We start from the raw sequence: 116,083 nt of genomic DNA, 5'->3' as shown, positions 1-116,083 counted from the left end.
CGTAATGCGGCTGTGGATAGTCATTGAGGAATATGGGTATTAGTGTGGTAGTCAAAGATAGCTTGGGAGAGGTGTTCACAATCTCATAAACTCCCAAAATGTATATCATAGACTCTGTTGCTGAAGCTTTTGCAGCTCTGAGAGCTACTATTTTATGCAAGGAGTTGGGTCAGTAAATGATAAAATTAAAAGGTGATGCTCTCCTGATAGTTTAGGCATTGCACATAGATGGTATGAATTGAAGTACATATAATACATTCATTTATGATTCTCGAGGTGCATTGAGTTGTCAAAAACAATAGAGGGTTAGTCATGTAGACCTCAATAGTAATGAAGCAGCCTACCGACTTGGGAAAGAAGTTTTCTTTCTTAACGAGAAACATGTCATTCTAGAAAAAAATCCCCTTGTGTATCTTGGATATTGTGTATTTTGATCACTGTACTTAATTGTTTTATATATATAAAATGCTTGAATGTTAAAAATAATAGTAATAACATAAGATATTCAAAATTATTTTCACTTTTATGTCACATCAGAATATTTTTTCAAAAAAAAAAAAAAATTAAAAATTACATTTTTATCTTATAATTAACACACAAATTACAATCGAGACGTCCGAACTAACCATTGAATGAATATTTGTTAAAAAAAAAAAATCAATAATTAGTTGATACTGTTATATTAACATTGTGAATTAAAATTATAGTGGATAATATTACTCAAAGCATTAACAAACCGAGGGGCCATTAAACTACCACTCATCTACCGCTTAGACGTATAACACTTATCTCCTACTACCATTTCCTTGCAAATCATACCCTTAGTTAGCATTTGATTATAAAATTGCCGACTTTTTTTTACTTTAAATTTTCTTTAAATTTTTAAAATGTTCTTTAAAATTATTGTTATTATTATTATTATTATTATTATATATTAAAAAAAAAAAAAAAAAAAAAAAGGCTAAGGGAACCACCCCATAACAGGCATAACTTATGGGGATGGTTCCACCACCACTTATTTATTTTTATTTGTTTTATTTATTTTAATAATTTTCAATATCATTTTAGTTAAAGTAAAAAAAAAAAAAAAAATTACATGTGGTGTATGTGGGAGATTTTTTGTTCATCTAAATGTAAAATATTAGAAGATGTGATTTGTAAGGAATTGGTGGTTAGAGGAGTCAAGTATAAAATTTTAAAGTCTAGTGGTGTAAATGTGAAAGGGTTGTAATTTGGAGGTGAAAATGTATTTTCCACCAAACTTCTAAATATCGGTGGCCTGAGGACTGAACGCAATCAAGAACCAATCGTTCCACAAGCGGGAGCTCCTCCTGATTTTTTTCTTTGGACCCAAAAACCACAAGAAAGATGGGGAGCACGTGCACGAGCACGGCTCTGGTCCCTCACTTGCAGCTCCATGGATGTTGTCACTCGAAGCGCCTATCTTCTCTACGGGTGAACAATTCCAGGAGAGCGACGTTGGGATTCGGTGCTTCGCAGAGGATACTTCGCCGCGGGGGGCTAAGCGGCGTCGTTTGCTTAGCTGTCGACGACGGCGTGAGAGAGAAGCAGCAGGAGTTGGTCTCCAGCGTTGGCTCCGCCGTCGAGGATAGGCCTGGTGAGACCCCAAAACCCATAATAGAAAGCCCCCACCCAAGGACGTATAGTTTTCATACCGGACAGATCTATGTTTAACTTTTATGAATTGAGATTTTCTTTTAGCTCTTTCAATCGTCGAAATTTCAAGGGATGATGCTGATGTTAACTTTGTGATGGAAATGTAGATGTGGGCGATAGCGCAAGAGAAGGGGGTTTAGTGGAGAATTTGGAGCAGGATAATGGGCGGAGTGCGATATATGATTTTCTTTATCCCAGCAAAGAGCTCCTCCCGGAGGATAAAGAAATGAGTATATTCGACCATCTCGAAGAGCTGCGCCAGAGGTTATTCGTGTCGGTTTTGGCAGTTGGGGCCGCTATTTTGGGATGCTTTGCGTTCTCCAAGGAGCTGATAATGATTCTTGAAGCTCCCGTTAAATCTCAGGGTGTGCGGTTCCTGCAGCTGGCTCCTGGCGAATTTTTCTTCACAACTTTGAAGGTTGGATTGAACGGAACACAATTCTTTATAAAATTGTTGTTAGAACAATGGTTGAATTGATTAAATTCATTATTTTCTGTTACCCGAAATCTTTGAGATAAGTGTTGGATTTATTATGGTGTCCCATGGTTCTGAGTTCCAATCTATATCAATGATTTTTGGGTATCATCAGTTTGGAGATGAGTGGTAATTTGGTTCGTTCGAATCCTGAATCAATGAATTTTTGGGTACCCATTACTCTAGCCACAGTGAGCTATATGTGGATGTGATATGAGAGAACACCATCAGCATATCTTATAGAATACAAGTCAATAACAAACTTTGAATTTAGGTATAGATTAAGCTGCTGTTGATAACCATAAAAATTGTCTTAATGGTGTGCTGCAGGTATCAGGATACTGTGGCCTTCTGGTAGGAAGCCCTATCATTCTCTATGAGATTATAGCCTTCGTTCTTCCAGGGTTGACGAGAGAAGAGAGACGGTTTCTGGGGCCGATAGTGTTGGGTTCCTCGGTGCTTTTCTATGCCGGTATCAGCTTCTCGTACTCGGTTCTGACTCCGGCAGCCCTAAATTTCTTTGTTAGTTATGCGGAAGGGGCTGTGGAATCATTGTGGTCCATTGATCAATACTTCGAGTTTGTACTTGTTCTGATGTTCAGCACCGGCTTGTCATTCCAGGTAAAGGTTTTTCTTGAATCCTCTGCCCATGAGGATGACTCTTACCTGCTCATTAGCAACCATCATATGTCCAAGATCTTTTGTATTAAACCAGGTGCTTAATGATTATACATCGCCATTTCAGATGTGTGCTATTCATTCTTTTAGTTGATTTGTGGAATGGGTACCATTCTTGACTCATGATGCATAGTGAAGTCCATATTCTGTTCCATTCTTTCTATAGCAATCATCGTTTGAGTGAAGTTTTGCAGTCAAATGGTAGACAAATGGATCAAAAAATTTCATCTTATTCTACAGGTTCCGGTAATACAACTTCTGTTGGGACAAGTTGGTCTAGTGTCCGGAGACCAAATGCTGTCAATTTGGAGATACGTAGTGGTTGGTGCAGTTGTAGCAGCTGCCATACTTACACCATCAACTGATCCGCTTACTCAGATGCTTCTGGCAGGACCTTTGGTGGGCCTTTACTTTGGTGGTGCCTGGGCGGTTAAGCTTATAGGGCGATGAACCACACTGATCCTGGGATATGTTCTCGACAGCACGCATCAGCGTATCATGAATCCTGTATATGCAAAAACGATGCGGTATTAGCATAAGAGGAACAGAGGATGAATCGACCCATGTCAAGCTTCTATTCGTTTTGTACTTAAAACAATGTAAAAGTTTTCCATTAGAAATTACAGTAATTATTTAACTTGTCGTTTTGTAGCTCACTGGATTGATTATTGCACCTGGTTAGCATCCAAAAATCTTATTATAGAAAGAATAACACGATATATTTTGAGTTTGTATCCAAAGAATCCCTCAAAAGGTCCTGAAAGGCAGTTTTTAGGTAATTACAAAATACACTCGCTCTATCAGTGAATCTCTCAGCATCCTAATTGCTCAAAGTGACGTCCTGCATTTTGGCTTCCAGATCAGCAGTACTAGGACAATCTAGTTCAAATTCGAACTGTCTGAGTGAACTCCTCAAACCATCGCAGGCCTGAAGAAAAGCTTGTGAAGTTCCTTTAATATTTCCCAGCTCTACTTGCATATCATCAATGATGCTGAAGATTTTCTCAGAAGCAGCCTTCATAGCTGGAACCTCTTGTGGGGGGTAAAGACAAGCTCCAAGCTCATCAACCTGTGTCCCAATTCCTTGACAGAGCTTCAACAATTTCTCCAAAGAATCCACAAAGTCACTGCAGTCGTTTGGATTTTCCAGTTTAATCAAACCTGTGATGTTGCGGATAAGTTCCTTTGTAACTATAAGCATCTCAGACACAACTCCAGTTGCCGATTTGGCAATTTTCATCTCTTCGGGTGTCAGGTCGTTGCCTAGATCATTCTCACATGAATTATCATCATCTTGGGGCTCGCTTTCTGCTTTGTTCGAAGCCTCACCATAAGTTTCATCTGTTTGTTCAGAGGAACCTGGCTTGAGCTCCTTCATCTCACGAAGAACATCCTTCATAGAAAATGCAACTTGTGTCATACCTCGCCCAATGGCTGTGATATTTGTGGAAGGAGTCTTTTTAAGAGCAGAACATGCTTCCCATACTGCACCGACTAACGGTGGGATTGAGAGTTTTTGGTCTTTATTGTGAGATCCTGCCAGTCCAGGCATAAAGCAGATAAGATGATTTGTTTTCAACAGAACAGTAAACACAGATTTACTATACTTGGATGGTCATGTATCGCTATGATGGCAAAAGCAGTATGCCATTATTACTAACATGATGCATAATAGGATTTGAATTAACTATGGAATTAACCAGCCTATCTGTGGAAAAACTTTGTTCACAGCATAAATGGTTTTAGTGTTTTACCTCTTGGAGAATGATTCTACAGTTAACACCAATTCCGCGTGCACCAAATGTGTAGTGTACTGAACACAACCCCCCCACCCCTCAAAAAAAAAAACGAAGTGTAGTTGTGAGTTTGCATAACTATTGTTTAGTCTCCTCGCTTTTACGTGGGAACAAATCCTATCTCAACCAATGCCAGCCTTTAAGAGCAAAGGCCTAGGAGAAATAAAGTAGGGTCAGCAAAAATTTAAAAGTACCATTTTGCAATTGCAGCTGAGTCCCCCATCACCAGCAACGGACCAAAAAAAGAAAAAAAACTCATATGATTTTCTTGACTCTAGAAATGATGCAACACCAGCAGCTAATACTTTATATGAAATTTACGAAAATACTACCTCTTCTAGAAGTTGTTTCTTTCTAATTACATTCACTACCACCACCTTTGCCAATGTAAAATAATTACCAGTACCCACCACCTCCACTGCTGACGCAGCCACCAACACTAGAAAGCAGATGTTAAGGAAAACCTTACACACACCGGTGCTGTGGCACCATCCTTACCTTTGTGACCAAGGTCATACAACTAGAGCAACACTTCAACCATTTCCCCAAAACCAATATTAGCACCTGTTCTCTACCACCACAATCACCAGCTAATTTTCCTCCTCAACTGCCATCATTACTACCAAAACTACCACACTTACAACACCACCACCACATCGGCACTTTTCCTTTCCTCCACTTTGTTTCCAACACTGTCAACGCCACGTCATGACATCCATCCCTAATATTTAGACCCTTTGTGTGTGTGTATTGTATCTGTGTTTATCCCTCTTATTTACATCAAATCTCGAATATATAAAATTATTTATTTATCACTAATTAGTTGGAAATGTGTAATCAGGTCCAATAGTTAGTAAATATTACGATATGGGAGCCCAATAGCTAATACAACCTTGTTGTATTTTCTAATAAAACCAAGTTTCAAAAAAGATTCATTACTTTGCAAATAGCCAGTAATTCAAGTTCTCTCAAACTGTAAGAAAGTCTAAAACTTAGTTCTTCCTGTAAGATATCCCTAAAACCCTAACAGTATCTTGTTTTTCCTTAATTTTCTCTTTTGAAATCCATTTAATTATCTGCTATAGGATTTACATTCTTCTATTGCTCGTATTTGGAAAAGAAAAAAAGACTTAAGTCTAAGATTACCCTAAACACTTATGCAGTTAGATGACTTAAAATGTATGTGTATGTGTATTTAGAGAGAGATTACCATAAGAAGAGACAGAATCACTGAACAACTTATAACTGCAATCAACAACTTGCTTCACGGATGCATGTATGCTGGAAGACAGCGTACGCCCTGCATCCACTGTACTTCCATGGGAAAGCAAGAGGAAACCCTGTAACATATTGAAATATGCTGCCATGTTCTCCTCGAGTGCTCTAACTTCTGGTCTTTCTCCAGCCCAAAGCATTCCAGCTGCACAAGGAATTGTCACATTTAAGCCTTAACACAGCATTTATTTACAATTGACTCAATGATCCTTTAAGAGTTATAAGAAGCATTTGTTGATAGCTTTCCTATATGATCTCCAGAGAACAAATAATTGATCATCTACCTTTTTCTTCTAATTTTCATCTTTTATAAACCCCAATTTTCCATTTAGCCTTTTTTACACTTCATTGTTACACAAAAATACATCCTCAAACAGTACCCCTCCTAATCAAAGTTGAACACATTACGTATAAGCAGCTAAAATGACTTAATATTCACAGAATAAGACAGTTGCAGGTACATTCCGAAACACATTGTGGAATTATTTCGTAAATACAAATAATTCAATTAGCATCTGAACAATGAACAAGAGAGTCAACAATAATAAAACTGAGTACTTGATAATGAAACCCTGAGTTTCTTTTTTGTTTCTTTTCTCTGGAAAACTTTATGTATCCCGTACTCTTGAAAACGCACAAGGATCTCGCTAAAATCAATAATAATAACAATTGAGGAAGGATTTCCAACATATAACTCAAAATTAACAAAACCCATGTCCCCAAAATCACATGGGAGTACAAAAAGCTCAAACACTGCCTGAGTTGATAGCAGAAAGTTGTGGAGAAAAATAGAGGGAATGGAGAAGAAAGAAGAATACCCATGGTAGCTTGTTTCGAGACTTCTTCACCCGTCTTAATGACCTCCTCCCAGCTCACTTTGTCAAGAGAAGAAGCTGGGCTTTGATCCAACACCTACATGTATAGTTCACGCGCACAAAAAAAAAAAAAAAAAACTCACATCATTACACACCCTACAAACCAAAAATCATAAACATATACAGACATATTACATATATATGTAAAGGGTGTGAACAATAGTAAACCTGGAAGGTTTCATGGATGGTGTTGAGGTGAGAATTCAGGGCTCTCTTCAGCTGCTCTTTCTCCGCCTTTCCCATCTCTTTCTGTGAAGCAATTGGCGCTTGTGCTGAGAACCAGGACAGACGGTGAGATATCTGAGCTTTGGTGGTAGGGGTTTGGGGTTTTGTGAGTGGGAAATCGATTCCGCCACATATACCAGTCAGGAAGGAAAGACAAACGACGTCGGATTACGATGACTAAGCGGCGCAGTACTACAAATGGACCAATCTTAAGGCTTTTTATGTCAATGCCGCCGTAACATACTCATTGAGCTAATTCATATAAAAGAAATGATCCCCACACTTATTTCTCACAACAGCCCCACAACAAGCTGACGTGGCTGATAATATTTTATTATTTTTTTTGTTTTCTTTTGTTTTCTTTTTGTAAAAAAATAATAAAATATTACCAACTACATCAGCTTGTTGTGGGGCTGTTGTGAGAAATGAGTGTAGGGATCATTTCTCCTCGTATAATTTTATTTTTATTATTTTTATAGTATTATTTAACTTTTTAATATGAACATCTTAAATATTTGAAAAGATAAAATTAATTCTTTTTTTTTTTTTAATGTAATAGATATTGCTTCAATTATTATAATTGTGAGTTTTGATATATATGTGTGTGTTTGTGTAAATGAATGTATTTATGTGTATGTATATATATATATGTGTGTGTATACTAAATTTATATACATACTATACAATATATATAGACTCGACATTTGATTGTTTAATATTCAAGATAATTTATTTCATTAACTTAAATGATAAAATATTATTAACTAATGATTAGCATGAATTTACAAAGAAAAAAAAAAATTATAATTGAACAACTCTTGAACAAACTCGAGTTCGTACTAGGCTTATTAGGGTTTATGGCCTAAAAGCTAATTTCTTTTATATGACATTTTAATTTATTAAATAAAGTTGTTTATTTACTAAATTATTTCAAGAACATTAATCATATTACTATTTACATGTATGAAAATGTAAATAGTGCCAATATGGCAAGGGCCGTTTTATTTGAGAGTAATGATAGGCAGGGGCCATCATGTCGGCCCCTGCCCGGCCCTTTCCTACGTGAAAAGGGCCTTCTCACTTTTAATATATATATATATATATATATATATATTTTAAAAAAAATCAAATTTTGAAATTTGAAACCAGCGTCTTCTTCTATGTAACCATTTTTTGTCCCCAAAACCATTTCCCCCCTCCCCCCCTCGCCCAAAATCTTTCCCTCCCTTCCTCTCTCTCCATCTCCTCTCCTCAACTCCCACCGTGAACCTGCCACCGTCGACGACTCACGAGCCCGCCAGTCCACTGTGCGTTCTCCATCTCCAACCAAAACCCAACCACCGTGGTTCTCCATCTCTGGTTCGGCTCCGACGACCCAACCACCATATCACCATGAGCAGCCCCAGCCGAACTACCACCACCGCCGACGAGCCCATCCCCTGTAAGGTTTTCTTAGTTTTTTTTTTTTTTTTAATCTTTCATTTTGATTTTCTCTCAAGATCCGGTTTTTTTTAGTTTTTTTATGGGTGAGATTTGGCTGAGAAAATGTAGGAATTGGAGGGACAAAGTTGGCTGAGATTTGGGCTCCCACAGTTACTGCGGCCATTTCCCTCCCCCATTTCCGGCACCGGTACCGATCTCCCCCATTTCTTGTTTTTTGAGTTGTTTTTGGATCTTGCTTTTTTAGTTGCTTGCTGTGATTTGTGGTTTCTTTGGAGCATGAGACATCGAACAAAAAGACCAAATTCATCCAACTCTGCTTCTTTTTTCTTTTTTTCCTGTTTGTTGGTGGGTTTCGGAACGGGGTTATGTAGCTTTTTTCTGGGTACTACGTTGCATGAGTCTGTGTTTGCTACAGAGGTGTGCAACATATACAGGCACTAAAATGGTCAAAGTCGTTTTCCTAGAAACCAGCCTACAACTTAATTGTAGGCAAAGCCATTTTCCTAGAATCAAGGTTGTCATTGTGGCCTTTTAAGCACAAACCCAAATCCAAACAACTTACATTTGAATCCTGCAAGGCAAATTGATTCTTGTCAGATTCCTGCATAAGACAAACTTACGTAATTTGTCTCGAGTTATCTTTGTACTGTAAACAAGTTTCATGGATTTACTGTAAAGGAGTTCTTGATACTGTGGAATAGAGATGGGTGATTGAAAAAAAGAAAGAAAACAAAGGAACTTTTAGGCAAGTTTGAAGAAGAAAACTAGTTGCTGCTATGTTATATAATATATATATATAAAATATATAATATATAGGAATGTCCTGGAAGACACTTGGAGCCTATGATAATTACAAACGTTTTGAGTCTTGAAATGACCTTGTTATAGTATCCAGGAAAAAAAATGCAGCAAAAATAATAGTAAGGTCCCTTTTTTCTTTTTATTTTATCTCTTAATTATTGAATTTTGAACTGCTTGCTAAAAAACTGTGAAGCGTGTTAGCTTCCAGTACTTTGTAAGATCTTTACATATGGTAGACGGATCATTAGATTTGGGGCTTAGTGACATTTGAAGCTTAAATGAAAGGTGTGACTCAAGAGACTACAAGTTACACTTTTTTGCTATTTTGGGTGCTAGACTGAGAAGTGTTTATGATGATCGGATAGAAACTTTGCTTTGGTTGTCTGTAAATAATATCATGTTGGGCATAGTTTTATGAAATTGGACTTTTTCTTGATCAAGCTAAGGTATCTAGCATGGTATGTTGCCATAGCCTGGATTTTTAGAAGAAATTGTTATTAACACATGCAAGAGTTCTTTAGCTTTCTTTGTTTTTTCCTTTGCGGGCCTAATAGGTATCTTTCTTTAGAAGTTAACTTATTAGGAACTTTAACAGTAGAAGCAAAAGAAAAAGTTTATAAATTGTTTGTATATACGTGTACATTGAGTGATGCTAGGCAAGCTTTTAAAAATGGGAGTTGTGAAAATTAGAGGATTCTTATTTCTTGATTGATCTGGTCTTTATGACATTGGTGGTTAAATTAAAGTTCTGGACCTTTTTTATTTCAACATGTAAAATTTGTAAGGATAGCCATTTTGCTGCTATAAGATGTGTAGATATGCACCAAGACACTGTTGGCGTATGCATTCATTTATTAAGCATGGATTCTTGGGACTCTGTTGTAACTGTGTTGATGTGGCAGGAGACACATTCATCTTGGAGCTCTTTAAATATTGAGGACTCAAAAGCTGCTTCTACATGACTGTGCCATGGTTTCAGGGCATTCAATAAATATTTGAATCTGGTTAATCAGGGTATAACGATTTGGTTTTGTATATTCTTTCTCCTTTTTGGGATAGCCCATGTGTATTGTTAATCCTCTTGGAGAAGCTGTTTGTAATTTTTTTAACATTTGTAGTGCTTTTAAACTTGGTTATTCTGGGTCGAATGGGTATCAATTTTGTGATGGAAATTGTTGGGTTGTTGATGAAATTTTGGATTTGTAATATAGAATCTTACATTTCTTGTCTATAGATTTTCCTCTTTTGGGTTTGCTTTCTCTTACTATTGTTCTTTTCTTTCAATTTGTTCACTTTCAAATAAATATTTATGATGTGAAATTATAAATGTAAAAGTGTGCCTAAACAAAACCTGTACAAAAGACTATTGCAAATTTCCAATTTATACAATCAGTTATTTCCGGTGAACTGATACTTAACATTGTTGATAAACACCATAGTTTGGTGATGCAAGAAACATTGTTTGTGTAGCAAACCATGATAGCTCTTTTCGATCTGTAGAATACTTATAAACTATCCATGTATTTGTGAGCAAATTTATGTGCAAAAAACTTCAAAGTAATTAATAACCTCTCATATCATGAAAGAAAATGATGATTTATATCCAACTTCACGTATCATTCAAAATAAATTTGTATGTACATTTAAACAAGCAGAACCAACCAAACTGAGAGGCCATTTTAGTTACAACATATGCAAAACATATGCCTTTTTTCAATCAATTCCTCAACTGTCTTCTTCTCTCTATTTCTTTCAAATGTTGCGCTAATCTCTTCTCGTATGTAGGTATCTTCTTATCAGCCCACTCAAAAAAATCCCAATAACTGACTTTCTGCATGATAAAAAAAAATAAAAAAAAATAAAAAAATAAAAAAGTCGGCAAAAATGTCATAAACTACTAATGACGAAATATAATACAAAGCTAATTTCAGAAAGTACAATAGCACCATTTACTCTCCCCACCAACATCAAAACCAAGTTCATTCACTCCACGTAAGTGTAACAGTTCAATTTTACCAGACTAAATTAATTCATGCCAAAATTTAATCAAAATTCTCCCAACCCAGATAGCTCAAATTCTACCAAAATCCATCAAACATAACAAAAAGAAAAAAAGAAAAAAAAACCCTCAAATTCTACCAACCCTTTTTTTCTTGAACTTGAAAATTATAAAAGTCCCTCCATAAACATCATGGACACATTCATTCACAAATTTGGCTTGACAATAATTCTTGGGCAAATATCATATATATTATATAACATAGCAGCAACTAGTTGTCTTCTCTGATGTTTGTGAATCAATGAAGCAAAAATTAGACATCTTCACAACTCTCTGTAATATATACTTTTGAAATTCCTAAATACATAGATGAACATGTTGCAAACAACATTCTAAAGAGGGATTACCTGTAGATGCCCCAAATCACAGAGTTACCCCTCTGATCCCTTTTAACTGTGATTCCCATTACCACATAATTAAACATAGGAAGGGCATCATCAAACAAAAAAAGTAGGTTTGCCAATAATTCTTAAGCAAAGAAAAGGAGCAATGTTAAAGCACCCAACTAAAACACCATAATAGATTCGGCCGAATAGCACCATATCAAAGAACTCATATTCAATATCAAAGTATTTTCTCTCTTTTTATCCTCTCTTTCCTTACCGTTTCTCATCAACTAACCAGAGCAAAAGTGTACACATTTTAAGCAATTCAAAACTTCTACATAAATCACGAAAACCTTTACTTTCAAGCCAAGTTCTTCAAAATTTTAGAATACATATTCAATAATGATAATCTAACAACTTGCAAGCTATGCTTTACTAGTATAATATTACATGCTAACTTTAAGCAAAAGCCAAAATCTGTTCTTCCAAAAAAAAAAAAAAAGAGAAGAATTTAAACACACCTTCTTTTGTCAAGGCAAAAAGATTACTGGGGTTGATTATTTTTAGGAAATTAAGCTTAATGAATAACTAAGTCAATTAGTGAATGATTGGTGGAGGTGAAGAAAGTCTTCAAATGCTGCAGCATTAACAAAGAATGGGGCAGGCATTAAAGGACAAGAAATAAGAATTTTAAGAGGAGGGCGTTTTTTTTTTTTTTTTTTTTTGTCTAATTTTACTTGATTAGAGACAAAGCAACGTACCAAAGCACTAACCACCACTTTAGAGAGAGAGAGTTTCTAAATATAAATAATACTAAAACGAGGTTTAATTAGGTAAGATTTCTCTATGATCCATCTCCAATAAGTGAAGATCAATATCATACAAACTTGCCTAAAAGCTCCTTTTTTTTTCTTTTTTCTTTTTTTCTTTTTTTCAATCACCCATCTCTATTCCACAGTACCAAGAACTCCTTTACAGTAAATCCATGAAACTTGTTTACAGTACCAAGATAACTCGAGACAAATTACGTAAGTTTGTCTTATGCAGGAATCTAACAAGAATCAATTTGCCTTGCAGGATTCAAATGTAAGTTGTTTGGATTTGGGTTTGTGTTTAAAAGGCCACAATGACAACCTTGATTCTAGGAAAATGGCTTTGCCTACAATTAAGTTGTAGGCTGGTTTCTAGGAAAACGGCTTTGACCATTTTAGTGCCTGTATATGTTGGACACCTCTATAGCTAACACAGACTCATGCAACGTAGTACCCATTAAAAAGCTACATAACCCCGTTCCGAAACCCACCAAAAAACAAGAAAAAAAAAAAAGAAAAGAAAAAAGAAGAGTTGGATGAATGTGGTATTTTTGTTCGATGTCTCAAGCTCCAAAGAAACCACAAATCATAGCAAGCAACTAAAAAAGCAAGATCTAAAAACAACTCAAAAAATAAGAAATGGGGGAGATCGGTACTGGTGCCGGAAATGGGGCAGGGAAATGGCCACAGTAACTGTGGGAGCCCAAATCTCAGCCAACTTTGTCCCTCAAATTCCTGCATTTTCTCAGCCAAATCTCACCCATAAAAAACTAAAAAAACCGGATCTGGAGAGAAAATCAAAAGGAAAGATTTAAAAAAAAAAAAAAACTAAGAAAACCTTACTGGGGATGGGCTCGTCGGCGGTGGTGGTAGTTCGGCTGGGGCTGCTCGTGGTGGTACGGTGGTTGGGTCGTCGGAGCCGAACCGGAGATGGAGAACCACGGTGGTTGGGTTTTGGTCGGAGATGGAGAACGCACAGTGGACTAGCGGGCTCGTGAGTCGTCGACGGTGGCAGGTTCACAGTGGGGGTTAAGGAGAGGAGATGGAGAGAGAGGAAGGGAGGGAAAGATTTTGGGCGCGGGGGGGGGGGGGGGGGGGAATGGTTTTGGGACAAAAAATGGTTACATAGAAGAAGACGCTGGTTTCAAATTTCAAAATTTGATTTTTTTTTTTTTTATTATTATTATTATTATTATATATATATATTAAAAGTGAGAAGGCCCTTTCCACGTAGGAAAGGGCGGCAAGATGGCCCCTGCCTATCATTACTCTTTATTTGAACATGCCATTGGTCATAATTATAGGGCCTCAAAAATACCACTTATCAGCATTTTAGACTGTCATTTGTCGCAATTCTAAACTATACTTTCGAGGGCTTATACTATTATAGTATATGATTGCTTAAAATTCGAGTTAATTTATCTAATAAACTCAAATGATAAAATCTTAATAATAATAATAATAATAATAATAATAACTAATTAACTAATGATTATTATAAATTGACCAAAAACAAATGTTAATTGAGCAGCTTGTGAACAAGTTCTAGTTGGATCGTTTAAAAAATAAATGAATCGAACTTAAACATATTATCTAGTTCAATGATAAACTCGAATTCAGCTTATGTTCAACGTGTATAGCTTTGCCAAACCTAATCAGTATGGTGTTTTAGTTACGTGACCAGCATTGTTCAAGAATTTTTTTAACTCAAATTCATGCTTAAGATGGTCAATGAAGTCAAATTTGTTGCCAATTTGTGAAGCAAATGCGTAATAGATGATACCTCATGTAATTGATTGCCAAACAACGTAATTAAGTCAGTCCTACGTGCACCAACACAAGTCTAAATGATAGAAGATCTATGTAGAACATTGAATGGCATATAGCGGAAAAGGAATATGACTCATCAAAAAATCTACTAGTTTCATTAGTTTAAGCAATATTTTTCAGCTCACAACAGTGGAATAAGATGATTTAGCTCATCAAAACTCAGTCAAGTTAATAATCTATTTTCTACTGAAGATCTTCCCTCATATATCCTCTCCCTTGCTTTACTTGCCTGCAACATCAAGAATTCAAGATGACCCAGTAAAGACCAACTATTTTTGCAAAATCTGAAAGAAATTAATAATTTAAGATGTCAAGACTGTCAAAGATAATATTTCAATGGAATGTTCTCTAAATACAATCCATTTCAATGGGAGCTCGATCTCCATATATCTTTGCTGAAGCTATGGGAAAAGGGAAAAAAAAATGGGAATTTTGGACTACACCAAGGTTACGTTTGGTACGCGGAATGATTATTCCATTAGAAAAAGGATTAAACACCTTTTTAGTCCCTGAATTTTGACAACTTTATTTTTTAGTCCCTGAGTTTCAATTCGCATCACAGATGATACATCAATTTTGGGAAATGACCAAATTAGTACCTTGGTTAACTTCTCCGTTCAGAAATTAACGGTCCGCCACGTGTCAACCTCAAAAGTTGACACGTGGCACTATATAAAAAAATTAAAAATTAAAAATATTTAAAAATTAAAAAAAAAATTGAAAAAACTAAATAAAAAAAAAGGGGGTGGCTTGGCCAGGGAGGTGGTCGGCCGGTCTGGGGTGGCCGAACCACCCCCATGTGGTGGTTCGGCCACCCCCGGGACAAAAAAAAAAAAAAAAAAAAAATCGGGAAAAATAAACCCTAAAAAAAAATTTCCTGTTTAGTTTTTTCAATTTTTTTTAAATTTTTTAATTAATTTTTAAAGATTTTTTATTTTTTTATTTTTTATATAGTGCCACGTGTCAACTTCTGAGGTTGACACGTGGCGGACCGTTAATTTTTGGGCGGAGAAGTTAACCGAGGCACTAATTTGGTCATTTCCCAAAATTGATGTATCATCTGTGATGCGAATTGAAACTCAGGAACTAAAAAATAAAGTTGTCAAAACTCAGGGACCTTAGAGGTATTTAACCCTTAGAAAAATGAATAACTTTTATTAGGAATGGAAGAAGGTGGAATAGAATAGCTTTGATGTTAGAATAGCCATTCTACGTACCAAACATAACTTAAGATCAAAGGCTTGAAGACATTAAAAGAGGAGGATAGACCTGTTTTCCCCAGTCTGTATAACTTGTTACGAGAGAGAGCAGAAGTGCTTGCACAGAAGAACCAATTAGTATTCCAATCCAAAGGCCCTTTCCTTTCAACTGTACCCAAAAACCCAATATGGCACCAGCTGGAAGTCCACAAAGATAGTATGCCCCGAGGTTAACATAAGCACCTAAGTCCTGCCACCCACATCCCCTAGCAACACCTGATTTATAGGAACAATAGATGGAGTTACCCAAGTGTTAAAATAACTAGAGAATAGAAGCTTTGAATTGAATTCTGTATTTTTGTTTGTTGTAACTGGAAATATAGTCAACCCAGACATAAAAATAAACCAGCCAGACACGTAAGGCAAATATCAATCAGAATCCTTGAAATGTAATTGAGTTTTGACAATAGGGAAGAAAACATGCATTAACCTGAAAGGACTCCATGTAAGCTGTCCAGCACAACCGACAGACATACCAGAGGAGCCAAGGTTGTGACATAGTCTACTACTTCCTTCTCATTGCTGAAAATGTAACCAAAAACATGGCGGCTGGCAAAAAAGGCTGAGCTTACTATGAGTGCTTCTGTGACTGTAATAAGCATCACAACAGTGACAGCTAAACGTGCCGCTTGTGGGTTCCCAGCTCCTAACTCATTTGAAACTCTAGTGCTACAATTCCCACCAAAAACAGAACATTTTTCATACAATTTAAGCAGAATTACATGCATATATTATCAGCTGTGTATCAATATTGTGTGTGCATTGGTGCAAACCTTGCTGCAGCGCCAAGTCCATCTGGTATCATGTAGAGCGTTGAGAGTGTTGCTAAACTGTTTAGAAAAGTCGAAGATTAGTTAAATCCCATTTGATGAATTGATCTCATTAGTCTCTGAAGTTTTTTTAGTGCAAATGGGAGATAAAACTAAATCTGAAAAACTTGTAGAAAAATTTAATATACCACACGGACAGTACTGAAGTTTCAAGCTCCGGATTTGGTAAAAACCCCGACAGCAAGGTAAGCAGCTCGAATGACCACCATTCAAGGCTATGAAAAACCAAACATGAGAAAACATACATAGAAGTTAAAAAGAAAAAAACAAGGTTGTTCTATGACTGAAAAAGAGTAGGAGAAAAATCACCAAATCATTACAGCAGAAGGGATAGCAAAACGGAAGAACTCTCCAATTCCTTGGAACACCTCGACAGAAATGGGGGCCCTGGTTTTTGCACAGGCACTAGTGTACTTCATGTATAATCCGAGTAAAATAACGTTCAACCAATATGACATACCAATAGCCAATGCTCCTCCAAGATGTTGTAGTCTAGACTTGAATACCAAAACCCAGCATAAAGGTATATGGAAACAAAGGGTGACACAAGAGCTTACTAGCATGGGGATGATTAAACTTTGCGTCTGGAAATATCGAACAAGAGCTTGAAGAGTTGCGTAGGCAAAGAGTGCAGGAATGAGGCACACTATAAATTTACCGGCTTCATGTGAAATTACAGGGTCTTGGCCCATGAAAGCGAGTAGCTTTCCCATGTAGATCCACAGAAGAGACAGAGGGAGACAAACCAATAATAGACAGAAAATAGCAGTGTAAGTTTGATTTCCTACTTTTTTATATTGCTGAGCTCCATAAGCTTGCCCACATATAGTTTCCAGTGCGGTTGACATTCCAAACTGTTTGCCATGTGAAAGTTACAAACATTGATCAGTTTGCTATCAATATGGACAGCGAATTCACTCCAAAGACTAAAGTTGGCTAGCTTAACAATCATGTATTAAATTCATCATTTTGGAATATGTTTTAATTTAACATGATATTAAAGTATACAAGTGTGAGTGTAAAAAAATTAAAAAGATTGAGTCACATATTAAAATGACATCATAACTGTGAAGTGTAAATATAACGTAGTTGAGCCCAAACTCATATGCTTAAGCTTTTGGATTGGATAGTGTCTCAACATGCTATATTATGGTCTAACAAAAAAACTCCAAAAAGTGTCATTCTTTCTAACAAGTGATATTAGAGTCAATAGAGGTGTGCAATATAGTGGAGCGACACATACACAAACAATATTTTTTTATTTTTTTTTTAACAACGAGGAACCCTTTTAAGGTTGGGTCACTTCGTGCGCACACCCACCTCTGTCGGATAAACCTCATATTCGTGCAAAACCTCCTCTCTACACGGATCAGATAATATTCCAACTTTGCCAATGGGTTGAACCCAAAGAATTGTTTGCACTCAAGAGAATTCAAATCTGATGAAAATGCCACCAAAAATCAAGACTCTTAGAGCACTAGCAGCAGTTGCCCAACCATTTTCTCTATATTTAGGGAACAAAACTACTTTTTACTTCTCTATAAAAAAAAGACTTCACAATAGATTCCCTAATCTTTCTCTATATCAATTAAATATTATTTTTTACTCTTATTTTATTCTTTTTTCTCTTTCCTACTTTAATTTTTTTATTCATTTCTTTTCTTCTCTCTCTTGCTCTCTCGTCTTCTCCGTCACACTCCACACAGAACCCATCTATTCCGTCGCAATCAGAACTCTTCAATTCAGAATCCAACCCCTGGAAATCCCAATCAGAGAAATTGAGAGGCATGCTTGTTTCTTGGGCACCTAGAAAAGAAACACAAATCCTTTGCCAAGAGACCAAGACTGGGCTCAAACAAACCCAATCACAAAATACCCGCAAAGCTTTTTATATCATAGGAAGAGAAACAAACAAAGACAATGTAAGGTACAGATCGAGAGAAGAACGGAAAGTTGACAAGAAGATTTGCAAACAGAGTGAAGTGGATTTGGAGAAAGGAAAAGGAGGAACTAATATGGGACTCATGAGAGAATTTGCAATCAATTTCTTGGTCCCAGATTGATCATCATCCTGGTCAAGGCCGGCTCACCCGTTGATCAAACCATCGCCGCCCTCTCCTCCCACATGGACCCCGGCGACGCCATTATCGACAGCGGCAACGAGTGGTACGAGAACACTAAGCGGTGAAGTGATTCATGCGTGAAGGAGAGAGCCAGAGAGGAGAGAGGAGAGAGAACGATTTTTTTTCTATTAAAAAAAGTAATTGGGAATCTGCAAAATTCTCTAAATATAGGGAATCTGCTACTAGTAGTGCTCTAAACTTGCACCAACCCCTCAGGGATACGCAATGACAAATCATAATCACTCATAACAGTATCTCTAAGGTTCCAGCCGGTTCCCCAAAAGGATATAAAAATAAAGAAATGCTAGACATCCCAACACTTTTTTCCAGAATTTGATTCCAAACTGATGTGTCACAATCCTATGAGATTGTGGCACACTTCCCAAAATGATAGATCTCATGGGATGGTGACACATCAGTTTGGAACTAAATTCTGGAAACAAGTGTTTGGATGCCTAGCATTCCTCATAAAAACATGGCAAAGAAAAAAACATGGAGATCAATGTGATAAAAATATATAAAAAGAAAAGGACGTACTTACAACAGGACTGAAGCCAGAGACGGCGGCGAGAGAGATGGCAATAGCAGTGCTGGAGAGAGCGAGCTCACCATGGTGACCGACCATCATAATGGAAATAATCTGCAGAAAGTACTGTGATAAATTGACAGCCACCATCGGCCCTGCCAAGTAACCCACCCTTTTCGCCTCTTGAGCAAACACACCCCGTGTTATGCTTAAACACCCCTCCGTCTTCACTTGTCTCTCTGTCACTAACAAGCTCTTCTCCATATTTTCTCTGTTGCTCACTCACTCACAGTCACACCCACAGCTTCAAAGTGGGGGAAACAATGAAGAGGAAGAGACGTACAAGGGCTTGTTTGGTAAGTAATTGGGTAGGAGGATATTTGTGTATTGTATAGTAAAAAGTAATTTATGTGATATAAAATTTGAGAATGTTTTATAGAAAAGTGAAAAAGTTTTGTTCATTTTTTAAAATTTGATCGGTGTATTTCTTCATTTTTATTATTACTAAAAATTTGAAAATTTTGAAATCCCCACGCCTAATTCGGGTACGACCCCTTCTGCAGGGAAGTTAGAGAATGAGACAGATTCTCCTTGGAAAATGACCTTTTCTTTTTCAATATATATAGGAGAATGATTCGGGCACAACTGCACTACTCTCTCTAAGACATTTCTTCTTGGAAAATGACCTTTTCTTTTTCAATATATATAGGAGAATGATTCGTGCACAATCACTTCTCTCTCTAAGACCTTTCGGAAAATGGCCTTTTCTTTTTCAATATATATAGGAGAATAATTCGTGCACAACTGCACTACTCTCTCTAAGACCTTTATCCTTGGAAAAATGACATTTTCTTTTTCAATATATATAGGAGAATGATTCGTGCACAATTGCACTACTCTCTCTAAGACCTTTCACCTTGGAAAATGACATTTTCTTTTTCAATATATATAGGAGAATGATTCGTGCACAACTGCACTACTCTCTCTAAGACCTTTCTCCTTGAAAAATGACATTTTCTTTTTCAATATATATAGGAGAATGATTCGTGCACAACTGCACTACTCTCTCTAAGACCTCTCACCTTGGAAAATGACCTTTTCTTTTTCAATATATATAGGAGAATGATTCGTGCACAACTGCACTATTCTCTCTAAGACCTTTCACCTTGAAAAATGACCTTTTCTTTTTCAATATATATTGGAGAATGATTCATGCACAACTGCACTACTCTCTCTAAGACCTTGCACAATAGTTGTGCAAGAGTCATTTTCCATATATATATATATATATATATATATAGATAGACAATTTATTTTTTATTTTTTATTTATATATATATATTGGCACTAAATGAAATATTAATGTGTTAGATCCAAGTGAAGTGACCTTTTTGTCGTGGCCACCATCCGACAAGATAATTATACAAAGAGAAAAGGTTCAAATCTTTAATCCTATGATGAGCTCATAGCTAGGAAGAAGAACTTAGAAATAACTAAATGAAATATTAATGTGTTAGATCCAACTGAAGTGACCTTTTTGTCGTGGCCACCATCCGACAAGATAATTATACAAAGAGAAAAGGTTCAAATCTTTAATCCTATGATGAGCTCGTAGCTAGGAAGAAGAACTTAGAAATAACTAAATGAAATATTAATGTGTTAGATCCAAGTGAAGTGACCTTTTTGTCGTGGCCACCATCCGACAAGATAATTATACAAAGAGAAAAGGTTCAAATCTTTAATCCTATGATGAGCTCATAGCTAGGAAGAAGAACTTAGAAATAACAACCTTGCGCTTGCCCAGTGCAGGTTTTATACTCCTGGGTTTCTCTGCTGGCTTGTTTTGAAGAGCACCACGTAATCGTAATGGCAGTTTAGATACATGCAGATCAGTTCCTTTACATGTTTTTGGAAAGCAACATTTTGGCCATATGGCTATGCAAGCAATGTTTCTCCTTGCAGCTCTAATAGTAAGAAACTTTAGCTGACCAAAGTTCTCTGCTCACTATCAATATTATCTATTGGAAGTCTCCCCTCAAATATCCTCTCCCTTGCCTTGCTAGCCTGCAATATCAAGAAAACCAACAGAAACAACCCCCTTAAAAGGTAGACCTTGACTAAAACTCATGCAAAATCTTAAAGCATTTAACGGTCTAAGAAGTTGTGGTTTTGAATGATTATTACAATGGGGTTCATAGTCAAATTCTCCCAGTGAAACTGTCTGTTAAACCATTTATTTGGAGAGATGTCCTGGTGAATAGCCAAGAATATAGAGGAAAATCTAATCCTACCAAGAGATGGAAGAAAAGAAACGAAAAAAAAGAAGCGAATTTAACAAGCATTTAGGAATACTGGATAAATGATTATCAAACAATCCCAGCTTTTCTTCTCTTTTCCTCCAAGCATCTTGGCAACCAAGCAGAGCAAATATTGGAAATCTTGGGCTAGACTAAGATCAAAAGCATCAATAGATAAGAGAGGACAGACCTGTTTTTCCCAGTTTGTGCAACTAGTTATAATAGAGAGCAGTATTGTCTGAACAACAGCACCGGTTTGTATTCCAATCCAAAGCCCCCTTCCTCTTAAATGTGTACAGAAACCCAGGACTGCAGCAAATGGAATTCCACAAAGATAGAACGCCCCAAGGTTGACATAGGCCCCTATATGCTGCCACCCACATCCTCTAGCAACACCTGAGCTAACGCACGCTAGATTGAACTGTGCAAACTCTTGTATTCTTAATAGACATCAATCATTGATAAAAATGAGAGATTTTCAACCTGAGAGTACCCCTTGTATGCTGTCCAGTATAATTGACAGAGAAATTAGAGGAGCCATGGTTGTGACATAGTCCACTACTTCCTTCTCATTGCTAAAAGTGTAACCAAATACACGACGGCTGGCAAGAAGGCTGGTGCTTACTATACTTGTCTCCGCAACTGCAAGAAACAACACAGCAAAGACAGCCACACGAGCAGCTTGAGGGTTCCCTGCTCCTAATTCATTTGAAACTCTAGTACTAAACCAAAAAGGAGAAGAAGAAAAAAATCTTAAGAGACGTGCAATTATAAGTACAATCGACACCACTAACATGCATATATAAATGTATTTGTCTCTATATATGTTTGATTGATCAAACCTTGCAGCCGCACCAAGTCCATATGGTATCGCATAGAGTGTTGAGATGGTTGTGAGACTGTCCAGAGAAGTTGACAATAAGTGGGGTTTGGAATCATCAGATTCTTTTGAGGAGTGTATATTCTTAGTGCATGAAGATCAGAAAGAATTTTTTAGAAGATGAAAAGTCTTTTTATCTGAAATACTTCAAGAAAACTTACCATACAGAAAGAACAGAAGTTTCAAGCTCTGGATTTGGTAATAGCCCAGACAGTAATATAAGAAGCTCAAAAGACCACCACTCAAGGCTGCAATCATCAAAATGAATAAACACATCAAAGAAGAACAATATAATAAAGCAGAACACACAAAGCCTTCCTTACAACTGGGTAAAATGTAGACAATTACCAAGTCATTACTGCAGAAGGGATAGCAAACCGAAAGAACTCCCCAATTCCTTGGAAAATCTCCATAGAAATTGGCACACGGGTTTTTGCGCAGGCAGAAGAGTACTTCATGTATGATCCGAGCAAAATCACATTTAACCAATATGAAATACTAATAGCTAATGCTGCTCCAGTGTTTCCCAGACCAGACTTGAATACTAAAACCCAACATAGAGGTATGTGAAAGCAAAGAATGGCACAAGAGCTTATCAGCATTGGCAGGGTCAGACTTTGTGTCTGGAAGTATCTAACAAGTGGTTGAAGGATGGCATATGCAAAGAGTGCAGGAATAAGCCAAATGGTGAATTTACCAGCTTCGCGTGAAATTAGAGGGTCTTGGCCTATCATAATTAGTAACTTTCCCATGTTAATCCATATCAAAGACAGAGGAACACAGACTAAGATCAGTGAAAATATAGCAGTGTACGCTTGAACTCCAAGTTTTCGATATTGTTGAGCTCCATAAGCTTGCCCACATAGAGTTTCCAGCGCACTTGCCATTCCTAACTGTTTGAGACATACAAATTACCAAAATTCAACTTCTTTAGAACATTTTTGACTCACAATCATGCGATCTATTTCTTTGTAGATGCATGACTTCGCCCATATCTTCTAAAGCTCTGAATTAATGCAACCCAGATGTGTCAGTAACAATTTATGGTCACATTGTTATTGTAAATTTCATCCTTATCCCAAGCAAATAATTTTTTTTTTTTTTTTTCCAGCACTAGTACTCATGAATGTATGCCAAATCACAATTCAAGTTATTCAACCAATACTATATGTAATGGTATCAGCATGTTGCTAGTTCCATCCCTCCCTTTATTGAATCAACATAATAAACAAAGGTGGCTGAAGTGGGGTGTGGATCGATATTGACAAACCCATTATCACATCAAGTTCATCATCACATAGATCCAGCAAAAATTGAAAAAGAAAAATGAAACTTACATAGACAGCAGATGTTAAGTGATTCATAAACGAATGATAGCACCACGTTGATTGGTTCCAGTACTCAAAGGTGCAATAGAGCTTATTGGGGTTAATCACTAAATGCCGTAGTGCATTTTTGGGTACAATGTTTATTGGTGTTAGAGCAAAGTGCATGATAAAGGAGGAAACATCCCAAGCTATATAGGAGAAATGTCATTGAAAAGCTCAAATCATTCAAAATTAGACCATCACCCATATACTATTCTCGCATATTACTTTCAAGGAGTTGATGATCAGAAGCATTTTCAATGACAAATTTACAAACTTTTATCTCTTCATCAAAAGAATATAAGAAAAAAGCAGTGTTTTTTGACAATGGCTCAGTTTCAATTTCAACGATGAGTTATTTTAAGAACTGCGTCCCAAAAAAAAAAAAAAAAAAAAAAAAAAAAAAAAATCTGTAGAATTTCAGCTAGTTATTGCTCGAGAAATGTGTAAAGAGCACCTTGTTAATTCCTGATGTAATCATTGTCACTGAGCGTTATAAAATCTGGTAAGCCTGTTGGTGCCTTCACTTCGTGTTTAAGGCGGTTAATTTTCATGTGTTTTATGTTTGTAAAAATAGGTTACAAACGTGTTAAAAAAATGAAACTGAGGTTTTATTATTATATATATATAAAAAATAATAATAATAATAATAATAATAAAAAGAAAAAAGAAATGAAAAGATTGACAAAAATTAAGAAATGCTAGAAAAAGAAAACGAAATAAATAAAGTGGAAAATATAAAGACTTACAAGAAGGCTGAACCCGGTGACCCCAGAAAGAGAGATGGCTATCGCAGTGCTGGAGAGAGCAAGCTCTCCGAGATGACCCACCATCATCACTGAAATGACCTGCAACAGGTACTGTGAGAGAACCACTGCTACCATAGGACCTGCCAAGACACCTAACCTCTTCAGTTCCACCGTAAGAACACCCCATGTTAGAGATGGAGTTTCTGGTATTTTTTCTTCACTTCCTTTTGGTAATAGAGTTTCTTCCACATCTTTCTTTGTGTCTGTCATTGAAGCAGCAGTCTCAGTCGCCTCACTCGCTGAAATTTGGAATTTCACGGAGAGAGAGAGAGAGGGAGGGAGAGACTTTTGGAGAGACTTCTGGCATTTTATGGTTATATATATATATATATATATATATATATATTATATATATATATGTTGAGAAATTACGTTTGTTAAGGTGTGATAGGTGTATTTTTTTCTTTTTATTTAAAAAATGGGTTATATTATCATTTAATCAAAATTTAATAATAATTTATCTCAAATTTAATGATAATTTTAAAATTAAAAATAAAAAAACAAAAAAAAAACGGTGAAATCGATCCAATGAGTAGTATCATTTTGAGTCTCTGACCTTCATAAAGAGATCTGTAAAATCAAGCCTAATGCAAAAGTAGGCCAGCTTAAAGGACAACAATTTGGCTAGAAGCCTAGAAGTAGCCATTAGGGCCACGTTTTAATCCATTTTAAATTTGACAGCTACGATGCTTGCCAAATTCCAATGGTGCCATAGGTTGGACAGGAAGGGTTTTAAATGAATAAAGTTATTGGTAAACTTAAAAGTCTTAAATCGGGGGTGTTTGGTAAGTAACAAGTAATTTTAAAAGTCTTTTACTTATTATTATTGTGTTCTAAAAAATAAGAAGGTTTTTTAAATTTAATAATGTTTAATTATAAATTCAATCATAATTTTAAAAGTCACTTCATTTTTTAATTGATACAATAGTAACACAATAAAAACTTCTAGCATTACTCGTAAGCAACACACCATTCATTTCCTTTATTTTCACCTTTCCAAAAAATTCTAACTTTTTTTTCACTTTTTATATCATATTAATAATTTTTTATTATTATACAAATAAAAAAAAATTCACTGTAATACAAATTATTTTTTTTCACTTTTCCATACAAATTATTTATACTTTATATCATATTATTCACTTTTTACTACTACTAAAAAAAAAAAAAATATTGAAACAATGTTTACCAAACATACCCTTTGAGTTTAACTTTATAATTTCGATTTAGATTCGGCTCTTAAATAAATGAATTAAGTTTCAATAAAAATTTAAGTTAATTTATTAAACGACACAACTTCATATAAATTTAGCTCGACTTTGTTTTTATTATTTGTTAGGATGTGAACATCTTAAATTTTTTAAAAAGATAAAATGAATTCTCTTCCTAATTTAATACATATAACTTGAATTATTGTTATTGTGAGTGGTAATCTAGATATATGTGTATTTTTGTGTAAATGATTGTATTTATGTATATGCATATATATGAATAGAGTCGTATAAATCAGGGGTGGCCGCAACCACCCCCCATAGTACACTGAGGGTGGCCACCCAGTGGCGTACTGGGGGTGGTCAACCTCGAGAAGCTTAAATGAACCGAAGCTTAAATGAACCGAAACTTACAAAGGTTAGTTGAATCGGCTTGATTCATATTTTTGAGCTTGATTGATTTTTTTTTTGTGCTAATTTCACTTATTCTTCTTTTCTAAATGTTTTTGCAATATTATAAATTAGTTTTTAGATTGGTCGTGCTGTATTTTATAGTACAACACTGTTGAGGTATCAGGTAGTGTTACAAAATAGTGTTATTAAGGCGACAATTTCGCGACTAATTATAGACATCGTACTTTTATTTATCTTGTGTTCCTCTAATAATGATGTGGCTTTTAAAATTACCATTAGATGTGTAATTGATTATTATTGAATATTGATCAAATAATAATTTTAAAAGCCACACTATAAATAAAATGATATAAATATGACCTCTAAAATTACTTTAGTTTTGCCTTATCAAAGATGTTGACATCCTATTTTGAGTCCCTTAAGAGTTGAGTTTCTTTAAATGAAATTTGAACTAAATTTATAGACTTTTTGATTTATTTATTGTTTATTAGATATTCGACTTTCTTTAAAATAAAATAATTGAAGTAATGGAAAGTCTTGACAACCGTATGTCAAAGCAAGAGTAATTCTATGGGTTTTTTTTTTTTTTTTTTTTTTGTCTCTCTAATAATAAAGTGAGTTTTAAAATTATCATTTGATCAAAATTTAATAATAAATAATTCTAAATTTAATAATAATTTTAAACGCCACATAATTATTAAATAAAGATAAAAAAAAAAAAGGTAAAAAAAAAAAGACTCTGTCATTACTTATGAGCAGTGATGGTTGGGGTCTCCATCTTCGTATTTTATTTCCTTATTTTAATGTATTTCTCATTAAAAAAAAAATGTTAGGCTGTTAACCTTCACCTGCTCCTTTGGTTGTTTGTGTGCAAACTCCAAAGGACGTGTAGTGATTGCAAACCAGACAAGAGCATTAATGTACAAAACTCCGAAGAGAACCGTACAGGCAGTAGGCCCCGACATATTATATAGAATGTTGCACATGGGCGGCTCGAGCCGGCGGTTGTTTAAGATAAATTTTAGTAGTTGTTTGCTTGTTAATCTTGTGTTCTTTAAAAAATAAAATGATTTTTAAAATAAATATTTGATTAAAATTTTATAATAACTAATTATAAATTTAATGATGATTTTAAAGTCATCTCCAAATTATCTCGTTTTACGAAGAACACAAGAAAAACTTATAGTATTATTCGTCACTTAAAGCCCCCAATTGAATTAGGCATCCAACTAATAATCATACAATATTTATATTAAAAAAAAATTAATGCTCTAATATGGCAAAAAGTTAAAAAAATGCTCTTTAATTAAGACTGTTACTTAATAATTGTACAATAAATGTTATTTCTAAAACAAATATTAAGTCTCTAATATGATAAAAATTTAATAAATAATTTATAATTAGGCCCTCAATCATGGTAAAAACAATTATAAATTGAAAGTCTCATTATTCATATTCAACAAAAAAAATAAAAAAATAAAAAAAATCATAAATTATTAGAAAGTCTAACTTATTTACTATTTTTAAAAGCCAAATTTTTACATTCATGAAATTAGTCCAACGTGCATAATTTTTTTTTTTCTAACGTTTATTTGAATTAAATGTTTATAAAAATATAAAAAGTCTTCAACGTGTATAAATTCTCATTGTTTGTGTTGTGCATAATAAATAGAATTACATAATCGGTGAGTATTCAATGTCGAACAATTTTTTTTTCACATTATGTTCTATTACAAATCAATTTTTATAACTTATTTTCATTTTTCTCTTTATTTTTCTTTAAATTTGATTACTTAATGTATTTGAATCAAGTCATAAGTCATTCTACATCTAATAAGTTATATATATATATATATACATTTTACAAATAGATGAAAGTGTTATAATTGACATATTAAATAAAAAAACATAATATAAATATTAAAATTAATTTAGTTTAATTAATATTTAAATATATGAAAATGACATCACTTAAACTTATCACCTTTGGTATCAAAATTTATCGAGCTGACCCTAATATGGCATGTATCCAATGGTATTATCCATGCTATTGGGATCTCTCCCAAAATTGGTGGGGCTCATTTTAGGTAAAATGTATAATTGTTTACATAATTTGTGAATCCGACAAAAAATTAACACAAAATTAATAAATTATAATATATTAAAATAAAATTCAGGTCAAACCACGCTGAATCGATTAGACACGATTAATAAACAAGTCAATTTCAGGACAACCCGCATAGAGAAATGATTCTCCTACATTTTTTATACACCTCTCTTACATGTATGATATATCCTACATCTTTCATGATGAAAAAAATAAATAAAAAAATGATGCCACATAGGATGAGGTATGAAAGAGGTGTATAAAAGATGTAAGAAAATCATTTCTTACTGGCTTAACCCATAAGTGATCGAGTTGAGTATTATGTGCAAGCTTGGTTTGTTTAATTTTGTTTCAAACATGAGCTAAGCTAAAACTTATCATCAAGCTCGATTAATCTATTTTTCAAACGAACTCGAACTAACTACTAAATAAACATTTTTTTTCTTCACAAATTTATACTAATCACTAATTAATTAATTATTGTTATTTTTTTTTTATCATTTGAGTTAATTAGATATAACTTAAATCTTAATTAATTCAATCTTAAATCTCTCTCTATATATATATTACACTATGTATAGAAATTTATTATGCATACACATAAACACACGTATATTTATATTAAAATTTATAATTACAATAGTTTATATTATATTTATTCATTAAAAAGTTTTTTTTTTTTTAATTATATTTAAAAAATATATTACATAGTATATTCGCGAATGCGCACTCGTGCAAACTCCAAAGTGCTTGGGTGGACTGTTCTTTTTTTTTTTTTTGACATGTCCACACAAGAGGAGGAAGGGATATTTGAATTAGAGACCTTTACTTCATGAGGCGTAATCCCCAACTAATTGAGCTACTCCTTAGCAACAGGTGAATTGTTCTCTAATTGCATATTATAGATAGAAGAGCATTGATGTACAAAAGTCCAAAGAAAAGCTTGCAACCCCTTTTAAAAATGAAAAATGTTTTTATTTGAATTTTGGTGTTAATTTCCGTACATTTTTTTCTATTTTGTTGAGAGATATCAAAATATAAAGAAATATTTTTATTTAAGAATGTGATTTATCTAATTCGCAATAAGTATTTTTGTAATATTAAAATGTTTGGAGAGCTTTTGAAGTATGCAAAAATAATAAATTAAGGTATGTTTAGGTAGCACTGATAAGCGTTGAATGTTACACATTCAAGCCCCTTAACTTATATATGTTAATTCCTTAGCATTGTTATTTGTTTGATTTTGTGTTGTTTTATTGTTTTCAGGTTTTAAATAAAGATGCAATTAATTCCATTAATTTTGGGCTTAAAGTACACTTTGAGAAAACCTAGAAGATATGTTTAAGCTTAACCAATCATATAGGATACCTATATGATGTGGTTAAGTTTAATCAAATCAAGTGAAGGATTAAATCGGAATTTCTCTACTAAGAGTCAAAAATCGGATTGGATTCAAATTTGGATTCTGCATATGTCTCAGTGTTTGAATCATAACTTTTGCGTCAGATATCGGATTGTAATAAAATTGGTGGCGTTAGAAAGCTAATAAAAAATTAAACAAATATGTTAGAAATAGGCTTTTCCAAATTCGGACGTTTACTATATCAAAATCGCCTCGCAATAAAGGACCGCAATTCTGGCCGAATTTGGAATCCTTTTCCTACTTGGATTGAAGTTTCAATCTCCTACTTGGACAAGAAGACTCAAGAGACGATTTTTCTGGAATTACAAGAGCTTCTAGGCCTCAAAAAAAAAAAAAGACACACTGCTACCGAGAGAAAATTCAGAGAAAAACTTCTTGAAGGCTTGAAGAGTTGAAGAGAAGTAATCATGGCAAGAGGCCATTGCAGCAACTTCATGAGCGGCTAAAAACCTTTGTAGGGTATTGATGTAGCCCTATCCAAGCACAATGGTTTGATTGTATTTTAATTTAGAGAATTTTAGTTTATGCATGTTGGTTGTATAATTATGAGAATTGCTACAATTTGATATTGTTCTTCATCTTTTAATGCAATTGTTCTTCAATTCATAATCAATATTGGTAGAATTCTTCTCTTGTCTTAGAAAGCTTTTTACCTTTATTGAACTCAAATCATTATTATTTTCTGTGATTATGAGAATGATGATTATACAACGGGTTTAATTGACATATGATCAACAGGATTAGATAGGCCATGCCTAGGGAAGACGAATCGTACTACACCCTGATTTAGTGTAATTTAGGTAGACGATTCGTGCCAACCGAAGATGGGTTATACTTTTTCATTGATTGTATGTATCCTATTAAAGACGTAGCTAATCCATGCCTAGGGAAGACGGGTCGTACCGCATCTTAGTGGTTAAGTGAACGGTCCGTGCCAACCGAAGATGGATTATACTTATGCTTTAATATGGTAATTTCTTGTTTATTTATAGCATGCATAGAATGAATTTTTCTAATTAAATATGATTAACCATTGATGTGCGGATAGCGGTGAAGTCAATACTCTACTCTTTTTCTCTCTCTTATATTTCAATTATCTTTTACGTTTATTTTATGCACTTTAGTTAATTACAAATTCAACAATCTTTTCATTAGTTATTTTTAATCTTCATAAACTTGATAGCAATACCCCTGTAGTCCTTGAGGTTCGACACCCTCTCTATAGCCTTATCCTACAAGGATTCGTCCTATTGCGAGTGGTTATTTATTATTGATATATTTTGGTAAACAAAAGACCACATCAATCACTTATTTATTTTTTAATTATATTTTATTATTTTTCAAAAATATGTTTGAATATATATATATATATATATATATATTAATTTAAATTAGAGTAATGTTTATTGCATAACTTTCGTATAATTTTTGTACTAACTCTAACAATTTATTTTTTTTAAGATTAACTATTGGATATTTAAGATGAGTAATGATATTTACACAACACATTTACATGGGGTGAAACCGGGATTTGATTCTTGTACAACACCAATACAACAATTGTACAACAACCCCTCACATGAGGGTAGGCCCCAGTATGTGGGACCCACCCTCATGTGAGAGATTGTTGTACAGTTGTTGTATTGGTGTTGTAAATCTAACATTTTTCGGTGAGACCCATATGAGTAGGAGCCGCCACATGGATCACACTCCATGTGAATGTGTTGTGTAAAATGTGTTGTGCTAGAATCACTTCTCATTTAGAGCGGGTCATGATTCATACACAACACACATTATATAATACTCACATGAGTGAGACCCACCATATAAGTCCCACCCCATGTGAGTGTGTTGTGTAATAAACATTTTTTATTTAGGGCATATACATAAAAAAAAAACAGATTCAATGGTTAATATAAAATATATATATATATATATATAAAAAAAAAAAAAAAAAAAAAAAAAAAAAAGTAAGTTGTTAGAGTTATATAAGAATTGTAAAATAGTTTTTTTCTTAAAAAAAAAAAAAAACAAATGTTTTTGGTATTCACAATTTAAAATATAATAAAAAATAGCATAGTATTAGACAAAAAAATCAGACTCGAACAAGCCCTTAATCTGTAATATCAAATTACGTCTTATTACTTAAGAGATTCATTTAGCGTGTATAGTATAAATTGTTGTTAGAATAAGGATTCTCCGTCCTTTTCCTCCTTCCATTGGCAAAAGAAAGCGAGGATGGAAGGAGGAGAAAGTTCAGGTCTTAAATCTCATCTGATTAGGACCCAGGAAAGAAGCCATGATCTGGAAGAAGAAGAAGAAGATTGTTGTAGTCGTGGAGCAAATTTTGTTGAAGAAGCAAAAATGCAACTACGGCTGTCGGGGCCTCTTATAGCGGTTAGTATGTTGCAGTACAGCTTACAGGTGATATCAGTCATGTTCAACGGTCATCTTGGACAGCTGCCTCTTTCCGGTGCTTCCATGGGGTCTTCCTTTGCTTCAGTCACTGGTTTCACTGTCCTCGTAAGTTGGTGGTTCTCTTCACCGTACCTTTCCCTTTACACCCTATACCTAGATTTTTGTGGTGAAACGTATATATAACCAAAAGGGCATGATTATGTAACGGTGAAACTTGACTTATTCGTTTGGCAATGAAATAGAATTCTGATTTTTTTTTTCTTTCCTTTTTTTTTTTTAAAAAAAATAAATCATATTTTATTTAATTTTTTCAAATTTTATCTCACAAAGTCAGGCTTCGAAATTCATACAATAAATTAGAATTGAATTCTGATTTCAAAAAATTCAATACCCAAAAAAGTATAATCAGTTTTGCAATTATAATTTTGAAGTTTAAAAACTTGCAGGTGTTGTTTGGTAAGTATTGTAGAGGTGAATTTTTTTTTGACTAATAGTAAAAAGTGATTGATGTGATATAAAGTAAAAAGAATTTAAATAAAAAAGTAAAAAAAATTTGTATTTTAGTGAATTTTTTTATTGGAATTATAATAATTTTTTTTTAAATGTTTTGAAATTTATTGTTTTTAAGAAAAGTAAAAATAAAGTAGAGAAATCGTTTTATTGCTTTTCATATTTTGGTGATTTGTTTGTGGTTGATTATATTTTTAATTTCTTATTGTATTGACATACACTTATTCGACCCTCCTTTTAGGTGTTGTTTGGAGTCTAATTTATATATTCAACTCTTAAATAATTTTGAACTAGAGAGGAGCCGATTCTTCTAATTTTTTTTTTTACCTTCTTTTAAAAGAACCGGCTCCTCTCTCGTTCATTTGAGCCGGAGAGATCCAAATTCATGGAGAAATTACCTAGCGTTAAGTTTGTGAAGATAAATTGACAGATTGATGGAGAATTTTTGTGGACGATTGTCATCTCAATTGCATTAGCATCAATTTCCTCTGTTTCAAAAATGTCTTATATAGCTAGGAATGGGAAGCGCATTGGAGACGCTATGCGGGCAAGCCTATGGAGCGAAACAGTACCACATGCTTGGCGTTCACACGCAGCGAGCAATGCTAACCCTCCTGGCCTTGAGCTTTCCTCTAGCACTGATTTGGTATTATACGAGCACCATTCTCATAGCTCTAGGCCAAGACCACGAAATATCAACTGAAGCTGGAGTTTTCAATTGTTGGATGATCCCAAGCCTTTTTGCCTATGGCCTCCTTCAATGCCTGAACAGATTTTTACAGACCCAAAACAATGTTGTTCCTATGCTGATAACCTCTGGATTCACAGCTTTGCTACACGTTTTTGTTTGCTGGGTTCTTGTGTTCAAAGTCGGACTTGGGATAAAAGGATCTGCCTTGGCAATTACCATTTCCAATTGGGTTAATGTGCTTTTGTTGGCAATTTATGTAGAAGTTTCTCCAGCTTGCATGAAAACTTGGACTGGTTTTTCAAAAGAAGCCCTGCATGATGTTCTCAGCTTTATAAAGCTAGCTGTTCCTTCAGCAATCATGATATGGTAAGTTCTGTTTGATTCTCCTGAGTAATATGTTTGAAGCATGCTTGAAGAAACAGTGCTCTTCTATGATATGCCAAGACATTTGAAGCATTTAGCTTAGTTTTTTGATAACTTTGATTGACAGCTTCGAATATTGGTCCTTCGAAATGGTTGTTCTCTTATCCGGTCTTCTCCCAAATCCAAAATTAGAGACATCTGTGTTATCGATAAGGTATATATACCTCGTCATATTCATAATGTTTTTGAAAATCTAGAAGTCAGAATAGGGAGGCATATATGGTATATCCTAGATTTACCTTAAAACTTTCGACATTTTTTTATGCAGCCTTAACACATGTTGGATGGTTTATATGATCTCTGTTGGACTTGGCGGTGCTATAAGGTTAGTGACTTGATATGCTTTGGTAAGAGTAGTTATTTAGTAGATTGTTATGCGACTGACATTGGATCAGCACTTGTAAAACAAAAAATCAAGAGTTGATTTTCACTGTCACGTGTTCCTACACTTTCTTTAAAACTAAAGGATTCTTCTTATAGTACAAGAGTGTCAAATGAATTGGGTGCTGGGTGCCCCAGTGGGGCGCGCTTGGCTCTTTCTGTCATGATCATAGTGGCCATCTCAGAGGGTGCAGCTGTGGGAATTACTACAATTCTGGTGCGCAATGTTTGGGGAAAGTTGTATAGCAACGAAGAAGAGGTGATCAGATACGTTGCTAAAATGATGCCACTGCTTGCACTATCAGACTTCTTGGATGGATTCCAATGTGTACTTTCAGGTCTTGAATTCTGTCACAAGTACTAAGTTCAATGTTCAATGGTTACTGATTACTTGATTGATTCAAGTGCTTTATTGTAATTTCCGTTTGGCTATATATCTAGGGGCTGCTAGAGGATGTGGGTGGCAAAATCTATGTGCATTTATAAATCTTGGCGCTTACTATGTTGTGGGAATACCTTCTGCTGTGCTCTTTGCTTTCATCTTCCATTTTGGAGGCACAGTGGGTCTCTCCTCTCTTCTCTCTTCTCTCTCTCTCTGTCTCTCTCTTTGCTATTCAAGCTGTCTCTCTCTTTGCTATTCAAGCTGTGAAATTGGTGTTAAGCAGGGGCTTTGGATGGGAATCATATGTGGACTTTCTGTTCAAGTTGTGGCACTTGTTATAGTAAACGTATGCACTGATTGGAATCAAGAGGTAAGAAGATTTCAATCAACTTAGGCCCTTAATCTATAGGAACCAAGTAAGAAATAACCCAAAAATTTGCCCAACAATGGCACTTTAATTAATGGTAAAAAAAATTGGCATCATCCCACAGCGTATTGGAATATTAACGGAAAATTTCACTTACCTCCTAATCTTTTATTATTTTTGTAATCGTACTCTCCATCTTTAAAAAGTTATAATGTCAGGTCATGTTTGAAAACTTTGCAATGTCATCCATCCGTTAAGATTTTCTGTTAAATCTTAATGGAGGATGCCAATACCAAAAATACTCCTGTTCTTTTTTTTTGAAAAAAAAAAAAAAAACAGAAATTGACATTTGCTTTGGTTGACCTGCAGCCAAGCTGGGGTCAAGCTTTGTTTTTTAATTTTTAATTAGGGTAATTTTGTCATTTTATAAATTTTACAAGAGTATAAAGAACATTTCATTTATATATTAACTGTTTGATTTAACTTATACTGCAATATCGTATTTGAATTATAAAGGCTCCTTAAAGAGAAGGCTTTCCTCTACAGAGTTCATCTGTCCTGGTTTTTTAGGCATAAATGATCATTATTTAATTTATTTTCCCTACAAATATTGGATTTTATATATTAAAAGTATGATTTTTTAAATAACATCTTTCTTCCTTTCTTCAGGCGATGAAAGCTGTGCGTGGTGTTCAGAAAATCATAATTATTAATGTGGAACAGTAGATTTGGTTTCCACAACAAACCAAGAAAACAAATTGATGATACATATAATTCTCTTTTCAAGGAAAGAAAAATTATGCACTTCTGGTGGAAAATAAAAGCTTGATATATGATATATTGATATATCTCTCATTAATGTTGAAAAGTGGTACACTAGACATGGAAGGTTTCAGCCCTATTAACGTGGAAAGGGCGAGGGCGAGTGAAAATGGCTATTTTGAGGGAGCCGATTTTTCTAGGGCTAGTTTGATATATTTTGAAGCCTAAAGTGATAAGTTTAATCGATGCATTTTTCTTATATTTGAATTGTATTAATTTTAATTTTAATACTGTATTTTATTTAAAAAGTCAATTTTCTTACTTTATGGAATGCAAAACTACTGATTAAGTTTTTATGTTCAAGACTTTTCGTATTCTTCTCCATATAATTGATGTTGGAGCACATCGGAGACAAACACTTTTCATGTTTTACTGACAATTTAATTGAAATTGATGTTGTCACCCTGGGAAAAGTTATGCTTGTCGAACTTTTAAGAATGTGAAAATGGGGAAGTAAACAAATGGATATTCCAAAAATTTATATACCTTGAAAAAATTATAACGTTAGGGGGCTTAATTATTAAATTTTATGGAAATGCCACTATTTATAAACATGAATTGTACACCTTAGAAGAAATTAAACGACGACATGTTATTAAAAAAAATTTAAAAAGAAACACCAAACAAACAGGACTAGATTAATAACTATGGTTCAAGCGAATAGGTTAATAACGGATAATTTTAAGGTAATTCAACTCATACGAGGAACTTTAAACCTCCTAAAACAACTATAAGAGTAGAATAATTAACTTCTTTGATTATGTTTATTCTACAAACAATAGGCTTTATAGCCCTACAAGTCATCGATTGAACTAATAAAGTAAACTAATACTACTTAGAGATACATGCAATCTCTTGATTCTTTATTATCGTAATCCTAATGAAAATAGAAATTATCTCTATCTTTGCACTCCATTGGCTACGTAACACACTTCAAAATACAAAACACTCAAAATTATTTTTAAGTTTATGTCATATCAGAACATTTTTACAAATAGGGTTGAAATGATCAAAACACTTAAGAAACCTCTCCATCCCAGAACTATGGAGGGGACTTGAAAGGGGCTTAATCAGACTCCTCTAGGCTTAGGTTCTAGTCAAATATGTCTATGTTTTCTTTCATCATTTCTTTGTTAAAGCTCTTCACAAGCACACTACCCATGGTCGTATACCCATATCATGCAGATCTTCACATAACAATAAAAATCACCATCTTGCTTCAACTAATAGGATTAAACTTAATTTGATGCATTTTATTCATTAAAAAAAAATGGAAAACAAATAAAACTTTGAAACATTTGGATTATGTTAAGCATGCTTGAAGGAATGCAAGGCCTATGTTATTTCTACTTGAAGAATGTTAGTCAGATTACTCAATTCCAAATGAAATGGATATGAGTCGGTTTGTTATTTTAAAATGGGTAAAATGGTATAAAAAATAAAATGACCATTTTACCCCTCTAAAATAAGCTAACCGGCTTCTCTCCATTTCAAATAAAATTGAAAACATCCATTTCCGGGTCACCGGGTGGGTGCCTATTGACCAAGTGAACCTCTAGTGGACTGTAAAAAGACCAATAATCTTACATAGAATGGTCATAGTTGATCCCATATCAGCCTAAAGCCTGGCCCAAACTGGGATTGAGTGACTCCGGGTAGAAAAGTCAATGCCAGGTGGCCTTATTAGGATCATATTCACTCTTAAAAAAAATACAAAATTTTCATTTCTCATTTGACATTATATCCATAGAAAGGAATTAATATCTAGCAAATAAGTTATTTATATTGTGTTTTATATTAGAGCATTAGGCCATTAGCCACAGACTTTTTAAACCGCACTTTCTTTTTTAAATGTATGAAAAACTCTCAAAAATTAGAGAAATGATCCCTACACTTATTTTTCACAACAGTCCCACAACAAGCTGACGTGGCTGGTAATATTTTATTATTTTTTAAATAATAAAATATTACCAGCCACGTCAGCTTGTTGTGGGGCTGTTGTGAGAAATGAGTGTAGGAATCATTTCTCCAAAAACTATCTTAATATTTTTGTTCATTTCCATAAAATACGCTCCTAGTTAAATCTCACTCGAGGATATTAATATTTTTCTCTAAGAATTATTTGTCGCTATTTTTAAATTTATGAATTTAAAGACTTTTAGATAACAAATTAGACAAATCCCTTTAAAAAAATAAAAATAAAATTAGACAAATATGAGAATTTCATTTTATTTTCCCCAATATTTTTTTTCATTTTCCATGGACAAGGCTTTTGGGCTTTTATGACTTGGCCCCAATTCCCAAACACGTTTGACTCATCGTTCATGCTACCTACTTTTAGTGGAGTGAACATCAGAGGGTATAAAAGTCTTTTAGCAGTTAATTTTTTTTGAATGATCATTTATCAAGCACAGGACGCATTATTTTGGCAGGGGGATCACCAGCAAATTTTGGAAACTCAAGGCTCAAACGACATCGTTTCCTCTTCAGTCTCAGGTTTGAGAAGTACACGCCGGACCCGGCGCAGGTTCCCCCACATTGGCAACATCAAAACGGTAAAAGGAAATGACACAAGAAAAAAACATAAAGAAAAAAAAAGAAAAAAACGAATATTCCCATTTTAGCCACTATAGCTGTACATATAATCGAACAGCCAGAGTCCACAAACCCTAGCCTCTCTCTCTCTCTCTCTCTCTCTCTCTCGTTCTCTGAAGCTCTATCAGAATGTCTTCTCGGAGACTCTTATCCTCGCTGATCCGATCGTCCGCGCGGCGATCTTCTTCCAGATCGCCGATCTCAAGCCCTAGCCCTAGGCTCGCGTCCCCGTCGCCCATAAGCCGAGCTTCACCGTACGGCTACCTCCTGACGCGCGTGACCCAGTACGCGACTTCAGCCGCTGCGGCATCCCCGCCGGCCCCGTCGGCTTCGCCGAAGGAAGCTGGGAGGAGCGGGAAGATCACAGACGAGTTCACTGGAGCGGGTTCGATCGGACAGGTGTGCCAGGTGATCGGTGCCGTAGTGGACGTGAGGTTCGCGGAAGGGCTGCCGCCGATCCTGACGGCGCTGGAGGTGCTGGACAACTCGATCCGGCTAGTGCTGGAGGTGGCGCAGCACTTGGGGGAGAACATGGTCCGTACCATTGCTATGGACGGGACCGAAGGGTTGGTCAGAGGGCAGCGCGTTCTCAACACCGGTTCTCCTATCACCGTGAGTTTCGTTTCTTTGGCTTTCTTGAGCTGATGGTTTTATTTGACGAGATTTGGTGAGAAATGTTGGGGATTTTGGCTTATATTCTTGGAAATGAGCTTACCTTTGGTCGTTCTTGTGATCTGTAGCAACATATGCTGCTGTGTCTTGCTGATCTTGGTGTTGTTTTTCCTTTTGTGCTGAGAAAATGTGGGAAAGCAAAACTTATATTTTCGATCGTTTAAGACTTCCCAAATTATTAACCGTTCGGTCAACGATTCCGAAACGAACATTTTGTTCTGTTGGAACAGAAAACATAAAATGTTTTAACTTTTATTGGTTTTCTCATCTGTTTTATCAGCAACCAAAAGGAGGATTATTTTTCCAGTCTTTGTAATGGGAAATGGGTGTTGGAGTTATTCTTGTGATATGGATCAAGGGTTTTATATGGTGCATTAATTTTTAAGTGGTATTCGTGCAATAGTGATTCTGATTGCTGTTAACAGTTAACGTTTTTTGACTTACTCCATTTCAAACTTTGCTCATGTGTATTGCGTATTAATATTCTGCTATTATAATGAATGTTAGCCTATGGAATTCCACCAGTTCCCTGTCACTTTACGGAGCTTACGCAAGGATATTCACATTGGTTTTGGAATAATAGGATGTTGCTTTTTATAGGTGTTCTGATTTTGTTGGTAGTATCTGTTTTCTGATTTGTTTTCGTTCAAAATTTTGCAGTCTGTTCTTTGATTATCCACATTTTGTTTGTTTGTCTTTTTTATTAAGTTTCTTTTGGGTCACTTTGATAACTTTTTATTTCCATTGCCTGATTTGCTCATCATATGCCCTTTAGGTTCCTGTTGGTAGAGTTACTCTTGGCCGTATCATGAATGTTATTGGAGAACCTATTGACGAGAAGGGCGAACTCAGTAAGAAATTTATAAATATTCCATTGTCGATTAGTTTATCAGTTGTTGGTTGTTTGTTTCCATTGTGATGTAAATTTTCTGAAAATTTCGTTGGGAAAATACTTCAACAGAAACCGATCACTATTTACCCATCCATAGAGAAGCTCCATCATTTGTTGAGCAGGCAACTGAACAACAAATCCTTGTTACTGGAATTAAGGTATTGTCTCTCCCCACTTCTACTCTAGAACCTGGATTCTTGTGTATTTTTAGAGTTGGATTAAGTGTGATGTGATAACAGTGATGCAATAACAGTCACAAAATTTGCTTGTGTTATTTATTTGTTTATTTTTTTAATCTTAAGGTTGTTGATCTTCTTGCACCATACCAAAGAGGTGGTAAGATTGGGCTGTTTGGAGGTGCTGGTGTAGGAAAAACGGTGCTTATCATGGAACTTATCAACAATGTTGCCAAAGCTCATGGTTGGTTTTACTCAAATACACATGTCAGGCTGTGTTTGCTAATTGATTTTTTTTTTTTAAATTGACCTGTACCTGTACTCTTTGATAGGTGGTTTCTCTGTGTTTGCTGGTGTTGGAGAACGCACTCGAGAAGGCAATGACTTATACAGGGAAATGATTGAGAGTGGTGTCATTAAGCTTGGTGAAAAGCAGGTTAATAGAATGCAGTTCACATGTTTCTTAATTTTGTTTCCTGTCCCTCAAACATTATTCTTTGAATTTTATTTTTCATTCTATATTTGAACTCCATTATATCCATCTTCAGGCTGAGAGCAAATGTGCTCTTGTCTATGGTCAAATGAATGAGCCCCCTGGTGCTCGTGCTCGTGTTGGTCTTACTGGTCTGACTGTGGCTGAACATTTCCGTGATGCCGAGGGGCAGGACGTGCTTCTCTTCATTGACAACATTTTCCGCTTTACCCAAGTAAGCTTAATTGTCAAGGAACCTTTTTCCTCCCCTAAGAATTACCTTACATCATGCAATTCATCTTGCTAATGTTGCCATCCTCTTCGTTCTTTCTGGTGCATCCTGCAGGCTAACTCTGAGGTGTCTGCTTTGCTTGGGCGTATTCCATCTGCTGTTGGTTACCAGCCAACTTTGGCTACGGATCTTGGAGGCCTTCAAGAGCGTATTACAACCACCAAGAAAGGTTCCATTACCTCTGTCCAAGCTATCTATGTGCCTGCTGATGACTTGACAGATCCAGCTCCTGCTACAACCTTTGCTCACTTGGACGCCACAACTGTGCTGTCGCGATCGGTGTGTCCATGTTTCATGAATTACTAAAGGTTCTTATGGAATCCTTATTGCCTATGATATTGTCTTATTACTTCTTTGTCTTTCTAATGTGAACAGATCTCCGAGCTTGGTATCTATCCTGCTGTTGATCCTCTAGATTCTACATCTCGTATGCTCTCTCCTCACATTTTGGGTGAGGAACACTACAATACCGCTCGTGGGGTACAGAAGGTTCTTCAGAACTACAAGAATCTGCAAGATATCATTGCTATTTTGGGAATGGATGAGCTCAGTGAAGATGACAAGATGACTGTTGCCCGTGCACGTAAAATTCAGAAGTTCTTGAGCCAGCCTTTCCATGTTGCTGAAGTGTTCACTGGTGCACCTGGCAAATACGTGGATTTGAAAGAGAGCATTAACAGCTTCCAGGTACTTCCCTCACCCTCTTTCTTACTTCAAATGATGGAGAATAATCCTGGAACTGTATCCTTGATAACATATCTTATAGCTCCAATTATAGTTTGCATGGCTGATTATGAAGTTTGGGAAAGTTCATGTCTTTATGTCTAGACTATCCATCTAAAAAGGGTCTATTGTCTATATATATATATATATATTGATGATTATGCCAATTGAGTCTTTAGGATCTGAATGTATTAAAGGATTTTAGTTGTGGAGCGAAACAGTTTTTCATAATTTTTTTTGATCTATCAATCTTTTATTTATTTATTTTAATTAAACAAATAGCAACCCTACATGTGGGGGCATTCATATGGCACAATATATTTCCGCAATCAATTGGTAACACCATCCGTGATCTTCACTCATCGGAGTTTTTGTTGTTGTCTGGTTGACAGGGAGTGTTGGATGGAAAATATGATGACCTTTCAGAACATTCATTTTACATGGTTGGAGGGATTGAGGAGGTCATTGCCAAGGCTGAGAAGATTGCCAAGGAGTCTGCAGCCTAGTTGTATTCCCATCTCTACCCCGTCTCTCTTGTTTACCTTCTCTTGATAATTGCGAAAACCAATAATTTAGGTGGGTGTTGGCGGATGCCAGCAACAGGATTTTTCATTTTTTGAGATCGGATGTATCAGGATTTTCCATTTCTGTTTTAATCTGACTCCCGAGTGTGAAATAGAAATGGAGTGGATGGCCTGCCCCCCCTTTTTTAGCTTGTTTAATAAGGGGAAAAGAAAGCAGACATGTATATTTTTTACCTTGTGTTTTCGGAACATTGAAACGTGTTAATGTCAAATCCTTGTTTCGTCTGGAATTACCAGACGCAATGCTGACCGTGCCTTGATGACGCGCTTGCCTTTACGTATGCCTCCTGGACTTGCTTTGAAATTTTTCCTTTGTCCAAAATTTTTGCCTGAAGTTTGTAGAATGGCTTGCTAATCGTCAATGCGACAGAGAGGTAATCGATACACCTAATAAGCATCCTATTTGCAACGTTTTCCTAATGCTCCAATTTTTGCAATGCCGCCTCAATTTATCATTGAGGTTACAATTTCTTTAGCTACATAAAATTGCAAAAAAATATTTATTAGATAAATTAATGACTTTTTTTTTTCCAAGCCTTTTATTTTATAGAAAGTTTTGAATTGCGGAAGGGATATTGTAATTTTAATAGAGGATATTGTAAAATTAAAACGTTGGAAAGACATTATTAAAAAAAAAGTTACATATTAACGAGAAGGTAGAGATTTGGTGTCTTCGAGTAATTGGCATGGAAATATAAGCCAGGAGCTCGATCCTCCAGCCTCCAGGAAATCGGTATTCACTACAAATAGGTTAGTTTTTGAAGGACGATCTGTGAAATTCATGGCCAAAGTACAGTATTCGCTTACTGGTCCATTTTAACGTTTGGACTTGAGCAGAGAATTTGATGGAACTTAATCAACCTTCGCCCTTCAACAAAATCGTGTAGACAAGTTTCAAGCTCGTATAGGAGCAGGGATCTCCGATCCCTCGAGAGAAGGGCTGCGGCCTGCGGCCTGCGGGCAGGTTTTGGCTGCCTGAACAACTCCTCCATATGAGATGTCCGAATTGCATGCAGAGGATCCTCGCTCAACCGGAACAAATGTTACTGCAATTTGAGTGATTTCCAAGCATTCTACGGCTATGATCTTTTTAGCTACTTATCCTCCAGACTTCCAGGATCGACTAGAATCACGACACGTGGAACATCACCTCCCTCCCCCCTAATACGCACCCCCGGCGCATCGTATCACACGCCACCTCATCACCACCCGGCACACCTACCTTAGGGTCGGCTCTCCCTAGTCCCCGCCACGAAGACCAAACTTTATATACTCCCTCTACAACCGACCATCAAAAACCATGTCCGTTGCTCTCTCTCCAACGCGCCTCTCTCTGGCGCCCTCTCTTCCCCATGCGCACTTTAGCCCGCCCCTCCCTTCCATGTCTATCCTACGCCGCTTCAACCTCCGCCAACTAAAGCTCCACCACCACCACCGCCGCAGATCCGCTACAGCCGTCGCCGCCGCCGTACGGCAAGACACAATAGTCTGGACCCAAGCGCCGCTCTCCGAGATCAAGCCTGCCGCCGAGTCCCTCTTCCACGTGAGCATCGACGTCTCCGACGCCCCTGACCTCGCTGCGTCCCACACGTGCGCCGGGCAGTACCTCCAGCTCCGAGTCCCCGACTTCGCCAAGCCTTCCTTCCTGGCCATCGCGTCCCCGCCCTCGTTCGTGGCGGCGCGCGGCGCGTTTGAGTTCCTGGTGAAGAGCGTGGCCGGCTCCACCGCCGAGCTGCTCTGCGGCTTGAAGAAAGGCGATGTGGTTGAACTCAGTCAGGTTATGGGGCGAGGGTTCGATGTCGACCTCATCGAACCGCCAGAGGCTTATCCTACGGTTCTGATTTTCGCGACCGGATCGGGAATCAGGTCAGGTTTCTGAATTTTAATTTTTTTTTTCTTTATTTTCTGTTTGGTTGCTGGGAAAAAGTTAGAACTCGAAAGGACCGTTTTATAATTTTCTGTTATGTTAGCTTTGCTTACTGAAAGGAATGAGAATTTTCAACTCGAATGCGTAGAATGGATGTGATAGTTGAATGTAATTTCCGAAAACAATAGAAAACTCGCCCAGTATATAGCTACATAGCCCTCATTAGTTTACTTTGGGGGATAGATTGTGGTTTTGGCTTCTGGGTGTCGAAATTGGAAAAAATAAAAAATAAAAGGGAAAAATATTTGTATCTGTAGACTAAACTTTAGGAAGCTTTTGTGTTTTATGGCCTAACCACTGGGGTTAAAGTGTGTTTTCTCCAAATAAAAAGTGCAAGACTTAAAAGCTCGGTTTGTAATTATGCATTTCTGAGAGATCCATCTTTTCCTGACTGTATTCTATTAAGGTAAGTGTCTTGGCATTGAGTTCGTTTGATATGGGATGAATGTGGACCAAGTTCATTTCGTATTTGGAGGTTTAGTCAAACTATTGTTTCAATTTGATTGATGAGATTCTAAAACAGAGTTGAATTGGGAACTTTCTTTATGGTTTAAACGTTGCGGAAGATGTCTAAGTGAGAAATTGGGTACTTGGTTTGTACTTGAAGAAAGGAAAGCATTGATTAAGCTTTCCCCTTTATTTTTCTCATTGTAAATAGGGCCTTGATATTTGGTGCTTTTATGTGGGAAAACTTTTTAATTGTGCTTCCTTTTTTTTTTTCTTTTTTTTTTTAAGTATTTTTAATTGTACTTGGGTTGCACCTTTTTACAATTCTTAATAAATTGCGTTTATTTTTAAAGAAAAGAAATCTAATTGTACTATCCTGGCAGTAGTTCTGTATGTCCAAACCAGTAATCATCCCTTGTTATTAAAATGCATTTAGGTGCCTATTAAGGACCCTGGAATATCTTGTGGATCATGTTTTCTGTTAAAATTCAGGAATGGTCCTTCTATCTTATTTTCGTTGATTTAACTTTAGAATGTATAATAATTAAGGGTAGGATGGGTACCCTCTTGAGCTAGTAGTATTCGCTGTGTATGATAAGATACATGACCTGTTACCTTTTTGTACTCATCTTCCTTTATCCTAGGATACTGTGTAATTGGTAGAATAACTCCTAGGTGGACCTTGAGGCATTCCAGAGCACCTGTGGTTAAGTTGATGATATCAAAGTGTAGATTTGGAAACTTTCATAAACAAGCATGATATTTCAATTTTCGAGGTCCTATTCTTCTGGTGACATTTAGATGTTAGAACATATGCTTGTAGCAAATCTGAACTAGAATATTTGCCATATCAGATTGTTCAACTGCTTATTTTGTACCTTCTATTGCTTTTTCTTCAAGTGATATGGCAACTGGACCAATTGGTTTAGATACTACTATCGAATGGGTAGTTATGATAGTATACCTTTTTCCCTATGCTTTGCACCAGAACCGTTTAAGTTTTGAGAAAATGTAACTTCTGAAGACTGCTGTTGTCTTGTGGAAAGTATTATGAATTGTTTTTTACTTATATAAAAAAATCCATGGATTTAATTTCGTGAAAGATCATATTCAGTATCAAAAACCTGTTTAATTACTCTGAATAAGCTTTTTCAATGATTATTACTAATCGAATTTGAATTTGAATTTTCCATTTGAAGAGCAGAAGTCCTTTGTGTCACCTTTTCTTTAGCAACATAACCTCCTTTTTGCGAAGGATTCCAGTTTATACCTTATTGCCTAAGCCTTATTGTCCATAATGTAATACCTGGAAAGCAAACTAAATATAGCTTCTTGAATTATTTTGTTGATACCATCAATGATTTAACTCTTTTTTATTTTTGATAACCGGGGTATCCGGGACCATCAATGATTTAACTCCTAACATGAAGGTTCGGAGTTTGATCAAATGTTTGGTGTTCTCTTAAATGTATATTGTCCTTTTGATTGTAATTTTCTTGCATTTTGCCAAACTCAATCTATAGCTAATAATTTGACTAGATATCTCAAAAGTAATTCTTTGTTTCTAGTCTATAATGGTTAAGTGTTTGTATTCCATATGCTCATTAATGTTATAGTGCATGAAAGAATTATTCAGCTAGCAGCTCAATGTACTATTGTCCCTTGATCCCCTTGTATGCCAATGTTTGTGGATTTGTCCGTGTCCACTTCCTTGTCAATTACTAATTTCTCTCGACTTTCTCATATTCAATAGCAGCTTAATGTACTATTCTTCCTTGATCCCCTTGCATGCCAATGCCAATGTTTGTGGATTTGTCCGTGTCCACTTCCTTGTCATTTACTAATTTCTCTCGACTTTCTCATATTCAGTCCAATCCGGTCTCTCATTGAGTCAGGAATTGGTGCTTCTAAGAGATCTGATGTGAGGCTTTATTATGGGGCTAGAAACCTTAAGCGAATGGCTTATCAGGTTTGCTTAAATGTCATTACTATCACAGATATATTTTGTAGAACCAGCAAAGCTAGTCCGCCTATGGAAGTTGATTTTAAAACTTGTGCTTCTTCCTCTTATAGGAGAAATTTAAAGATTGGGAATCTTCTGGGGTTAAGATTGTGCCTGTATTATCCCAACCAGATGACAGTTGGAGGGGTGAAAGTGGCTATGTACAGGTATAGTGTGCACGTGAGCAATTGAGCTTTGGTCTTGTTTGTCCCCAAGAGTAATTTCCTGTACGATTGCTTTTGCAGGCTGCTTTCACTAGAGCGAAGCAAATTTACAGCCCTCAGTCTGCTGGTGCTGTGCTCTGTGGACAGAAACAAATGACTGAGGTTTGCCACTCTTCTAGTTCAAATGATTTAATTTGTTACTTCCTTCATCTCAAAATAGATAATAACCTATCCTTTTAGGGTTGCCTCAAAATACATGAAACCTTCAGAAAGTAGAAGTTCGTAATTTTTCGATTTGCTATATTATCTTCACCTTTTCTCAAAAGAAAAACAAGATTCTTATGGTTAATTGTATTGTAACAATGTAGGCTTTCACTTGTTAGGTTTGACCTACATATTTGTCGACGTCTGCTTTTCCAGTAGTTCCATAGTATAGAACTATTGGGCTCACTACTATCAGAATACATTTATGACCTCTTTCAGTTCTTATTAATCACTTAACGTTGATGAATGACTTACACCTTATGCTAAATATAGTGGGATAAAAAATTCATTTAATAAGAAAAGCGCAGAAAAAATTTATTGTTATAAATTTACAGCATAGTAGTACCATGATTTTTTTCTTCAGTTTACAAAGAATCTCTTACGGAATGTTTGAATTTGACAATGCGTCATCTACTTTCAGTGATAATTATTTTTACACTTTAGAGAAGTTTCTTTTATGCCCATGAGCAATAATAGTGAGATGTCCAAAACTGAAGTACTTTCCTCAAAACTTGATGAAGAATGCTAACGGAAGCACTGATAGAGCAAATATTTGCAATAACTTGATGTTTAAAGAACTAGTTCAGCTTCCTGCTGTGGGTCTGATCTAAAAGGCCTTCTTTTTCTGCTTAACAATTGATTAAGAAGTTATGATATGATATGAAAACTTTCTGTTTGAAGGAAATGTTCAAAGTGTTAATTAGGTAGATATACAGGAATATGAAGTAAAAGTTGAAATCCTAGGGATAACAGGGGTTACAATAAAAAAAAGGGGAAATTTCATTATAACTTCTGGAGTTTTTGTGCAATTTCAATTTACTCCTTGGGTTTTTCGCACATTTCATTTCACTTCTTCCATCCGAAACTTATTTTATGCCCACATAAACAATTTTGTTACATCGCATGCCACATGTTAAAAAATAATTTTTTGTTATATTTAAAAAGCCAAAAACTGATAAAAGCAAAAGGAAAAAAGGTGTGGTGGAGTGGGGTGGGTCACCCCTCTTCCGCTGCTCACGCGGCCACCCCCAACCGAGGATGGCTTGCATGGCCACCTCCCAACAGAGCTGGCTCCATGCGAATCTAGGTTGGGGTTAGAAAAGGAGCTAGCTTTGTTGTACTTGACCAAGCTTGGTTCTAGCCTTCTAGGTAGCTTATTTCAATAATTACATTGGGAAATCTTTCTGCTGTTTGGATCTGACACTATCTTGGATCCGTTCTTCTGCTTTATTTTCATTGCTTATGGCCCTTATTGTTATTCACTTCTTCTTGATCCATGTTTATCAGCAATAATGATATACTTGTTTTGTAGTGGTAATGGTGAATGAATGCATACAATGTGTTTATACAGCCGTCTTTTTCCCGAATTATCCGAGTTTATACACAACATTATTCGCAGTCCATCAAGCTAGTAATTTTGGCATTCCCACACAGGCATCATGTCATCATCATCATCATCATCATCAAACTTTAATGTTTAATAGTTACACTACTGATGTCTGCCTTTTGCAGGAAGTCACCTCAATTCTTGTAGCAGATGGGGTGTCAAGTGAGAAGATACTAAAGAACTTCTGACAAACCAGATGGAGTTCATATTGTTGTATTATTATTGAGCAACAGCTAGTGATTTATTCGGCCCCTCCGATGAACATTATCTCGGCTTGGCATCAAAAAATAAAACCAATCTTGGGATTTTTGAGCATGTGTGGGCTATGGAGATCCTGCTGTTCTTCCAATAGCAATCTATATTGGAGATACACGTCCCACGCCATGGACTTGAGCCCATTACCTGAAGAAAGGACAACTTGAGAATGAGATGGTGAACAATAGAGATACACGTGGACCATGCTGCATTGCCAATTGCAATTACTCTAGATTAAATCCCAAATTTCTCAATTACAAAGTTTTCTTCCAAACTGGTTAAAGGAATTTCATCAAACCCAATCTACTAAATTGACGTGTTCAAAATTCATGTGTTCTTACATGCATTATTAATTCTCACATGCCTTTTAAAATATCTTGGATTAATAAATTTGGTTGGAGATTTTTCTTTTTTTTAATCATTTCTTAATGGAAAATTACCAAATAATGGAATTTATCATAAACAATATGCCGATGAACAAATAAATATTAAAAAGAAAAAGAAAAAAGGACAAAAAGATTCATGCAATATGACTCTATTTATGCGGGAACAATAAAAATCGAAGAAAAAGAAGTATTCTGACAGACAATAAAGCAAAAGATTCTCATAAACAATAATTCAAGTGTCCAAAGTGATCTAAAGGGCTCTATAGAAGGGTCTACCCAAACCTAAAAGGCTAAAGGGACAAAAGAAATCAGAATTTGCTTCTTGAAATATTCTCTCAATATCCTCCGTGTTCTCAAGCACATCCAAAGCTTGTTTTTATAAGTGAATTTCACATACTGGGTTTCAATTCAAACAATTAGGCTGTGTTAATGTGTTTTGGGACGTGTTTTTTTTTTAGTTTGAAAGTGTTAAGATAACAACATAAAAGTACAAACAGTTTTTGTGTTTACGAATGTTGTCTTCAGATTGTTTGTTATTTTGAAAATAGAAAACAAAACTTTAAACAAACGAACGGAGCCCTTTGTTTATCTATTTCAAGTTAATTGCTTTCTATACTGAATAATGATTGTTGTACACCAAGTGTACAACAATCTTACAACACCCCTTCACAAGGGGTGGACCCCACAGTGTATGGGGCCCACCCCTTGTGAAGGGGTGTTGTAAGATTGTTGTACACTTGGTGTACAACAATCACTCCCCTTCTATACTATTCTGGCTCATTCATGATATCACAGCCTTCCCTAAAGTGTAAAAGCATTCGCAATGAACTCTAGGTTAGGAGGAGATGTGCGGTAGAGTGTGATTTGTGAATGGTTAGGGAGAAGGAAGATGAAGGCTATGAAGGGTTTGGGAGGAAGAAAGATGAAAGAGCAGCTCTTGAGAATTGAGAAGATGAATGACATGCGTGATTGTTGGCGTGCGTGATAGCTGACAGTAATGCAAAGTAAAAGCGAGTTGAACGGTGAGTATTGAAAATGTAAATCTAATTGATAAGGTGTTGTTGAGGTGGAGCGTGGGTCAAACTTGGAAATCATCCAAAATTCCACTTGAATCTTGCTGCTCATTACGCTAATACTACGTAGTCTTATCTTGTCTCCACCTTATCACCAACTACAACACAGCCAGTTATCTTCCACTCAATCCCTTCATTTTCATCTTCAATTCTAACTCTTAGACAGCCAGTCACAGCCTTATCTACGTCTTCCCAATAAATAGACCGATAGACTTGTAGACAATCAGTCACAGCCTTATATACGGCTAGTTCGGCTTAGTTTAGTCAATTAGGTAGCGGTTCAGTTCAATCAATTATTTGGCAAAAAAAAAAACTTTAACTAACCGAACCGACTTTGGTATAGATTTTTTATGCCAACTAACCGACCATCGAAACTAAGGTGGTAGGCAATCAATGACAATTTAATGGTGGTCAATAGGCAATAGTCAGATATTTTGCCCACCCCGACTTACTAGAACCTGGTTGATAAAAGAAGCCGACTACCAAGTGATTGGGCTGGTCAATGGTCGAGAGCACTAGTTTAACAATGCCAAATTCACACATCTAAAGAGTAGAAAGACGATGCCAAAAGGAATTCCGAACCCTCAAATAGAGCCCTTTTTGGAGTAGGACAAGGCAAGTCATTTTCGGCCCCATCGTACGATGCAAGATAAGCATAAACCCTAGCCCACTCATTGAAGGACAAGTAACGATCTCCCCCCATTTAGAATCAACGTACAAGACCAGAAGACGAACTAATGCTGATGGCACTTGGCACTATAGAAGCTAGAGATTGGGTGTCACCGAACTCAAAAGGACCAGTAACCAACCATATGAAGGACGGTGCCATACTGCCATTAGTCAAGTCACAGGAGATCGTGCCCAATCAACATGGAAGCTAAAACTAAAACATCAGGTATCCATATCACCTGTAGACCAAGCAAAACGAGAGGCAATTGTAGAAAAAACACAAAGATCAAACAGGAACAGATTTGTTAAAAATAGGTTAGGCATCTTGAATTACTAATCAAGTTCAAACGAGAGAAATTTCACCACAAATAACAGGCAGTTGCTGTCTGCTTTAAAATACCACAAAATCTGCCAAATCAAACACAAAGCAAAGCAATGATAACAGCGTGGTAAATTGATCAACCCCGATATCAGAAATCTCCCTATTTGTCACCATCATGAGCAGCATTATCAATCTCAATCTTGCCCAAATCCTCATTCTTTCCATTAGGCTCTGATTTGGGTGAATGATTTTTACCCTCATCTGAGTTATGGCAGATCCGATGTTTGTGGTGGTGGCCTTGGTGGTCACAAACCTTGTGCCTTGCTCTTCTACCCGCGTGTTCATGGTTGTCATCTGACAACTTTCCGATAGATTCACTCCTTCGGTGGCATCTGGGGCCACTTGAATCAGATGACTTTGAGTCCACACTATGTGATCGTCTATGACGTTTATGGTGCTTTGCATGGTTTCTTCTCCCAAAGGCACCGTTTACCTCATCACCTGAAGAATCTGAAGCACTACACTCAGGCTGGCGATGACGTTTGTGGTGCTTTGCATGACTTCTCCTACGACTTATGTCATCATCCTTCTCACTAGAAGAATCTGAAACATTAGATTCCAATCGCCTGTGGTGCTTGTGGCGCTTCGAATGCCCTCTCCTCTTGATTGCCTCCCATTCATCATCACTTGAACCATCAGCACTAGAATCTGATCTCAAATCATGATGCCTGTGCCGTTTGTGGTTTCGTTTCTTTCTCTTCCTATCTTCATCAGAGCCACTCCCACATTCATCAAAGCTATCATCATTTGAGCTAGAGAATTGTCTCTTTGGCTTTCGCTTGGATTTCTTATCCTTCCTCTTTTCATTGTCACCACCTGAGTCAGAGTGGGCATGCTTCCTGTGCCTCTTGTGGGTTCTTTTATTTGACTTTCTTCCCCCATCACTGCTGCCACTATCACTGTCACCATCAGAATCAGACATAGATCTTCTTTTATGCTTTGCAGCCTTCAGCTTCCTCTCTTTGGCATCTGCATCAGCCTTTGCCTTGACAGCAGCTTCTAGCTTCTTCTCCCATTTCAAAGGGGCTTCTTTCTTCTCCAAAGCTCTCTTCTTTTTCTCTTCGACCAATTGGATGAACCTCTTGGCATCCATTCAGAAATAAAAACCAGCTCAATACCTGCATGTTGGTATGATGATGACCAGAAGTACATCTCAAAGAAGAGAAAAAACAATGTTAGTTCCTCCATCATCAAATCATAGGTTTTATAAAATAACAAATGCGTGTAACAAATAACAAAGCACTTCAGTATTCTTCTTAATCAGTTATACAAATAACATATTCAACTAATATGTAAATCAATGGTTGAGATAAAAGTTATTATGTTCAGATCCCTCTACGCTTGGATGGCTGTTCACAATAGTACTCTTTTTTCTAATTTCCCTAGAGTTTCTCGATTTGTGCTCTTCTTCCTCTTAGTTGGGTGTCTCACTTGTATACTTTTTGTGTACTTAGGTTGTGCCCCTCTCCGCTGTCTAATAAGATTGAATTACTTATCAAAAATATGACTAACCGTAAAACTGATAATGAACAGTGCATAAAACAAATACTACAACATATAATATTCTTTTTTAACAGGTTGACAAATTATACTTCCAGGATGTATTTTACATGATACACCCAGATAACAATGAATAGGATGACATAGAATGATATAACTTTCACACAAAACGCTATCTATGACAAATGAACCAGAATCATGCCATCAGATACAGCTCAACGGTTTCAATTGACCATAAAAACTACTGTACAAGAATCACTCTCCAAACTGAAAACTCCACACAATATGCTGCTTTCCACACATCATATACTACATGAAGAAAATTAACATTAACTGCCGATGGGAACCTTGATAATTGCTAGGTCTGGGGGAGTCTACCTCTAGCCTTCTTGCATCCACCATCATGAGTATTTCCATCTCTTGCACTCACATACCGAGTATTTCATTTCTAAATTCTTGAAAAAAACCAAGCCCCATACAAAGAATGAATCACATAGAAAAGTCATCCAACAATTCTCGAGTGTAACTTCAAATTATTATATACTTTTAAAATACAGACCAAAATAAATTGAAAATAATATGCTACTCCGTGCCCAATGAGTTACCATATAAACTCAAAGCATAATATGCACCAGTTTCTGTCCAAAATGTTATGTGCATATAACCCAATGATAAGATCAAACAAAACAGAACAATCTTAATTAACAAAAAAGGACCAAAAGCAAACAAATTTGATTCGGCTTTCTTACCTTATGTGCAGAAGAGCACAACCCAAAACCACGATCTACTCGGAAGTCCAAAACTTAAAGCCTTATTCCAAACTACACCACAAATCTGCAAAAGGAAAAAAAAAAAATAAAGACAGTTAGGTCAGGCAACACGTCCACAATCATAATCTGAAGTACTGGAAAAACTCGAATCATTAAAACCCCAACAAAAACAGAAAAATCGCTACCCTGTTCGGATGCCAAGAAAACTAACAGGAAGAAAATAAAAAAGAACCCAACAAAGCTCAAACTGAGCAAATATTACTTTTTCCATAACCAAAGTCGAGATCTTCTGCTTCTTTCAGACCCCTATATATATATATATATATATATATATATTCAAGAAGATAACCACCAATTTAACAAAGTAAAACCTAGACCTTCAGATCAACAAATTCCGGAGACACTATTAACAACAATAATAATAACAATAACAACACACAATTACTGAGAAAGGCGTGCCGAGGATCAAAATCTCGTACCTGATTCGGAGAATAAAGCGAAGAAGGCGGAGATCGGAGAAAAGTAGTTGGCTTGCTTTTGGCTTCCGCTAGGGCTTGACTTTCCCCAATCCTCCGCTTCCTTCCGGAAATTTCTTCTGTCTCGTGATTGGGTGTATATAATCTATATATAGACGAACGAGCACGGGAAAACTCTTGTCTTTTTTTTTTTCGGTAAAAGGTCGGTGCACTCGAATTGGGCCTGGGCCTGGTAGCCGTCAGCCGACTTAGTTGACGATGTTAAATGAAGTAAAAATATAGAATAGTAATTCGTTTTTCATTCTAAAATAAAGAACAGAATTTTTTTTTTTAAAAATAAATAAATAAAGAATTAAAAGAGAAGAATGAGCTATGAGATACAAATCATACAATTCATCTCAATGATTAAAAATAACGAGTAATTCTAAAAGTTTTTTGTGTCATTTAAAAATAGTATCACTTTTAAAATGATTAAATTTAATAGTGATTTATTATAAATTAAATGATGATTTTAAAAGTCACATTATTTTTAAAAAGACATAATAGAGACATTAAAAAGACTTTTAACATTACTCTAAAATAAGGGTTTTATAAATAATCCTCTAATCGTAAATAATTTTCAATTTTTCTTTTAATGATTTTGATGAGTGGGTTTAGTTACGATATTTTTTTACCCATATGAAACTCGCCTGAGTTCTTTGTTGTTGAGGAGAACTTCCCTATACTCAAGAGTATTGCTGGGCTTCACACTGTTGATCCGGCCTTGTCACGTCTATCACTTTTTTCATTAAAAAAAAGAAAAGAAAAGAAAAGAAAGGGTGAGATATTTTTCGTCAAAAAAGTAATGTCATTCTTCACAATCAGATTATATATCGGCTGATTTAACGTTGTTTAAGTGACTTATATGTCAGCCACTAAGAAAAATAGAAGTATTAGCTGCTTAAAATACATAACATTAATCAGGTGACATGAGATGAGTGAAGAGTATGTTACTCCTTATCAGTGGCGAAGGACATTACCTCTTATTCTGTTTAAGCCCCAACTCTCTGACAAGGCAATCAAAACTTGCATTGAATTTTTTGCGAAAGTGGTCAATTTCTCAATACCAATAAAGAAGAAGACAAAGACGACAGTGGAGACGATGAAGCCATAACTAATCTCAATTGAGTAGGCAATTTATAAATAAGAAACCCATAGTAAGGAAACATTGTAGTAATGTCTTCCTGTTAGAGATATCAATTTGACTATGTATTACTTTTGAATTTAATCAATTTCAAAGCTGAGAGAGCCACAACGAGTGATTAGTAAAATGGGATCTATCATCAATTAAAGCTACATTTGAATGTTCGAGTCTTATTGTCCATAACTTTACTCTCCATGATATTTGTTAGAGTATGATATGAATTAAAGTTCATAGGCCATTCTACTTGCTCTGTTTTTCTATTAAGCCCCCACTTATAATTAATAAACTTTATTTCAACAATAATTTGTTTGAAGATGTTTGCTTGTACCCAAAAGAGAAAAACTTATAATGGTTAAACTTTTTTTTCTTTTGTTGGTTACAAGAACCCTACTACTATAACAGGACAAATTATGGCAGTGAAACAAATAATTACAAGATAACTTATAATCTGTTCTAATTTTGATCCATAATGTATTTTCAAGTTGCAAAAGGAATTATAACATAGGTCGATAAGAACAAGCTGAAGATGGAAACACAAATTTATAATACACAATAAGCATACCATGACATAGACAGGAGATGTGCATGAAGAGCCTTTTTCTATTGAGCTGAAAGAAGGAAAACAATCAAAACAAGAATCGATTACCCAGACAGTTTATAATCTAAGCAAATAATCGATTCCAATCTTTTGTCCTTCGATACAAATTACAGCAAGCAGATCAAGGGTATCCTAAAACAATATAACTTCTGAAAACTTCCCTCTATATTCCACAATATTAAGTTTTGGATGGAAAGAAAAAAAAATAACCGAAAAACATGATGCTGTCTCCTGAAAAGTCCAAGTTACTTGAGAACCACTGCTGCGTTTCTCAGAGCCAGATACCTTTGCACATACTCATTAGGAAGTGATCTTACGAGCTTAAAAACATCGGCATTCGCATATCGAAGATTGGTCCTGGGATCATAGTAAGGTGCCTGCATAATACACAAGAGTAATTACTTCCTGCACAGAACAAAAGAAGGTAATATACCAAAGTGAAAAATGAAATTCAGGCACTGATGGATTTCGACATCAATTCGTCGATTCAAATGGCAGTTGCTATTAATCTACTCCTACTGTCAATGCATCCGAATAAAGTCTATCGGCAACATGAATGCTATAACTGTTACTGCCTGTAGAATAATAAAAAACATATAAAGGACCGGAGGGGTAAGAGCTTAATTTGTAACTGATCCAAGTTAACTCAGCGACCTAAAATGCAGAGTACCAGCTTAGGGAAAATCAGAATGTGGAAGAACAATAATCCCTAGTCCTATGAATTCCAGCTTTAAAGAAAGACCTAAAACAAAATGAGTGGGGAGGGGCAAGAGGTTCTACTCTAATCATTGATTAAAATTAGAGAGACCTAATAGAATGGAACTGAGTTCGGTAGAAGAAAAAAAAATAACAGCCAGATCCAATCAACCATATAGATGAGTCTAGCCTAAAACAGTGGGGTCTAAATAAATAGTCACGTGGAAGATACCTATAAATCAACTCGTCTTATCAAGAGAGCCACATACCTCATTTCCTGTTATATCGCAGATTCTCTTGCATGGATGCATAGAAGGTGGTGACTCAATATTAACATCTGAAGAAAAGGTGGCAACAAGGGGTCAAAACTCATAAGTGACAACTAGGAGGAAACCTTCATGCAATGCGTGAACTAAGCTCTAAATTTTTTTCCCACCTTCATTTTTGTTAAATCTGCTAAAACAAATTAACGAATCCCATACTCTTTCCATCTCTTCTCTGGTAAGAAATTCATGCACCATTTAACCGATCACAGGCAATTTCAGTCAATCAGTTTAGCAGTTATAATCAACACTCAACACAATTTTTACTTCCACTTCACAACATTCTCAAAATTATTTATGGTAACTAATAAAATGATTTTGTTTCTGTATATAAAAGAAAGTCGATAAAAGGGGTTCTGAGTACTGACAAGTGGGTTCATCAGGAGGGTAATTCTGGTAATTCTCAGCCTGAAGGATCTGCTTGAGATGTTTCCAGTGCCTGCCTCTGGATTGGCCTTTTGGGTACTTCTCGTACATTTGAATTCGCTTGAAACTGAGGTGGGTTGGCAACACAAGCTCTGCGTTCACCACTTCCGGCTCCATCTTCTTCTTCTTCTGCATATAAACAAAACCGAACCACACAAATAAGTTTCCACATGAAAATAGAATAAGCAGTGTCTATTCTTTGAAAGAATGGGCAAAATTATTCTGTAACATTTGTTTGGGCAAAGTAGCGCACCTAAGAAATCCTAACCATTAGGAAAAGGGAAGAGAGGAAGGCGGGATATTCCCACTAGACACGAAGCATTTCATGGGAATTTTATGTAACAAAAATGGCCCTGAAAGGTTAGGGCTTTTCCTTGTCACTGATACCAAGGCAGAGAGAGAGAGAGAGAGAGAGAGAGAGGAAATGAGACTGCATAGATTAGAAGAGAAAAACAGGAACACAGATCTTGAGTAAAATGGAGGCCAATTGAGAATCAACGAGAACTTAGCCCGAGTCTCAGACGTCGATAAAATCTTTGCCAAATATAACCGGTACAGTACGCATATGTGAGAGACAGAGAGAGCTAAAGGGAAAAGCAATACAACCGAAGGATAAGAAAATTTCGAAAAGGCATGAAATTTCACTGAAGGGGTCTGCTGGGCCGTGGGCGGAACAAGTGGCGGCGGAACAAGTGGCGGCGTCTCTTGACCGGTGGTTGTGGTGGAGCCTCGTTGAAGGGTTTGAGGAATGAAATTGGGGTGGGTGTGTGGGTTTGGGGGGGTCTATTCTGACGAAGATGCTACCCCAAATTTTTTTTTTTTTTAAGTGGTTAACGTGGGAAGTTGGTGTGAAAAGCTGATGGCCATCCACCATCATGAGTATTCCATCTCTTGCACTCATGCTGAGTATTTCATTTCCAAATTCTTGAAAAAGACTAAGTCACATACAAAGATTGAATCACATAGAAAAGCCCAACAATTCTTGAGTGTAACGTCAAATTATTATATCATTTTAAAATATACATTAAAATGAACTGAAAATAATATGCTACTCCATGCCCCATGATTTACCATAAACTCAAAGCATAATATACACAAGTTTCTGTCCAAAATGTTCCATGCATATAACCCAATTACAAGATCAAACAAAACAGATACGACGTGTCACTATATCACATGTGGTAATTGTGGTTTTTAAGCTACGTTAAATGCCGGAAATGTTAAAAAATTACCAAATCAAATTTTTACCCAAACTGAAACAAAAACAAGATTAAACCCAAATCGATTGAAACCCATTTATCCCCAAATCAACTCTTTCCCACCATTAGCTCCTTGGGGCTATCCATTTGGCTGCGAGGTCTTGATTGCTTCATTCTGGAGGGTTTCATATTGTTATCGCATAGCAGAGAAAGAGCATCAGTAGAATGCAACACCTTATCAAACATCTCTGATAAGTCACTCTTCCGTATAAACCGTGGACTGCTTATTGCTCCTCCCTTCTATATCTGCATCTTCCCTCTCATGATTCTTTCTTCCCCTCGACCTATCTGTTGAACTCTCTCTCTCTCAGCCTTGTCTACCTCGTAATTACCCATAGGAAGGAACTTACTAGCTTCCTCTAATCCTCTCCTAAATTGCAACAGAAATTCACTGCTAGTAAAAAAGTTCCGAGTCAAAAGCTTCATCCCATCACCAAGCCGCTAAGGATCAGTTCTAGTGCTAGTGCTAGAACTATTTTTAGTACCAAAATTATTACCTGGAAAAACATTGTTAGGGCTCTCTGCGATGTGATTGACAGAGTGGTGATCCATCTTGATTGGGGGAAGGAGGGAATTTCTGATCGAAAACATCATAGAATGATTTCTCGGTGACTTGGAGACTTAAAGGGTCGAAAAACAGCAGGGCTTGTCCTCTGTGCTGTCTTCCATGAGTATTTGGCTTATGTACTTGAGAACCATTTTCGATAACTCACTATCGTTCGAGGACAAGTCTCCCCATGAACTAGTAGCCATAGAGGGCAAGCTCAAGCTATTACCAGCGGACAGAGTCATTGTGATCGATGGAGTGAAACTAGTGGGGCACAAATCAGGTTGAAGAGTTAACGTCCAGGGAGGGTACATAGAACTCGTGCTAGGGTTCAATCAATTTGGGATACAATCGATTTGGTCTTTTTTTTATTTTTTTTTATAAATAAATTTAGTCTCATTGAAAGTGTAAGGCGCCCCTAAGTACACTGAAAGTATACAAAAGAAAACGCCTAATTAGGAATAGAAAAACGAACAAGGAAATCAGCAAAGCTAATCGACAGTGGGGACAAAAAAGCCATTGCACAAAGATACAGCGTATAAAAAAACGAAGCTAAAATATCCTCCATGGAACTCTCAAAATCCTTGAGATATCTAAGATTTATTTCTTTCCAAACACACCAAAAAATGCAGATTGGCACCATCTTCCAAATCGCAACATTCCTCGGCCTTCCAGACTTCCACCAACATTCAAACAAGTCGATAACTCTTCTAGACATAACCCAAGACATACTAAAACGAAGAAAAATGTTATTCCACATAGCGGAAGCCACATCACAGTGAAGAAGAAGGTGGTCCACAGATTCTCCATCTCTCTTGCACAAGCAACATCTATCCACAATGATAATATGCCTCTTCCTGAGATTGTCCATAGTAAGGATCTTGCCTAGGGCTACTGACCACGCAAAAAAAGCCGCCCTCGAAAGAGCTTGAGTCCGCCACACACTCTTCAGGGAAGCATCTACCTTCAGAGCAATCCAAGGAGCTGAAGAAGGACTTGACCTTAAACAATCATTTCTTGGAAGAGACCCACTAGAGCCTATTTGCATGATCTCTACTCACCACGACTGAGTGCACCACCTGGAAGAAGGAAGCAAAGACACCCACTTCCTAATCATGCGCCTCTCTAACAAAGTTCACGTTCCACTGAGTAGAATCGTTCAAAACCTCCATATTATCCGAACCTAAGGCATTCGTCACCCGAGGAATACCAAAGAGACCAGGAAAAACTTCCTTCAAAACCGTATTCCCGCACCGCAAATTGTGCCAAAATTATGTCCTAACCCCATCCCCCACCTCAAATATAACAAAACCAGAGAAAGTCCCAAACCCTTCCTTGATGTTCTTCCACAACCCCACTCCAAAGGCACTTACAAGCTCAAAAGAGCATCACCCGTCCCACAAACTATGAAACTTGGAGTCCACCGCAACTCTCCACCAAGCATCTCTCTCAATTCCAAACCGCCATAACCATTTACCTAACAAAACGCAGTTGAACATCAACAAGTCCATAATACCCAGCCCCCTTCTTAAATTGGGGAACAAACATTTGACCAACTAACCAAGTGATATTTGAACTCTTCACCAATCTCACCCCATCTATTTGGTTTTAATCTTGTTTTTGTTTCAGTTTGGGTAAAAATTTAGTTCGGTAACTTTTAACATTTCCGGCATTTGACATGCTTAAAAACCACAAGTGCCACCTGTAATATAGTAACACGTCATAAGATATGCCGAGTTGGCTTAAATATGTGGCATTTGGGACATGTGTCGCGTTTTCAAGCATGTTGACGTGGATCTACATTAAAAAAGTGGACGAAACCTTGACGGAATGTGCAAGTTAGTATTTAGGTTTACAATAGGTATCACCTGTGATATTTTATGAAACCAAGGTAGCCATTTGATTTCAGCCCTAACCACATGTACTAAAAAAGTATTTAACCCAAAAATAAAAAAGAACACAACAAAGCTCAAACTGAGCAAAAATAGTAATTTCTCCAGAGCTGAAGTTGAGATCATCTATTTCTTTCAGTCCCCAATATAGATAAATAAATAAATATTTCTGTTTCGCTCTTTTCCTTTTTCCCTTTAACTTATTTTTTCAGCAACCAAACATCAAGTGGAACGAGAGACCTAATACACCTTTCTTTTTCACATTATGTTCCTCCAATCAACACACAAACCCTACAACAAATCAAGAGCGCCCCACAACCAAAATCCATACAAGCCAATATTGTTCAAGAAGATAACCACCAATTTAACAAAGTAAAACCTAGACGTTCACATGAACAAATTCCGGAGACACAATTATTATTATTATTATTATTTTTTAAAAAAAAGGGAAAAAATAAATAAATAAAACACACAAAATACTGAGAAAGGCATGCCGAGGATCGAAATCTCGTACCTGAATCAGAGAATAAGCGAAGAAGACGAAGATCGGAGAGAGGTGGTTGGCTTGCCTTTGGGCTTCAGCTAGGGCTCGACTTTCTCAAATCCTACGCCTCCTAGAAATTTCTTCCATCTCGTGATTGGGTGTATACAAACTACACAACACAAATTTGCAAAAAACACCATTCTTAATTATTAATTTTTAATAAATAAGAAACCAATCTCATTAAAAGCGTAAAGCGCCCCTTAATACACCGGGAGTATACAAAGGAAACACCTAATTAGAACGAGAAAAACGAGCAAGAAAGACATCAAAACTAAACGACAAAGGATGCACATAAGCCGTAGTCCAAATGTACAATGTAATGTAAGGTAAAACGAGGATAAAATCTCCTTCATTCTTAATTGTTAATTGTAGTGAAAGATTCTTAAAAATGTTTTGAGTGCGTACACTCAAACCTTTCTATCACTCTCTAGGTTAGCCAAATTAGGATCATTAAGAATTTGGGTAGGTAAGAGCACTCTCAATTGCTTATGCATTTTTATATGTAAAGTGGCTAACCAAAACCTACTTTATCTATTTTAGCTAATGGGTTTTAAAAGGCATCATACATCCAATTATCTATTATTCTCTATATTATCTAGATATGCTTCCTTTATTCTTTCTTTATTTCTTTATTAACGATCGTATTTTTCAACTGTCCTTTCTTTTCAAACGGTTGTTTTGTTAAAACTAGCATTTTTCTAAACAATAATTTTTTAACTGCCATTTATTCTCAAACGAATAGTAATGCAATGCTTGCGTACACAAATGCAAGAATATGAGAATAAAGACATCAAGTCCACCAAACACCACGAAAATCAGTTCATTGGAAAGTTCTCTGCAACATTCATTCAGAATATGAGAACAAAGACATGTATATAGTTTTTGGAGATGCACGCCTTCATGGACACATTCAACGTTGCATCCGGTTCATCCTCAGAACTGCACAAAGGGGGCAATGTCAGGAGTCCACTGCACAACCAAAAAGGCGCACAAGAACCACCCATATTGTCAACACTACCTGTTTGAATTTATCTGGAAAACTAAACCTACCTTAATCCCTCCCTAAGAATGAATATACACAATTTTGGATGAAACCAAAACACAAAGCTACTCTGGCAGCAGCAGTTTAACATCTTTCACTAACCAAACCCTGATATAAAACCAAATACATTAGCATTTATCGTATGCTTTGCACCATCACTAACAAGTGTACAAACAACCAACCAATTTTTGAAGGAGAGAACAATGACTACAGCAGCAGCCAAATGAAGGCAGAAGGCCCTCTTCGTCTCACAAAACCTCTGGGACATGATTGAAGATGGCTATGAAAAAACCACCACAGACGGGAAACTTTCATCTAGGACTCTGGGCATACCTAAAGGAATATAAGGAGAATGTAAAGATTGGGAATTTATGGCATCTGAACACAAAGCAACACATACTTTGTGTTCTCCACCTGAAACAGAGAACAACAATCCAGATTTGTGTATGAAAATCAAGAAAAAGAAACATATATTGGCAAATTAGAAAATAGACTTCCAACAAAATTGGACCATGTTCACATATTGGACCATGTTCACAAAATAACTATTTAGTCCACAAAATAGACTTTCAACAAAATACATCAAACACATGTAAAAACATTTAGTCAATCTCAAATGGTAATGACAGTACTTTTTTCAATGATTTCCATTTGACGTGAATGAAAATATTTAAGTACCTTCCCCTCAAACTTTACCTCAAAGTACTAGATTCCAGTGAAAAAAGAAGTGAGAAAATAGCTTAGAAAATAAAAAGAAAATCATAGTATGTTTACTGTGAAAACATATATAAATATAATACATCATCACCTGATCCATATAAAACATATAAAAAAAACACTCCAGCAGGTTAGAAAACCAAGCTGGAACCCAGTTGCTTTACAACAATAAAACAAATTAAATAAAATAAAATAAAAAAACACACACACACACAAAGCAAAACCAACGGCCCAACTAAACATTCTCAGCCAACCCCACAACAAAATAAATCCCTGCACCTACACACTTTGCAAAACAAAACAAAAACAAAACAAAAAACCCGAAAAATATACACATAGCAAACCAGCAACTCTTAGCAAAACAGAGCAAAGAAACCCACTGCCCATCTACGTGTGCAGCAACCCTTCAGCCATTCAAATCCATAACACTCAAAACCTTTCTACCCTTCTAATACAGTGTACATTCAGAAAGGTCTAACGTGGGAAGCTTTACACATTTTTCATCAAGCCTTCCACAATCTACCAAAAATTGACATCAATCAACAATGGGTATACCAAGCAGAGCTACTAAATTCATGGGTATCACTACAATTTCGAAATTTAAGCAAAAATACACATATTTCGGTTCTGTAGCAAGGGCAAGATAAAACAAAACAAAACAAAATCTAAGAGAGAGAGGGAGAGTAACGAGAAAGAGAGTATATGATGCGCATAAACAAAATCTGTAGAGGGAGATTAACAAAATCTGTAGCATGAACAATGACTCAAAAATTTGGTGCAAATCAAAAGACCCATGAAACACGAATCAAATTCCCCAAAAAAAAAAATAAGACGTTAATGCAAACCCTGAATTTCGTGGATGCAAGAGCCCAGAAAAATATGAATGAAAATGAAAAACTGATCTGTACGAAATTGCCTTTTGGTGGTGAAGAAGAAAAGCCCCAAAACAAATTGGACCCAAATCGATGACGCTTTCGTGAGTTAAACTGTTGAAACCCTTATTCTTATCAGCCAATCGCCCATCATCAAATCTCCCACAACTTCCACAATTCTTGAATCAAAACAGAGAAGAGAGAGACCAGAGAGAGAGAGTGAGAAAACAGGTCAGTAAACGAGAGAGAGAGAAAAAAAAAAAAAAAACGAGAGAGAGTGTGAAGGTTACCTTGAGCGCGACACAGAGAGAAAGGGAGACGCGGAGAGGCAGATGACAGAAAGAAGCGGGAGACGCCGAAGGAAAAAACGTCAACACTGTCATCCCCCTCTCTAATTTTTTTTTCACTTCTCCCGAAAAAAAAAAGGTTAAATCCAAAATATTATAATTTTTTCTTTTTTTCACATTTTATATCACATCAATTATCTTTTTATTAAAATAATTATACTATTAATCCTTGATATTAACCTAAATTACAAATCATTCTATATAATTGAAAAAGTTCATAAATAATCTTTGTAATAAATTATAATTACAAATCAATTCCTAAACACTTTTCCTTACACAAAATTAACAGATTCCGTTAGTCAGTCATCTCACACTCAATAGGAAGCCGACACGTGTTAATCACAATAAAAAATATAAATCTAATAAAAATATAAATAAATAAAATAAATACTAAAGGTGGCCAATGGGGGCGAAGGCCACCCCTACCCCCAGCTACAGGGGGTGGTCGCATCGCGCATCACCCTCGACCACGTCTGGGGGTGGCTAGGCCACCCCTAAAGGGGGATAGTCACCCTTTCAGTAATTTTTTTTTTTTAAAAAAAAAAAATAAATAAATTTTTGTTTTATTTATTTATATTTTTTTTTATTGTAATGAACACGTGTCGGCTTTTTATTGGGTGTGACGTGGCTGACTAACGAAATCTATTAACTTGGTGGATGGAAAACGTGTTCAGAAACTAATTTGTAATATTATAGTTTACCACAATAATTATCCATAAACTTTTTTGTACCGTAGGGAGTGATTTATAATTTAGGTCAACTTCATAAACCAGTGGTGTAATTATCCATTTTTATTACTATTCAAATAAATTTTTTCTTTTCACTTTTCTATAAAACAATTACAAACTTTGTTATACTTTATATCACATCAATAACTTCTTACTACTGTTCAATCAAAAATTTCACAACATAACTATTTACCAAACACATCCAAGGTTAAATAAGTTTTTTTCCGCTTGAGGTTTAAAAATTTTATTTTTTGTTCTCTGTGATTCATTTCGTATTGTAAATATTATCTCGTTTATAGTTAAAGACATAAATGAGTGTGTGAATGTGTGCGAAGAGTAGTAGCATTACCAAAAAAAAGAATAATGCTAAACTTACAACTCATTTATAATTCATTGAAGAAAATATATTTTAGCCCTATGAACTATTATCACATTTTCATTTATGTTTCTAACTTTAAAAAGTGATATTGGGGCTCCCACGAACTACCATTGCGTTTCAAATTAGACACTTTTGCATTATTCTTTCCAAAATACCATTGAAATTATTAAAAAAAAAAAAACAATTTGAAAAGAAAAAAATTGAAGGCAGCTCATATAAAAAGGGCCACTCGTTTTTTGTATTTTCAGTTTTTCCCTTTTCTTGTATAATTTTTTTAATAAATACAATTTTTCAAATGGTAAATTTTAATAAATTTAAGGATATTTTGGAAAGAAAAATGTATAATTTGACGCACTGTGATAATATAAGGGATCCCGATGTCAATTTTTAAAATTTGAAGGCCTAAACAAAAATGTAGAAATAATTTAGGGAGCTAAAGAATTTGTTGAACACATTATTAGTGGAACGCTGTACATTGGGCTGGGCCATCCACACCCATTGAGCTAAAAACCGCGTATTTAGTTGAATTGACTTGTTCCGGCCCAGCCGACCAATCAGTTTACTAAACCCATAAGAAAAACACAAGGAAGTGAGAGAGAACGAGGGAGCGAGCACACATGCCAGTCTCATATTGACTCACCGATCACATTAATTAGTCATTACCATTCTTCAACCCAAAATCCCAATTCCAATTCCAACCCAATTCGACCGCCATGGCCGGTTCGGCATCGTCGTCGTCGACCACCAACATAATGCTCGCGATCCTGGAGAAGAAGACCACCTCCGTCGACCTCTTCCGCCCGCTCCGCAACTTTATTGCTTTCAACTATTCGGAGCGCGAGGCCCAGAACCTGGACGACGACCTCCAAACCCTCAAGCAGCTCCGCTCCGACCTCGAGCGCCAATCCGACCCTACCCCCACCGCCAGACGCGACCTCCTCCAGAACTACTTCAAGACCCTCTGCCTCGTGGAGACCCGATTCCCAATCTCCCCGGACAAGGACCACATCAACACTGTCACTTTCACCTGGCATGACGCCTTCAAGCACAAGCAAAAGGCCTCCCAGCAGAACATTCACCTCGAGAAGGCCGCCGTGCTCTTCAATCTGGGCGCCGTGTACAGCCAGATCGGGCTCTCCTACGACCGGGCCACGGTCGAAGGGCGGAGACTGGCTTCGCATGCGTTTATTGGGGCGGCGGGGGCGTTCGCATTCTTGAGAGATAATGCGGCGACCAAGGCGTCGATCGGGAGCTCGACGACCGTGGACATCTCGGTGGAGTGCGCCGGGATGCTCGAGCGGCTCATGCTGGCGCAGGCGCAGGAGTGCGTCTTCGAGAACACCATCGCCAAAGGGAGCACCCCGGGGGTCTGCGCCAAGATCTCCAGGCAGGTCTGTTTGTGTACAAGTTTCTTTGGTAACCAATGAATGAGTTAGTGCTTTGATTTCATCACTGATATGAGAGATTCAGTTTAATCAAATAGATGAAATTGTAGCTTAGAAAAAAAAGATAAGAGGATGAAATTGTGAATTTTGCTGTTTTAAGAAGTGGGAAACTGGTAATAGTGCACAAGTGAATTATGTGCTGCTAACTTTGTGAAAATGGTCAATTATAGTTGGTTTTAACAAGATATTATTTGGGAATCTCAGGTATATTTTTGTAACCCACAATTGTTACGTGGGGTTTGCTCAGTGATTGATATAGTGTTTGTTCTAAGTTGCTTTGAGATATGGATGTAATTACAGGTTGGGGTGTACTATGAAGAAGCTTTGGCGGCCCTGAATGTTGCGCCTCTGAACCAGCATTTTGACAAGGCTTGGATATCCCATGTGCAACTAAAGGCGGCTCTGTTTTATGCAGAAGCTTGCTATAGGTACGGTTTAGAGCTGCATGAGAAAGAAGAGATCGCGGAGGAAATTGCACGGTTGAGGAGTGGGGTTAGTGCTTTAACCGAGGTAAAGAAATCCTCAAAGGGTGCTGCAGCACAACTTCTAGATGCAATTAGCAAGTTAGAGGCCAATCTCAATCGGAACCTAGAGAGGGCCATGAAGGAGAATGATAGAGTTTACCTCATGAGGGTTCCATCTCCGAGTTCCTTACCACCTCTTCCAGCATTCTCAATGGTTAAGCCGATGGCAATGAATGAGGTATTGGATGCGAGCAAGGAGAAGATGTTTGCAAGCCTTGTTCCAGACAGCAGTGCCAAGGCTCTTTCCAGGTACACGGAGATGGTGGATGACATTATCAGAACACAAGCTGAAAAATTGCAACAAGCCAGTGAGTTGACCCGAGTAAGGCTCAAGGAGATGGACCTACCGGAATCTATTCTCGCTCTAGAAGGGAATTTTACTCTCCCAACAGGTCTTAAAGAAGATGTGGAGGCGGTGCAGATAAGTGGGGGCCCAGCTGGATTGGAAGCAGAGTTACAGCAACTTATGGATCTGAGGAGGGTGAACCAGGAGATGCTGATCCAGATAGAGGAGCTCTTGCAGAAAGAGGCAAGAGAAGATGCTCAATTTAGAAGCCAATTTGGAACGCGATGGACAAGACCTCAGTCCACCACTCTAACAAAGAACTTACAGGATAGGTTGAATAGATTTGCAGCTAACTTGAAGCAAGCTGCAGACAGTGATGGCCGGATTGAACGTTCGGTGAGGGAACACTCAGCATTCATGTCAATCCTTGATCGCCGTCCGGTATGTTTGTTCAACTGTTTGCATTGTTTATGTTTCTTCGTTATCTTCTCTGTCTTATATCATAGGTCTCATGCAATGCATCCATCATGCAATATAGGAAATAGACTGTACGGAAAATGCTTGTAACCAGAGGTTTAAAGAAATTTCTTGTTTCAAGGATTTTTCCTTTTCCATAGTTCTTTGGTATGAAATTTGTGGTCCTTAGGGCTGTGTTTGTTTCAATGGAAAATTTCTTTTATTTAGCAGCTTTTTTTCCCCCCCTTAAAACAATTTATTGCTAAAGTACTTGGTCATTCAATCTTCAATTTGTGTAGGACTGATATGATTTTCTAGGAAGTTAGAAATGGAAAGAGCCAAAAAAAAAATTGCTTTCCAAAATAAATTTATATCCTCAGAAGTTTTCATCTTTCCAGGAAAAAATAGGTGCTCTGGAATAAAATTCTGGATGCCATTTTCCTACCGCACAGGACTTCATTTTTTAAGTTTCTGAGAAGTGGGTATCAAAGAAATGGGTAGAAAACAGGTTTCTGGAATTTATTTCTTTTTTCTTTTGTTAATGTTTTGTGAAACTAACACATGTAAAGTTTCTTGCACCTTTTCTCACACTAGTCATAAAGGCCTTTTGTATTGCCCGCTTCTCATTTTTTACTCGGTGGTCTTGATAAGATTTCACAAAATACTCGCTAGTTATTTGATTTAGATATTTTACTTTAATTTTCATCCTGTATTTTGATTGTTTGGATATGGCAGTTGGGTTCAGTTTTTTGCACTATGGATTGGCTGGTGTTGTTTTCCTTAACAGATTTTAATAAGTAATCTCCTCTCTATGGGTTCAATTTGTTTGTAAATCCCATTCGTGCATTTTCCTTTATCAGATTGAATCAGCCCTCCCGACTTTGGCAAGGCCAATAATGTCTCTAGATGCCAATGAAGATGCTATCGTGGGGGCTCTGAAGCAGAGCTTGGTAAAATCCTTTTCTTCTTTTATTTCTGAGCCAATTTTTTATTTCCTAAATGCTGTCTCAATCTATAATGCTTGTGATTAGGATTCTGTTTATAACCCTGCCCCCCCCCCCCCCCGGTAAGGAACGTGTATCTTTTCATGCTCTCATTTGCTTAGAGATTGGTTTGCAGCTTTAAAGAAGATTATAACAATCTAGTCATATCATACTGGTTGTTTCACATAACTTACATCATAGTTATCATGCTATTTATATTGAATAAATATGATTTAACATTATTTGAAATACGTATTATGAAATTATATCATGCTATTTATATTGAACATATTTGATCTTCAGAAATTGTTTGAACAAGAATCAAACTAAACTAATGGCTTCTTGTTTGGATGATGATGGATTAAGAAAGCTTATTACATTTATTTTGTGGTTGGACTGTACTTTTGGCACCATTATTCTGGGATTGGAATTTAAATTTCAAAGCTTAGAATTGTGGAATTGCCATAAACTCTTGAAGTATTTGTAGAAAGATTAAAAAAAGAAATGTGTCTGCATGCATGCATGTTTTTTTTTTTTTCTTTTTTTTTCTTTTCTTTAAATAAGTAATTCAATTTCATTAATAGTGCAGAGGGACACAACCCTAGTACACATGAAAGATACAGGAGAAACTCCTAATGTGGAGAAAAAGATGAACAAAAATCCAAACGCTCAGAAAAATTAGAAACATGCAAGCCATTGAACACAACTATCCATGTGTAAAGGGTTTGGAACGTCTTTTTCAGCTCTAACATTGCGGTCTCACGACCTTCAAAGCTCCTTGCACTCTCTAAATAATTCCATATAAGAAATCTTCAAGGGCAGTTCCCATACCATAAATCATGTCAAAACCGCACCTTAGATCCATCTCCCACCTCATAGCTGACAAATTTAGAGAAAAACTTCCCACTCCCTCCTTATACATTTCCACACTCCCACTCCGTAGGGTCCCACAACCTCCTAAGAACAACAACCTCCCCCCAAACTATCATATTTAGTACCCACCACCAATTTCCACAAATTTAGCATTCCACCACAACCACTTACCCAAAAGGGCTCGGTTAAATTGAATTAGATTTTTTACCCCCAATCCTCTTGATTTTATCGAAGTACAAATTTTGACACTTTGCTAAATGGAACTTAAACTCATTGCCAGTTCCACCCATAGAAAATCCCTCTAAAGTTTTAAATTAGAATGAGTACTTTTTATCAAAGTCAACCTGCCTCCCTTAGATAGATAAAGCTTCTTCTAGCCCGCCAAACGATGTTCCATTTTTTCAATAATGCCATTCCAAATGGTAGAAGCCTTGTAAGAGGCTCCCAAAGGAATATCCAAATACTTCATCGGCAAAGAAGCCATTATAGACCTAAGAATATTAGCCAAACCCTCTATATCACCCACATCGTCTACATGAACTATCTCTGACTTGGACAAATTTATCTTCAACCCTGACACCGCTTCAAAACATAAAAGAAACACCGCATGTGACGAAGTTGTTCACAATTAGCCTCACAAAAGGTTAAAGTATCATCTCCAAACAATAAATGTGACACCATCATATCCTTATTATTCCTCGATCTCACCAAAAATCCTGATGGGAGTCCATTGTCCACTGTAACAGACAACATCTTACTTAATACCTCAATAACAACCACAAACAATAAAGGAGACATTGGGTCCCCTGTCTTAATCCGCGCAAGTTCAGAAACTCTCCCCAAAGCCACATCTTTTCAACAAATACAACAAAATCTCTCAATTAACATGATCATAGGACTTCTCCAAATCCAATTTACACATCTCTCCCGGTTTCCTATATCTGTCATTCATTCGCCACCAGGACATAATCCAGGATTTGTCTACCTCTGATAAACGAATCCTGTGAACTTGAAACAATCTTTCCCAATACCGATTTCAACCTATTCACTAGGACCTTAAAAATAATTTTATACACACCACCACTCAAACTTCCCTCGTCTATGAAACTCCTTAAAAACTTCCATAATGTCCTCTTTTAATACCTCCCAACACTTCCATAATGTCCTCTTATCCCCATTGAAATTTCTCACCACCTCCAACACTTCACTCTCCTCAAAGTCTCTATCCAATTTCTTTCCTCCGCATCAATGGAAAGGAATGAAAGACCGTCCTTTGATCGCCAATTATATTGTTTAGAAATACAGTTGTTTGTATAAAGTTCACAATATGCCATTTGATTTTTGCAAAGTTAGAAGACATGGTCCCATTCACAACTAAAGACTCCAATGAGTATTTCTTCTATGCAAATTTGCCAATCGATGAAAGAATTTAGTATTTTTATCTCCCTCTCCCAACCAAAAGGCCCTTAACTTCTGTATCCAACTCACTTCTTCAAGGAGGATACTCCTTTCAAGCTCTCTAGAAATATCTTCCTTCCTCAACCCTTCATCTTCAGGTAAAGGTCTTTCCTCTGCAATCATATGCATCTCACAAATACAATCCACCATCTCCTTCTTCTGCTTCCTTAAATTACCACCTCCTCATTCCATTTCTTCAAATCCGATTTCAATGCTTTCAATTTTTGTGCCAAAACGTAACTTGGGGAATCCTGATGACTGTAGGACACTCACCAAGTTTTCACCTGCACCAGAAAACCCTCCGACTCCAGCCACATATTCTCAAACTTAAAGTACTTACTACCCCTGCTCACCACACCACAATCCAACATCAATAAAAAATGATCTGAAAAAAATTCTAGGAAGGCGTCTCTGAGATACATTCGAAAAATGTTCGTACAAGCTTAGAAGTTAAAGGATAACTAGTTGCAATCGTGCGCCTAAAATATTTGTGGGCCTCATGTGCTCAATGATCGGCATGGGTATATTGGCTTATTTGTCTGAAGAGATAGGAGTTTACAGAACTTGACTTATCTGCTTCCTCTGTCAACTGATCCTTAGAACCTAGACTCTGGGGGTTTACACCAAAAACTTACAAGGTATCTGGAGATGTGGTAACATGCAAAACAATCAAACTGTTATAAAAGTTGATAATGTACACAAAACGTTGAGAATTTTTTAAAAATTGTATAACATGTAGTACAGAGCATATTTTCTTACCCTTAAAGACTATGGCAAAGTCTCTGAGAAAAAAGATCTGTCCATTCTTAATGTATCTTGCTTTTGTATAAACCTTATCTCAAGCTGTTTTAAGGTTCGTATAGTTATGTGCTACTTTTGTGTTTGGCTACACTTTTTAACCTTGCATGTTCAATACAGAGGCAATTGGAAACTCTTGGTGCACAGCGGGCTGGTCTTGAAGACATGCTTAAAGAGATGAAAAGGAAGGTGTGCATTATTATAAATTATATTCTAGTGCACCCCAGTACATAGGAAGCGTGCAAGAGTTATGCCTTGTTTGGTTTGTTCATTGCATGCACGTGATTGTGTAGTGGGCATGTTGAATGCTTATTTATTTTTGTTTTTTGAGGCCACGTTGAATTCCCCCTCTTGAAATATTGTTTCTCCTGTATGCTTTTTGCCTCATGGAATACTTTATGTATAGTTTTGATGGCAACCCAAACTTTATCTGTTTCTCATGTGGCTGATGGGAATTAATTTGTTGTTGAGCTATTTGCCTTGAGCTAAACATGAGATTCGTTGTTTAATTTTCTCATGATACTTAACCATAAGACTTACTGCTGACATCGCTTTCGATTATCTCTAGGTCATTATTATAGTGAGTATTTTCAACAATATGAAAAAAGTGAGTTTTGAGCATTAGTTGTTTGCCGTATTGGTCTAATTAGCTTAATATATTCATAAAAAGTAACCACAGAACTAGGGTTCAAAACTGCTAGTCAGCTCATGAACTAAATTTACCAGCTAATATGGTTTGAATATGAGATCCACTGTGGTATTACAAAAATAACAGTTGAATTACATCATACAGAGGGTTTGGCTTGATATTTGATGTTGAATAAGGGATAGGAATGCACACGGGCACATTAATTGCATTGCAGAATCTCTTTTCTTCTTTTTCTTTTCTTTATTTTCTGGGTTTTTTCTTCTTTTTTTTTGTTTTATTTGGGGGGTTGGGGGGGGGGGGGGGGGGGGGGGGTGAACTGACTCCCACTTCGAGTTTGCAAGATATCCTGATTTTCCACTTATCTCCCTTCTTTTAATTTTCTCGAGGTAGTAGTCTGGTGCATACTTACCAGAAAAAGCATATCTGGTGCAAGCGTTATTGAGTCTTTGCATGTAAAAATCAATCAGTTGGTTGTTTGCTTTCTACATATCAGGCTGGCCATTGCGGTGGTCAGAAAATTGTATCATGATCAATGTTTGTGCATTTTATTGTTCCAGTAATTGTTAGTCTTGCTGTGACTAACATATTGAGTGCCTTGCAAGGGTCCGGGGTTTATCTTTCAGGGCTAGGTATACGAAGTGGCCTTACCCCCATCATAAAAAAGAAAGAAAGTAATTGTTAGTCTTGCTGTGATACATTATGATATACTTGGTTGTGCTTATTTTCTATATATGGCTTCAGGATGATATACTACCAAAGCTGATGACATCAACTGGCTCCTATGAGGATCTTTTCAGGAAAGAGATATCAAAGTATGATCACATTTGTGAAGAAATTGCCCAAAATATGGAGGCACAAGAACAGTTGTTGCTGCAAATCCAGGTCTAATTCTTTATTTAATTGCAGTATTTTCTCTTATTTTATTTGAATATCAGTTTTTTATTTTATTTTTTCAAATGTGATGTTTTACTGTGAGCAAGGCCTGTGATTTTACGGATTTGTGTTGACTGGATAATGTTTCACGTATAAATCTGATTGTTTATCGTTTTTTACAGGCTCAAAATGATGATTTTTCGGCCATCTTTAATCTTGAGGACTATAAAGGTTGGTTGGGGATTGTAATAATTTGTACTTTATCTGTTTGTCTTTTAGATTTCTTTAAGCATGCTTTCGATTTGCTATTGTTGATACATATTATCAAATGTGTGAAAAATCTTCATACATGCTATGCTTATGCTTTTAGAGCCTAACAGCTTTGAATGGCACAAAATTTTTCATTTACACAATGCTGCGCGGGCATGTCAGCTTCCGTTTGCTACTGCAATTGACATAGACAGTATACATTTGAGAGTTGGGTATTGAAAATCTAACCTAATGATGGATTCGAAGTAATAACCCCATCAACACATGGGATCCTAGTTGACGTGACCGTGATTTAGTGGTTCATATTCCCTGAAATTGTGAAATCCATGTTTGTTCTGTCCACCTGTTTCTGATAATAAACCTAATCGGATTCTATTTTTTTCACGTTTCTCTAAATGTCCCATTCTGGTAGTCAAATGACATCACATAATCAGATTCTATTATCATACTTTTCCCCTATTTTCTGTCTCTTTTTAAATGATAATAGTATTTTTGCTTTATTAAGTTCTTTACTTTCCTTTGAAACAAAGTACTATAATTCCTTACTTTGGTGATGCTTGCATGTTTTGATGATGCTTACAGGCTGCGTTTTTCAATTCAAATGGAGTATATTCTTTTCTTTTCAATATGTTTTGTTTTGATTTTTTCCCTCTATATATTTTCCAGCATCTCGTGAGAAATGTTATAAGCAGATTCAAGCTGCCATAGCCAAGTATAGAGAGATTAAGGAGAACATCAACGAGGGCTTGAAGTTCTATGTTACTCTTCAGGTAAGAAATTGCTCAGTTGTTGCTTTAGACTGGATGGTGTTAGTATTTATTTTAATAGAAGTTATTGTTCAAGTATACGCCTGCCCCTCTTTGTAGCTGTCTATGCACTTTAGTATCATTGCTGCGCATAGATCTCGCAACGTGTGCGTGCGTGTGATTTTCACATCATTGTATCTGTGAACTTCGCTAGAAATGACTAGATATTAGGTCTCATCACAAATGTTCTTCATATATGAGCCGGGTTTTTTCACCAGGACGCAATCACAAATGTGAAGCAGCAGTGCAGTGATTTTGTCATGACCAGAAACATTCAGTGTCGGGAAATGATGGAAGATGTGCAAAGACAAATGGCGGGCCTCAATTTCCAGGATGGTAAAAACACAGGTGGATACAACAGCAACTACCCTTCAGCAGGACATCAGACTCAGAGATCCAATCCACAACAGCAAGTAGATCCTCGTTCACAAACACCTTATTACCAGCCACGTGAGCAGCCACCAATGGCAGGTTACACTCACCCTCCTCCCCCGTATAGCTCCTCACAGCCACCGTCTCCTTACCATGTTCCAGCTACTTCTGCTTCTCCATATCCGCCTCATCAGGCCCAACAGCAGCCACCTGCGAGCCACGAGTATGGCCAACCTGCTTATCCAGGGTGGCGAGGCCCATACTACAATGCCCATGCACAACAACCTGGATCTGTTCCTCGGCCTCCTTACACCATTCCAGCTCCATATCCTCCTCACCAAAGTGGTTACTATAAGCAACAATAGTGTAGCTGTGTAACATCTATCCTCTTTGGCTGTAAAATTTGATTTCTTGTGATGTGTTATCCGTTGCTCTGTTCCATCGTGGGTTTACTGGATTGAATTTAGCTAAATCTCATTCATGATCGTATAGCTTGTTCATCTTGATAATCCCGCCGTGCTTCGTATATACAAGGATTTTTCTATGTATAGCGACTAAAGAATGTTGACATTTATGAAATGATACTAATAATTTGATGTTTGATAGACAATGGTCTATGTACTAGATAAGTGCAGAGCCATTTTTGCTGTCAAATATTGAGGTGGGAGATTTCCTGTTGAGCCTTATTTTGAGTGGAGTTTCTTTGCGGTGTTTGGATGGGCGAGTTTGGCCTCGAGAAAAGAGGGTTAAAGAGCGTTTCAACCAGCGATCTTTGTTTCATGATAGAAATAAATTGCTTATGAGAATAACATGCTTTAAGAACATACGAATATACTAGGTTTGAGGAATTTCTTATGACTTTAAGTCGGAGGAAAACTTTATTCAATTTCTTTCAATCAACGCCTTCAACTCCTTAGGGGAGGTGTAATAAATGGGCAAATTGAAAGAATCCACTTTTGCTTCACTGACTAATCCCTGCAGTATAAAGTAGCTATCAGGGCCTAATGTCAAAAAACCGAACTCAATGCCTCACGCAAACTATATATAATATTGTCATGAACTAATATTACACTACCCAATGTTCTATAATGGGTGCAAAATCGGGTACTTATTTTCTGATTCCAACATATAGAAGGTTCTCAACCAAGTTCGACCAAAACTTCTCCGCTAAACTTAAAAGAGTTTTGTGGCGATTTTGTATTATTGAGTCTTATGACACGGATATTACAACTTTTACTACAAGTCATTTACAAAAAAACAATGCTCTTATGTCACATTCATCCAGTGGACTGATATGGCAGTGCCCATCAGTCCTTAGATCAGCTGCTGTTAAAAAAAAAAAACACACACACAAATGCTGATAGACACTATCACATCAGCCTAATAAGATTGTGGTAGGATGAGAATGAAGTATTTAGCATTTCTACTTTACAAATTAGTAATAAAAAAATTTGACTTGTCAATTTAGTTAGTTGGCGGTTGACTTGTAAACTATAAACTCTTAGTTATTTCAACGAGTATTATTAGCAAGATAAATTGGGATTCCATTCCGTTGCTTTCTCCTTCATCATTTCTTAGGATGGTTCCATAAATGGTATAGTAAAATTATTATTTATTATTCCTTTGTTTATTAATTAATTAGTCAGTTGATTAATAAAATAGTTATCTTTCGTTGGTTAAGTGTGTTGCTTTAGTGGGAGTGTCCGTTAGTGTCGCAGGACACTGTTAATGAGACAGAGGAGCTATTCAGCTCTCATCTTTCCTATTTCACAGTAAACCTGGGTTTGGTCTGCCATGAATCGTTGCCTTCCTGATTGGAATTTTTAGGGGTTTTTTTTTTCTTTTTCTTTTTTTTTTCTTCTTTTTTTTTTTTTTCTTTTTTGACCTTTCCTGACGAGGCATCTGGGATTAATCTCCAGTTTAGAGTCAGCAGTATTCTTATTCCGCACGTTGAAAAATAATTTTACTGGGAATCCAAATCCCCAATAATCACCGAAACCATGTATGCATCTAACGGTTCACATTACAATACTCCAATAAACTAGGGAAGGAATTTACTCCAATAAACTACATGCAGGTGTTATTATAATTTTTATCAAAGATAAAAAAGTTTTATCATTATTTTACACTAAATTGCAAAAGAAACGACTGAATCACTTGACCTACAGCGCATCCTCTCTAACAGGTATTGTTAATTGTAGAACAACAAAAAGAAAAATGGTAACAAGCTGCTCTCGACTATGGTGGTTCACATCCTATCCAGTGGTTTTACCTTTTACACTAATCCGATGATGGATTCTTGAATTGACAACCTCCTCTAAGCTGTCGACAATCATCTTCAGATAGTTAACCAAATATTGGAATACTTCAACCGCAAACATCAGAACCAACGTTTAGTTTCAACTCCTCAGGCGATCGAGAAGCTGCTAGTCATTAGAAGATAGCATAAGTACTTGTATCTGATATAACAAGTCTACAGGATTAAATATATCTAAAAGCAAAATAATCTCTTCTGAATATGATAAAGAAAGTTCAGGGCACCAAGTGTATCCTTAATCATGTTGGGCAAAAATTCTGGATGCTATAAACAGCTAAATCAATTTCAAAGATGCTTTTGCCATATGGAACTTATGTTTCACAAGAAAAGCATCCAAGAATGCTGGAAATTATGGGAGCTTATTTTCTTACTCAAGACCTTTGTGAGATTGTTGGGAAAGAAAACTCTGTTTAGATAGAGATCGTAGTCTCTCTAAAGACCTCTCAGAGAAATTCATGATTTTCTGTTTAGATCATCAGAAAACTGGGGAAAACAACTATTTAACTGACATTTTCCAAATTATTTCTGCCAATATAGATCATTTGACCATTTTATTTTGTAACCACTCTCCTAATATGCATCTTTTTTCCATGAAAGAATTTCCATAGAAGCAAACAAGATAAGTATAAGCACGCAAAAATAAACCGTCCTGCAAGTAAAACACCATTCCATCCTAAATATAAATTTTTGCATGCATGTATGTATCTGCGAGCGTGAGGACTTTGGATATGTGCTGTTCATGCTGTAAATAGTCAAAGCTACATGCACACGTGTGCGCGGGGGGGGGGGGGGGGGGGGGTTGATAACCAAGAGAGAGAGAGAGGTATGAAGCAACCAAAAGTGTCTTGAAAACTGAAACAGTATAAAATACCAGACTTACCAGGAAAGGATACTGTATAATCCAACCTATAACTGGAATCTGACAGAGAAACGTCTTGACAGATGGCCAAAAACCGCTACAAGTACATCAATGGAAGATATATTTAAGAGCCACACAGGTAAAAGAACTCAGTTTGCAACTTAGGGTAGAGAGCAGAAACTAACCCAAAGAGAACAACACAACCATATATTTCCAAGATTATACCAACTATTGGCCACCGAACGAACAGGAAAAATAGTCCTAAAAGAAAAGAAGCTGAACCCTGCGGAAGAAAAAAAAGTCAGCAATAAGATCTGCTTTCAAGTTAGATAATATATTTGTACATAATAGGTAGTACTTCCCCTTTTTATGCTAAACATGAAGAAGTATAAATCTCAAAGGTTATATCCCCCCCCCCCCCCAACTCTACAATTTGTTATTAAATATTCAATTCAGAAAAAAAAAAAAAAAAAAAGGAAAAAAAAAAGAGGATAAATTATCCGGCAACAAGAATCCATGTTCACCATTTTCTGCAAGGGCACCATTAACTTGACAACAAATGGTTAGGTAAAGGACAACAGGAAATGCAGATTCTTGCTAACCAACAAGATAACAATATCAAAGGCCATCCCCTAAACAATATGTACCCAAAAATGCCTTCCATATTTTATGTGGTTTATAGAGACAAAGGCTTCAAAGAAGTTCAATGACATTACAAAGTTAGAGCGGGTGGGTTGTTGAGCCAATTTACAGCTACACAGGGTCTTATTTTCATTTATGTGTAAGTATATGACACAACAGACCATTTGCTATTGATCCAAATCATTAGTAGCAAGGAAGCCCTCAAAAGGTATTTTAAGTTACTGACATATCCTACTGACCTTAAATTCACATAGCAATGCAATTTGAGAATGTTCCATTGCTATCAGATATAAAATTGCATTCGGTGTTTTTTGTTTTCTGGAGAGCCCAGGCCTCCGGTCCTTATGTGGAAGTGAGCAAGTAGGAATGATATAGTATATGGTAGACACTGCTAATATAGAGTGGTCTGTTTAGCTCCAACAGCAAAGTTTTTTTAGCTGTCGAGGAGAGTTTATATTTGGGAGAACGGGAGCTAAAGAACTGAACACATTCCCAAGATCATGTCTCCCGCACCATCAAATTGAGAAGGATGCTTTCAATAGATTTAGAACAGAATTTCCCTTCGTCATACCTTGTAGTTTGCTTTGTTAGTGAAGAGATTCCATGTGGAGTACCAGCCGAGCAAAAGGGCTACCCCGGTCAAGCAAAATATCTGATTAGATAATAACAAAAAGATACAAAATCATGCCCTTAGAAAACAAACCAAGCCAAAAAGTTTTGAGTTTTAAATAAGCCTTACATTCCCAAGAGCAAGCAAACCCCTGTCGAAAAATAGAATTACACCAAGAAATGAGAAAACGAAGCCAAAACCAATGAGCCCTAGCCCAATCTCTGCAGGTTTCAGCCAAATTTCTCAAGGTTACAAGTGAAATACTAATTTACATCACAAAATGGCATTAATAGTAATAGAAAACAAACTGGTAAGTGAGGTTGATTCAGTATGCAACTAGTCCTTCAGATGTGTTTACCACAGAAGTACTAGGAAAATTAGTTTCCAAAACCAAAGACATTCTCACACTTGAAACTCAGCACATGTTATAAAGCAGTCAAATATAACGCTGACTCTAAGAATACATGCTCCTTGACTTCCACAACCAAGTTCAGTTCATACATAAATTCAAAGATATCGCTAATGAAATTTTTCCAAAAGAGTATCGTGAATAATCAGTTCATTCATAGTTATGCCTACAGATGATGTGATTGTCCAATTTGATGCACAAATTTTGGAGATAAGCACGAGCAAAGTCAGAAGAAAGAGTGCAAAGGAGAATGCTAGGACGAAGATATAAAGCGTGCTCTTCAGAAGGCAGAATAAGTATTGTTTGATGCTAAATTATTAAATACTTAAACACTAAATCTGAAAATACCCCTATAATTAGTATTTATATTATATAGGATTTATTGGGAAATCTGTTAGCGGACCTCATGTTGGCTTTGAAAACATTCACTATTACATGCAACATCAATTCTCCAACAAGCCATCACCACCACAGTAACAAATAAGATAGCCCAACCCAATTCATCTACCCAGGTAAATCAATATGCAAGTAACTTAAGCATGAGTGAAAATGTTGGATAGCAAACACTGGCTGGAAACTGAACCAAGAATTTTGCATGCATGTGTATGTTTAAAAACATTTATGCATGGGATACTGCTGACTTTTTTGCTCATTTATTTCATAGACCATCTTGATAATTGTAGATGTACTTCGTGATGGCAGCAAACAGGACACACCTTCCAAAGAACTGCAACAAATGGAAGCATGTAAGAAATTAACATAAGAATGACTATGAACGTGTTTAAAGTTTGTAATACAAAAACTAGAAGAGAGAAAAATCTACACTGTTAATTCAAGACAATCTCCAGGTTTGGGGTGACGTAAAACTGAAGGCTTGTTAAACTATAAATTTTTTAAGTTAATACCACTATCATAAAATTTGAAGAAGTTTATTCAATTTTGAGATCAAAATCGTAAAATCATACTTCTAAGTTTGAAGGAATATTTTTACGTAAATTATTCAATTAACGAAAAAAAAAAAAAAAAAGTTTCAGATGAATCGCCAAGAACAAACAAGCCCTGAATAATAAGATTGTACACCAATTTTCTGGATCTTCAACAAAACCCATTCTTTCACGTCCGTTTCCATCCCATCCAAGTGCATTCAAAAAAGTTGCAAACAGATACAATCTCCCAGTCCTATGACCCTAAAGAACAATTGACTCAATGCTATTAATATGCTATAGTTGTTTGTTTGTCAACTGCAATTCAAAGAGTTCAAGGAATGAAGTCTTCAAAGGTACTTCTTTTCACCATACATCATGTCAAAATCAAATGTGACAGCCATCCCCAATGCTAAACCTGATGTATTTTGCAAAAGTTTCCCACTCTCTTGTAACGTGCTTTCACAAACTTACTCCATCAGCTTTCCTGACCTTAGAAAAACACTAATGATTGTACTCTCTTCTTTAAACTTTTTCCTTTAATTACTATTCAGGCCATGGGCATAAATGCCACTTTGTAAATTTAAGATATTAATAATTTGTTTAATTTGTTAAAAAGTATCATATCATACTACTTATCAAAAAAAAAAAAAAAAAGTATCATATCAAATGATACATCCCTAAATTTGTTTTGGGTTAAACAGATTTGAAACTTTTGATGTTGGGGTTGAGCAGATTTAACTACAAAACAATAATCCTCTATCTGAAGATTGCAAAAAACTGTATTTGGAGAAAATTGCATCCCTTCTCTTCCTGAAAATGCATCTATCTGATTGTACTTTACTTAATGTAACCAGTATTTCTACCAATTGCGTATTTCATTAAAAGGATCCATTTAACAATAAGTCATCCTCGAATGACAGGTTGAGCAGATTTCAAACTACAACACATTTTGATAAAATCTCAAATAATAGTTCAAGAGCTGGATCAAACTAGTAGTCTAGTAGATCCTCAATGGAAAAAAAAAAAAAAAAAAATTTCTCCCGACTTAATCTGCACAACCCTATAACATCTATCGATTCTCAAATTTATACAGATGATAATAGATAAACACATCCCTTCTAGCCCTAGCTAGCGGTTCAATGGAGCTGAGTCAACCCGACAGACATTTATGTTGGCTCGAGCTCGACTCGAGCAATAGAATATAACCACACACACAAAAAATAAAAAATAAAAAAATCAGCCATTGAACAGCACTTAAAGATCAGTATAACTATCAAATTCAGATATAATCCTCAAATTATATGATAATGACGGAATCTAAGATTGAAATCGAGGGATAAAAGGACTTTGCTACCTTATTTGTTGAATTAGCCGAGCCTAGAGAGGAAATACTTGTTTTTCCGGTGAGGTTGTGGCGGTTTCCGGTGGTGGTGGTGAAGAGGAGAGGGAGAGAGAGTGAATGAGAAAGACGGAGAGAAAACACGTGGAGACGAAGGGAGGAGGTCGTTTGGATATGAGGACAACTATCCCTATAGGATGCGAATATCCAGAACAATGTCCAAACAGAGTTTTGAGAACTCTCAAATTATTATTATTAGGGATAATTGTACCGTTGGTCCCTGTTGTATGCCATAAATATTTTTCACTCCTTATGGTTTAAAAAGTGCATGGGAGGTCCCTATGATATGCAATAATTACAAATCGATCCTTACTGTCAAATTCCATTAAAAATTTTAACAGATTCCGTCAAATGCCACGTCAGCGCCACGTGTCGCCATCTTATTGGCAACACGTGGCATTGACATGTCCATCTTAATAAAATAATATAAATTTATTAAAAAATAAATAAAAATACTTATTTTAAAAAAAAATTCAAAAAACAAAAAAAGGGAAAAGGTGGCAAGGGAGCCACCCCCAGGCCATTGGGGTGGCCTTCGGGCCACCCCTAGTAGATCTAGGGATGGGCGCGCGCCACCCCGGCGGCCTCTGGGGGTAGCGCGCGGCCACCCCTTGCCTGCCAGTTTTTTTTTTTTAAAAAAATAATAATAAATAAATTTATTTATTTATTAATAAATTTATATTTTTTATAAAGATGGACACGTGTCGCCATCTTATTGGCGACACGTGGCGCTGACGTGTAGGGCTAATAGGTTCCGTCAAAATTGTAGACGGAAAATCGACCCAGGGAGTAAAACGTAATTATTGCATATCACAGGGACCTCCTATGCACTTTTTAAACCATAGGGAATGAAAAATAATTATGGCATACCACAGGGACCAACGGTGCAATTATCCCTTATTATTATTATTATTATTTTGGAAAGAAGTTGAGCAAACTTTAAAAAAATACAATTTAAGCACAGCACTCAACCAAGTTGCCGAGATAACATGAGCGACACGATGAGGATTTTTCTCAATGAAAATCCGTTTTTCACTAAGATTGAAAGCTTTCTTTGCAAAACGGTTGGCAATGTCATTGGCGAAATTAATTTCTCTTAAAATAAAATGGTGGCCCTAATAGAATTTTCTAAAATCTCATATAATTAATTTTTCAACAGTGGACCTATAAACAACTCTTCATGGAAGGGATGTCAGGGCAGATTGACCCAAAAAAAATTTTGTTTGGTAAAGATTTTCCATCACAATTTTGTTGGGAGTGATTTATTTTAGGACAAAAATTATTTACAAATTGGTTTGTAAAAAATTTCGTATAACCCACATATGAGAGTGATATGTGTCATTTAAATATGTGAGAAGCACATGTTTTTCTATTAATACTATTAAAATAGCATACGATCCTTTGCATTCAACAAGATCAAACCCATAACATGAGGATGTAGATTTATCTATCCAGAGGAATTTGTCCCACATGGTACTCCGTGTGAGGGTTTGGTCCGGCTCTCTAGTTTCTCATCTCTTAGGTGAAAGTTAGGGTTGTTGGTTATTGTCTCTTCCTGGCTTCCGGTGTAGGAGTTGTATGGTTGCTCAATTTTCCCTTTTCTCCCTGTTGTTTAGGCCTTGTTGATAATGGAAGGATTAACAATGGTTGAGAGTGACGGGATTCTTCCCCTTAGTAAAGGGGAGAAACATGGTATCTTTATCGGTGACGATGAGATAGAAGATCTGAGGATAAAGGGTTCAAAGTGCCTTGTTGGAAGACTTGGTGATGCAAAGAAGATCAATAAGGAAGCTTTCAAATCGGTGCTTACTCGAATATGGCGCATCAGAGGTCATCTCTTCTTTGAGGAAATTCAGGATAACCTATGGTTATTCGAATTTTCTGATGAGGAGGATCAACGACGTGTTCTGGAGGGCCGCCGGTGGTCTTATGACCGCACCCTATTGATTTTGAATGTTTTCGACGGTAAAATACCAGCGTCCCAAATGGTGTTTGACAGTTCACCTATATGGATTCAAATCCATGATATGCCATTGGGATGTATGAATCGAGCTGTGGCGAGGAAGATTGGAGAATCCCTTGGTTGGGTGGAAGAGGTGGATATTGTAGAAGATGATGTAAGGTGGGGAAGAAGCTTGAGAATCCGTGTGGCTATAGATCTCTTCCAACCTTTAGAGCGGGGGAGGACACTGTTAATGACTGGAAACCAGTGTTGGGTTCATTTCAAATATGAAAAACTGCCATCTTTCTATTACAGATGTGGCAAAATCCTTCACTGCCTAAAGGGTTGCCCTGAGAAGATTCCTGTGAAGAAAAAACATACTGAAGGAGCCCCTGCATGGGGCTCATGGCTCCATGTAGATGATCTAACTCGAGGACTTGAATTCATTGAAGGGCAAAGAGGGACTCGGTCTCCTTCTCCGGTTGATAGGGAGGCGCAAGGCGAGACCCAGACAGAGGCGACACTAGGAAAGGAAAGATTTCCTTCTCCTGATGTTCGGCCAGATGTGGCGCCTCAAAATCCGGGAGAGCCTAATTTGGCAAAGGATCCAGTTAGGAAGGAGGCCATTTATGGAAAGGATTCAACGGATTCCATAAATTTGAAAAGGGAGCGTTTGTTAAAGCGCAGGCATGACGTGTTGAAATCAAACCTTGCTGGCCAGGACGTGGAAGCCTCATATCGAGAGAAGAAAAGAAGCCGCACCTCAAAGCCCAGGCACGTGAATGGGCTGGATACTTATAAGGGAGGCCCACCTATTCTAAATAATGAAGTTCCATGTGAACAGTACGTCTGAGCTCCCAAACATCCAGAACCTACACTCATTAAGTCTAAAATTGGAACCTCTACGGGGTCAGACCAGAGGAGGGTGAAAAAGGCTGATTCCAAGCAGGGTCATGATGCTGTAGCTTGGAGACATAAGGTACAAATGGAGAGATTTCAATCGACTATCCAATTTTACCAACTGGGGGACCTTGGTTTTCGAGGGTCTAAATATATTTGGAGCAACAAGAGAAAGGCCGGAGGCTTCATATTGGGAAGTTTGGACAGGGCCATGGGTACCACGAGTTGGTGTGGTCACTTCCCTGATATGGGTGGAGGTCCTAGCCGCATGCAGTTCAGATCATATGCCCATATGCTTACATTTGCTAACCTCCCATCAGCCAATTCGCAAGATACGTTCCTTCAAATACGAGGCTTGCTGGGATATAGATACTAAATGTGCTGAAGTGGTCAAGGCCGTGTGGGGAGTTGGTACAGAGGCAGCTCCTGGTGGGGACGAAATGAAGCAGCTTCTGCGAAGGTGCCAACAAGCTTTGGAAGACTGGAGTTCTAACAAGTATAGAGCTATGGGGTTATCAGTGAAAAGACTTACTCGGAGGCTCGAAGTCTTGCAAAGAAACGAACATCCAGGTAACTTGGCTACTGTAGTAGAGCTGCAACAGAAAATCGACCATTTATTGGAGATCGAGGATATTTGGTGGAAACAGCGCGCAAAAAGGACTTGGTATCAACATGGAGATCACAATACTCAATTCTTTCATGCTTGGGCCACCCAAAGAAGAATAATGAATAGATTACATAACGTTCAGGATGAGGAAGGAGCTTGGTGGTCGAAACAGGAAGATATGGGGGCTGCTTTCTCTCAATATTTCCAAAACTTATTCACCTCCAAGGGGTCGGTGGGACTTGAAGAATGCATTAAAGCAATGCCAACTAGAGTTACTCCTCCTATGAATGAGGAGCTACTGAGAGAGTTTACAGGCGATGAGGTGGATCGAGCTTTATTCCAAATGCATCCCTTAAAAGCCCCTGGTCCGGATGGCTTTGGCGTTTGTTTCTTACAAAAGCACTAGGAGACGATTGGGGGAACTGTAAGGAGGACTGTACTGGAATTCATAAATAATGGTAATTTTGATCACTCTCTCAATTCCACCCATATTGTTTTAATTCCTAAAATGCCTAATGCTCAATCAGTTGCTGATTTTAGGCCAATAAGTCTATGTAATGTGATTGTCAAAATCATTTCGAAAGTGCTAGCAAATAGATTAAAGGGATAATTGCACCGTTGGTCCCAGTGGTATTCCATAATTATTTTTCACTCCCTATGGTTTAAAAAGTGCATGGGAGGTCCCTGTGATATGCAATAATTACGTTTTACTCCCTCGGTCGATTTTTCGTCCACCATTTTGACGGAATCTGTTAGCTCTACACGTCAACGCCACGTGTCGCCAATAAGATGGTGACACGTGTCCATCTTCATAAAAAATATAAATTTACTAATAAATAAATAAATTTATTATTATTTTTTAAAAAAAAAAAAAAAGAAGAAGAAGAAAAAAAAAAAACTGGCAGGCAAGTGGTGGCCGCGCGCCACCCCCAGAGGCCGCCGGGGGTGGCGCGCGGCCACCCCTAGATCTACTAGGGGTGGCTTTGCCACCTTTTTCCTTTTTTTCTTTTTTTCTTTTTTTTTTTTAATTTTAATTTTAATTTTTTTTTAAAAAAATAAGTATTTTTATTTATTTATTAATAAATTTATATTATTTTATTAAGATGGACATGTCAGCGCCACGTGTTGCCAATAAGATGGCGACACGTGGCGCTGACGTGGCATTTGACGAAATCTGTTAAAATTTTTAACGGAATTTGACTGTAGGGATCGATTTGTAATTATTGCATATCACAGGGACCTCTCATGCACTTTTTAAACCATTGGGAGTGAAAAATAATTATGGCATACCATAGGGACCAACGGTGCAATCATCCCTAGATTAAAACAGGTGCTACCATTGGTGATCTCTCAATACCAAAGCGCGTTTGTTCCAGGCCGGTTGATAACAGACAATGTATTAGTGGCTTATGAGGCTCTCCACTCTATGAAGACTTGGATGCGTAGCAAAAAAGGTTTTATGGCAATCAAGCTCGATATGAGCAAGGCGTACGATCGAGTGGAGTGGTATTTCCTTGAAGCAATGATGTGAAAATTGGGCTTTGCGGAACAATGGATTGGATTGATATTGAGATGTGTTACATCAGTTTCGTATTCGATTTTTATCAATGGTATGCCTTATGGAAAAATCATTCCAATGAGAGGAATTAGACAATATGACTCTTTGTCCCCTTATCTTTTCCTTCTTTGTGCGGAAGGTCTAAGCTCTTTGTTGGGGAGGGCTGAATTAGAGAAGAAGATCACTGGAGTTCCCATCGCAACAAATGGATTCAAATTAAGTCACCTATTCTTCACATACGACAGCCTTCTCTTTTGTAGGGCTACGTTTTCGGAATGGGGATATATCATTCACCTATTGCAAAGATACGAGCTAGCATCGGGGCAAAAGTTGAATAGCTCCAAGACGACCCTTTTCTTCAGTAGCAATACGGGAAGGGACTTTCGGGAGCTTATTTGTTCAAATGTGGGGATCGCTGCAATAGCAAGTTATAAGAAGTATTTGGGACTTCCAGCACTTGTAAGGAGGTCCAAGATCCGAACTTTTGCTAGCATTGAGAATCGAGTTCGTAAGGTGGATGGTTGGAAGAAAAAATTCCTTTCACAGGCAGGGAAAGAAGTTCTCCTTAAGGCGGTTATGCAAGCCATACCTACCTATAGTATGAGCCTTTTCTTGCTCTCGAAGACTCTTTGTCATAATTTGAACCGCTTGATGAGCCGATTTTGGTGGGGTAAAAGCTCCCAAGGAAAGAGCTTTAGTTGGCTGGCTTGGAGTAAGTTGGGGGCATGGGCTTTTGGGATTTAGAAGTTTTCAACCAAGCTCTTTTGGCTAAGCAAGGGTGGCGCCTTATCCAATACCCGGATTCCTTGGTGGCAGTCATTCTAAAGGAAAAATATTTTCCAAGGAGCGATTTCTGGCAGGCTCGATTAGGGCACAATCCTTCCTATGCGTGGAGAAGCATCATGCAGGCAAGGAAGGCTCTTGAGAAGGGGCTGATGTGGAGAGTGGGAAACAATGCCAGTATTCAGATAAAGAATGATAAGTGGTTGCAAACTCCCCCAACGTTCCAAGTCCAATCTCCCTGCCTTGGCCTAGAACCAAATGCTCGAGTATCCTCCTTAATTGACCCAATAACTGGCTAGTGGAATTATAGGCTAATCATGGAAAATTTTAACGAAGAGGAAGCAACCCACATTTGCAGTCTGGCACTTAGTCCTATCCAACAGGTTGACAAATTGGTTTGGAGTGGCACCAAGAATGGTGTATTCACTGTTCCCAGTGCATACCATTTAGAACTAAACAACAGGAATCAAATAGGGGGTGAACCATATCCAACTTGTGAAAATAAGGCTTTTTGGAAATCACTATGGAGTCTTCAGGTGTCGGGGGTGTTGAAGCAATTCGCTTGGAAATGTTGTAGTGAAGCTTTGCCTACAAAAGCAAATCTTCATCGTCGATGTGTGCTGCCTGACCCTCGGTGCCCTTTGTGCGAGAACCAGTCTGAGTCCATATTCCACATTCTGTGGTCCTGCCCTTCCTCAGTGGCAGTTTGGCAGGAGTGCTCCAGGAAATTACAGAAGCTCTCTCTTACTGATAGTGATGGCATAGGATTTATGGAGCAATTGATGGAGAAACTATAGAGAGATGAATTGGAAGAGGCTTTGACTGTGGCTAGACTGATATGGCTGAGAAGAAACTCATTTGTTTCAATAAGGAGTTCACTCCCCCCCAGCAGATGGCTAACATGGCTGCAGATTCATTGGCTTAGTTCAAAATTGCGAATGTTCGGCCTAATTCGGTTGAGTATTTCAGTGTATCAGCAATGGGTAAAACCTCCTGATGGTTGGGTTAAAGTAGACTATGATACATCTATTGAGGTTCCAACAAAAAGGATGTGAATTGGGGTGGTGATACGGGATGTTAGTGGCGAGGTACAGGCAGCCATGACTCAGATCATCCCTTACATTGCTGATCCTGTGATGGCCGAATCTCTAGCATCTTGGAAAGCAGTTTCTTTCAGCCATGATTCAGGTTTTACTCAGGTCATCGTGGAAGGTGATTCGCAATCGGCAGTGTTCGCTCTGTGCCAAGACATGACATGTACGAGTAGCAATGGAGTAATCATAGAAGCCACATGAGCCCATTTGGTTTGTTTCTCTAACTATGAAGTGCAACATGTGCGCCGGTCAGCCAACACTGTTGCTCACCAGCTTGCGAAGGTGGCTGTGAAGCAGTCTTTAGCTAATGTCTGGATGGGGGTTTGTCCCTCCTTCATTTTGAACAATGTTCTTTTTGAGAAACTCTGATGTATTGTTTTTTCGGTATCAATGAAGATGAGCCATAATTTCTATCAAAAATAAAATTAAATTTAATACTACTAAAATAGCATGTGAGAAGCACATTTAAGTAAAACAACATGTGTTTCTTACATGCCAAGGGATACATGTCAATCTTATATGTGGATTGTATGAAATTTCTTACAAATAAATTTGTATGAAATTTCTGTCATTTATTTTAACCACCAAAGATTTTGGGAAGTAATTTCTAATCAAAATGAGGAGGGTAAGATTGTGCTTTTTATAATTATTAAAGCACTGTTAAGATATATTTTGATATAATTGTAATTTGATATGAATAAATTTATAATACGATGAAAAATTAAATATAAAATCAGAATTAATGAAAAATTGATTCAATAAATTTTACGAGTGGTTCAATGTTAGATATCTATGTCCACTGTTAGGGAAGAGCCTAAAAGTATTACTCTTATTATTGATAATGTTTACAATACAAATAATCATTATTTATAAGAAAAAAAATATGGTAGCTGAATAAAATGTAAATAAAGTAATCAAATCATTGAAATTTGATAATCATTCACAATTTTATGAAAGAGAAAATTAGGGCATGGTGACTGCAGTTAGAAGTCAGGCTATCTATATTTTAGCAAAACTTGTGGTGGCGGAAGCAATAGCGGCATTAAAATAATGATGGAAGGTGATTCACTTCAAGTAGTGACTGCGGTCAATAATACGGGCCCAGATTGGAGCAGGTATGGACATATCACAGAGGATATTAAAATAGTCCTTCAAGGGCTAAGGAATTGGCAGATTTCTGATCCAAAGGTGGTTCCCCTAAACAACCACCACGACCTCCTTCGACAAACGCCGCCGCCAGTATCCGCCAAAGGCCACCGTCCTGAGCCCCGAAGCAGTTTGTTTGTTTCGTTTGACTGTGTGACGGGCAATTTATTCTCTCATTTGGTATATTTCACAATCTTTTTTGTCATGTTGTGAAGAAAATACATGTGAGAATGAAGGCTATTGGCGTCGTTTGGATTGAAGCAGAAGCTAATGTCTCTCACTCCTCCGTTGGCCATTTGTTGTGTAATTGTATATCTTTCATCACTGTTGCATTCTTTTATTCTAAATTAATACTATTCGTACCGTTATTAAGAATTTTTTAACTGACTACCTAAACTGATATTTCACTTTTCCTTTGTACAACCCTTTCATGCCAATTAATTTCCACTCTACGTAACAATCCAGAGAAAAATGTTAGTTATATCTGCGCTATCATCCCAAAATGACTAGTTAATTTGAAGTTTTTTCAAGAATCTCTTATAAAGTCCAGTTTCACCACGTCAGGATCACGTCATGCAGCACTCTAGTAATATATGGCCTGACTCTGATATCATTTGTAACGACCCAGAAAAAAAAAGCGCTAGCCAAATCTGGGCTATCAACTTAAAATGACTAATCAATTTGAATTTTTCTTAGAATTTCATATAAAGTCCAGTTTCATCTAATAATTAGGCAATGTAGGACTTAGCATTCATAACTATCTTTATAAATCACTCACTCTATGTGGGCTACTCATCTTCTCAATATGAAACCGAGATGTTACACTCTAGGTGGAGTAATTGTTGACAAAAATCATAAACTTATATATATATATATATATATATATATATATATATATATATAGAGAGAGAGAGAGAGAGAGAGAGAGAGAGAGAGAGAGAGAGAACGTGACTTACCCCAATAACTAATTAACTATCAAGCATTTTCAATTTTTTCTTGAACTTTAAAATTTTGCAACGTAGGGTTGCAACCACTTTTTCAATAACCCCTACTGTTTTTTTTGTTTTTGTAATTTTTAATTTTTACTTATATGGTTAGGATGTAAAATGTTTGTTTTACCTTCATAAAATTTCTACAAAGATCATAGTTTTAAAAAATAAAAGATTATTTTTTTTAAAAAAAAAAGGTTAAAAAATTACAATAATAAAAAATGACGACCCACGATGATGCCAGACCCGCAGCCACGTTTCCCTTTTTTCAATTTTTTTTTTTTTAAAAAAAAAAAAATAAAAAAATTAGAAAGAGTTATTTTGTTTTGTTTTTTGTTTTTTTTTTTTTTTCATCCCTTGAGATTTAACAAAAAAGTCCCAATGGATTATGGGGGGTAATCGAAAGGCACTAGAAGATTAGAATTCCACATTGCAAATTTTTAAAGTTTAGGGGGGGAACATTTTAAAATGTATAGTTATTTGATGGTGAAAGTGAGGTTTTTTCCAAAAAAAAAGAACTAGGTTCCTTTCGCTTTATTTGGTTTTCTTGGCAAGCAAACAAAGGTTTGGTGTAATTTTGAATCTCAACAGTATAATAGAACCAGTGTACCACAAGACACATCATATATCACAATCAGTGTAACATTAGCTCACCTCTCCCTTTTTGGTGCAACAAACCAATAATCATATGATACATGTAAAAGAAAAAAAAAGAAAAAAAAAAGAAAGAGAATACCAAACCCATACAAGCTTTTGTGGTAAGGACAAAAATTTGGTATAAATTGGTTTGTAAAAAATTCTTACAAACCAATTTATTAAATTGATATATTTTTTTTATTTTATTTTAAAACATGTATGTGAGAATCATATATTCTAATAACAAATATCAATTTAATAAACTAAATTAAAAAAAAAAAAAAAAAATCCTCAAATCCAAATTGAAAAAAATAAAAAAATACTTTATTCTTTTAGTCTAGGACCAAAATTATTGTTCGATAGGCTGATGCCATACTGAATCTGGCCCATCTTTGCATCTAGATTCCTGAACCCAAGGCCAGCCACACTTTAATTTTACTCTGCTTTCGGCCCATTATTGTCATTCTTTTGAAACAATAGCCAATTATGATTACTATAAACTTATAGTAAGTCCATTTATTATTATTATTATTATTATTATTTATAAAAAAAAAATCCTGTGAAATCAGAAAATTTGGAAAGAGTATCTAAGTATCATATAAATGTTTCTTTTATTTTGGCGTATATCTCGTGTACATCTTCGTTAAGTTGGCATGTTCCATTCACTATTAGTTTTTTTTTTTTTTTTTTTTTTTTTTAATTTTTATTTATTCTTCTTCTATTTTATTTTAAAAAAATTAAGGGTGAATGGAGCATGGTAACTCAACGAAAATGTACGCAAGATGGAAGACAAAATAAAAAGAAGCATTTCTTATTGTCTTGGCCAGATTGCAAGATGAATATTAGGCTCTGTTTATTTTGACGTAAAATATTTTCTGAAAAATGTTTTTCGTATATTTTGGTGTTTGGCGCAACCAAAATAATAATCAAACCGATAATATTTTCAGTTTGACCAAAAAAACTTACTTAATTTCAGAAAATAATTACCATTTTTAAATTTCGTAAATCATTTTTCAAGTTTGAGTTTCTCTTTTTCAAATCGTATGACCAATTACTAGACCACTGCCAGCCACCACCGGGCCACCCTCAAGCTAACGGCGGACCACCACCGAGCCATTGTCAGGCCACCTCGAGCAACGCTGGACCACCACCGAGCTACCCCCAAACCACCATCGAACTACCACTGTCAGCCATCGACGGGCCTTCGCCAAACCATTACCAAAACTCGAATTATTATGTTAATTTGTTTAAATTTTTAAATTAATATTTTGAAATTGTGAATAAAAATTGATTTTTATAAGTTAATATGATTGATTGAAAATATTAAAAAGAAAAAAAAAAGTATTTGTAATTTTTCGTATGTGCAAAATGCCGATATTTATTTCATCTAAAAATTAATTTACCTAAAAATATTTTCCAACACAAAAAGGTTCTACACCAAAATAAACGGAGCCTTATATCAAAATTAAACAAGCTTAATTAGCAAAATACATGACCCCACCGATTGTCCAACTATGAATTTCAATTTACATTTTATTACATATATGGAAGGTAAACGACAGAGAGAGCCCACGTTTAGGTTCTTGATTTTTAAGAGCTAGTAATTAGGTAAAGAACAATTTATATATATATATATATATATATATATATATATATATATATATATATGGAAACGTAAGAAACTAGCCAAGCTCGATATTCAAACCATTGAATCCTATTTAATTTGGACGGTGGAGTGATGGAGTGGGTCATTGCTATCTTCTACTAACAAATTATGTCAAAGAAATTAGTCATTTGTCCAAAAATGTGATTTTTTTTTTTCCACCTTTTTAGAAGGATAGTTTTTTTAAAACGCAATCTCACGTACTTTAGTTTTGGCGATTTTCTTTAAAAATGCACAAGCAAATCTACTCTTGGTGTGCTGCTTCAAACCGACATTCAAGGTGGCCTAATACTTGGCCGAGGAGCCAAGTTTCAAATGGTCCGGCCCGAGCTTTTGGCTTGTTTCTAATAATTCTTAGGTTTAGGCTGTATTGTACCGGTTAGTGAATTACATGCGGATGCGGTTATTTGCAATATCTTCGACCGCATCTACGGATGTCACTACTAAAACCTATTTTAGTTTAGAAATGTAAGTTATGTTTGAACTTGTATGTATCATTACTATGTCATGCATCATCACTTAAATGTTTATGTAATGGAGTGTAAATATTGAAAAGTGGTAAGTGAATACTATTAGTGGTGAGTGAACACTATTTTCATTATCATTGATTGTGAACACCCTAAAATGACGTTGATTTAATTGTTTGTCTCCAACATGCTTGTATGTATCATTGTGATTGAAAGATAATATATATATATATATATAATTCGTCATTTTTCTTCCTGGGTGAATGAAAATATAAATATCAGCCATAATTCCTATCAGGATGCAGGAGAACTATATCTTAGATTTAGTCTTCTTCTTTTTCTTTTTTCTTTTTTATTTATTATTATTATTATTATTATTATTATTTTTATACATATCTTAGATTTAGTCTTCAAATTCGCTTGAATATGTCAACAAGTGAAACAATTTTTTTTTTTGTTATCTCTAATGATGTAAGGATAAATATGACTACGTTTTATTATGAAGTTTAATGCGTTGGTTATACTGAATTTTCGGCCCATATAACCAAAATTTTTAAATTGTTAACCAAAATGTTCGGCATTTGATCTATACGCCAAGAAAAATTTAGGTCGGTTTTCAAAGGTATCATTTAAATGCCAAGAATTTGTATTGATACTTCTTGGCGTTTCCTCTAAAAACGCCAAGAAATTCTAAATTTTTATTGACGTCCCCTAAACGGCAACAAAACTCGAGGGCCGATACACGAAAACACAGCTTATTTAAATGCCCAAAAATAAACACCAAAGAAAATTTTCTTGGCGTTTATACACTTATTCCTATGTCTAAATAAGCTAGAAATGAGTCGAAAGACCTTAGGTGGGTTTTCAAGGGTATCATTTAAATGATGAAGTTGAAAGGCCAGTTGAAAAGTCAGCCAACTAAACCAATGATAGATGCATTCAAGTTGAAGATAAGAGGAGCTGGAGTTTACAACGTAAAAAGATTGAAAGATTGAAAGATCAATACAAAGAAAATCAGCTTTCATTCAATTTTCTAGCTATCGTGTTAATACTTTTATCATGATGAGAGGAAAGAAATTGGTAGGTTGTGGAGCCAAGCAGAAGGAGAATCTTCCCCAGTGCACATAACATAATTAAGGTGTTGAAATTTTAGGAAAGTACACTGTTTATGTCAAGATCGGGAAAAAAAAGCGTCGACGGAGTGTGAAACCGATAGTCTTAGAGCCTATTCGAGGTTGATTCGATTGCTCTTTAGTTACGTAACGTTAACTAGGCAAGTGGCTATATATCCACAAACAACTAATTCATATAATTTATTCAGAAATGTCCACGATGGATACTCAACATACTTATAATCTTTTTTTTTGTTTTTAAGTGAAATTGAGAAGATATAGTTTTTGATCTATTGACGAACCGGAATCTCCCCAAACGGGGACAAAATTAAAACAAAATCTTTCTACGAGAGAAAAACTAAATTTCAAAAGGCGTTTTCCATAAAAACCAATAAGTTTTAGGGGGGTTATTGAGCACCGACACACCGTTAAATACAACAAAATTGACGGTCGTATTCCGGAAAGGTTAGACTGTTGGGCAAGAAACAGAAAAAAAAATAGTGTGGCCAACGGATAATATAAAAGAACGTGTCAAATGGGCATTAGGTATCGTTTGGACAATGATTGAAACAAAGGGATAATAAAGTTTATTTATGATTGAAATTGGAGAGGGTCCACGATTAGGTAATGGCTCATTGGCTCTGGAATGGAATATATATCCAGTGCGCTGATTTAATCAGACCAATATATTTATATATTTATATAATGATAAGTAATGAAGGGGAAGCGACGTATTTGATAATTCATAAAAGTACAAGTCAATTACAGTAACCCTAATAAATATAATAAATCTTTATATTATAATATACGCCAACAAGGGCGGCTGACGTGGTGTTGCTGTTCAAAAAAGAATATCACGTGGGTTGCCGGTGTGGAAACTCAACAGATCGCCAACTTTCTATTCGATCTTATTTTCATCCAATAAAAAAGCAAAAAAAATCTAAAAGAAAAAGAAAAAGGACTCGTCAAAGTTGGACAAAATGATTATCCATAAATAATGATTAAACAATTGGAACAAGTTGTTTGGGACAGCCTGTAAACGTCTTTATCGGACTATATATGTTCAAAAAAGTTTAATATATAAATAAAATAAAAATGGGATCCTCGAATTGTTTTGAGTGTAAAGTTAAATAATGTGTTTCCATATTTGTTTTTCACAATTATGAATTCGGTGTCAGAAGTACTACACCGGCATTTGGATCATGTTTGGTTCAAATAAACAGAAAGGGGGTCGGTTAGTATTATTTGAAGGGTAAAATTGTTTATAAAAATATAGAAGGACAATTTTACCCCTCAAATAAAACTAATTAACGAAGATTTATGTCCACTACACCACGTTGTTTAGAAGCTGATTTGTTTTTATTTTTGTTTTTAGTACAAATTTAAGTTTAAAAAAAAAAAATTCAAAGTATTACTTTTTTTAAAATAAAAAATAAAAAAAAATGGCCCTCGGTACAAACTCTAAACGCCCAAAACATCTATAACTGCCTGAGTTTTTTAAATTTAAGATCCAGATTTGACTTGGGTTTACTTCTAAACAAGTTGCTTACAAATTGATGTTAATTCATGTGACACTTATTACGAAAATCACTAAACAATTAATTTTATTTTTTTAAAAAAAAAAAAAGAAAAAAAAAGTACACATAATCCCCTCAAGAGTAATTCTAGAAGTCCATCATGTGTCACTCTTTGTCCCTTTAAAAATGATGTAGCTTTTAAAATTACAATTTGATCAAATTCAAAGTGATCAATAGCAAGCTAAATGGACCAGTTTAAAAGTCACCTCATTTTTTGAGCGACACACGAGAAAACTCTAGCATTACTCCCTCTCAAACTATCACCCAATTGTTAATATTCCTCCAAACTACCAAGTGTATCAAAGTCTCCCTAAACTACTAAAAAATATCGATGTCCCTCAATAGTCAAGACCAACAAAAAAACAAAAATAACCCTAAAAATTTTTCAATAAGAAAATGTCTTATAAATGAAAAAAATAAATAAAAAATTAAAAATCGATTTTTTTTTTGTTTTATTTTTAATATTTTTTTAATATAATATTTACTTTTTACTTTTTATATATATATAGATATGGGTATTTTTGTCATCGGGTAAATTAACATTTTTTTGAAAGTTTTAAGAAAAGATGTCTGACACAATTGACAGCAGGGCCACCGACAATAAAATAAATTAAATAATAATTTATTTCCTTAAAAAAATATTTAAGTTATTACAACTTTAATTACCGAAATAGGTGGATTGGTATATCAATTTGTACATAATTGTAAAAAAAAAAAAAAAACCGTACAACCCCAAGAATTTTTGGGAAGACGGGAAACATTTGACCAAGAGATTAGTGTCATCGGAAGGTTAATTAAATGTTTGTCGTTAGCCTAAGATGACAGGACATGGAGGCTATAAGATAATAAGAAGCATCTAGCTATATATCGGCGTGTTTATGGTTGACAAAGATGATTAGCCAGAAACTTCTTCATATTCAAAATTAGCGCATACTTATTTTTATAACTATTAAAATATAATTATTCCATAATATTCTTTGGGATTATAGGCAGGCAACCCACCTAACCAAATTACCAAGTCTACTGATCCGAGTTTACGTAACGGTTGAAACACGGGATTCTCTCCCACGTCGCTTTCATGCCGCTTGGCCTATGGACCTTAAGCATATAGCGTGCTATAATGTAAATATAAACATATATAGGATGAACTACACTAAAAATGATGATCGTGGAGGAGCCGATGGTGAACAGTAAATGACATGTCATTATAAAATGCATGCAAAATTTAAACAAGGTACATACAAAATCAAGAACTAAGTACATTTCTATGACTAACAAGATATTCGTACAGGAGGAAATGAACGGCACATTGTTGTTTAAATTTTTGTGTCGATCCTAGCCTCCAACAAGGCAACAATGACCAAATGCCATTTGTGTAGCTAATATGAATGAATGACAACAAGCATGGGGCTTGTGTTGAAAAACGATGAAAATGATAGGGAAGGATAGGAAAGTTCAATTAAATTTTTTTGGTTTGATATTATCAACATTTTTGCCTTTTGGTCAAGTGTTAGGTAACCTTTTGTTGGAATGTAACCATCATAATTGTCTTTTATTTTCAAATCTGTAATTTTTTTTTAATGCTTTTGATGATTTCAGTGTAAATATCTAAAATAAAGCATGATTTGAGAAAAGCTGCATTTTCATATCTTGAATACTACTCTTATTCAAATATAAAATTTTAAATGCTCGTTTGAGTATGCAAGTTTTTATAGAGAGAATTTGTTTTTTGAAATTATATTTGAATAATTTAGAAAATCTGAGACAAAATTAGAAAAAGTTCGATAAAATCTAAGTAGAATTTGATATTTAAAAAACAATATTTAAAAAGTATTTCAAATTTTTTTCTCCACCAAACATGCCCTTAACTTTCACATTCATATTAATTTCGGCAAGTTGAAAGGGCATTCTCATGGCCTGCAGTAATATCTATAGAACTATTATTGCCCAATTACCAAGAGATTTACCCAAATTGTTTTTAAAAGATTACTGTTAATCAACTATAAAAATTTTAAATTTCACATTGATATTATTGTCGGCAAGTTGAAAAAGGTCACTCTCACGGCCTTCAATAATATCTATATAATAAACTATTGTTTTTACTTTTTAACTTGCTCAATTAGTCAATTACCAGGACATTAATTTACCCAATTTGTTTTCAAAATATTGTGATTACTTGCAATACTTGAGAATACTAAAAATGGCTTACATCATCAACACATTTTTTTTTTAAGAAAAAAAGTGAAAAGAAAGGGGTGGCCAGCCACCCTCGTCGATTGTTTTGGAGTGGCTGCCGTCTCCAAGTCTATTTGGAGGGTGCTCAGTTACCCCAAAACATACTAAGGGTAGCTGACTATTCCAAAAGTTGTTTTGAGAGTGGCCAACTATTCTCATTGCATGACTGTTTTAAAGGTGGTCGGACCATTCCAAACTTGTTTTGATTTCATTAGCCACCTCAAAGCAGCTAGTGAGATAGCCAATTAACCGCCACCAATTTTGGAGTGATCTGTCATTTTCATTTCTTTGTTCTTTTATTTTTGTCAGGGAGAGGGATCGGACAAATTCATCAGTTGTTCTAGGAGTGGTCAGACAACCTCCAAACCCGTTTGGAAGTGGTCGACAACTCCATCGATTACTTTTGGAGGGGCTAGCCACCTCCAATAGAGTTGTTGACATCGTCGTTTGGCTATTTGAAGGGTTGCTAACATCTTAAAAATTATTTGGGGTTTGCTGACTACCCAAATTCTTCCGAATTTCTGCCTTTATTTGTAGGTATTAATGATGCGTCATATAGTCGTTAATTACATGGACAATTGGAATTTGAGGTATTTCAAGGGACTTTGATCCCTTCTTTTAGAAATTAGAGTCATGCTTCTAACATTTGCAACGGGCCAATATGCATGAACAAGTCAACCTTCACGAGATAGACTATTGGATCCTGAGGTTAATTTCTCTAGGGTTCTTGATCTAATCCAAGCGTCGTGCCGTCTATGTCTTTCTCTTCTTCTTCTTCTTCTTCTTATCTTTATTTATTTATTTTTTTTATTATTCTTTTGTTATCTACCTCGTTTTTTGTGCTTTTGCTTGTGTTCGATCTGCTATATATAAATCCCTACAATACAAAAAATATAAAGTATTTTATATGGGAAGTAAAATGGGTCATAAATTAATCAATAATCTTGTACTTAATTGAACGGTAATTTTTAATTTAAAGGTCAAGCAAAAAAAGAAAAAGAAAACAGAGAGTAAAAAAGCACTGCATGCAAATACGTACATAATCGTAATAAACAACACTCGTGACATTTATTAATTATTAAAATTTGAAAAGAAAAAAACAAAAAAGATTGAAGAAGAACAATTAACCCACATGCATACAAAACAATTAATTAATTAATAGAGTTAGATCCGATTAATATGATAATGAGTCAGCTTACTACCATATTGTCGCCTTGTCGGCAGAGCAATATGAAGTCAACAGAGGAAAATAGGTATGATTACTTATTAGCCACTGCGATCTCCAAAAGGCAGAAGTATCTTATTAATTAAACCAGCTCGTTTGAGCAACTTCTAGTTCTAGTTTTACGATTTTTTTTTTTTTTAAAAAAAAGAGTAAAATATCCATATTTATAGAATAAATGTTGCAGCATTAATGTCTAGGTTCAGTGTCAAAATAAGATTCTTCCCAATTTAAAGTTCATATTTGTTGTTATTGTGTACAATAATGATGAATAATATAAATCGAAAAGAGAGAGTGCGATAGAAGATCAAGACACAGATTTACGTAGTTCGACAATGTATCTACGTTCACAGGAATGCAGCTATTTCAATATATAATCATTTAGAGTTACAGCATAACATATTTATAACAAAACTCTACTGGCTACTATATGTACTAATACTCTCGTATTGCGCTCTATGCCTAAGAGAATATGAGCCACTTGTTCCAACAATATTAAAATTTATGAAGATGTTGCAACACAATTTAAAATGATGAATATGTTGCTACACAATTCAAAATGATTTGACACCGTATACACTATTAGATGGAAAAAAAAAAAAAATCGTGAAATTGGCGCATGTTTACACACGCTGGTGTCCGTGACAACTTTTTCCTGATGCCGGTTTCGTTGGGTTTCTGTTTCGATTTTTTGTTTGTTTTTCTGTTCACAGTCTGCCTTTGTAATGCTCAATTGTTACTGGACTATTTGTTGGCATAGTAGGTAGATTAGCCCTCTTTTTATTTGTTTAGATTGTGCTTAGACGTAAAGAGCGGCTCAAACGCTGTTTATGTAATGTTTGTGTGTTGTTTAGATAGCTGTTTTAAGTTAGATTTTTCTGGCTTAGGGTGTATGAGGTCTTGTACTTTTATTCTCTATAATTACCTTCAGGCGTTCTTCAGTAATATACGGTGACTCATGTTATATGTTCAAAAAATAAAAAAAGAATCAATTATACTTTATTGTTCTTTTGAATGCCAAAATATTAGAGTACGTTGACAATTTTTTACACGACCGCAAACTCGACACGAAATTAGTAAGTTAAATTGATCAATTAAACGGGTATAACCCGTCATGTAAAGAACTACAAATTGCAACTCTTACCAAATATACGAAACATTGTTGGGTCTTGACTGCCTATGGATTATTAATATATATTATTATCATTTTGTTGGATAAATTTTGAAGCTCTGGATCTCATAATTAAAAGAGATCGACTGCATGCATATATAGTGCATTCATGCTGCATGCTGCATGCGCATTAAGTTTAATACGCCCGCGTCTAATAGTACTTAGTGAGGTCAATATCTGAAATCTCACAAAAAAAAAAAAAGGAAAAAAAAGAAAAAAAAAAATCTATATCTTGAAAGGTTCATGGTGCTAATTAATTACTACTGAGAAAGATTTTAAGATTGTATTCTGATATAATTAATCATAATTTCATAAATAATTAATTGTGTGCATCTTTGCACGCTTCACATTTTCCAAATTAATTAAACAAGAGGAATTAAGGAAGCATATATGAACACGTTATTCAAGGGAATAACAATAATATTAATATTAATAAATTTACTCATGTTCTACAGCTAATAAAAATCTCTAGCTAGCTCTTAGCTTGCTAATAATTAAAGAAATTGTTTCTCTCATGCAGACTCTCAACCTGCTGGCTGAACAAACCGCGAATCATGCCGGCCATGTGAGAACAGATCGATGGACCATACACATGCAAGATCAAGTCGGTGATCGAGTAGTTGAGCAAATAATTATTGTTTTTTGGTATATATAGGCTCAAAATATGGATCATCGAATCTGGTTTGGTTTTAAGAATCAAATTAATTAACCAATAAGATTAGCTTATAATGGCCAACCCCATGGACTCGATCTATTTTTTGTGTGGTTCTTTTTGTTCTGATAAATAGAAAAAAGAAAAAAAAAATTAAGCATCGTTTGGTATGCGAAATGAATATTCCATTAGAAAATAAAATAGTTATTATCAGAAATAAAAAAGAGTGAAAATTTAATTATGTAAAGATAGAAAGAAGTGGAGCTTAATTTTCAAAACAAAATTAATTATATTCAATTATTTAAGAAAATGACAAAAAAAATATAACGAAGACAAATTTGTTTGAGGAACCTTGTAATATATATATATATATATATATATATATAATGTAGAGGGACATGCGTGCAGTAAAGATAATATATATATATTTTTTTTGTAATTTGTATTTCTATAAGTAAGATTTAGTTTTGAATATATATTAATTAATTCCATCATCCTTTTATCACGTAATACCGTATAACAACAAAGAGAAACTCCTGTTTTGACGGAAATTATCACACTCCTCCTCATTAATTGTGGCCGCTTTTCATGCAAAAGTATATGGAGTTTTCTAGATATTAAAAGATATTGTACAGGTTTTTAAATATAAAAAATGAAAATTATTTTGAGAAAAAAAGGAAATGAAAAATTAGTGTAAGAAGCTATAGAGTTTAGTGGATGTACCTATCTAATGGTTAATTTTTAAAATAAAATAATAAAAGAATACAAGAAATCATTTCTCTAAAATTTAATAATAAACCTTCTGCCACTATATATAAATTTTGTAATTTATGAACAAAAAAAAGTTCTCTTACTACGAAACAATTATTGGATTTGTCTGTTCTTCGTGTAGTTTCAGGATTTTGACCTAACTGACACTACAAAAAAATCAAGGTTTAGTATCGTTTAAATAATATCGTCTTTTAGTAAAAAAAACAACACTATTTATTTTACGATTAACCTATGGGTCTTATGATGATATCTTTAAAAAAAAATAAAAAATAAAAAAATTATAAAGGCTTTATATTCTCTTCTAGAAACTTTAAAATATAATTGACAAAAAGAAAAAGAAAAAGCGATTAACCTCGATTCCACAAAAGAAAAGTTTGACGTGCACAAAGATAAGAGATTTTGGTATGATCATAAATCTCTCACATGACTTAAGTATAATTTTAACCATGTCTATATAAGCTTGTGGACATTATTTCCTTATAAGCGATTAACCCCGATTCCACAAAATAAAAGTTTGACGTGCACAAAGATAAGAGATTTTGGTATGATCATAAATCTCTCACATGACTTAAGTATAATTTTAACCATGTCTGTATAAGCTTGTGGACATTATTTCCTTATAAGCTGATTTTCAAAAGTGAGTTATACTTAAGGCTTGTATAATTTGGTAGCAGACACATCCACCACATCGAGTATGAGATCGAGTGAGTTACAACTTTGTAGTCGAGTCATAGAGGAGGCGACCTATAAGCTAGATTAAAATGTCTTAGTTTTACAGTATGTGCATAGTTTTAAGTCATTAAATATTATTGATGGATGAGTGAAACCATCGAAAGCAAGGGCTATCATTAATCCAGTGCCAATCAAGTAGATCGCTTAAGTACAACTTTAAGCATGTTTATATATAAGTTCTCATTTTTTAAGTAAGAGAAGAAAAGCATCCTAGAGACACAAAGTTGGAACTCCTTGATACCCATCACATGGCTTGTTTATTTACAGCATGTGGAAAGTAGGGGCGGAAAGCAAAAGGCCATATAATGGCATGAGGGTTAGGTAATAAGCAGGACATAATTAAATTGTAGTAACCTAAACTTGGATTTTTGAGAAACAAGAAATAGATAGGTTGGTCCCTTGGATGACTTCACCCTTAATACCTACTAAAAATGGCATACTTTTACTACCCCCCAACCCCAATTTGCCTATCATTTACTCCCATTGCATGATTTCGGAACATGATCCTTTTCATTTTAAATGAAATTATTATCATTTAATTTATGGTTAAGATTTTATAAAGTTAATATATCTAATGGTGTTCATGATTTCACATTATTTTAAATTTTGAAAGACGTACTATAATTGACTTCACATACACTATTAGATGCACCAACTTAAATTCCGACCTTTCATTTAAAATGGATAGTATTTATTTCATTAAATGAAATTGAGAGGATCATATTCCCACGATTCCACATCTTCTTTAGTTTAATAAACTAAACAATTCAAACAAATGACGGGGGATTGTGGATCAAAATCATCTTAAATAATTTGTCTAAATTTGAAAGAATTTTGACAGGTGATTGTGAGATATCACTTATGAGATCCACTTGACCGGATAAGTGGTTAGACAACCTAATTTTTATTTGGTCATATAAGTCTTATAAATTGTCTCTCATAATCACATACTTAATTTTTTTTTAAATTCAAACAAATAATTTTAGATAACCATAATCAAGAGATCGTGTGCATTTCCTCTAGCCCAACAACTCAACACCTTCTTTAAAGTTCTAAACTAGCTAGCCTTCGATGCACATTTCCTCTATTCCAACCACTCACACTTTCTTTAAAGTTCTAAACTGGCTAGCCTTTGATTCTTTTAAGGTGTTGTGCCATCACACGGCATTGACTGCGAGAGAGAGAGAGAGAGAGAGAGAGAGAGAGGGGAAGAAATATGCTTTATATATGCCGGGTAACACCCACCATGCGATTTGACCATTTGTGTAATTGGATAGTAAAAAGACAACATAGGATTCCAGAAAATGGTACTCTTTTCTTCATTATTTTATTGGTACCCTCAGAAAAACACAAGTAAAAACAAAGTACAACAAGTTTTGTACCGAATGCAAACTAGGAAGAAAGGGACATCATTTTTTTTACAAATTCAGAATGAGATGGTTCATTTAAATATGTGATAAATATATGTATTATATGACACGTATCAACCTTATATGTGAATTATAAGAAATTTTTTACAAATTAATTTGTAAAAAATTTCTGTCCGAAAGAAATGTAAGTAAAAATTAGTGTTAGGAAAATGAAGAGTGGGCGTTACTCTCCCACCATGTGCACTTCTTACTAATTAAATAAAAATAGGAAACAATGATTAATAAGGGCGTATTTGAATGTGGATAATTTCGTCTGGTGATATACATAACTGATCAGATGATTCTGTGTGTTACAATACTAGTCAGTGTTGTCCTTAATGCAGGTCACTTCAAAGACACGACAAATGCATGGACAAAGAGAAGCTCAAATTATAAAAGAAAAGGAAAAGAATGACAAAGAAATGCTACCTTTATTTGGAATCCTTGGGAATAGGCTATGATACACAATGTCTACGACAAAGGGGAACCCATTATGTGTTAATGGGTGGTCCAGGGAGAGTTGCATGTCATTTTTAGGATCCATGGACCCGAATTTGCATGTTCCAAGGAAACTTCTTTCACAGTTGCGTGGTTAAGTGACTTTAGGAAAAAGAAAAATTAGGTAATTAGGCATGGATTAAGGTGAAAATTCGATTCCTGAAAGGAGAATCATTAATTGTATTAGTATTAGTTGTCTTGAGTCTTATTGATGTTTTGATGAGACTGAGTAGGAATATATTGATTCAGTCAGATTTAGGAGAGTGCTTGCAATTTTTACTGTCTAGGCCCCTCCTGACTCCTGTGCAGCTCCCAGCAAGCAGGTGCTGCTATGGTCACGCCTAAATAAAATAGTTGCAGTTAATCTTTCACGTATGTCATTTTTAACTAGGAAAAAAAAGAAAAAGAAAGTAACACTAGCATGATTGTTTCTTGCAAGAAATAAAAATCACCTCTTTATATATAATTTTTTTTTTTTTTTTTTTTTTCTGTTTTCCTTTTTCTTTATCTTTGAATGAAGCTCTAATTCGATCCCTACAGTTGACATGTCTAATAATTGAGAAATCACATGCAATTTGAATAGAACACGTAGAAATTTTGAGTTCTGTGTGAAATGAAGGTGGCCATAGACTAATTGTTTATTGTTTTAAAAGCTGGAGAATGGCTCCATGATTAGGACACTCCACCAATCTCCTTTTTTTTTATCAACGATTTGGTGGAGTAATTCAGCTCAGCAGACAGTCCAATCAGGAGCGCTTTCCAGCCCCTAGTTTTCAACAAGTCTAGCTATACACCAGACTAAATCGTAAAATGAAGCCAAGATCAAACTGAATTAATGTTAGAGATATACGTACCTCATTACAATTAAATGAAAGAGATTTCTAATAATTAGAGCAAATTATTTGCAATCTGGATTTAAAAAATACCTTTTTTCAAAAAAAAAAAAAAAAAAAAAATCAAGTGGAAAGGATCCAAGGGCAAGTAAGGATCAGGATTTCTTCTAGCTAGCTTTTTCTTTTCAAGCTTTCCGACTGTAAATTATGCCATGTCTCCCCATTGTTGATTAGATTTAGATGGAAAGGTAGTGGGTGCCAGAGTACACAAGTATAAGGTCAAAGGCTAAATAATGGATGTATGATTAGCGTACGTAGGAAAGAGCTTAACGATGCTTAGAAGGAACAATTTAGAATAATAATAATAATAATAATAATAATAATAATAATAATAATAATGTGAATACACATGTAATTAAAGACACGTAGTTAGCGAGAAGGAGAGAGATAGCTACAGCTAATTTGATCCATCTTGCGGGGGGCTGCTCAAGCGTGGAAAAAATGGTGTTTAAAAATTGAAGGGGCCAGCAAGACAAAGGTGATTAAGATTTGTTGAATTAATCAAAAAAAAAAAACCAATTTGGAATCGGTCCCCGCTGACAGCTCTCCTTCAACAACTTGCTTTTCATTATAAATACTATTTCATGCAAGCCTTGAGTCATCAACCACCACTCCCCTCTCGGGCACGGTTTCTCACTCTCTTCTCTTCTCTCTGAGGCGCTCTACTTTTCCAGAGGAGAGACAAAGGCTGTGAGGGTCTGACACATTGGCGGAAGATAGTGGGGTTTTCCGACAACCCATGAGGATTAGAGGTCTCGACCCCTTTGGGGGTCGTCTATGGCCTCAAATGGTCATCGCTTTGGGCTTGCTTCTTGTTGCAAGCAGTGTAGGTTCAGTCTCTGGAGATGCTTACCCGTATTCTTCTCCTCCACCACCACCGTATGAGTACACGTCCCCACCACCGCCGGAGCACTCTCCACCACCGCCGTATGAGTACAAGTCCCCACCACCACCCGAGAAATCTCCTCCACCACCGTATGAGTACAAGTCTCCCCCACCACCGGAGCACTCTCCACCACCAACGTACGAGTACAAGTCTCCCCCACCACCAGAGAAATCTCCACCACCTCCATATGAGTACAAGTCACCACCACCACCTGTTCACTCTCCACCACCACCATATGAGTACAAGTCCCCACCACCACCGGAAAAGTCTCCACCACCACCATATGAGTACAAGTCCCCACCACCACCGGAAAAATCTTCTCCACCACCATATGAGTACAAGTCTCCCCCACCACCAGTATATGAACCACCATATGTTTACAAGTCACCACCACCACCGGAAAAATCTCCTCCACCACCATATGAGTACAAGTCTCCCCCACCGCCGGTGCATTCCCCTCCACCACCATATGAGTACAAGTCTCCCCCACCACCAGTATATGAACCACCATATGTTTACAAGTCACCACCACCACCACCATACGTCTACAAGTCACCACCACCACCGGTTCATGAACCACCATATGTTTACAAGTCACCACCACCACCGCCATACATTTACAAGTCACCACCACCACCACCTTACTTGTACAAGTCTCCCCCGCCACCGGTTTATGAACCACCGTACGTTTACAAGTCACCACCACCACCACCTTACATCTACAAGTCTCCCCCACCACCGGTTTATGAACCACCATACGTTTACAAGTCACCACCACCACCACCATACGTCTACAAATCACCACCACCACCACCTTACCTCTACAAGTCTCCCCCACCACCGGTTTATGAACCACCATACGTTTACAAGTCACCACCACCACCACCATACGTCTACAAGTCACCACCACCACCGGTTTATGAACCACCATACGTTTACAAGTCACCACCACCACCACCATACATCTACAAGTCTCCCCCCCCACCGGTTTATGAACCACCATATATTTACAAGTCACCACCACCACCACCCAAGTCTCTTCCTCCTCCATACCATTACACCTCTCCACCTCCTCCTGTTCACCACCCATTGATAGTCAAGGTCGTTGGAAAAGTCTATTGCTATAGATGCTACGACTGGGATTATCCTGTCAAGTCACACGACAAGAAGCATCTCAAAGGTAGAGTACTACTTATCTCATTCTTTTCATCATCGTCTGTATTCATTGTTCTTAATTGTTGTTTTTTGAAGTTCCATTAGAATAATTTTCTTGTTTTGTTCGCTTTTTTTGACTCCAAATAATTTTTAAAACAGGATCAGAAATTTTTAAAAAATAAATAAAAAAGAACTGGGTGAACCACAAAGGAGTATGCAAGGAGGGCAATATAGTCATTTTAAACATTGTGTAAATAAAGGCTCCAGCCTCTAATTAAGCACATGTTTTTATTAAACATTGTCGAAAAGACATTATCAGTTATTGGATATGTTTAGTTAACTGTTCAAAGCAAGTGATGCTAACATGATTGGCGCTGTATTTGTCTTATTGGATGACGGAGCAGGTGCCGTAGTGGAGGTAACTTGCAAAGCCGGCGACAAGGAGATCAAGGCCTATGGTACCACGAAGATCAACGGCAAGTATAGCATCACAGTCGAAGGTTTTGCCTACGAGAAGTACGGAGAGGAGGCCTGCAAGGCCAAGCTTCACGCCGCACCCAAAGACTCGCCGTGCAACATCCCCACTGACCTGCATTCGGGCAAGAAGGGTGCAAAGCTCAAGGTCAAGTCTGAGGACAAGTACGAGGTTGTGCTGAAAGCCAGGCCATTTGCTTATGCTCCAAAGACTCCTTACAAGGAGTGTGAGAAGCCCAAGCCCATATCCAAGCCACCTCCTTACGTTTACAAGTCTCCACCTCCGCCACCACCTACTTACATTTACAAGTCTCCACCACCGCCTCCGGCTTACGTTTACAAGTCCCCGCCACCTCCGGTTTATGAGCCACCATACGTTTATAAGTCACCACCACCACCACCATACGTTTACAAGTCACCACCACCACCACCATACGTCTACAAGTCACCACCACCACCACCTTACATCTACAAGTCTCCCCCACCACCGGTTTATGAACCACCATACATTTACAAGTCACCACCACCACCACCATACGTCTACAAGTCACCACCACCACCACCATACGTTTACAAATCACCACCACCACCACCTTACATCTACAAGTCTCCCCCACCACCGGTTTATGAACCACCATACGTTTACAAGTCACCACCACCACCACCATACGTTTACAAGTCTCCCCCACCACCGGTTTATGAACCACCATACGTTTACAAATCACCACCACCACCACCTTACGTCTACAAGTCTCCCCCACCACCGGTTTATGAACCACCATACGTTTACAAGTCACCACCACCACCACCATACGTCTACAAGTCACCACCACCACCACCATACGTTTATAAATCACCACCACCACCACCTTACATCTACAAGTCTCCCCCACCACCGGTTTATGAACCACCATACGTTTACAAGTCACCACCACCACCACCATACGTCTACAAGTCACCACCACCACCACCATACGTTTACAAATCACCACCACCACCACCTTACATCTACAAGTCTCCCCCACCACCGGTTTATGAACCACCATACGTCTACAAGTCACCACCACCACCACCATACGTCTACAAGTCACCACCACCACCACCATACGTTTACAAATCACCACCACCACCACCTTACATCTACAAGTCTCCCCCACCACCTGTATATGAACCACCATACGTTTACAAGTCACCACCACCACCACCTTACTTGTACAAGTCTCCTCCACCCCCGGTTTATGAACCACCATACGTTTACAAGTCACCACCACCACCACCTTACTTGTACAAGTCTCCCCCACCACCGGTATATGAACCACCATACGTGTACAAATCTCCCCCACCACCACCATATGAGTACAAGTCCCCACCACCACCAAAGAAATCTCCACCACCATATGAGTACAATTCTCCCCCACCACCAGTGCACTCTCCCCCACCACCGTATGAGTACAAGTCTCCCCCACCACCGGAGAAGTCTCCTCCACCACCGTACGAGTACAAGTCTCCCCCACCACCGGAGAAGTCTCCCCCACCACCATATGAGTACACGTCTCCCCCACCGCCCGTACACTCCCCTCCACCACCATATGAATACAACTCCCCACCACCACCAGAGAAATCTCCTCCACCACCGGTCTACATTTACGCATCACCTCCTCCACCAACTAAGTACTAGGCTTACCACGTACCAATACCAATCATGTAAGTTAAAATCCACTACATTTTTTTGTCGTTTCTCAAGAAATAACACATTCAGTATAGTCGCAAATTCAATTTACTAGCTATATAAGTTAATTATAATCTCATATTCTTGATTTTCACACGCAGGTTTTAGTTTAAAGAATGCAATAAAGGAAGGCTCAATTATGGGACGATTTAGGAATCAAGCTTCCAATCCAAGTTCATTCAATAAGATTGCTTCCACTTCTTATCTGGTGGCTACGTTGCACATTATGATCTTATTTTATTCAAGCGGGAGTGGCTTCAGAGGATTATACGAGGAAAGCCGGATTAGGAAGCAACATTCGAAATTAATTATAAGATGACTAGGATTTGGATATGCCAGCCTGCCACGTTTTTTTTTGTTTTTTTTTTTTTAGTTTCAATTCACTCGGCCGGTAATATCTTAGGGGGGTTTCAACTTTCATCTACTCATTTATGAATTGTATAGAGTCCTGCCGGGGATGATTGGGTTTCTATTTATTTTTATGCTTTATTTGTTCGTTGGAATTCCTTGTGCTTTGTGCAATGAGATTATCATCAATAAAATAAGATATTTCTGTTTCGTTCCTTCGTGAATATGACACATGCAACTCTCTCACCATTGACTGCAAAGCCTTTACGTACAGATGCTTCCAATATCCAGCTTCTCTCAGTCTGTATACGTACAAGGTTAAATTATATATATTGTTTTTTATTTAGATGTACATCAGTAATCAACTCTTTCTCACGGCTGACTGCCTTCTGTGGAAAGGGCAAGAATCCTCACCAGTTACTCCATCCGAATTGTTACTCATGGCAACTAGCCCTAACTCATGGATCTCACTTTTATATATTTGCATTTGAATTCGCATTCATATTCACATAATTTTTTATCGACCACATCACGTGGTTATTAAATGTGATTATTAACCTCTATCCGTGTGGTAGGTAATAGACATTTTGGTCATATTTTAGTTTGCTAGACCTTATTTTAATTTGATCTATATCATGACCTATTTTAAATAATTTAGACCAATTTTTAATATTTTGGGCTAGCTTGTTTAAATTTTCTTTTATACTTTAATCTTTTGAAAATATATTAATTTCACATTAATTTTGTCTTTTTATCTAAGTGGTACATGATAAATGTCAACCAAATCAATGTAACACCGAACTACTCATAATTTTTTGTGTTCTTTTGTCTTTATTATTTTTTTACTTTTAATTTTCATATTTTGGATTTCTACACAAATTTTAATAAAAATGAAATCATTTTAGTATATATTAAAGACCAAGACCAAGACCAAGACCAAGACAATTTTAAGAGATAATTGGTGTAAAATCTCAATTGTTCCTATTCGTTTTTGCATCGAATAAGTTAAAGGTCATAATTGCTCATCGTCCATGTTGGCTTTTTTCGTTCACGGTGGCCCCTTGTGACCCACAATCAACATAAACATGTTGTTGCATTTTAATACGAGGAGAACCTTTCGTGTCGAAAGTGACTGAACCTGCTCTGCCCTTGTGAGACTGGGTCGACGGCCATCCATATCCATAATTTTTTGTAGCAGGTGAACCACAGCTGGCAGCTGGAAAGTCGCCGTCAATCATCATTGCCATGGCTCATCAAAAAGTCTAAAGTGGACCGCGGACGGTCCCTCAACATCGATATTTCTTCGATCTCCTCTGTTTGGTTTGGGTGCTTCTGTCCGGGCAAATATTCTCCGAGTGTAGCAGTTGTATTTGGAACGGGTCTCCCATTCCTCCACGTGTCTCCACCGACTCCACGTGTATGGCCTTCAATTAAATTAATGAGATAGCTACAACGTCGCTGTCCATAAGCTCTCTGTGGCTATCTTATTTAGATAGTAGAGAATCGTATTTCACTTTATAATATAGTGGGAGATTACCTTGACACATTGATAAGGTGGTGAAAAATTATATATTTAGATAATAGAGAATCATATCTCTTTTTTTTAGCTAATCGGGACCATGTACTTAAATCCAAGCTTTGTCACTGCTCACACGTGACTTGTACAAGAGGTAGGTCAGTGGTCCAAAAGTCGTCCAATTGGGATTCAATCTTTTCAACTCATCAATATAGGAAATAAATGTATACCAAATTCTAAGATTTTTATCAGCGTTACTTTTTGTTTATTATCTTACCATTTATCAATATATGTTCCTTATATTGTATGATATAATAAGCAACAACGAGAAGATTATTTCAAAAAAAAAAAAAACCAAAGAGAAGTACCAAACGAATATAATATATTTCACTACCAATTAAAGCCATTTTTTTTCCTCAATAAATTTCTTACTAAAAAAAAAAAGAAGTAATATATATATATATATATATATATATATATATATATATATATATGTTCCTCCTCCTCCTTCTCTTCTTCTTCCTCTTTTTATTTATTTTTTATTTTTTTGTGCAGCTGTGACTGTTGTTTTTCACATGAGATTAAAGGTCGAATTGTTCAATTACTACTTGTCTATAAAATTTAAGCCGATAAAAAAAGGTAAATTTAATCACTTAATAAGAGCTCATACTTTCTTTTAATATGTTAAACCTAATACATGGAATATTTAATTGAAAAAACATGTTACATGCATATCTCTTGTACATCTTTTGCACATCACTTTTGTAGATCAACCATTGGATTTGTAGGACCAACAAAGATCCTACAAGAGATGTGCAAAAATCATTTCTCTTAATTAAAATGAGATGTAAATGACGGAGTCAATATTCAAACTCAGGACCTTTGGATCTTATTATAAAAAAAATAAAAAAATAAAAAAACATTTGACTCTAATACCATGTTAAATTACCATTTTTTCTAACAATTTAAAAAAGAGAAAAATTTAATCACTTAATCAATACTTTAGCACAAATAAATGGTGCAAACCTATGAAATATGATTAACTAACTGGGAAGAAAAATTTCACATTGTTGCAATTTTGTCTTATTTTTGTCTTTGAATAGTCAATGTTGTTGTGATATTATTAATTTATTGGTTCCATTCCTATCGAGGCTAGTTGCATTTGATATTATTATTTAGGGATAATTGCACCACTGGTCTTTGAGATATGCCATAATTACAAATCACTCTCAATAGTTTATAAAGTTCATGGAATGACCTTCTATGGGTGGCCCGATGGCCACCCCTTCCTTTTTTGTTTTTGTTTTTTTTTTGTTTTGTTTTTAATATTTTTTTAAAAAAAAATAAGTTTTTTTTTTTTTTTTTAATAATTTTTTTTTATTAAGATGGACACGTGTTGCAATTTTGTTGGTTTGATGTGGTGCTGACGTGACATTTAACAGGATCTGTCAAAATTTTTAATGAAATTTGACTATAGGAATCGATTTATAATTATAATTTATCACAATGACCTTTCATAAACTTTTTAAATCATATAAAATTATTCGTAGTTATGACCTAAAAAATCAGTTGTGCAATTACCTCAATTATTTATGGCGACACTATTTCACTTTCTGTCTTTTTCAGTAGTCATAGTTGTGGAATTGTTCTATTCGTATCAATTCCAATTAACTTCATTTGACACGATGACAAATTCTTTCTCTGAATAGCCTTTGTAACCCTAAACCCTAATTGAATCGCTACAAAATAAACACGTGGTTTTTTATTTTGTTTGATTCATCCCCCCCCCCCCCCTGCGCCCCCCCCCCCCCCCCCCCCCCCCCCAAAAAAAAACACACGTGGTTTTCCAAGTGCTTTTTAAAAGCCAAGAATCAGCCAATAAATATCAAGAAAAATTTATTGACATTTAATTCATGGTGTATGAGACGGATCGGGTTAACGTGTGTATTTGATGGATAATTGTACTACTGATTTTTGGAATTGGCTTAAATTACAAATCATTTCTTGTAGTACAAAAAGTTCATAAATGATCTTTGTGGTAAACTATAATTACAAATCACTCTCTAAACCTGTTTTTCGTCTACCAAGTTAACAGATTCCGTTAGTTTGCCACGTCATATATAATAGGAAATCGACACGTGGCCACCCCAGGCCTAGTGGAGGCCATGCACCATCCCCAGACGTGGCCTAGCCACCACTTTACTATTTCTATTTTTTTTTTTTAAATATATGTATATTTTTTAAGTTTTATTTATTCATATTTTTTTTTTGTAATAGACACGTGTCGATTTATTATTGAATATGACGTGACAAGCTAACGGAATCTGTTAATTTGGTGGACGGAAAACAGGTTCAGGGAGTGATTCGTAATTGTAGTTTACTATAGGAATCCTCTATAAACTTTTTGTATCGCAGTGAGTGATTTGTAATTTAGGTAAACCCCAATGATCAATGATGTAAATATCCCTTAAAAAATTGGTTTAATGGGATTTTTCCTAATAATCAAAATTTTTAAAACCTATTAATACATTCGCTAAGAATCATTGCAAATATTCTTCTAGTGTAGCAGTTGTATTTGGAACCGGTCTCCTATTCCTCCACGTGTACACGACCTTCAAATTAATGGGAAATGCTTGCCTTACAACTCTCACCCAACTTCCACACAACTCCCACTCACATGTGTGTGGGACCCATATGTATGGGACCCACACACATGTGAGTAAGGGTTGTGTGAGAGTTGGGTAAGGGTTGTGAGTGTATCATCTCCCCAAATTAATAAGATAGCTATGACATCGTTGTCCATAAGCTCTCTGGCTATCTTTTTCTTTCTCGTATACGAAACTCCAATAAAAATAAGAGAAAATTTTATTTGTCACCCTCCTTTTTCATTATTTTTATAATTATTTTCTTAAATCTTAAAAGAGGTCAATTTAGTGAGAAGTATCAAAATTTTTAAAATACCTCTCATTATTTTTAGGAAAAAAAAGTTGAAAGAATTTAGGTATTTGTCAGAATTTATAAAAATACTTATATCTCAATCTTTAAATTTTTATTTTTTAGAAATTAAATGAATTAATGTTATGCATGACAAAAAAAAAAATTATGTTTATATCTTTTAAACAATAATTAAATTCTGTTGAATTGTTTATTTATCTTTTAAACAAGTTTTGTGGAATAATCCAAATGATCTGCTATGGAAAATTAAGAGAGAATTGAGAATTGAAAGAGAAGAAGAGATGGAAGAACAATGATTTTACTAAAAAAAAAATGGCAATTCGAGGAGCCAATAAACCTTCAGATTAAATTTAATTCCTTTTATACAAGATTCCCTAAAGTTCCCGCCTAACGGAAATTGAAATCTGCTGAGATAATTACAAATAAAACGACAACGTATTCTAACTACTTACAACCTAAAATGCAGCATTTTATTACATCCACGCGTGACACGTGTCCAAGTTCGAGCTGCCAAGTATTCTTCCACTCCACGTGTCAACAGTAGATGAGCTTTAGTATTAAGCTCGTTATATTTTATTATTTTTTTACAAAAAGAAAAAAAAATTAAAATTAAAAAATAAAAATAAAAAAATATTACCAGCCACGTCAGCTTGTTGTGGGGCTGTTGTGAGAAATGAGTGTAGGGATCATTTCTCTTACAAATAAAACAACAACCTAAAATGCAGCATTTTATTACATTCACGCGTAACACGTGTCCACGTTCAACTGCCAGGTATCCCTCCACTCCACGTGTCAACAGTAGTAGACGAGCTTTAGTGTTAAGCACGTTACATTT

The 116,083-nt window shown here is 36.1% G+C and overlaps 12 protein-coding genes and 1 long non-coding RNA gene across 17 annotated transcripts; 6 read left to right on the top strand and 7 right to left on the bottom strand.

Moving 5' to 3' along the window:
• The first annotated feature begins 1,269 nt into the window (after positions 1 to 1,269).
• LOC133852394 (sec-independent protein translocase protein TATC, chloroplastic) lies at positions 1,270 to 3,469 on the top strand. Its single transcript, XM_062289145.1, has 4 exons — positions 1,270 to 1,618; positions 1,785 to 2,095; positions 2,483 to 2,773; positions 3,071 to 3,469. The coding sequence occupies exons 1-4, from the start codon at positions 1,369 to 1,371 to the stop codon at positions 3,278 to 3,280; spliced, it is 1,062 nt and encodes a 353-aa protein (XP_062145129.1). The 5' UTR covers positions 1,270 to 1,368; the 3' UTR covers positions 3,281 to 3,469.
• Positions 3,470 to 3,508: 39 nt separating this feature from the next.
• On the bottom strand, positions 3,509 to 7,165 carry LOC133852385 (uncharacterized). Its single transcript, XM_062289134.1, has 4 exons — positions 6,945 to 7,165; positions 6,720 to 6,813; positions 5,837 to 6,046; positions 3,509 to 4,366 (listed from the first exon to the last, which is right to left on the bottom strand). Exons 1-4 carry the CDS (start codon positions 7,017 to 7,019, stop codon positions 3,651 to 3,653), a joined length of 1,095 nt encoding a protein of 364 aa, XP_062145118.1. The 5' UTR covers positions 7,020 to 7,165; the 3' UTR covers positions 3,509 to 3,650.
• Positions 7,166 to 14,363: 7,198 nt separating this feature from the next.
• Positions 14,364 to 19,347, bottom strand: LOC133860464 (protein DETOXIFICATION 14-like). The gene is made up of 7 exons (XM_062296082.1): positions 19,026 to 19,347; positions 16,671 to 17,215; positions 16,490 to 16,576; positions 16,305 to 16,361; positions 15,962 to 16,200; positions 15,542 to 15,747; positions 14,364 to 14,501 (listed from the first exon to the last, which is right to left on the bottom strand). The coding sequence occupies exons 1-7, from the start codon at positions 19,272 to 19,274 to the stop codon at positions 14,436 to 14,438; spliced, it is 1,449 nt and encodes a 482-aa protein (XP_062152066.1). The 5' UTR covers positions 19,275 to 19,347; the 3' UTR covers positions 14,364 to 14,435.
• A 1,292-nt stretch (positions 19,348 to 20,639) lies between these two features.
• Positions 20,640 to 24,671, bottom strand: LOC133852377 (protein DETOXIFICATION 12-like). Its single transcript, XM_062289121.1, has 7 exons — positions 24,304 to 24,671; positions 22,536 to 23,080; positions 22,349 to 22,435; positions 22,150 to 22,206; positions 21,791 to 22,029; positions 21,498 to 21,703; positions 20,640 to 21,074 (listed from the first exon to the last, which is right to left on the bottom strand). Exons 1-7 carry the CDS (start codon positions 24,571 to 24,573, stop codon positions 20,991 to 20,993), a joined length of 1,488 nt encoding a protein of 495 aa, XP_062145105.1. The 5' UTR covers positions 24,574 to 24,671; the 3' UTR covers positions 20,640 to 20,990.
• A 7,008-nt stretch (positions 24,672 to 31,679) lies between these two features.
• Positions 31,680 to 35,545, top strand: LOC133860260 (protein DETOXIFICATION 16-like). 4 transcript variants are annotated; one of them, XM_062295983.1, is made up of 8 exons: positions 31,680 to 32,041; positions 32,959 to 33,503; positions 33,628 to 33,714; positions 33,829 to 33,885; positions 34,080 to 34,279; positions 34,383 to 34,501; positions 34,607 to 34,693; positions 35,360 to 35,545. In XM_062295983.1, the coding sequence occupies exons 1-8, from the start codon at positions 31,757 to 31,759 to the stop codon at positions 35,414 to 35,416; spliced, it is 1,437 nt and encodes a 478-aa protein (XP_062151967.1). In that variant the 5' UTR covers positions 31,680 to 31,756; the 3' UTR covers positions 35,417 to 35,545. The 4 variants fall into 4 exon arrangements, with proteins under 4 accessions (XP_062151967.1, XP_062152007.1, XP_062151899.1 ...); XM_062296023.1 differs by having other exon boundaries at positions 34,041 to 34,279; positions 34,383 to 34,505; XM_062295947.1 differs by having other exon boundaries at positions 31,681 to 32,041; positions 34,041 to 34,279.
• Positions 35,546 to 38,176: 2,631 nt separating this feature from the next.
• On the top strand, positions 38,177 to 42,161 carry LOC133852367 (ATP synthase subunit beta, mitochondrial). The gene is made up of 9 exons (XM_062289110.1): positions 38,177 to 38,719; positions 39,555 to 39,630; positions 39,741 to 39,829; positions 39,974 to 40,091; positions 40,180 to 40,283; positions 40,396 to 40,554; positions 40,666 to 40,890; positions 40,987 to 41,298; positions 41,727 to 42,161. Exons 1-9 carry the CDS (start codon positions 38,237 to 38,239, stop codon positions 41,838 to 41,840), a joined length of 1,680 nt encoding a protein of 559 aa, XP_062145094.1. The 5' UTR covers positions 38,177 to 38,236; the 3' UTR covers positions 41,841 to 42,161.
• A 516-nt stretch (positions 42,162 to 42,677) lies between these two features.
• LOC133852356 (fruit protein pKIWI502) lies at positions 42,678 to 48,710 on the top strand. The gene is made up of 5 exons (XM_062289102.1): positions 42,678 to 43,784; positions 46,162 to 46,261; positions 46,366 to 46,461; positions 46,540 to 46,620; positions 48,235 to 48,710. The coding sequence occupies exons 1-5, from the start codon at positions 43,219 to 43,221 to the stop codon at positions 48,295 to 48,297; spliced, it is 906 nt and encodes a 301-aa protein (XP_062145086.1). The 5' UTR covers positions 42,678 to 43,218; the 3' UTR covers positions 48,298 to 48,710.
• Positions 48,711 to 50,793: 2,083 nt separating this feature from the next.
• On the bottom strand, positions 50,794 to 53,783 carry LOC133852341 (CAX-interacting protein 4). Of its 2 annotated transcripts, none has more exons than XM_062289084.1 (3): positions 53,624 to 53,783; positions 53,124 to 53,208; positions 50,794 to 52,026 (listed from the first exon to the last, which is right to left on the bottom strand). In XM_062289084.1, the coding sequence occupies exon 3, from the start codon at positions 51,965 to 51,967 to the stop codon at positions 50,975 to 50,977; it is 993 nt and encodes a 330-aa protein (XP_062145068.1). In that variant the 5' UTR covers positions 51,968 to 52,026; positions 53,124 to 53,208; positions 53,624 to 53,783; the 3' UTR covers positions 50,794 to 50,974. The 2 variants fall into 2 exon arrangements, with proteins under 2 accessions (XP_062145068.1, XP_062145076.1); XM_062289092.1 differs by having other exon boundaries at positions 50,794 to 51,992.
• Positions 53,784 to 55,385: 1,602 nt separating this feature from the next.
• LOC133852326 (protein EIN6 ENHANCER) lies at positions 55,386 to 61,197 on the bottom strand. The gene is made up of 4 exons (XM_062289071.1): positions 61,059 to 61,197; positions 56,789 to 56,975; positions 56,367 to 56,434; positions 55,386 to 55,778 (listed from the first exon to the last, which is right to left on the bottom strand). The coding sequence occupies exons 2-4, from the start codon at positions 56,961 to 56,963 to the stop codon at positions 55,647 to 55,649; spliced, it is 375 nt and encodes a 124-aa protein (XP_062145055.1). The 5' UTR covers positions 56,964 to 56,975; positions 61,059 to 61,197; the 3' UTR covers positions 55,386 to 55,646.
• Positions 61,198 to 61,287: 90 nt separating this feature from the next.
• Positions 61,288 to 64,136, bottom strand: LOC133852333 (uncharacterized). Its single transcript, XR_009895917.1, has 3 exons — positions 64,010 to 64,136; positions 63,693 to 63,898; positions 61,288 to 62,544 (listed from the first exon to the last, which is right to left on the bottom strand). It is a non-coding gene; the product is annotated as an uncharacterized LOC133852333 (long non-coding RNA).
• Positions 64,137 to 65,762: 1,626 nt separating this feature from the next.
• Positions 65,763 to 75,652, top strand: LOC133852319 (vacuolar-sorting protein BRO1). Its single transcript, XM_062289061.1, has 8 exons — positions 65,763 to 66,564; positions 66,919 to 67,869; positions 68,745 to 68,834; positions 72,117 to 72,185; positions 73,387 to 73,527; positions 73,701 to 73,749; positions 74,455 to 74,558; positions 74,813 to 75,652. The coding sequence occupies exons 1-8, from the start codon at positions 65,887 to 65,889 to the stop codon at positions 75,329 to 75,331; spliced, it is 2,601 nt and encodes an 866-aa protein (XP_062145045.1). The 5' UTR covers positions 65,763 to 65,886; the 3' UTR covers positions 75,332 to 75,652.
• Positions 75,653 to 77,019: 1,367 nt separating this feature from the next.
• On the bottom strand, positions 77,020 to 82,269 carry LOC133852311 (vesicle transport protein GOT1). Its single transcript, XM_062289050.1, has 7 exons — positions 82,084 to 82,269; positions 80,445 to 80,530; positions 79,524 to 79,615; positions 79,356 to 79,436; positions 78,328 to 78,425; positions 78,164 to 78,239; positions 77,020 to 77,389 (listed from the first exon to the last, which is right to left on the bottom strand). The coding sequence occupies exons 2-7, from the start codon at positions 80,470 to 80,472 to the stop codon at positions 77,366 to 77,368; spliced, it is 399 nt and encodes a 132-aa protein (XP_062145034.1). The 5' UTR covers positions 80,473 to 80,530; positions 82,084 to 82,269; the 3' UTR covers positions 77,020 to 77,365.
• Positions 82,270 to 106,778: 24,509 nt separating this feature from the next.
• On the top strand, positions 106,779 to 110,987 carry LOC133852301 (extensin-2-like). Its single transcript, XM_062289037.1, has 3 exons — positions 106,779 to 108,251; positions 108,631 to 110,404; positions 110,531 to 110,987. Exons 1-2 carry the CDS (start codon positions 106,925 to 106,927, stop codon positions 110,376 to 110,378), a joined length of 3,075 nt encoding a protein of 1,024 aa, XP_062145021.1. The 5' UTR covers positions 106,779 to 106,924; the 3' UTR covers positions 110,379 to 110,404; positions 110,531 to 110,987.
• The last annotated feature ends 5,096 nt before the right edge of the window (positions 110,988 to 116,083 follow it).

Source organism: Alnus glutinosa, chromosome 1, assembly GCF_958979055.1.
Source record: "Alnus glutinosa chromosome 1, dhAlnGlut1.1, whole genome shotgun sequence".
Lineage (NCBI taxonomy): Eukaryota > Viridiplantae > Streptophyta > Magnoliopsida > Fagales > Betulaceae > Alnus > Alnus glutinosa.
This window is presented reverse-complemented; position numbering and strand designations above follow the sequence as displayed.

Coding starts and splice junctions, on each gene's coding strand:
- LOC133852394 (XM_062289145.1), top strand. CDS start 1,369: ATGGGGAGCACGTGCACGAGCACGGCTCTGGTCCCTCACTTGCAGCTC. Junction 2,096..2,482: donor TTTTCTTCACAACTTTGAAG/GTTGGATTGAAC, acceptor GGTGTGCTGCAG/GTATCAGGATACTGTGGCCT. Junction 2,774..3,070: donor GCACCGGCTTGTCATTCCAG/GTAAAGGTTTTT, acceptor CTTATTCTACAG/GTTCCGGTAATACAACTTCT.
- LOC133852385 (XM_062289134.1), bottom strand. CDS start 7,019: ATGGGAAAGGCGGAGAAAGAGCAGCTGAAGAGAGCCCTGAATTCTCAC. Junction 6,814..6,944: donor CCATCCATGAAACCTTCCAG/GTTTACTATTGT, acceptor CTATACATGTAG/GTGTTGGATCAAAGCCCAGC. Junction 4,367..5,836: donor TGATTCTGTCTCTTCTTATG/GTAATCTCTCTC, acceptor CTGGACTGGCAG/GATCTCACAATAAAGACCAA.
- LOC133860464 (XM_062296082.1), bottom strand. CDS start 19,274: ATGGAGAAGAGCTTGTTAGTGACAGAGAGACAAGTGAAGACGGAGGGG. Junction 17,216..19,025: donor TCTCTGGCTTCAGTCCTGTT/GTAAGTACGTCC, acceptor CATGGCAAACAG/TTTGGAATGTCAACCGCACT. Junction 16,362..16,489: donor ACTTCAGTACTGTCCGTGTG/GTATATTAAATT, acceptor TTTTCTAAACAG/TTTAGCAACACTCTCAACGC.
- LOC133852377 (XM_062289121.1), bottom strand. CDS start 24,573: ATGACAGACACAAAGAAAGATGTGGAAGAAACTCTATTACCAAAAGGA. Junction 23,081..24,303: donor TCACCGGGTTCAGCCTTCTT/GTAAGTCTTTAT, acceptor TGTCTCAAACAG/TTAGGAATGGCAAGTGCGCT. Junction 21,075..21,497: donor GCACAAACTGGGAAAAACAG/GTCTGTCCTCTC, acceptor TTGATATTGCAG/GCTAGCAAGGCAAGGGAGAG.
- LOC133860260 (XM_062295915.1), top strand. CDS start 31,757: ATGGAAGGAGGAGAAAGTTCAGGTCTTAAATCTCATCTGATTAGGACC. Junction 32,042..32,958: donor TCACTGGTTTCACTGTCCTC/GTAAGTTGGTGG, acceptor TGTCTTATATAG/CTAGGAATGGGAAGCGCATT. Junction 34,280..34,382: donor ATTCCAATGTGTACTTTCAG/GTCTTGAATTCT, acceptor CTATATATCTAG/GGGCTGCTAGAGGATGTGGG.
- LOC133852367 (XM_062289110.1), top strand. CDS start 38,237: ATGTCTTCTCGGAGACTCTTATCCTCGCTGATCCGATCGTCCGCGCGG. Junction 40,284..40,395: donor TTAAGCTTGGTGAAAAGCAG/GTTAATAGAATG, acceptor ATCCATCTTCAG/GCTGAGAGCAAATGTGCTCT. Junction 41,299..41,726: donor AGAGCATTAACAGCTTCCAG/GTACTTCCCTCA, acceptor TCTGGTTGACAG/GGAGTGTTGGATGGAAAATA.
- LOC133852356 (XM_062289102.1), top strand. CDS start 43,219: ATGTCCGTTGCTCTCTCTCCAACGCGCCTCTCTCTGGCGCCCTCTCTT. Junction 43,785..46,161: donor GCGACCGGATCGGGAATCAG/GTCAGGTTTCTG, acceptor TCTCATATTCAG/TCCAATCCGGTCTCTCATTG. Junction 46,462..46,539: donor GTGAAAGTGGCTATGTACAG/GTATAGTGTGCA, acceptor TTGCTTTTGCAG/GCTGCTTTCACTAGAGCGAA.
- LOC133852341 (XM_062289084.1), bottom strand. CDS start 51,967: ATGGATGCCAAGAGGTTCATCCAATTGGTCGAAGAGAAAAAGAAGAGA.
- LOC133852326 (XM_062289071.1), bottom strand. CDS start 56,963: ATGGAGCCGGAAGTGGTGAACGCAGAGCTTGTGTTGCCAACCCACCTC. Junction 56,435..56,788: donor CCCTCCTGATGAACCCACTT/GTCAGTACTCAG, acceptor CCTTTTCTTCAG/ATGTTAATATTGAGTCACCA. Junction 55,779..56,366: donor GCGATATAACAGGAAATGAG/GTATGTGGCTCT, acceptor TGTATTATGCAG/GCACCTTACTATGATCCCAG.
- LOC133852319 (XM_062289061.1), top strand. CDS start 65,887: ATGGCCGGTTCGGCATCGTCGTCGTCGACCACCAACATAATGCTCGCG. Junction 73,750..74,454: donor TAATCTTGAGGACTATAAAG/GTTGGTTGGGGA, acceptor TATATTTTCCAG/CATCTCGTGAGAAATGTTAT. Junction 74,559..74,812: donor AGTTCTATGTTACTCTTCAG/GTAAGAAATTGC, acceptor TTTTTTCACCAG/GACGCAATCACAAATGTGAA.
- LOC133852311 (XM_062289050.1), bottom strand. CDS start 80,472: ATGGTCTATGAAATAAATGAGCAAAAAA. Junction 78,426..79,355: donor CTAACAAAGCAAACTACAAG/GTATGACGAAGG, acceptor TTTCTTCCGCAG/GGTTCAGCTTCTTTTCTTTT. Junction 78,240..78,327: donor GGTTGTGTTGTTCTCTTTGG/GTTAGTTTCTGC, acceptor ATGTACTTGTAG/CGGTTTTTGGCCATCTGTCA.
- LOC133852301 (XM_062289037.1), top strand. CDS start 106,925: ATGAGGATTAGAGGTCTCGACCCCTTTGGGGGTCGTCTATGGCCTCAA. Junction 108,252..108,630: donor CGACAAGAAGCATCTCAAAG/GTAGAGTACTAC, acceptor ATGACGGAGCAG/GTGCCGTAGTGGAGGTAACT.